Genomic DNA, 119,957 nt, shown 5'->3' with positions numbered 1-119,957 from the left:
GTCTGGAGGTGACTTGCATTAACACCATGGAATGTGGAGAAAAAGGGCTCTTCACGGGCCCCGGTGTCCCAGCAGCCTGCCATTGCTGTCCTGTGCTGCCTGTCTGAGCGTCCAGGTCTGCTGAATCACCCATCCTGGGGCCTGACTCTTGTCCTCTTGGTGCTGCCAGCAGAAGCAGCCCCAACAAACCACCTGCTCCAGCCCACCTCCCATCTGGGGCCTGCCCGGCTCCCTGCTCAGGAAGGTAAGTGGGGATCTTGCTCTAACATGGCCAGAGGAACCTCCATGCTGATAGGAGCAATAAACTAACAGACACAGCTATCGTGACTAACAACTCAGCCTGCTGCAGGAGCCTCTGGGCACTGCTGCGAGCTGACTATTTACTACGACTCCATTGCCGCAGCCCATGCTGTGCCCTTCGTCCAGCCTTTCCCCTGGGCTGACAGAGGCAAAGTGACCGGCCCAAGGTCACACAGCAACTTAGGAGAAGGGTCAGGAACAGAACCCAGGAATCCGGGGTCCCAATTTCCTCACATAAGCCAGTAGACCAGAAGTGCTCCCACCCCACAGCTCAGCACATCCTGCTCTGGGACAGGCCTCGGCAGGCCACGGCAGTGACAGCACCTCCCCGCAGGCCCAGCCACAGCATGCAGATGCCCTAGAAGGGGTGACTGCTGCTAAGACTGGAGGTTTTGGACTCAGCTACCTACTGGGCCAAGCCAAGCACCTTGTATGGGGCCAGAGCAGGGGGACTTTGCCTGTCACGGCCCCAGTCCCTTGGGTGTCATCTGTACCTAGCATTTTCTGGCTCTGTCTGGGCAGGGTTGTCTGTCTCTAGCAGGAGAGGCAGGTAGAGCCCAGGCTGTTGGGACAAGGAGGCAGGCTGACGTTTACACTGCTGCCTTTGTCTCGAGAACAAAGACTCTCTCACCCAGCCGTCAGCCACTCCTTCCCTCCACGGCTGCTAATCACCCCAGAGGCGCACGGCAATTAACTGAGATTAAAGGGACCTAGCAATTTACAGCTCTGGCTGCATTCAGAGGGTGACTGGGCCCAATAAAGAGTCATTTAATTAGTTGGGAAGGCAGTGAGTGGGTGTGATGGCCAAAGAATTGGAGCTGTCACCCTGTGCTGAGCAGCCCGGCCCTGGCGGGAGAGCAGACAGGAATTCACACTGAATTACAGACCCACTGGACGCCTGGGGGCACTGGCAGAGTAACTCCCAGGTATGGTGACAAAGTGTGAAAAATCGGACAGGGGATGGGGAGTAATAGGCGCCTATATAAGAAAAAGCTCCAAATATTGGGACTGTCCCTATAAAATCAGGACATCTGGTTCCCTACTCCCAGGACAGCTCCCACCCAAGGCTCTCTCACAGGGGTTGGCAGTCTAGGAGCAGGAGCTCTGTCTACCTCACCGTGTCCTGGATGCTCACTAGGTCTGGTGCTGCGGGCTGGGTGTCACTAGGTGTGTGTGGGGACAGTTCCAGGGCCTCACTGAGTGGGGAGCCCAGTGCCTGGACCCAAGACCCAGGTAGCATGAGGGGGAGCCTAGCGCCAGGCCTCAGGGATCCAGGCAGGGTGAGAGGATGCCCAGCGCCAGGGTGGGCTGGGAAACATTAGGGCATGACTCATAATGGCACCGCGGCTCAGCAGCCCCTGCAGACGAGCTGTTCTGTAAGCAAGCCAGAGGGAGCGTGCCCGGGCCTGCCGTGTATGCAGTGCTGCCAGCTCACACCATCTTCTCATGAGTCTCATGATAATCATTGCTTTCCTTAAAGCCCCAGCTTCTGGAGTCAAGTGGACATGTGCATAGGCAGAGTTTGACGTAGTAATTTGGGGGGGCAAAGCCAGGACCCTGGCGGCAGCAGCAGCAGCGGCAGCTCCCTCTCACCTGGTCCCTGCTCCCAGCCTGCAGCTGCCCACCTCCCGCCAGGTCTCTGCTCCCAGCCCCACCTCCCGCCAGGTCTCTGCTCCCAGCTGGTCCCGGCATAATTTCTGGGGGGCATTTCCCGCCATGCCACCCCAAACACCCATGGCTACGTGATGATTTCAGCCTTCCTTCTTAAAGAAAAAGTAAGTTTCTGGCTTTCCTGGCTGTGGAGAAAGGGTCAAAATGTGACCCGGGGCACCCTACGGCTCAGAAGCAGAAGGCGCATTGAAAGCACCCCACCGCTCTGATTCGTACACAATCCCACCGTTTTAAAGCCAGTCTCGTGATTTCTGGTGAGCCTGACCCCTGCTTTTTAACGCCCTGGGTACAGAAGTCCGTTCCTGGAGAGAGGAGGTTGGGAGGACAGCCAGCTGCGCTCTGCACCACGGCGTGCACGGCGCTGTGCCCCATGCGGACCGGGGCTGGGGGCGATGGGCGCTGAGCAGAGGCGGGGCTGGGCGCGGGATGCCCCGGGGCAGCAGCTAGCCCGGTCCCGGTCTCGGTCCCGGTCCCCCCCGCCGCCTGACCCAGCACTCCTGCGCGATGTGCAGCGCCGGGCAGCAGCAGCCTCGGGCGGGGTGGGCCGGCTGAGGGCCGGTCTCTGGTGACAGGTGCCCGCTTGACCGGGCGTCACATCGCGCACCAGCCCCCCCCAGCCGCGACCCCGCCCCCGGCGCAGCGCTCAGGCTCCCGAGAGCGGGGAACGCGCCGGAGGGTCCCTCCCCGGCCGCCGTAGCGGACCCCGGAAGTGTTTCCATGGAGATAGGCGGGGCGGGGCTCGCGGGTGATGGAGAAGTACGAGCGGATCCGGGTGGTGGGCAGAGGGGCTTTCGGGTGAGACACCCCCCTCCCGCGTGCCGGCATCGCCGGGCTCTCTCCCCTCTGGGGGGCAGGACACCCCCGAGCTGAGGCGCGGTACCATGGCGACGGACGCGGCGGCGCCCCGCCCTCCCCCCAGCCAATCAGGGGCCGCGAGATAGGCCATTTTACCGCTGAGGAAACTGAGGCACAGCCCTCACTGGCCTAGATGCACCCAGCAGCTCAGGGTTCAAGGCTGAGGATGGAGCCCTGATTCATGGTGCTGTGCTGGAAACACGGCACATACTTCCCATTGCCGTGGGGGGAGGAGGGGAAGTGGGGGGTCAGGCCCCCTGGAATGGCTCCTCTGTAGCTTGTGCCCCTCACTGTTTGAACATTGCCACACATCTGCTGCTGTTTTCCACCTCACACCACTCATTGTGGCTCTGGGCCTGGTCACTCCTTTCCTGGCCTAGGTACCTTCCACCCCCTGCCTTGCGTGGCTGGTCTCCCCTCTAACGCAGACTGTCCTTGCTCTGTGCTATTGCAGAATAGTGCACCTGTGTCTGCGCAAAGCTGACCAGACGCTAGTGATCATTAAACAGATCCCTGTGGAACAGATGACGAAGGATGAGCGGCTGGCGGCACAGAATGAGTGCCAGGTGCTGAAGCTGCTGAATCACCCCAACATCATTGAGTATTATGAGAACTTCCTGGAAGACAAGGCTCTTATGATTGCTATGGAATATGCACCAGGTGGGATGCTAATGGGCGGGGGATGGAGTGATGGTATGAGCTGGCGAGACAGCTTCTTGAATTCCCCAATGTTTGCCCTCTGGCCATGCAACTGTAGGTGGATCTGGGTGAATAAGCCTCTTTAGGGACTGCCTGACTTAAATATTAGCAACTGAGTGGGTTGATTTTCAAGGCATCAGATAATCAAAAGCAGGGGGCTGAGTGCTCCGTGAAGGTGAGGAGAATCTAGCAATGTCCCTGGTACATAAGCCAGGCCTGACTTTTGTTTGGCAAGGCTGTTTCCCTCTGAACAGGTGCTCACTCCTGTCCTTGTCAACCCCTATTTCCTTATCTTGAAGCAGACTGCAGGTAACTGCTGTTGTAGAAATAGTGGGGAGGTAGGTCCCAAGGATAATTTAAGCAGGCTGTTGTTCAAAGGGACCTGGCCAAGTTCAAAATCCTATTGTTTAAAAATTTTTAAATACATGCATATTGTTAGCATTGCCAGCACTTATCCCAAGGGAAAGGATTTTTAAAATCTTTTTCATCACTAATCTGTGTATTCCCTTCTGCTCTTCACTTAGGTTTTGTCAGTTTCACAGCTATTTGTTGTCAGTTTCCCTTTTGGGCCCAGTCTTGGGGCTGCAGAGCAGCATGGAAAAGTGTAAATTCAAACAAACACAAGATTTGCCTGGCAATTTAAAATCAAGAAAACATTTATGTTAGGGTTTGTAAAACTGCTTACTACAAAAGCTGAATTCTGGGCCTGCATTATGTGACAGGGCCCTTTTGAACACCATGTGGGTACTTAACCGGGGGAATTTCTCTATGCAGAACAGGCTTATCTTGTTCTCCCATTGATGTTTGCTTCCTGCCTGCTCTGATATGTATGGTTTTAGCATTTCTTTTTCCTGCTGAGCCCTGGAGGCAGCACTGCCCTTGATGGTGTGCTGTTAACTCCTCTGCTGCTGGTTCTGCATCCCCTGTGCCATGCTGCTGCTGTTCTCTTAACATGTAGAGACTAGGTGGTATGTTCCTCTGGTGCATTGGACTTTGGCTGTACAGTAGAACCTCAGCATTACGAACGCCTCGGGAATGGAGGTTCTTCGTAACTTTGAACAAAACGTTATGGTGGTTCTTTCAAAAGTTTACAACTGAACGTAGACTTAATACAGCTTTGAAACACCACTGTGCAGAAGAAAAATGCTGCTTTCCCTTTATTTTTTTAGTACTTTGTGTTTAACACAGTACTGTACTGTATTTGCTATATTTTCCCCCTCTGCGGCTGCCTGATTGTGTACTTCTGGTTCCAAATGAGGTGTGTGGTTGACTGGTCATTGCATAACTTTGGTATTTGTAGCTCTGAGGTTCTATTGTACTTGGATCATTCAGCAGCAATTGTGTAGTTAAGTTACTGTGACACAATTCCATTACTTTTGTTTAAGCTTATGTCAGCCCTGGTAACCTTCCTTTGCTGATGGCCCTTCTGCCCTTTGCCATCCATCCCAGGTGGCACGTTGGCAGAGTTTATTCATAAACGTTGCAACTCCCTGTTGGACGAAGACACCATCCTGCATTTTTTTGTGCAGATCCTACTGGCTCTTCATCATGTTCACAACAAACAGATCCTGCACCGTGACTTAAAGACTCAGAACATTCTGTTGGACAAGCACCGCATGATCGTCAAGATTGGAGACTTTGGCATCTCCAAAATCCTGAGCAGCAAGAGCAAAGCCTACACGGTGTGTATCTCTGAGAGTTCCCAAATTTCTGAGACCCAGGGGAGCTTCTCATCAAATCTGCTCTGTTCCTGTGTCTCCATATAGGGGAGAGTAGGCCTGAGATCAGTGATAGTGATACAGATTTTTTCAAGTCAGTAGATAATCAATATTACTGCTCATCTTTCCACTCTGTGGGTACGTCTCACTCAGGTTAGCTAGCTGAGGTTAAAATAATAGTGAAGACACTGCAGTTCAGCTTTTGAGACAGGTTAGCACCTTGAGTTCAATGCAGTCTGCCCTATAGTCTTTAACTGGAGTGCTAGCCTGAGTTAAAAGCTGAGTTGGTGTGTCTGCATTGCTGTTTTAACTCCCGTTAAGAAGAGATCTTTTTGTGCAGTGTAGACATACCCTTAATCTCCCTGCTATCCTGTCTTACTGCAGTATTCTATATCCGTTCCTGTATCTCTCTCGTTTCCACAGTGTCTGAATGCCTTCCAGTAGTGCATTAAAACAGCTGTCCTGTATGGCTTGTTCTTTCTCTCCTCATCTGTATTGTGCGTGCGATGGATTGTTTCATTTGGGTAGGGCTTTATTGTGATGTGGTGTTTTTTATTTAAAATATCCATGCTGCTGTGTGTTTGTGTTGGAGGAGGGTGCCTGGCACTTGCAGTGGGAGGTGGTGGTGGTGGGGTGTGTGTGGGATGATCCTTCGTTCCTGGGGAAGTTTGTTCCACAGTCTGGTGCTGGCCTTGAAGAAGCTCTTCCTCCTCCACAGATCAGCTTTGCCTTTGGTGTAAAACGTTCCACTGTGCCAGCAGGATGGGGTTGTTGACCACAGTCCTCACGCTGAAGTGCTGGGCTCATAGACATGCCAGCCCCAAGCCGCTGAGCACCTGGAAGATAAGGACTGAGTCTTTGTACTTGACTCTCTAGTCCAGTGTTCATCAAACGTGGCCACCTTGGTTGCATATGGCCACCAGTGGATTTTTTTGGAGGCCATGACAGGCTCCGAAGCATGACTGGGAATTGGGGGGCAAAGCAGTGGCCCCTCCCTTCAGTACCCAGCTGTTGCTCCTGAATAGTGGTTGCCAAGGGCAGGGAGATATGCCACTTGGGTGTTTGTGCTGGTGTCGCAGCAGGGATCGATGCCCTGCGCCATGCAGCCTCCTCAGGGACTCCGGGTCGTGCCTCTGGAGATGCGTGGGGCTGGTGTGCATGGCGCCGGAGGCAGCTCTTGAAAGTGGAGGTGGCTACGGTGTTTAGTTGCTGGGGCGCTCCCCTGGGCAGCTGCCCTGCTCCCACCTGACTGGGGCATGGGGAGCCTGGGACTCTGCAGGCACCGGTGAGTTCCTGACCCCACCTTCCCCAGGGCAGGCTCTCACTGAAGGGCTGCGGGAGGCAAGGACAGAGAGATGGGTTTGTCAGCGCAGCCACCAGCAAGACTTGGTGGCCACTCTCTGAGACCACCAAAAATGTATTGTGAGAAGCCCTGCCTAGTCTGTAGGAAGCCGGTGTAGAGGGTGGTGGATAGGCCTGGGCGGCTTGTGGTAGCCCAGCTTGCTGAGGAGACTTACTATTGCATCCTGTATTAGCTGGAGCTTCCTAAGGCCTGCTGGCTTTGTGCCCAGGTGTATTGCATTGCTGTAGTCCAGATGGGAGGTGACAAAGACTTGGAGAGCCAAGGTCAGGCCACTGTTCACCAGGATGGGCTGGAGTCTCCTAGCCTACCAGAGGTGGCAGAAAGCGTTACTTGTGAATGCTGCTATGAGAGATTTGAGCACCAGTGAGCCTCTTCTGAGTCCTGGCTGATCTGACGGGTGCTTCAGGGCTGACTTCGTAGGTTCCTAAATCTTGCTGGTTGGCTTGATGTCCTGTCTCTTCTTCGTTCATCTCTTCTCTCTGCCTGATACTTCAGGATCTTTCCCTGTCTCATCGAATGTGGCTGACATCCCTGTGGGATCCTAGCCCCTCAGTTGGCTACAAGTCAGAATTGGAGCTAAGTGCTGACTGGGAGAGGGAGCCATGTTCTAGTGTCAGAGAAGGTAAATCCTCTAACCATTTTATCATGGTAAAATCATTGGCAGGGAAACTAATGCCCCGCCCAGTTCACCTAGAACTCTGGTTCTGCTGTGCTGTAGTCAAGCTGTGCCTTTGTTTTTGTAGTGGACATTGATCTTTAGCCCTCCCTGCCCTGGTTGTGAATTGCCATACTGCAGCTGTGCCTGTTTCTCTTAGGTTGTGGGGACTCCGTGCTACATCTCCCCAGAGCTGTGCGAAGGGAAACCCTACAACCAGAAGAGTGATATCTGGGCACTGGGCTGTGTGCTCTACGAACTCGCCAGTCTCAAGAGGGCCTTTGAAGCTGCAGTAAGGATGGGGCTGGGGTTACCCAAAGCTGGGATGTGAATTCCTGTATAATGGCAGAAACACGGCTGCATTGGCCTGTGCCTGCTGCCTTCCCACTGAGCCTGCAGCTCTGAGGAGGGCAGTGCCCTCTACGATCTGGCGTTGCTCCTGACAGGGTTCCTACCTCTCTGCCCGCCCAGCAGCCAGGCTTCTGCTAACCACGTGTGTCTGTGTTCCTTAAATACTCTGCAGAACCTGCCTGCCTTGGTGCTAAAGATCATGAGTGGGACGTTTGCTCCCATCTCAGATCGATACAGCCCAGACCTGCGCCAGCTCATCCTGAGCATGCTCAACCTGGACCCTTCCAAACGGCCCCAGCTGAATGAGATCATGGCCCAGGCCATCTGCATCAGGCCACTTCTGAACCTCTACACAGATGTGGGCAGTGTCAAAATGAGAAGGCAAGTGGTGCTGCTATGCTCGGCTCGATGGGGACTGGCAGTGGGAGGGGTGGGGAGGGTGAGGCTGCACAGCTCCCAGGAGGGCTCTGGGCGGGTCAATGCTCTACTTTGTTCGAGCTGGTACGGGGCACTGGCCAGCTAGAGAGCAGCTGTGCTTGGTGTCCTCGCCCTGGGGCTCCTGCCCAGCAGTGCTGCTCTGCAGGTGTTGCCTCGCTGAGGGGCTGTCACGGGAGGACGTTAACCTCTGATCTCTGGCAGATTGCCGAGTGTTGAATGGTGCTGCGCTTGGTCACTTACTCTTTGTCCTCCAGTGCCTAGCTCCCTGCTGGGCATGGTGGTTTGGGGTCCATGGAGTTGAGGAGACGTATACAGCTGTGGTCAGCAAATAAAAATGTATACACATGGACTGAAATCTAGGCCCGACCTCCGCGTCCTCCTTGCCCTGGGGCCAGCAAGGCCTCACACAGGGACATGGTGCTGTCAGAGAGCTGGCCGGCCAGTCTTAACGAACCGTCCCCGGGAAACTCATCTCTGCCTCCTGCCCCGACTCTGCCTGCACCATGCATACTAGCAGTTTGCCCTGCTGTGAGCGCAGTGCTGACGCTGGCTGGCTGAGTTCATAGTGAGAAGCTGTGCATTTCGGTTTGACAGGCCCGAGAAGCCATTGGCTGCGGTGCCAACAGTGGCCCACAACAGAGCGGGAGGAAGATCGAGCAGTGCCAGACCCAGGGGTAAGGCCAGGCACAGTGTATTCAGCAGAACTAATTTCAAAGGAGACTCCTTTGTATTCAGCATCGGTGGCAGCCAGTACACCCGTGGTTCCCAGCCTGTTCTCTGCCCTGGCACACCTGGATTCCTTTAATTATTTTCAGGCACACCACCGTATAGTCTCCAAACAAGCTCATGAATATTCATGAGCCAATCCAGAACTCTTCAAGTCATTTTTTCCAAAATGTTCCATGGCACACCTGCTCAGGCCTGCCGGCACAGCAGGGCCACAGCACGCTGGCTGGGAAACACGCTGTGCGCCCCCCTCTGCCAGATGAAACGTAGGCACTTCACATTCTCTGAATCGCCTTCCAGGGAGACCCTGTACTCCAGCAACAGGATGGCTGGGCCTCTGGAACTACCAGTGCTGCTTCTAGATCAGCGCCTTCAGAGGCTGTCCTGCGCCTGAGTTCCTCCACGCTCCAGCACAGCAGGCTGGTACTGACAGGAGGAGAGCTGGGAATTGAAGGTCCCTGGCGGATGAATAGCTAGAGCTGTAGTGGCCCATCTAGCCTCTGAAAACGCTAGAGTAAAACGCTGGTTTCCCCCTCCTCCTGCCGGCATCACGCTGGAGACCTGCGGTGAGCAGCCTTCCCTGCAGCCTCCCATGAGCCTCAGACAGAGGTTCCAGGCCCTCTTCTTGCCAGTGCATTCAGACTCTTTGTCTAACCGAGTGTTGTCCTCCATGCTGGGTGGGTGTCTGAGTAGTGTGGCTAGGGTCAGTTTCTTGCCCGTTATAGCTTGCCAGGGAGGGCTGGGGGGTGTGGCAAACTGGGGCGATGGTATCTTGTTTGACTCCTAGGTGTTCGAGCTGGTTCAGCCAGGACTGGAATCCCACCTGCCCTGTCTTCCATCTACACCTGGGGGAGCGGGATCACCACCCCCCTCCGCCTGCCCATGCTCAACACAGAAGTGGTGCAGGTTTCTGCAGGGAGAACCCAGAAGGCTGGCGTCACTAAATCAGGGAGGCTCATCATGTGGGAGGTGAGCAATGGTAAACCGGCCGGAACCCAGGGAGATAAGCCAGTGTCAGCAAAGGGGTTTGGGCAGATCTCCAAGGAGGAGGTACAGCCTGCTTCCCGACATGCCACGGCCCCACTTCCTCAGAGACCCTGCCAATCCCAGGGTGCTCCTGGTGACCATGGAGACTGCAGGAGGTGGGATGGGCTTATTGCCCCGACTTGTTCTTTTCACCCAAGACCCATTGGAAGTGAAGTGCATTTCATTTGGCTTCTCCCTGTCAGGCTTCCTCAGTGGGTGCCTATGGAGGCCCCTCCCTCCCAGGGGCCACAGAGCAGATCCAGCCTCAGTTTGTGTCCCGCTTCCTGGAAGGCCAGTCTGGAGTGACGATCAAACACGTGTCCTGTGGCGACCTCTTCACAGCCTGCCTGACAGGTATGGGTGTGAGCTGTGCTGACTGCGTGCAGGATTGGGTTCCCAAAGCAGCCCGCTTGGAAGGGTGCAGCTGCAGTGTTGCTGGCTGGGGATGCCCGGCTGGGGGCTCTAGTCCCAAAGTCCATGTGGCAGAGAACCCTTCGCACGGGGTTGAATGTGTGATGAGTACTGCAGTAGATGAGTCTTTGTGAGCCCCACAGAGGCTGGGCGTCCTCAGAAGCGCCTGGGGAGCCAGTGTCTGAAAACTCTGTTAAAGCAGTGGTTCTCAACCGTTCCAGACTACTGTACCCCTTTCAGGAGTCCGATTTGTCTTGCGTACCCCAACTTTCACCTCACTTAAACCACTTGCTTACAAAATCAGACAAAAAAATACACAAGTGTCACAGCTCACTATGACTGACAAATTGCTGACTTCCTCATTTTGTCTGTATGGTTTTTAGTTTCTACTGACTTCACTAGCGCTTTTTATGTAGCCTGTTGAAAAACTAGGCAAATATCTAGCAGAGTTGATGTGCCCCTTACAAGACCTAGGCTCTGTGTACCCCTGGTTGAGAACCACTGTATTAAAGCATCTTAAAAGCTGTGTTTGCTCAGAGCTGCCTGGCTGAGTGACATCCGTGTGGAATGTGCTGTTTGCACAGTGAGGTTCCTGCCATGGCCCGTGGGGAGCTGCCAGTGTGTGCCATTCCGCTGGGGATCAGGGGAATAAGTGACGGATTTGCAATGGGCAAACTTCAGATGTGTGTGTTTGTCCTATCTCTGACCATGCTTCCTGCTGCCCCCAGGCTGGGTGGCCAGCAAATGCATGGCTGTGTGTGTTTAACACCTCTCCAGACTGTTGAATTAGAAGCTCCTGTGTACACAGCTGGAATAATGTTATCTCCAGGATTTGGCCTGTTTGTGTTCGTTCTTGTTTGGTGACTTGTCCCGGCACATTTGTGGCTGCTTCTCTCGAGTATCAGGCGCCCTGATCCAAGGGAGCCCCTAGCCGCTAACCAAAGGCATCAGTACGGGAGTTGCAGTGCCTGCTGGCCAGCCGGTGATGGGTCAGAGCGCTGCCAAGGGAAGTGATGCGGTGTTCTAGCGAGTGCCCAGGGCAGTGCTGACCACGGTGTATTGTTAGTGGCTGTAACATGGCTTTATTTTGCTTTTCCAGACAGGGGGATAATCATGACCTTTGGCAGTGGCAGTAATGGTTGTTTGGGGCATGGAAACTTCACTGACGTCACACAGGTTTGTATGTAAGGCACTGGGGACACAGATACTGACTCGGTGTCACGTGGTGCAGCTTCTCCCTAGCCCCGAGCTGACATGCAGCAGTCCTGCCATATGCATCTAAATGAGGCTCTGGAATTGGATCCTTCCCCTTCCTCCCCCCCAGCTCTCTTCTGCTGCTTTTGAAAGAACTGTCCTGCTTCTCTCTGCCCATTTGCACAAAGGTTTCTTTGAATGTGGGGTTGTAACATGCAGAGGGAAATTGAGAACTGCCTTGAGGTTGCTGCTGGCTGGGGCCCAGGCTCTGGGGCTGCTTCCAACCACACAGCTGGCTGGTTCAGTCTCAGCCCTGCAGCTGCTGCGGTTCACTGAGAAACGTGTTTTTCAAAAGAGCCAGTGTTTAAAGGAGAGCTGTGCGTTCCTGATTGGTACAAAGTGCTGAAGTTGTAACCGCGCTCTGCTCTGCTCTGCTCTCCTGCCCTCCCCTCCCCTCTATGGGCTCTTTCCCTGCCCTGCCCACCCTGGCTGGCTGGTGCTGATGGCGTGTGAAATCCAGCCAGGGCTGACCGTTTGGTCCTGTTTGGCTCTGTGGTCAGCTGGCTTTTTCACTCACACTCTGTTGGGTGTTACCCTCTGGCTTCTGCTTCCCATTTGCCACTGTGGGGGAGCCTCGATTGGTTTAAGCAAATGGTGCTTTTCACTGAGAAGGCTGAGGAGCATGAGGCCCATGGGAGAGATGTGTCATATCTGACTCTGGGTCACAGCAGGGAAAAAACCAAGTGAGGCGATAAATGGGGAATCTGCATCCAGCATCAGCCTCACAGGAGATTTAGCTCATCCTTTCCATGCAGTGCCTCTGTGTGGCTCTTTCAGGTGAGACGTAACCAAGATTTATCTGCTCTGCATGGGCTTTTGTCGCAAGGCTACGTATTTGTTCTGCTGCCTTTGGCATAACATTTCTCCTCCCCAAACTGTTGTGCTAGTTGGTTATCTGGCAGCTGTTCTCCACCCCAGAGGTGGCGACATTTTCATTGATGCTGAATATACATAGTTTGTAAAGCACTTTTAAGATCCTTAGTGACAAAAGGTACGACAGAAATGTAAATATTGTTCATATCGTGTAAAACCTGGGATATTAACTAGAAAATCCATGGAGCTCTGCTCCCTTGCCTTGTAAAGCCATGCGTTTCTGCAGCGCCCGCCAGATAGGCAGATCTGCTCTGGCAGTGTCATTCAATGACCAGGCTGTGTGAAAGGGCTTAGCCGACTAATGCTGTTCTTTTCTCTACCAGCCTAAGATCGTGGAGGCGCTGCTGGGCTATGAGATTGTCCAGATGGCGTGTGGCGCGTCTCACGTGCTGGTCATTTCCAATGAACGGGAAGTGTTTGCCTGGGGCAGAGGAGACAATGGTAAGAGGATTTTAGCTGTCTCTGCTTAGCATGATCAGGGGTCATTATTCCTCCTCTTTTAACTCCCCAGCCCCCACGGAGCTCCTTGTGGGCACTTGCTGGAAGGTGGTTATACTTGTGAAAGAAAAGATTAGCCGGATCTTATTCAGGGGGGACAAGGCAATACGCCGCGTTGATTGTAAATGTAAGAATATCAAAAAGCAGTCGCGTGCACACCTTCGTACTCAAGAAGTGCTGCACGCTGGTGTGATATAATGACCAGTCCTGTTATGCGTTGCTCGAGCCAGCCTAGTGGTCAATTAGACTGGGCATGAGGATGGAGCCGGGTTTCTGTCAATCGTGAATCCGATGCTCCAGGTGACAATTGCAGAACGAGACCCAAAGTTCCCATGTTTTTACCCCATCCTTTATCGTTCCTGGCTCTCGTCAGTCTCTGGGCCTTGCTGTGTCCTGCTGCCGCTAGGTTCAGTGTAGCTCTTAATCACCAGCTAATTGCAAGCAGGCCTGTTCTCTTAGTGCTGTGCTTTGTTCCTTCCCAGGGTGGAGCCTTCTGCACGTTAGGGTCATTTATTTGCACGTTAGGGTCATTGATATGCATTCTTCAGCCTTCAGGGTTAGGGTGGCAGTCCGTGTCTTTACTCCCCTTTCTGTTGTTAGAGCAGTTTAGGCTGGCGTCTTTTTACGCCCTGCACGTACATTACACACACTCTTCATCAAGATATTTTTAGGTTCAATAGTACAAGTTTCAGGAAAGACTTCACTTCAGGAAACTAACCGGATGGAGTTCACTTGTGCCACATTAAACAGTACTGTACCGTTCTCATAACAGTAACGGGAAAACCTCTCTCTACCTGTGCCTGACTTATACAAAGAAACAAGGAGTCTGCACCTGATTCGCTTGCACAGCTCCGGGGGATGGCTCACAAGGTAACTGTTGTGTGAGACTGACTAGGGCTGGAGCAGCCAGCAGTTCCCCGCAGCCAGGACACCTGCCCCCTCGGAGAGTGGCCCATATCCGGGGCACCTGCAGTCACCACTCTAGATATTGTTACTCAGGGCAATGCATTTGGTTTGTGTTTTGACAGACACAGTCTCTTTAAACCTGTTTCTTTTGCCCAGGTCGGCTTGGGCTGGGAACACTGGAGTCCCATAGTTCTCCCCAGCAGGTCGCTGTTCCGCCTGAACACGAGGCTCAGAAAGTCCTTTGTGGTATTGACTCCTCAATGGTCCTGACGGTGAAGAACCAGATTCTTGCTTGTGGGAGCAACAGGTAAGAAAAGAGGGATTTTTCCCCATCTTCTGGGACATAGGTGTCACCACAGCAGATCAGCCCAGGTCCATCTGATCCAGTGTCCTGTCTCTGAAGGCGCAAGAACCTTGGTAATGGGCATCTCTCTGGAGCTGCAAACCCTTCCAGACAGCTCTGGTTAGAGCAAGAATATGCCCTGTGCCATGGCAATGATGCAGTCCTCAGCATTCCTGGCAGAATTCCCTTGGCGTCAGTGGAGCTACCCCGGGTGGCTTTGGCCCAAGCCATCCTATACGACGTGTGCTCAGCCCCTGGACTGCTCTCCTCACTCAGGTTTAACAAGCTGGGCCTGGATAAGATCGCTACAGAGGAGGAGCCGCCCCTGGAGGGTCAGGTGGAAGAGGCTCCCACGTTCACATGTGTCCAGTCGGTGCCCTTAAATCAGGAGCCAGTTGTGTGTGCAGACATTGGGACAGCCCATTCCGCTGCAGTCACAGGTGAGGAGGTGGCCCTTGGGTACCGCAGGGATGCAAACCTGTGCTGGGGGGGCAATGGGGGGTGACACTAGGCCTCCCCTCCTTGTGGTTTGGGTTCCAGACAGTGAGTGAGCCTGGAACCTTTTGGGGCTCGGAGGGGCAGTGTGCCCTGCGCTGTACAATGTGCTGGAATACGGCCTCTGACAGTGACATCTCGCTGCTTTCTTATCAGGTGAGCCTCGGCTGACTTCTCCTTTGTTTCCCCATTGACAGCTTCTGGCCAGTGTTACACCTTTGGCAGCAACCAGCACGGGCAGCTTGGCACCAGCACCTGCCGTAACAGCCGTGTGCCCTACCTGGTTGTGGGGCTCCATGCGATAAAGGTCACCATGGTGGCCTGTGGCGATGCCTTCACAGTGGCCATTGGAGCAGGTGAGATTGAAGCCCTGGGGTCGTGTGCGGCAGCTGTTTCTGGTTTTCTTGGGCCTCCAGCCAAGGAGTCAGTGCTGCTGGCAAGTTCAGCCTTGTTCTGCTCCAGACTGCAGCCCCACCCTGCATCACAGGGCAGCTCTGAGGGAGGACGGGGCAGGCCTGGTCTTGCTGCGGCAGGGCTCTCTGCTCCATAGCTTGGGGCGGGTGTCAGCAGAGCTGGTCGATTTGCTGAGAAACTGTCTGCAGACACACGTCTCCTTTCCAGAAGGGGAGGTGTGCACCTGGGGGAAAGGAGCTCGTGGGCGCTTGGGAAGGAAGGATGAGGAGACCAGGACTCCCAGACCCGTGCAGCTGGAGGAGGCCCACCCCTACCTGGTGACCTCTGTCGCCTGCTGCCATGGGAACACGCTGCTGGCAGTAAAACGTGAGTACACGGTTCGTTGCCGTGACCGTTCTTGCTGCGAGCTCGGGACCTAAAGTGAAGCCCTGCCTGATGCCCTAGAGGGGTCAATGCCTGGCAGCTCTGAGGGGCAGAGTGCGGCATAGCCAGCCGTCACAAAGCCTCCGATCTCTGCAGCCCTCCGGTTGCTGATTCCACTGTGTGATCTGGGATGGGGACCACTAATGCTCTGGTGCTTGTTCCGTGCCTGCTGGGCCAAGGCCTCCGGGGCACTCCTGCCTGCCTTGGCATCGCTGTGGCTTGCCTCTGGACTGAACCCCTCCAGAGTTTGCCACTCTGGGATTTCCCTTGAGGGAAAGCGGGTGCTGCTGTGCCTGCTGGTGCCAGGCCCTAGTCTAGCTGGGATGTTCCATTGCTCTTCTCTAAGCCAAATGCTAATAACCATGCACATTTAGGATCTGGAATAACCCTCTACACTGAACCCTGGAGTGCAGGAGTGGCCTCTGCCCCAGTTCCTCAACACGCTGCTCAGCCCTGTCACTGAAATCCTGAGGATGGATAGGGATGTCTGTGCTTTGGGAGACCTGTCCCTGAGCTGGGCATGCTGGATGCAGCACCCTCTGGAGTTTCACTCACTTCACACTGCTCCACGCATCAGCTGGTGGTAGGAGCAGGAGCACATGTGCTCCTGAGTAGAGCAAAGCCTACTGTGACCCCTCTGCAGCTCTTCCCAGTGCCTGCCTGTCCACGGAGCTAGGACTCCCAGTTCACTGCCAGCTGGCTGGTTTCTGGAATCCATGGTGACTTCGTATTCCACTGAAATCAGAACAGCCCCAGGCAAAGCACAGAATCCATCTATCTCATTGTGCGCATCGGCCATGACTCCTTCGCCACTGGTGATGCTGAGCCAGCCCGGCAAAGCAAAGACCAGCAGGGAAGGAGGAGCCCCTGTGATTTCTAATGTACTCCTGCTATGGCAAAAGGTGGGCTGGGGAGGGTGAAGTGTCGGCGGTCACCATGTTTATGGAGCCAAAGCATTTCCAAAACCAGCAGCTCTCACGGGGGAGAACAGAATAATTGAAGTGGCCTAAATAGAAACTGAGATTTGAGACGTCAGTTTTTTTTCCTGGATCTTCACTGTGGTTTGATGAAAATAGCAGCGCTTGTGGTTTCACTTTCCTCCATCTAAAAGAAGCATCGTTATGTGATTAAAATAAGCCTGCAGTCTGCCCTGCCCTTCCTGTGCCAGGGTATATTAAGGGAGCCTGGCTCAGCCCATTGGTGGGTCTGCTCATTGCACCTCCGCAGTGTGGACTATGGCTTTCCCCTTCCCCATCCCCCTGCTAGCTGGCTAATTGTCCCCAGCAGGAGGTACTTGTTCCAGAGAACAATGGCTCTTAGTTCCCTCCTGCTCCACTGAGCACCTTGATTAAGCCACAGAAAACATTCTTGTATGGCTCCATCCGAGGTCCTTATCTGTCCCCCACCCACTCGCAGCTGAGCACCTCACAATCTTTTATTTATTTATTATTGAACCCAAATGCAAAACAGTGGGGAACATGAATTCAGCCCCCCTCCCCTGTTCTGCCCTGTGGGTACCAGAGTGAAGATGGCATCGAAAGCCCTGGAAATGGATGGGTTCGAACGTTGGGCTTTCACCCAGCTGTTGGTTTGGAAGTCTTTTCATAGAACGGATAACATGGCTGAGCCCTCTTGTCCCCAGACACTAGTACGGGTGTAGCCCTGGTCTCCTGACCTCGGGGTGTGTGGAAGGCCCATCACTAGAATGGCATTAACCAGCAGTTCTCTGCTAAGGGGGCTGTGGTTCCTCGCTGCCCCACGTTGTCATTCTGTCTTGGTCCTGCTAAGTGCAATTTCTTTGCAGCACTTGGTGTCTGTTCACTGGCTGTAACCGCCTGAGACTGGCCCAGGAACCGCGACCCGCTCGGCTGTGAGCTCTGTAGTGCACCCTGCAGTGACCTAGTCCAACCTCAGCATTGCAGCCCCCTGTGCTGAAACAACCCCAGCCTGTAACGACCACGAATGAATTGACAGTGAGATGTGGGAGCCTGTCCAGGGGCGCACACAGAACTCCTTTGGAGAGAGTGGTCTCTTCCCCTTCGGGGCTAACCCAGTGGGAGGGAGAAAGGGGGGTGTAGGTCTCAAGGAGTCACCTTTCGTTACCCCTGTTAGAATCAACATGAAGACAAAGGGGCTCTATTAATCCTTTAGCACCAGTGCAAATGGCTTTTCTGGTGCCAGCCCCACTCCCTCTGCTCTGTGTACTAATGAGGACCTCACAATGGCTTCCTGGGGCACCAAGAAAGTTGGGCTGCTGAACCACACAGCCTGTCAGCCGGATGATTGGCTTGGTAGCCACCGGATTTTGCTAATTTTAGCCTCCGGTCGGAGTGCGCTGTCAGACACTGCGCTTGTGTTTATCCCGGGTTTCTGTCCTCCGTGTTTCAGCTGCAGTGGAAGAGTCGGGCCCCCAGTGAGAGCGGGATGGCGGGAGCAAGCTGCAGCACCTCCAGCTGGACATAGCCGCTTCCTTCTGATCCCCTGACCCGCCGGCCTGGCATGTGCCTCCTTGCCTGGGCCCTGGAGCTGCTTGCATCGGTGTTGCTGTGACGTGGAGGATGGGGCTCCATAGTGCAGACCATGGTGTGTCAGCGTCTCGACTCCCCTGCACTGGGACATGCCAGGAGCCCGTCCAGCAGACCTCGTCTGGCAGAGCGGAATGCCCAGCACTGACATCCTTATTGCTCATACGGAGATGTCAAGCCACTTGGCTCAACGTGGGCCGCTGCTTGCTGGAACCTGAAGCCTCTGCTGCCCACTGCCCCACGGATCCCATGGAGCAGCGCCTGCTGGGACAGGTCACATCTCTTCATCAGGGATGAAGGGTGATCTTGACCTGTCTTGTGTTCAGCGGGCTACACCCATGCTATTTCACCCCATCTGGGATGCCTTCCTGCATCCTGGGTGCCCGTGTCTGACTGTGGAGGGGACCTATTGCCACCAGCAAGAAGGGCCTCAGTTGATTTTCCCCACTCTGATTAGAGTGTGGGCTGACAGCGTGGTATCTGAGGGCACTGTCAGCATTTGCAGGGGAGCATCTGTTGTTATGGCCCTAGGCTCTGTGACAGTGACTAAGTGCAAAACCTTTTTTTAGTTAGTCTTTTTTTCCCCTGAAAAACATTTTGCGCAATTGTTGACTGAGCTCGTTGTTTTTTCAAGCCACCAAAGTTCTGGGGCCTTGACCACTTGGCTCTTTGCCAGCTGCCAGAACCGGTGAGAATAGTGATCGTGTGTGTAGGCAACTCGGCCCTGGGCTATTCTTCCTAAGTTCCTGCTGTGAACTCTCTCTAATCACAGCTTGACTGGGGTCCTTCAGCCCAGAATCCTGGATCCCCCAACTAATGTTCGTTCGTTCGTTCGTTCTCACGCCTCCTATGCCGGTGACCAGCTCACTGTCCAACAGCCTAGACCTCTGCTACTGAGGCAAGCAGCTGTGAGTAACTGGAGGTCTAGCCCAGATCTGACCATGAGGAAGGGGAGGGTGCCCTCCCCGGAGCTCTTTCTGCCAGAGACTGGAGTTCTGTTTCTATGTAACCAGAAGGATCGTTCCCCTTTTCACTTACAGCAGACCCGTGGCCATTTTCTGAAAAGCTTTTGTCTCTGATCTTTCTTAACAGCCTTCTTTTTCATACTCATTATTGTACTCCTGCCAAGCAGGTGTGTATAAAGGCAGTTCTTTCACTAGCTGGTGGGTCCACTGGCTTAGTTATTTTATTGTGGATCTTTGTGTTGTTTGAGGCAAAACCAGGCAGCGGCTGACAGGCTCCTGTGGCGTCTGGCTGCTCTGTCTGTGGTATGAGAGGTCACGAATTAGTAAAGGTATCACTGCTCCTCTCCCCACTGCACACTGAGGCTCTGGAGAGGTTGATGGGCAGAGTCCCCTTAGCACGGAGGAGCTGTGCAGTGACCTGCTTGTGTTCCGGCAGGAGAGCTCGCCCGCCTTTCTCCGTGGCTGTCTCCTGCAGAGGTGCTCTCTTGGGAAGAATCAGCGCTGCGTCACCACCAGAAAATCCAGTTTGTTGTTCAAAGGTGTCTCTGTTTTCTTGGCCTTTGCCTTGTGCTTTAGGATTTTCTCCCCCATCCCCCTCTGCTGGCTTGGGAAGCTCCATTCACACTAAGGGGCTATAGATCGGTTCACTGCACGTGCTCATGTGATCTCTCGCCCTCAGAATGGGGCGGCTCACCAGGGGAGTTAGAATCCAAGGCTTGCTGGTGTGAATGGACATCTTGATTGCTTACAAGCCTGTGCTGAGTGATGAAAGCGGAGCTGCGTACCTGGCTGTGCCGGGTGAGCCTGTCTGGGTGGGCTGCCCTTTCTCTCCCACCAGCAGGAGGCTGCTGCAGGTCACTCTGAGGCTGCCAGTCACCCTTGTTTAGGTGGAGGTGTTCTCTGCCACCCGGCCTGACCCAGGATTGAGAGTCCGGGGCAACCCTTGACCAAGGTGATAGCGGCGACTGTAGAGCTAAGAGCACCACAGCAGCCTTCCTGGGCTAATCATTTCAGTGATCTTGCTTAGACTTGTTTTAGGGCAGCACCAGCTCTGATGGGAATAGCATCCTCCTCAGACCAGCTGGCAGCCTCCATCTGCTGCCCCAGCTCTGTTCTGTGTAGCTCAGGGAGAGGGCTGCTGCGGCTCCCACTGACTTCATCTGGACTCAGCACCTCTGACAGTCGGCCCCCAGGTCCACTCTAACTGCAGGGAGACACGTCCAAAGTGTGACCATGCAGGAGAAAGATCTTCCCTGCGAGCGAATGGATAGTCTGATTTCTGCGCAAGAGCTGTGGGAACCCTGTGCCTGTTCCTGCCTGTGGGGAGCCTTGCCAGAGGATCAGAGCTAGCTAGTAATGGCCACTGGCCATGGTAGTTGTGATACCTGATGAATTGTGTCTGCCTCTGACAGCAGAGGTCTCTGTTCTTCACGTTGGCCGCACTTATATGGCCTCTCATGCCAATCAAGTGTCATTGAATTGAATAGAAATCCACCTTGAGCCAGTCCCTGGGAAAGTCATAAATAGCTGCCTGGTTTCCTAAGTCCACTTCCCGCTAACGACTCTTCACCCAGGCTAAGAACCTGCAGAGGTGAAATCACTGGCACCAGTTCCAGTTGTTCAGGAGCCTCTTCAGTGGCGTTTACTGCCTGAGACGTGTTTTATGGCCTAATGAAGGGCCATTTCTCAGCAGAGCTGCTGGGGGATGGAAGCATCACAGACTAATAAAGCGAGGAGCCAGCTCATTAGCACAGGGAGGCAGTGTGCTTCCAGAGGCCAAGGCGCCCCCAGTAACCTCCGTTGATTCATACCCATTTCACACTTGGCGGTGTTGTGGAGTTTGTGGTGTTGCAGCCACTAGGCAAAGGCCAGCGCCGGCAAGAATTCACAACCACTGTTCTTCTTTGCTGAGCCCTGGAGTTAATCTTTGAAGCCCAGGAGTTCAGCAAGGTCATCTGAATAATGCAATACTGGACTGACCCAGCTCAGCAAGCGGGGAAAAGAAACAGAAGCCTCAGGCTGCAGAGCAACAATGGCTCTTGAAAGGACAGGCTGAGGCTTGTCCACCCTGCCTGAGGCTCAGAGCGGCCAGAGCCAACAGGCCATTCCATTCCTCAAGTCTGCTTTGTTTCCCCGCACAAGCGCCTGCTGCCCCTAGTGAAAGCTCCTGTTTATCCTGACAGCAGCTTGTTTTGCTTGTGCCTAGTCCTGTGTGTAGAGAATCTGAGGTTAGAAAACATGCTCTAGCCTATCCCAGCCACAAGGAAGAACCCCCAAATGCACCGGCACTGAAGGGCACTCGCCCTTTTCACACTCCGTGTGCGCCCGCCGACTCTCAGGCGTGCTTTCAAATCCAGAGCACTTTCCATGGGGCCACAACCAGGAGAGGGGCATCGACTGTGTCGAGGAAGGAGAGAGGGTGGGCCCTGTTCGGCCCGATGGGGAAGAGGCTAGCTCAGCCACATCGATCAGATCAGCACTGTCCCTCAACTGTCTTGTTGTTCAGAGGATGGACAAAAAAAGAACGTGGTCAGGAGATGTGGCACGGCACCCCATTTCCCTCCTGTTCTTTCCAGCTGACTGCTCGATGCTGATCTTGTGCAGTCTTCACATTCCTGAAAACAACTGAAGACCCATTGCCTGGCACAGGGACTCTGAGGCGGCTCACTGCCAATTGAAATATGATGGCATTGGCTGGCTGGGAGATAAGAGTGGTGGAATTAATCAGCTACCTAATGCCTGATTGCTCTTCTGGATCCTAATGGAGATAACACACCCCACAGCCACGGGCCATCTGTGAGGGCAGGAAAGATCCTCTTCAAAACTATCCACTAATCCCAGATTTGTTCTGAAATGCTTGTTACTAGGACACCATGCCCTGGTGGCTGTGGGGAGGGCATGACTACAAACCATCCACCCATTTCTCTTTTAGCCAGTGCCTTTCCAGTGGGCACAAACCCCCAGCAATGGATACCGCTGCACCCCCCAACGTGCCGGGTGGGATGCTTTGCATTGTAGCTCTGTGAATTTTCTTCTCTATTCCCTTAACCGGTTAAAATGCAAGGCACAAGTGGGACAGAGCAGTAACCGAACTGCGGGCACTGAGATGTCAGGCAGGTAAGGAGGTAAGAATTCCAGCTTTGGCATGGCCTCACGAGCCAAAGGCGAGACCGTTTAACTTGCTAGTCATGCAGTCATCGCCTAGCTACAGCAAGTATAGCGCATAGACCAACCAGCCGCAGATCAGGAGCTAAGATGAGCACCGTCGTTGCTGTATCTCTCCTAAGCATCTCCCAGGAGTGGGGTGGCATCCATAATCAGATCTGCCTGTGTGACAGGATCGTCACACCAGGCAGAAGGGGCGAGGGACTTCAGAACGGGAACATCCCCCCACCTGTTGAAATTCCAGACTGCTTTCTTCCTGTCTCAGCTGAAAATGGTGCGTGCGTGCGTGCGTGCTCACAGTGGCTGTGTACGGGCTGTTGGGGGCAGTGGGTGTAGGATGACTGCCTGGCTCCCTAGGAGCGGTGTGTTGGGGCAGTTGAGGAGGCTACTAGGACAGTCGCTGCACTGGTGCTCTTGCAGTGAGGCGATGGTGTTGCCTTTGTGAAGATGTGTTTCTAGTTACAACGAATGTGCCTAGAGGCGTTTGGGCCTGAAAGAGCCATAGCCATAGACTATCGGATCACTGATCAAGCTATGAAAGGGGGAGATCTTTCCTGTTTGTAAACCCCGGGGCAGGGGCCGGGGCAGGGGCAGGGACTCCTCACTCCAGCTTGTCCCGTCTCTCCAGCCAGCTCCGTCTCATGACTTCCTGTTCCCGCTAGCAGGGATGCTGGCTGCAGTGGGCTAACGGCTGAGTCGTTTTAAAAATCACCATGCACTAAATAGAAATAACGACTCCAGCCTGCTGGTGCTTTTATCCGACAGTCCCACAGGACTTGCAGGCCTTCATTAGTGGAGCTGCACCTGCCTCTGGGAGCTAGCCAAGGGCTGCCCCCCTTTTCCCGTGGGACACGGACAGTGCAATTAGAGACTCGTCCACACGGGCCTTACACGCAAGTTTAAAAGCTGTGCGCGGAGGTGTTTAAATGGAGTCACGGCTGGACCATGTTCTAACTGCTCTGGCCAGCCTGGGGGGATGGGACCAGATCATTTCAGAGCATCGTTTGGAGCCATGCTCCATCTGGGCTTGACCACGGCTCCAGTGACAACTGAACAATGGGACCAATCACCGCCTGGCTCCATGCTGTGGTGTAGACGGGAGTCTGTGTTCCCAAAGTGCTACAGCTTGGACACGGCTCCGGCCTGGGCTCTTTTGCTCACAGAATGTAGTGAGGAGCCCTCTAGGCGCTAGGAGGGGTTCGGCTGAGGGGATCATCGCATTGTACCTGGCTGCCTTGATGCTGGTTTAACTGTAATGCAAGCAGTGCTGTACCGAGGGGGGGCAGGCTCCTGGGCACTGGCCTGCGGGGGGCACTGGGCCGGCCCTTCAGGATGGGCAGAGGGTGCAGGGGCTGAGGGGCAGCTGCTCCCACTTCTGCTCCTGCAGGCCGCCCCCCCATTGCGTCATGCAGGGCTGCGGGGCTGGAGTGGTGGGTAAGTGTGTGTGGGGGGGAGTACTGGGCCCTGCACAATGGGTGGGGGGCACAGGAGGCTGTGAGGGGCACCCATCAGTGCCTTCCCCCCTGCGCCTTCACCCTGCTGCGTGTGTCCTGAAGGGCCATCCCAGCCCCCCTCTCCAGGCTGGAGGGTGAAGCCGCCCCCATCCAAGCCAGTGCTGGGCTGCTGTTGCAGGGGGCGAGGTGAGGGCCGCACACTGGGTAAGTGTGTGTGTGGGGGGGGGGCAGCAGAGCCAAGCCTGCCTCATGCCCCCCCTTGTGCCTCCCGCGTAGTTACAGACTCCCCTCCATGGGGCAGTTAGGGGACAGCGCCAGGACCCCTTCTGCCCTGCGTGGGGGTGGGGGAGCGTAAATGTAGGCTGGGCCCCCGGGTGCCGGAGCCCCTCGGTGCAGCACTGAATGCAAGAGGCACTGAAGTGGGCGCAGTCACACTGCGGTTCAGTGGCAGACCCAGCAGGGGAATGCAGAGCTCGCACTAGCCAGGCTCCCTGCCTGAAGAGTGTTAGAGCTACTAGAAAACTGAATGGGAAGAATAGTTCCCCACATGCCAGCCCGGCGCGTGACGTCACTGGGGGCTGACCAGCAAGCTCCAGATGTGGCCAGTGTTCTAAGGGCATTTCCCAGCCTGCTCCGAAGGTCACCCCGTTAATCTCTGACTCCCAGTGTTTCCAGGAGCTCTGGGAAAGTGACCGACCGAATTCCTGCTGGTTAAAGTTTAGCCCACTCCACCATCAGCTCCCTGCCTTCACCAAGCCTGTTTGTTAACCCTCCCGGCCTCACTTTTCAGGAAAGGACGGGTGCGGCCACTGGAGACCAGCTGCCAAGGGCCTGCAGTTCAAGTCCTGGTGCCCCATTTGCTGGCGAGGAAGCCCCACAATTCTGTGCACGCCTGGCACAGACCCTGTTTTAAATTTGGAGGCCACATTTATTTAACTCCACGTGTCAGAGGCCCCTTGCTTGACAGCAGGTAGGGCAACACTATGTGCGTGGCAGCTGAAGCTGCTAGCACAGAGCGCGTTTCCCACCCCCCAGAGCTGTGTAAGGGGGGCTGCATCCCACGGGTGCCTGTCTTGGTTCTACTAGGTGTGGGGGGAGAAGGAGGGAGCAGGGGGGGTTTGCTCCCAACAGGCTGACCCCCGTAGAGTATCTTTAGGTGAACAAGACTTTAGGGGACCTGAGCAGTGGGTGCTGGGGATTTACTCACTGAGCATTTCCCCCAGGCATCTGTGCCATGTTCCTTTTGCTAGTTGAAAACTAAACCCAAAAGTTACCATAGCAACTGCCCCCCTCCATGGGACAAGGCCTGGAGCCTAGGTTAGACTCCAAAGCCCTGCTCCACCCCCTGTCAGCCAGTGGGCACCGAAGGGCAGGTGGCTCTGTTCTACCCGCCCCGGGGGCAAGGACACCCATTCCCCCCTTCTGCTGTGGTTTCTGAGAGCAGCCGGAGGAGGTAGCTTTACGCTGGCTCTGCTCACTGTGTCTCGGATCCTCCCTCCACGCTGAGAACCAAGTGACGCTCTGGGCAGGAAGGGGTCTTGCCTGCTGGGCACAGCTGGCTGTGCAGGCCGAGCAGTGGGCCCCATGCAAGAACCGGCCTGCTGGGGGGGGGTGTTGCCCGTCCATGCCTGGCACAGGGGAAGAGGAGCTAAGCTGGGAGTTGAGCATTTGCCTGGAGCGTGATGGGAAGGTCTTTGCTCTGAGTAACAGGGACCAGGATTTTTCTTTGCCCTCATCAGCCTGCCCCCAAGGCCCCGGGGGGGGGAGGAAGGGAAATGTCCTTCTGGGGGGACGGCTGCACAGGGCTCCCAGGAGTGCACAACCCAGTGGTCTGAAATCAGCCCCAGGGCTCATTGTAGGTCTTTGTGCTCTAGTCTCTAGGGCCCGAGCATGTGACCCAGCGGCTGGAGCGGGGGGGGGGGGCTATGCAGCACCGGATTGGCCTGGAAAGGGTTGTCTAGCAGGCCTCTCCCCTCGCTCCAGCTGTCAGGTTTAATAAGGTGTGCAGGCAAGGAAGGCGTGTGCGCGCTAGAGGGCGCCTCCCTTCCCGCGTGTAGCCCTGTGCTACGCACCAGCCTGGCTGTGGCGGTGCTGAGCGAACCAGTGTGTTCAGCCGGATCATGGGAGCCCTTCAGTTCTGAGCCGAGGAGGATCAGGCAGGGAGAAACACCTGAGCAAAGGCCTCAGCAGCTGTGGGCTGAGCTGGGCCCCTACGTGACCTATTTCTCTAGTCTGGGCTGGCCGTGTGGCCACCACACTCGAGTCCCACTCAGGAAGCCCAGCCAGACCTGCCCGTCTCGCAGATGATAGCTAATGACTGCTGCATGCAGGGGTAAGAGAAACCCCCAACCCGCAGCGGGGCACACAGGGATGAAGTGATGTGACCAAGGTCAGCCAGTGTGTAAGTGGCAAAGCCAGGACTAGACCAGAACCTGACTGCCCCTCCATTGCCTTTGCTTTCCCCACTGCAGGCAAGGAGTGGGGGTGTGTGTGGGGGGGGGGGGGTCGGTGGGGCTCCCAGAGCTGCTGGGGCTGTACAAAATCCACACCGGGCCCGGCTGGAGCAGGGCTGGAAACATGCTTCTGTCGACCTAGCTGCTGCGTGGGGGGCCTGGGGTGGGCCACGTGCGGCTCTGGCCCGAGGAGCCGCTGGGGGGAGGGAGGCCCCTGCAGGTTTGCGCCCTCCCCCCCGAGCGCGCGTGGCGAGGGGCGGGGAGGGCCGGGCGCTAGGACCGCGCGGACGGCGCCGGCGGCCCGGTCCCGCCCTGGGCGGGGCGGAGTGGGCGGGGCGGGGCTCTGGGCGCGGGGCGGGGCGGAGCGGGCCGGGCCCGGCCAGTCGCGCGGGCGGCGCGGGGCGAGCGGCGGTGCCGGGCCGGCGGCGGCCCCGAAGATGCCCGGCTTCGACTACAAGTTCCTGGAGAAGCCGAAGCGGCGGCTGCTGTGCCCGCTGTGCGGCCGGGCCATGCGGGAGCCGGTGCAGGTCTCCACCTGCGGGCACCGCTTCTGCGACACCTGCCTGCAGGAGTTCCTCAGGTGCGCCGGAGCGGGGCCGGAGCGGGGCCGGGCGGGGCCGGGCGGGGGGCGAGCTCGGGGCGATTGCCTCGCTTGGCTCGGCTCGGCTCGGGGCCCCGCTCCCGGTGCTGCCCGTGCCCGGCCGCTGCGCTTTGTTCCCTCCCGGCCCCGCCCCGGCTCGGCTCGGCTCGGCTCGGGCCCTGCGGGGGCCGGTGCGGGGGGGCCGATACCGGCGGCTCGGTGACGTGCGCTGGGCAGGTGCCGGGCGGTTTCTGCGTCCCCGCCCACGGGCGATGGTTTGTGGCGAGCCCGGGGCGGGCGGGGCCGGTGCCCGGGGGCTGCACCGCGCTGTCTGCCTGGGGGCGGGATGCGAGTGTCGGGAGCCGCCCGCAGCCGCTGTCCGGCGGGAGTCCCAGGTGCAGCTCCGAGCCCGCTGCTCGGGCAGGTTTGGCCCCGGGCGCCCGGCCGCGGGGCTGGCGAGGAGCGGGGCTGCGCGGCTCTGCTGCCCCCGGGGCTCCCCGCTGGCACGTGCCCCCCCCCGTGGCATTGCCGGTTCTGGGGCGCACGTGTACCCCGCCTGGCGAAGGGGGGCCCTGCCCCCCTCGAGCGGCTCCCTGCAGCCAGCAGCTGCTCGGACCAGCTTCCCCGCGCGGCGCAGCGGGGGTGTCCCGGTTCCCCCTGCACTGCCCCATGTGCAGGAGCCGTGCCCGGGTTTGGGGAGCGAGACGCCAGCGGCTGTGTCCGTCTGTCTGTCTACATGGCAGCTGGGACCCGGCGGCACCTGCCCAGGAGATACAGACTCGTGTTTCTCCATCATTTGCCCGTAGCGGGGCTTGCCCTGCTCTTGGCTCTGAGTTCTGGCTCGCTCCCGGGAGCCCCTTTTCCTTGCCGGGGGCTCCGTCTCCTGGGGCGGCGCGGGGGGTTCACCCCTCGGTCTGGCAGGCTCACCCTCGGGGGCGTCGCAGACGCTTCAGCCGCAGGGATCAGGCTCTGACTCTGCCCTGGGCGGTGGTGGCGCCCTCGTGTGGGGTCTGCTCTTTGCCCCCGGCGCTGCCCTTTCTTTGAACATCCCCCCCTGAGCGCCTGAAGCCAGTGGCAGGCGTAGCCCTCTCCGCCTGCCCCCATGGGCCTTCCAGGGGGAAGGAGGCTGCAAACCTGCGGTGCTGGCTACATGCCCAGCTGGGCAGCTGCTTCCCCAGGCCTGCTGCAGCTCCAGACCACACTGGGCCCGTCTCGGTTTGGCGGGAGGCTGGCGGGTTCCCTGCAAGGTGGGTGGTGGAGGCAGCCCTGTCTGGGGGTGGGCCAGGCCGGAAGATGGAGCAGAGAGAGGGGAAATGCTGGGTCAGGCCGAGACTCTCTGAGGAGCCCGAGTTCAGGGACGTTTGGTGCTTTTGGCTTTGCTGTTCTCGCAGGGCCTGTTGCGGTGACCCAAGTCCACGGGAAATGGGCCGATCCTGCGGAGAACCTGGGGCGTGTGCATGGCCAGTGCCTGGTCTCTGGACACAGAGCAGCCGCAGGTGTGGGGCAGGGCTGGGAGCCGGTGCGCTGGGGTCCGGAGAGGAGTGGTCTGTGGCCGTGGGGAACGGCTGCGGGAGGCGGTGCTGGCTCAGCCGCCCGGCCAGTAGCAGTGGGCAGAGAAGGGCCGTTTGCTCTTGGCAGGGAGTGTAGCTAGCACAGTCCTGCTCCCGGCGCATCCAGGCAAGGCCGCCCTGTGCCTACGGTGCGGGGACGCGGCTGGGGCAAGTGTCAACCTGGGTTTCAGCCCCTGTCGCCGTCCCTGCAGAGCCCAGCCCAGCTGCGGGTTTAGCTCGCCGCTGCTGCGACGCTGACCTACGAAGCGCGGTCTTCAAATGGGATGAAACGTCTGCGCCTGGGGCCCACGGGCCCTGCGCACGGAGCTTTGGTGTGAACACCTCTCCGGAGCCAGCCCTCCGTGTCCGAGATCTCCGGCCGCTCCTTGCTCTGGGAACCCTTCCCCAAGGCACAACCTCTCTCTGCTCCATGCCCTGCCACAAGCAGCGGAGACTGGTGCTGGCTGCGGCTCCCCGGCGCTCTGCCCGCCTGGTGTCGGCGGGCTGGGCGTGCCCAGACTTGCATTGCCGGGCCGCCAGCCGCCTTGCTGCTGCCCAGGAATTTGGAGATTGCTGGTTCCAGAGCAGCCTCCCTGCCATGAGACCGTGGCCTGAGACGGAGCCAGGCAGGTCCGGGCCACGGGGGCCGCCCCGAGGAGCTGAGCCCCGTGTAAACCCTGTGAAGTGTGTTTGTTTCCTGCTGTCAGATGGCCCCGTTCAACAGCCGCTGACCCAACCCCCGCTCTGCCAGGGCAGGGAACAGCCCCTCTGGGGGCCTCCCTTCCAGCAGGGCCCCCTCCCCCCCCAAGGCAGCCAGCTCTGGGGAGGAGCCAGGCGGGTGCCACATGAAGGCAAGAGGAACCCGATTTGTGCAAACCGTCTCACCCCCGTGGCGCTGTGCAGAGGGTGGCTGGGGCATGGCTGCGGCAGCTGCACAGGTGCAGCCTGGGGCCCGCTTCCGGCTCTTGGCTGAGGTTAGACTCTCTAACGTGAGGGGGGACGTCTAGTGGGGGTGGGGCGGGGTCAGGACTCCTGGGTTCTCTCCTGGCTCTGGCATGTCTGCCTCAGGGGATCTCTGTTGACCCCCCTTGGGAGGTGCTGATCCTGCAGGCACTGACCCAGCTTGGCTGGCGCCTGGCACGCAGCAGTCCTGGCTCCCCCCTCGGGCAGCCCACACCGGCGCTCAGTGAAAGGCGAACTCCCAAACTGCTGCCTCAGCACATTCCCTGCCTGGCGGCTGTGCAGCTTCGCTGGGGATTATGTGGCCGTGGGACCTGTCTGCGTCTGTGCGCCTTAACCCGGGCCCTGCGCGCGGAGCTGGTGCCGCGGGGGCGCCTGGCCCAGGCGCTCTGAGGCTGTGTCTGTGCTCCCAGCTCCAGGCCCATAACGCACTGCTGGAGCCGGAGGGTTCCTGCCAGGTCGCCCAGCTCCCCTGTGCCCCATCTGCCCCATGTTCCTGTGCCCCACCCGGACATGGGCCGCTGGCGTGGCGTTGCATGGCCAAGGTACAGCCGGGGCGGGCCCGGCTCGTCTGCTCAGGCCTTCCCGGGGAGCCTCATTCGTCCTTGTTTTAGAGCTGTTCTCGCCCTCGGCTTAGTCCTGTTCCGGGCATAGGTCAGAGTCGGGGGTGGCGGCTTGGTGGGGAGCGCGCTGAGGAGCTGCTGTCTGCACCCGGCACGTAGCTGTTCTCTGGGGCGCCCTGCCCAGGGCCTGCCCCCAGGGGTGTGTGCGTGGGCGATGGGCTGCCCCAGCCCGGCTGCACCTGGCGAGGTTCCATTTCCTGTTTGGCTCCTTGCACGGCAGGGCCAGGTGTGAGCAGCTCCCTGCCGAGCGCCCTGCTTCCCTCCTGCAGCCTCCTGTTGCCTGCTGCTTTGGCTGGCGCTTTATTTCCCCTCGCTGCCCAGCGACTGTCCCCCCAGAAACAGCGGGCACCCAAACAAAGCGGGAGCTGGCCAGCCTGGGGCCCGCAGAGGGAAACGGGCTCGGGACCAGGAAACCATCCGGCCACGTTGGTCGTTCCCCTCTTGGTGCGGCTTGCGGGGGCTAGCAGGCCCTGGCGTGGGCTGCGGTGTGTGTGTGTGTGGGGGGGGGGGGGGTGTGAGGGGGTGTGAGAGCCAGGTACATCTCCTGCAGCCCAGACCTGGCTCCCATCCTGCCCCAGTGACTCACGGGGCAGTGCTGCCCGGGGCGGGCGTGACACCCGCGGGGTAACTGACCTTTGTCCTGCAGGGACTGCGTTTACACGCCTGCCTGGCACTGGCTGAGCCTCGCTCTGCCCTGTAGGGCAAAGGGCCCGGGCCCGGCCTGCCGGGCAGCCTGGTGTGCTTGGAGCTGTACCCATGGAGCGTGTAGGGGGCGCAGCCAGGGCACCAAGTCTGCACCAGCCCTGTCCTGGCCACCTGCGGGGAACGTGCTCCCTGATGGTGCTGAATCGGGGTGTCCCTGTGGCCTAGCGCAGCCCCTGCTCCCCAGGGCCCTGCCTGGGCCAAGGGATTGGTCTGGGGGGCTGAGCGCTCTGGAATCTGCTCCCCCCGTCACCGCAGCCAGGCCCAGGGTCAGGCCCTGCTCGCAGGACCGAGCTCCTGTCCCCGGCTGAGCCGTGCCAATCCTGGTCCGCCTGCGCCTTGCACAGATGCTGCAGGAGAACCCCCAGGCACCGTGGTCTGTCAGTGAAGGGGTGGGGGGGTCCAGTGCTGGGCAAGGCATGAAGGGGGGCCCTGCCTGGGGGTGGGGCCTCGGTGATGTTGGCTATTGCCAGCCCCATGAGGTCAGGGGTAACAACATCTGGAGCTGAGCACAGCTGCCTGGAGCAGGCGGGGGGCTCGTTACCGGGTTCAGATACAGGGCACGTTTCCTGGCCAGAGAAGCTGAAGGATGGGCTGGGAAAGTCCAGCCCCCTGGACCCCGGCAGCTCCCCACGCGGCGGGGAGCCCTGGATCCACACAATGGCTCGGAGAAAGCTCCGCAGAAAGCGCGTAGGTGCTGGCTGCGGGATGAAGCGCCGGCTGGGCGGGTCACCGACACCGCCGTGCTGTGGGCCCCACGGCCCAGGTCACCTCCAGGCCTGCCAGGGCAGCGCCGCTGCCTCCAGAAAGGGGCCCCGGGCCATGGCCCGCCGGCAGGGCCCCTGCCTGTCCCCACCCTGTGACGGGGGTTTTGGCAGCTGGGGGAGCTGTTCGGGGGCCACACGGCGACTCCCCTCCCCTCCCCTCCCGTGGGGTGCTGGGCCTGGCACGTGAGGGGCAGCTCCGGGGCCTGCACAGCTGCTCTGCCCCACGCTGTGTTGGCTGCTGTGCTCCCGGGCCGGGGCTGGGTGTGGGGAGGCAGTAACCAGCTGATCTGGCAGCACCCGGAGCCTGCTGCTGGCGCGGGGCCAGCTTCCTTCTGCCAGCCTCGGTGCCAACTCTTGGCTAAATGTCGCCTGGCAGATGCTGTCGCCTGCTCCACGCGGGGCACCTGGGCGTCTAGTCACCGGCCAAGAGCAAACGAGCGTCCGTCCGTCCGTCCCCCCCGGCTGTCAGGGCACAGCCTGCAGCTCTGCTGGCACGGGGGGCACAGTGGCAGGGGAGGCTCCACAAGGGCCCTGTTGCCTCTTTCTTCCTCTGGGACCCCCGGCTCCCAGCTGAGTCCCTAGGCCCGGGCTCTGCAGGAGGCTGGAGAGCAGTGCCAAGCCTGCTCATGGTGACACCCCCTCCCCCAGCGCCCAGACCCCTCAGTCCGGTCAGGGCTCGCCCATGCTCACCTCTCACCCGGGGCCGGCCGGGGGACCTGTCGCTGGGATGGATGGGACAGTGCTGACTGTTTCCTGGAAAACAGGAGTCCCTGGGCTGCCTGGCCAGCAGGGCCACGCCCTCCAACATCTGGCAGCAGCTGCTGGCGGGCGGGGATCCCAGCTCCTGCCTGTGGGGTGGCAGATTTCTCACCTCTAATGGAGCCTGGAGGCGTTTAGCACCTGATTGCTGAGATCTGCGGAGCCGGCACGGCTCCCTGAGACAATGCAGCTCTTTATCAGCCTGGGAGCACCGCCGCTGCCCCTCCCCTCTTCCATGCTGCCCCGGGCGGCTGCTGGGATCTGCTGCCGGCACAGCCGACGCTTCGAGTCCAGTCCGGCATGGGCACGGGTCTGAGAATCTAGATGGGGGTGGGGGCATTGCTCGGCGTCACTGCAGACAGCTGCTGGCTGCTGCATCTCCTGAGGCTTTCCTCCCCTGGTCACTGCTCCATGCTGCTCGGGGAATGGGCGTGCGCTGCCCTGCGAAGACTGGCGGGGAAGGTGGGGCTAGGCCCCCCCCCCCAGGAGCTGTCTGGCCAGTGGGGTTCCCCGCACAGAGCGGGAGCAGCAGAGTCTGGCACTAGAGGAGCTGAGGCTCGTGCCCGGAGCAGATGATTCCTGTCGTGGAGCTGTTGGCACGGAGGGCCCAGCAGAGCAGCCTGGGCTCTGGCTCGCTGGCTCCGCTGTGGGGCAGAACACAAGCCGCTTGTTGCTGTTCCCCTCCCGTGTGGAAGCTCGAGCTGGGTCACTGGGGGAGGCCGTGTGCCCCGGAGGCTGCTGTGGGAGGCTGAGCAGAGAATGGGGCATTCGGCTCACGTGTGCCCTTCTCAGGGCGGGGAGAGCGAGGGGGCTGGGCATGCCTGGCACAGGGACGTTCATTCCACCCTGGCAGGAAGGTGGTGCCCACACCTACGTCTGTCTGCCTGGCCTCAGAGCAAACCTGCTCCTTTCGCCCTGTGCAGGGAGGAAGCGCAGTGTATTGAGGAAACTGAGGCACACAGCGGCCCTCTGACAGACACCTCAGAAAACGCCCACTGTGTCGCAGAGAGAGCCCCTGCTCTCCCCCAGCTTTGACCTTGGCTTGTTTCTATTGCAGTGAAGGCGTCTTCAAGTGTCCAGAGGATCAGCTGCCCCTCGACTACGCCAAGGTGAGCGCCCTGCCCTGCCCGTGAACAGCTGTGCCGAGGGGCGGGGCGGCGGCTTGGTGCCCCGGCAGGGCCTGGCCAGGGAGCTCGGCTCGGGGTCACTGGTGCTCCTGCCTCCCCATTTTGCAGCGCAGGGACGCGACCCCCGAGCTGGGCCAAGCTGTCCCGCAGTGAGGCCAGCCAGCGCGGGGGGACCAAATCCTGCCTCCCGGGTCCCTGCAGTCTCAGCTCCACCTACCGGAGCGTCCGGCAGGGCTGCCATAGCCGCGCACAGACCGAGCCGGGGGGGCTGAAACGTCCCTGCTGTGGGACTGTGAGTTGGCAGGACTGGCGCAGGCTGGGTGCCAGCGTCCGCTCTGAGGCCATTGAACCAGCTGTTTGTGCAGCTGCGCTGGGAGACTGGCACCCCCCAGGAACGGCTGCTCCTTTGGCTGCGTGGGCATGGCCGTGGGAGTCCCTGCCAGGCTAGCCCATGGGACACAGCCCCGAGCCAGCATGGGAGGGATGTGGGCTCCAGGGCCCAAGGACGTCCAGCCACAGCTCCTGGGCCCAGCAAGGACCCCGAGGCATCGGCTAGTTTCCTCTAGCCCTTTGGTAACGAGGCTGGCGCCCTTGGGCCCTGGGGGACTCGCCCTTGCCTTGCCAGGCGGGCCCTGCCCCAGGCAGCTTCGTGGGCCTGCCCTGTGCTTGGTGTCCGCTTTGGGGTGCGGCTGGTGCCCTGTGGGATGGGCACGGTGCCCCTCCCACGCCTGGTCCGACGTGTGCGTCTTCCCTAGATCTACCCGGACCCCGAGCTGGAGTCGCAGGTGCTGAGCCTGGCCATCCGCTGCATCCACAGCGAGGAGGGCTGCCGCTGGAGTGGGCAGATCAAGCACCTCCAGGTGAGGGGAGAGACGGGGCCGGGGCGGCAGCCGCAGGGGCCGGGGCGGGCTGGGGCAGCGAGGGCGCTGGGCTCTGCTGCGACGCCCCTGCTCAGCTTCCTGTGTCCCCAGGCCCACCTCGGCACCTGCGCGTTCAACGTGATCCCGTGTCCCAACCGCTGCAGCGCCAAGCTGAGCCGGCGCGACCTGCCCACCCACCTGCAGCACGACTGCCCCAAGCGCCGCCTGAAGTGCGAGTTCTGCGGCAGCGACTTCAGCGGCGAGGCCTACGAGGTGAGGGGCAGCCGGGGGGCAGGGAACGCCCGCCCTGCAGCTGCCCGGCCTCACGGCGGCTGGCGCCAGGGCAGGGGTGGGGAGCGGGTGCCCTCCTGTGGGTGACGACCCCGGCTCATCGTGCTCTTGCCCCCCCAGAATCACCAGGGCCTCTGCCCCCAGGAGAGCGTGTACTGCGAGAACAAGTGTGGGGCGCGCATGATGCGCCGGCTGCTGGCGCAGCACACGCTGGCCGACTGCCCCAAGCGCACCCAGCCCTGCCCCTACTGCACCAAGGAGTTTGTCTTTGACACCATCCAGGTGAGGCGGGGCCTGGTGGGGTCTGCTCGGGGGTGTGGTGCCCGTCGGCTGTGCCCAGCTCGGGTCTGGGGGGGCGTTACTCCACCTAACGGCACCTCCCCCTCTGCTCCCAGAATCACCAGTACCAGTGTCCCCGCTACCCCGTCTCCTGCCCCAACCAGTGCGGGACGCCCAGCATTGCCAGGGAAGACCTGTCCGGGCACCTGAAGGAGAACTGCAGCACAGCCATGGTCTTGTGCCCCTTCAAAGACGCTGGCTGCAAACATCGGGTGAGTGCTGCCCCTCCTGCCCCATGGCCCCGAGCACACCGGCTTCTCCAGGAGCTCCCCCCAGCCCTGGCTCTCTTTGGGTCTCACCGCCCCCCCCCAGCACCAGCCCTGTCCACGCCTTCTGTGCTGCACTCTATTGATCGCTCGCTGCTTCCTTCGCACAGTGCCCCAAGCTGGCCATGAGCCGGCACCTGGACGAGAACACCAAGGTCCATCTGGGCATGATGTGCTCCCTGGTGAGCCGGCAGCGGCAGGAGATCCTGGAGCTGCGGCAGGACGTGGAGGAGCTGTCGGTCAGCAGCGACGGGGTCCTGATCTGGAAGATCGCCGACTATGCCCGCAAACTGCAGGAGGCCAAAGCGCGCAGCAACTACGAGTTCTTCAGCCCCCCTTCTACAGCCACCGGTACGGCTACAAGCTCCAGGTGTCGGCGTTCCTCAACGGGAACGGCAGCGGGGAGGGCAGCCACCTGTCCATCTACATCCGGGTGCTGCCGGGCGCCTACGACAGCCTCCTGGAGTGGCCCTTCTCCTACCGCGTCACCTTCTCGCTGCTGGACCAGAGCGACCCCTCGCTCTCCAAGCCCCAGCACATCACCGAGACCTTCATCCCGGACCCCAACTGGAGGAATTTCCAGAAGCCGGGGACCTCCCGCAGCTCCCTGGACGAGAGCACGCTGGGCTTCGGCTACCCCAAGTTCATCTCGCACGAGGACATCAAGAAACGCAACTATGTGCGGGACAACACCGTCTTCATCAAGGCCTCGGTAGAGATCCCCCAGAGAATCCTGGCCTGAGCCTGGCCCCGGGATCTCAGCCAGGGCTCTCTGTGGACAGAGACATGACCCAGGGGCCCCGGATCTCAGCCCAGCCGTCGCTGCCTTGGTAGCAGCTCCGTGGCTCTGCTCAGCCCACAGCAGCCCGAGGGGCTGGGGCCGCCTTTGTGTTTCAGCCCCCAGAGGCCTGGCAGCTCCATCCTGAGCAGGGACAGTCCCCAGGGGCCCAGGCAGGCTAAACACAATGATGACGTTGCCAGCCTCCTTGGAGCAGCGTCACCGCTGGGCCTGGGGGCCCCTAGCCCCCCTCCACCCACCCCCAAGCCTTCAAGCGTGCATGAGGGCCCAGGAAGTGGTGCCTACAGAGGGCCATGTGTTGGCCGGGGGGAAGGGGCAGGAAGCCAGTCTGTCCTGCCATCGGGGCTTTCCAGCCTGCCAGCCCACTAGCAGATCTCTGGGGCCATGGGTCACTTGACCCAAGCTCCCCCCGTCAGCTGGCCTGACTACATTCCCCTCCTCAGGAGCAAGAGCCAGTGTAGGGGGCAAGGCCTGAGGCTCCCGGCAGGCTGCCCCTTCGGGGTGGGACTCGCCCCTGTGCCCTTAGCTCAGCTAATGCATCCCCCCCCAGAGTGCAAGGAACACAGGAGCCATGTAGCAGGGCAGGGACTGCCGCCCTCCCCCAATGAGGCCTTTGCAATGAAGCCCTAAGAAGGGAGCCCCCTTGGAGGGGTCTCCTTGCGGCTACCAGCCTTCTCAGTGCTCTGGCCAGCCCCACAGCAGGGAACTGGCAGGTGCCCGGCTGTGTACGCAGCTGCCAGTGCCTCCAGGTGCCATCTCAGGGACCCCAGGAGGGCACGCGGCCCCTCCACACAGAGCCATGTTTTGGGGGCCTCGCCCCAGCGTTTCCCTGGCGGGCTGGGAGGCGCATGTCTCGTCCCAGCCCCCTGCGAAGGGGAGTCTTCCATGTCGCGTGTTATTTATTGTCCCGGCGCGGAGCTGCCCGGCCCTGCTGCCTTCACACTTTTTCAATAAACTCTTCTTGTATTTATCTGGCTTGCTTCCTGCCGCCCTTCTGTCCTCACTCTGTGGGGCTGGGCAATGGGAGGGGCTATGTATGCAAATGAGCTTCTGCTCATTGACATATGCAAATAAGACCACACCCCCTTGCCAGGGCCAGGTACCTGTTGAGTGAGGTGAAGCACGGGCCAGCAGACCGGCCTGGGGAGGGGGGGCAGCGAGCCATCAGCTAGATAAATGTGATTGCTACAGCCTGCTAGGCACAGCTCCGGTGGGCAGCCCGGGGGGATAGAGAAGCTGGAAGGGGGGCAGTTTTTCTATCATGTGATGTTTAAATGCTCTCGGGCACCCAATCCGTAAAAGCCCCAACATCACAAAAAAGGCTGGAAGGTGCAGGAACAAATGTAATTTTGATCCAGGTTGGCAGAAGGCTGCTAAATCCCATCGATAACGCACGCATCCATACACGCAAATTTGTCCTGGTCTGGCAGACACTGAGCCGCTGGTGATTTGATGCATGTCCCCCGTTCTACTGCGCCTTTGGTTAAAGCGAGGGGCCGATACCACGAGCGACTCTGTATGGTAGAAATGACAGAGCTAAGGAGTGTTTTTATTTGCTGTGTTTTCTGCTTTTCACCAAGGCAGGTGCCTAGCGCTGCGGGTGGTGCACAGCCGGATTCCTCGCCTGGAGCCGGTCCGGGGAGCTAGGTGCCTGCACTGTTTCTCGTGAGCTGACTGGCTGCGGACAGAGGCCGAAGGAGGCAGAGGCCTCCTGCGTAACCTGCACCCTGGGAGTTTGGCTACTCAGCCAGGCTGTGGGCAGGGCTCGTTTAACTCCCCCGTGTGCCGGAGGAGACGGGAGTTGAAGAGGCTTCTGCCGTCTCTCACGTGCGTGCCCTCCTCGCTGAGCTAAGGGCTGGGCTGCTGGGAGCTGCTCGTCTCTTGCTGAAGCTGGGCCACCTTAATTATTTAATTACACGGTAATTGGGCCACTGCTAGTATCAGGCTCACGCTGTAGTCCAGTGGTTTGGGCTCTCCCCCGAGACGTGGGTGAGGTGGGGTCAATTTCTCCCCCCCCGGTCTGCTCACTGGTGTAGGGGCTCTACTGGGGGGGGGGAAGAGGGGGCTAGTTCTTGCCCGTTGAAGCTGGTTCATTTTATTTCAGTATTGTTTGGGCCAGACAGCGCATTGGAGTCGCTCCCAAGTCCTGTGGTTGGCATTCGTCTACAAGGTGGGGGATTCCGGTTCGAATCCCGGCCTGCCTGTTAAAGGAGGGATTTGCACTGGGATTCCCTGCCTTCCAGCGGGACTGTCTACGAACTTCAGAGCACTGTGAACGTTTCCCTTTAAACAGCACTGCTGCTGCAGCCTTGGTGTGGCCCGTGCCTGTTGGCATGCCCACTCCTGCTCACAGCAGCAAAACCAGTCTAGTAACACGGCATTTCTGGGTGTTGGTCAGGTCCGGGGAAGGCTCAGGACATGTTCTATGGGAAAACTGCTTGTTTTTCCCCCTAGCTTCGTGCAAAAGAAAAGTGATTTCTTCCCCTCCCAAGAGCGAGCTGCACTAGCAGCCGTGGGGGGTGAGTAACCTCACTGCCTGCTGTCAGTTCTCGGCCTCCTCCCACCACCTGCCGTGGCAGCAGTTTGGGGGCAGAGCCGGCGCCCTGGGACAGATGATCTGGCAGTCCAGGGAGCTGTGTGTCTGCTTGTTGATGGCTGTGTAAATGAGGACTGTTACTTTGAGCCCATGGCATGACACACCGCACCTGACAGGAGCCTTTAGAAGGAACCAAGCAGTAGCACTGCTGACGTAGGCCTTGCTCGGGGGCGCTGGCAGGATTCGAAGATAAGTAACTGCAGTCCAACCCAAGTGCCACTTTTTCAGCAGCAGCAGCGGGCCCCTCACGGGTGTCGTTGTTGTACTGGGGCTAAGAACAAAACAAGTGAGAAACTGCCACCAGCACCGGCCTCCCTCAGGCAGCACCTGACACGTGCAAATGATCCGGGGCACACGTGGAATCGCACCAGGTCAGTGTCTTCACGTGTCCCCTGCCAACAAGGGCTGGCCGCTAGACAGCAGGGCCGTGTTGTTCTCGTGCAGCGTGGCGGTGGGAGCAGCTGGGCACCAAGGAGATGCAAATGCTGCAGGACGCTGTGGTGCGCTCCCACGCATGCACCTGGGCCGAGAGCAGCAAGAGCGCAGAGAACAGCAGAGACAGACTCAGGGGCAGAAATGTTTCGACTGGCTGCGAGTTACCGGGACTTGTTGTGAGTGACTGTAGCTCGCAGGGGTGGTGCATTAGACACTCGCTAGCCCGGCTGTACGTAGGGGTGACGTGAGTACGTGGGTATACGTCGTTATTCCCATGAGCTGTTCATGGAAGACATGCTGCAGCCCTTCTACGGCGAGAGCTGACTGTGCCGTAAGTAGCTTACATGTATTACAGCGTATTAGGAGATGGAGAGAAGATAATTAGTTGGCGCATGTGTCCCTGGCGGAGCAGATAACATCAATAATATCTTTCACAAGTGGGGGCTGGGGGATCTTCCTCATTTCATAACAATAGCAGCTAGAAAAACGTCTCACCGCAGTCCATTCCCCAGCTACTGCCCCATTGCGCTGTATTACATGGTACAAACACTGACTGGCCTGGGACTATAGCATTCTGCTTTAACTGAAGGCAAAAAACCATGGGCAAAGGTTTAAATGTGCTCACCTGAGGCTAACTATTTCCCAAGCACTCCAGGCCGGCACTCGTGTGCATACGTACTGCCCTTAGCAAGGGCAGGTAGAGGCTTTCTGCCAGCTTCGGTCCAACTTAGATGCTGTTTCTAGGCAAGGCAGCCCTTGGGGGGGGGGGTTTGATGCTGAGTTTGTGGCTTGGCTGCCCACCAACGACTAAACATCAGGCGCTATAAAAACACTGCCCCAGGTCCAGCCTCTGCACCCCTGGATCCAGGGGACTCTGCTGCCCAGGCTGTATTGACCTCCCCATTGGCGTGGGCCCAGGCTTGGCTGCGGGGCATGGCCCTCATTGGGGGGGGAGGGTCTCCTCATGCCCAACCCCCGCCATCCCTGCTAGGGGAGCCAGAGCATGGGTGCGGGGCCCAGGGCTTTCCCACACCCGTGGCTGGGCAGAGCCCGGCTGGGGGGGGGCGCCTGGGCTGGGCTAGCAGGGGGCTGTGGGGTGGGCTCGGAGCACACTGCTGCCTCTGTGAAGGGGAAGCTGGTTTGCGCCTTCTAGACCGTCTTTGTCATCACACGCGGGCCCATAAATACCAGCTTCTGCCGCAGCCCATCACAGGGCACTGGTGCTTTCGAGGCTGGGCGCGCACTCAGCTGCAGGGCCCCCCGCAAGCGCCCTGGGTCACACGCCCCTGACTGCCTGGCCCTGAGCTAAGCAGCTGCTGCCCCCATGGCGCCGCCGATGGTGCATGGCTGCGGCGCTGTCTTGGTGCAGCGGCCGGGCACGTGGGGCCGGCCCGCAGCTGATCACGGCTCCTGCCTCGGGCCTGAAAGCTGCTGTTGTTAAAAGGCCGCGGCTCGTGTCCCAGCACACGGTAGTGATGCAGCGCAATGCTTCCTGCGCCCCACGCCTCCTGCCCCCTGCCCCGGCTGTATGCATGGAGAGCTGAGCTGTCGGAGGCGACACGGCCGGGGCGTCTGGCTATCAGCCATGCAGGGCTGGGGCGGGTCAGAGTGGGAGCACAGCCGCACTGGGCAGAGCAGGCTCTGCCGCCCGCCTCCCCCTTCCTCTCCACTGCTGCCCGAGGCAGGGCGGACAGGAGCTTGAGCCGGGCGGCCGGGCACTGCGTGCGCTCACTCAGAGGTAGCTGCATTTCAGTGCTAGTCACATTGCTCCTGACCTACGGACCCAGTGCCACCCCCAGACTGGGGCCAGGAGAGGCGGGTCTGAGCCAGTCCAGCCTCTAGCACAACTCAGGCCAGAGCCCTGACCCCGCAATCCCAGCCCCGGCGCACCCTCAGTTGCCCTTTGTCACCCCGTGATGGCACATCTGCGCCCCCCCCCCTGCGCTGGAGCGGCTCCCACCGTGGGACAGAGACTCTGGGGCAAGGCAGGGAGACGCCTGCTCGGGGCCCTGAGCCGGCTGCCGAGGAAACACAGGGGCACGTTCCCCACACAGCCCAGCCCGGGGCTGCTGGCAGCGAGCCAGGCTGGGCTCGGGAGGTGGCAAAGGGGTGGGAGCCCCCCGGGACGGGCCAGCGCGCTAATCCCTGCCCCACATGCTCCGAGCAGATGGGGCTCAGCTGGCGGTGGGTAATTCAATAATCTCTGAGTGCCAGCGGCAGCTTGCGCCGGACAGGCCCCCCCCCCCCCCCCAGGGGTCCTCAGAGACGCAGTCAGTGCAGCGCTGGGGGAGGGGGCTGCTCTGATCCAGGCAGCACAACACCAGCCCCGGGGAGAGGTGCGGCGGGGCAGCAGGACGCGGCGGCTGGGGCACCAGGTCACTGCGAGCAGGCGAATCCGCTGCTGCTCCCGGCTGGTCCCGGGCTGGGCACATGCCTGCGGGGCTCTGGCCAAGCGCTGCGGCCACAGGGCAGGGGAGCCAATGCCCACCCAGCTGTCGCTGCTGCTCCCGGCCCAGCAGGCGCTGGCGGCAGGTCTGCCGTGGGTCCCTGCCGGCTGCGCTGAGAGTAGGCCCAGCCACTTGGGGGTGGGCAGCAGACCACGAATAAACAGCAACACTGCATGGACCCCCACACGCCCGCCCCTCGGCATGGCTCGGCATGGAGCCAGGCTGCTTGGCCTGCCCGTTGGCGGTGCAGGAGCTGGCTGCGGCTCAGGGGTGGCGGGGCTGTGGTATAAAGGCCCCCCAGGGGTGCCCCGTCTGAGGTGTGCGTAGCCCCCGGCTCAGGCGACTGCTGGGCTATCAGGCTCCCCGGGAGCAGAGCACGGGAAGGGGCTGCGAGAGGCTCACGCCTTGAGTTCCCGACAGCAGGGCTGGTGACTTTGCTGGGACGCTCCAGCTGTCCCGTGGTGTCAGGGAGCAGGGCATGGCCGGGTAACAGCCCGGCTACCCTCGGGAAGGGAGCTGAGCGTCAGCGACGGAAATCCCACTGCGAGGTGTGGGGAGCTGCTGCCCACTCTCTCCTTCCTGCGTGTTCATCCTGGGGGGAGCCCGGGGCCGGGCTGTGCACCAACCTCCACCCATTAGCAGCTAATGGCCGAGCAGGGCAGCTGCAGGGGCTGGCCTGCCAGCACCTAGTTAGCTTGGATGTAATTCAAGTGCAATTTGCATACAACAGGCGGATAATTCAAGGGTGAGGAACTGCAAGGAGGGGCACAGCCAGCAGCACCGCGCCAATGGGGCGCAATGCCTGTAATCAGTGCCGCTGGAAAGGGCCGGTGTGGGGGGTGTCATGCAGGGCGGCAGTCCGTGCATGTGCTGCTGCATGGGAATGTGCAGCTGGAGCCCGGGCCCTGGCACAAGCAGGGCGTGCCTGGCCGGGGGCGTCCCGGAAGGTACTGGGCAGAGAGGCCTGGTGGCGGCTCATGCCCTGCTGGGCGCGGCTGTGGACAGGACCCAGCGAAAGAGGCCCCTGGGGGGAACCATCCCTGAGCCACAGAAAGTCACCCCAAGGGCTGCCAGCAATGCAGTGAGAAGGGTCACAGCAAATCAGTGACGGAGCTGGGCATGGACCCCCCCCCCCACCCCCCCCGAAGTCCTGACCCCCCCCCCCCCCATTCAGTCCCACCCCACAGCTGGCCCTTTCCCCAACACGTTTCTTTGCCACATCACCTGGCCCACACGCTCGCCAGACAGGAGCTGGCAGAGGGGGTGGACGCAGCAGCCAGCCGAGGTGCAGCTGGGACAGCGCGCCCCTGTCCTGCTCAGCCAGCGAGCGGCTTTGCTCTGACAGGTGCTCCAGGGGGGAACCTGGCCTGTTAGCACCTGTGCCCCAAGCAGAACCCACAGCCCCACACCGCTTCGGGTTGGGGGAGACGTGACCATGAGTGAGCGGCTGCTGCAGCCGGCTGTGCGGATACACTCACTGCTTCAAATCAGGCTTGCAGGCGTCTGGGGACCAGGTTTAAGCCAAAGCACAATCAGGCACCCTGCCCCTCAGACAAGGCGCCCGCCACGAGGCCAAGGACGCACAGGGACAGGCCAGGCTGGGAGAGGACACGCCCTGGCGCTCCGGGTGGCTCATTCAGCTCTACCACCCAGCAGGAGGGCAGGGCTGGCACCCCACTGGGCCGCTCTGTGGAATGACGGCCTGTGCGTGGCATTAGCCGGCGTGAGGTGAGGCCTGCGCAGCATCTCTCTGCACACAGAGCACTCTAGGGAGCAGCTGTGGGAACGCCGCTGCTCCCCCACATCCTGCCCCCCCCCCCCCCCTCCGGCTCACGGCTGCTGGCTGGAAGGAATTCTCCACTCTGGCCCCGCTGCTGCCCCCCCCTCCAGAGACCCAGCTCCCAGGGCCCCAGGAACAGACTGGGGCTGGTGGCAAATGGAGGGAGCTGTTCCTTCCCCGCGGCAGGGCTCAGCTGGGGGGTGTCCCCTTTCCAGCCACTAAGCCCACAACTGAATGAGGGCAGCCGCACTTTGAGGGGATTGGCGCGTTCTCCCTGGTGCCCCACACGCCCAGCTGGGACCGTCGCTGGAGGTGGGGTCCCCTGTGTGATCAACTCCGTGCATCCCTGGGGGGGGGTGTGTGTGTGTGTGTGTGTGTGTGTGTGTGTGTGTGTGTGCACCATCTGCACATGGGATTCCTCCCCGCCTGGCCCTGGCCCAGAGCCTCTCTGTGGGGCCGGAGGGGCGGGCGTGAGTCACGCAGCTCTGCGGCTTGTGCTCCAGGCCTTGCTGGGTGCCGGGGCCCAGAGCCCGGCTGTGACACCTGTGAAGCGACAGGTTTGTGCTGATGCCTTGGCCCCGGCACAGACCGGCTAGGAGCCCGAGTCCAGCCAACCTGGGCCCCCCCTGCTCTGGAGCCTTCCTCTGGCAGCCTGGGCGATGCCCACAGAGCAGGCTGACCCCGGCTCGCACCCCAGCCCCGCTGCCGTGATGTCCATGCTAACCGGTGCCGGCAGCCAGGAGCCCCTCCCATCTCCCCCTGCCAGCATTCAGCAGCTCCCTGCAGCACCCGCTGCCCCCTCCTTCCCCAGGCACAAGACGGGGGCAGCCCTGATGGAGGCAAGGCGCCAGTGAGTGACAGGAGACGGGGCACAGCCAGCTGGCAGCAGGTGGGGTAATTCGGGTCACATGTAAATGAGCACTAATTGCATTAGCATGCTCTCCAGGGCGCCCCCACACGGCGCTGGGAGCAGGTGTGCTTTGGCCATGGCCCAGCTCTGAGCTCAGTGCAACTCTGTCCAACTGCGAGCGGCCGTGCCGCCTGGGGGCACCTGTAAAGGGGGCTGTGCTGGCCTTACACCCTTGGCGAGCCCGGTCCCACCAGCCACAGCTGCTTGGACACAGTAGCTCTCCCAGCAGCTGTGCCCCCCCTGGCAGCCAGGCAGCGCTATCTGACGTCTGCCAGGACTCCCCCCGCACCTCCCCGAGCTCGGATCAGCAGCAGGGCTAGGTGCAGGCTGTGGTCCCGGTGCAGCAGATCTCAGCTGGGAGCACTCATGCCCGGGGGGACGGGTGCAGCAGAGCGGCTGTGGGGGAGCGCTGGGAGCTGGCGGCCGGCTGTCAGGGATTGAGAGCAGGGGCCCTGTGTGAGAAGATGGGGCCCGGGGAGGTAGGATGGGCGCCGGCTGGAGAGAAGGATGCAGTGCAGGGACCGCGTGTGCAAGCAGCACAGCGCTGAAAACAAACAGCCAGAGGAAATGGAGGAGAGAGACCAGCAGCGAGGCAGGAAATGGTGCTGGGGCTGCCCCGGGCCAGCACGCAGGATGGATGTGTTTGTGTGCGCACAGACCCCCGCGAAGACACCCTCTGAAACAGCTGCAGGGCTCCCCTCCTGACCCTCCTCCAGCGCCCCGGGAGCTACGGGCTGGGCCGGGGGGAGGCGATTCATTACCGTGTCTGAGCCGAGCTGGCGGGAAGTGAATGAGAACCACAGGGGGCACCGAGCTGTGATGCTGGAGGGGTGTGGGGGGCACTTGCCCCCATCCCCTGCCAGCTCTGCTTTAAGGAGGTGACAGGCCAGTCAGGGATCGTGCCATAAAACCTGTCCTGAGCAAGAAGCAGAACCTCGGAGCTGGGCCCTGGGCGTTCCCATGAGACATAAAGGCGGCACGGGGGCACGCAAGGGGCAGGACACGTCACAGCAGCAGCTCAGGTGAGGGGAGGGCACAGGCAGGGAGGGGCGCTCCATGGCACAGGTGGGGCCCAGGCAGAGCTGGCAGAAACCCCGGCTGCTGCGCCTTCCCCTCCCACGCCCGCCAGCACGCACCGCTGCTCTGTGCGCTGCGAAGGAAGCCCCCAGGCCTGAGACAGACAACGTGGCCGACATCCCGACTGGGGCAGCTGCTTCCCTCTTCCCCACAACGGGGCTGCCCCCTGCCCTTGGGCCCAGGGGGAGTCCCGCAGCTCTTCCCCGCCCCAGGAAACACAACGCAGGGCCTCAGAATCCCCACAGGCAAAAAGCAGGGGGCTGGGGTCACTGGGGCGCTTCAAGCCCAGCCTTGGAGAGGGAGGAACAGCAGCCAGGCTGCGAAGTGAACCCGACACCTTCCCCCGGCCCCCACCAAGCCCCAAACCGTCCACGATTCCCCCCTGCCCCATCTCTAAGCTTTCCCGTGCTCAGAGCTGCTCGCCCACTGCCTGCCAGGGGTAGGGGAGGAAACCACAGTGCACCGGCCCCTTGTAACAGGCAGCTGCAGCACTGGGACGGGACACCTCCCTGCGACGCCCCCCTGGAGTGCTCCTGTGCTGCTACTACCGCGTCTCCGTCTCCCTCAGGGCGCCCATGGAGCTCCGGGGGAACCAGCCCGGCACTGAGGGCCTTGTTCTGGGAGCAACGGCCCTTCCGAGCCTGCTTTTCGCTGTCAGGCTAATCCGCTGAGAGCAGACCAGGCCGTATCTGTCATTTCTCTCTGGGAGGCTGCACGACCTCCCTGCTCATCGGAGAGGAAAATCTGGCAGGCTCCTGGGGCTAGAGCACATGCAGGTGAAGGGGAGCAGCGGGCCTGGGCTGCAAATGGAGCTGGGACAGATGCCTGGCTGGGCCGCCAAGCGCTGGGCCCTGTTTGCTTCCCTGCCTTGTTCCACAGGGTGGGAAACCCTTTGAGGTGTGTGTCTTGGGCCAGAGCAGGCGCCATGACTGGTCAAGCGGGCAAGGGCCCTCTGCCGGCCTGAGCTGCTCCTGGCCCTGGGCTGGGAGCATTCAGAACAGACAGCTGCAGCAGCAGGAGAGGGGAAAATAAACACTTCTAGCACAGAGAAACCCTCAGCCCAGACCCCTCGTCCCTGGGGGATTCCCTGGGGGGATTTGCCAGGAAGTCTGGGAAGCCCAGGGGAGCTAACCTGGGAGATTCTCCAGGGAGGCTGGAGTCAAGGGCACATAGGGAGAGGCAGAAAGCCACAGTGCAAGGAACATGAGTCAGGAGGAAATGACTGGTATCCCTGCCTCCGCTCCAGCCCTGCTGCCCCCGCCAGCACCGCCCTGCCCTGCCCCACACCTGTGCTCCAAGGTAACAGCCTCTGAATGGGGGGTGGGGGGAAGAAGAGAACAGCAGAGCCAGCCCTGGCATTTTGGGCGGAGCTGGAGGGCTCCCTGTGGGCCGTGACTCTCACCCAGGCTACGTGTGGCAGAGCTCTGCCGGGGCACAGCCATTCACCGAGAGTGGCCTAGTTTTACAGCCCTCTAGCAGTCAGGACCAACGCGTCTTTCCTCCAGCCCCTGCCTGGCTCATCGTGCTCTGCAGGCTGCCCCCGGCCCGGGAGTACCGGAGTTATAGCCCCACGGCTTGAGAAAGTCGGCAACGTCTCCGTAACCGGGGGCTGGGGCACTTGTGTCTTTCCGGCTGATTTTGTAAGCAAGGAGGTGTTAAGGGAGGTGAAAGGGGGTACACAGGATAATCAGACTGCGGGAAGGGGGCAGGAGTCTGGGAAGGCTGAGAGCTGCAGGGATAGGGGTCCCGCTGCCCCCCAGCAGGGCGCGGAGGTGCATGGCTCGGTGGAACCACAGTGCCTCTACCTGGGCAAAGGGAGCAGGACCCCAGGCAGCCGCAGCCAAGGCACAATTGCTTCCTTCTCCCCTCCTCGTGGAGGCGGCCCCTGGAGCGCCTAGCCCCTGCCTCCTCCCCCTGTGCCCCCAGGTGCTGGTCCGGCCCCCGGCTGTGACATGGCCATGACTGTGACAATCACTGCCCAGCCCAAGGGCAGGCAGGCCGCTCACCATGAGCTGCTGGGGCTGCTGCGGGAAGGCCGGCTGCTGGGGTGCAGACAGAGCCACGTCCCACACGTGGGGCTACGGCCCCGACAACGGCCCCGAGCATTGGCACGAGCACTTCCCCATCGCCCGGGGGCAGCGGCAGTCCCCCATCGACATCCGGGCCCAGGACACCCGCTACAATGCCACGCTGCGGCCGCTCCAGTTCAACTATGACCCGACCACGGCGCAGAGCATCATCAACAACGGGCACACGGTGCAGGTGCAGTTCGGGGAGGGCTCCGTGCTGGCTGGGGGGCCCCTGGAGGGCCCTTACCGCCTGGCCCAGCTGCACCTGCACTGGGGCTCGGGGCCGGAGCAGGGCTCGGAGCACACGCTGGAGGGGCGCCGCTTCCCAGCCGAGCTGCACCTGGTGCACTGGCAGGCCCGTCACAAGGAGCTGAGCCAGGCGCTGCGCCACCCCGACGGCCTGGCCGTGGTGGCCGTGCTGTTGTGCCTGGGCCAGCCCTGCCCGGCCCTGCAGACGCTGGTAGGGGCGCTGGGCTCCGTGCGCACCCGGGGCACCCGGGCGCCCTTCTCCGCCTTCCAGCCACGGGAGCTGCTGCCCGCTTGCGGCGACTTCTGGACGTACCCAGGCTCGCTGACCACCCCGCCGCTGCTGGAGAGCGTCACCTGGCTCGTGCTGCGGGAGCCCGTGGCCATGGGCACGGAGCAGCTGGGGGCCCTGCGCGGCCTCCTGAGCAGCGCGGCCGGGGAGCCGCCCTGTGCCCTGCAAGACAACTGGCGGCCGTGCCAGCCCCTGCACGGCCGGGAGCTGCAGGCCAACTTTTGCTGAGTGCCGCGCCTGTCCTGCCGCCCCCTGCTCAATAAACACCCTGCCCATGCTCACGCCGGGCTGCTTCCTTCCCCCGACGTAGCGCTCTGCTGGGGGTCACTGCACTGCCCGGGGACACCAGCTGCTGGGTCGAGGCCGGGCAGGAACCAGGGCCCTGGGAGCTGCCCTCAGCCGTGGGAGGGGGAGGAGCAGCAGAGCCAGGCAGGGCAGAAGTGCCCAGCTGAGAGAGAGAAGGGAAAGCAGCACAGGGCTGGCAGTGATCCTAGCTCACCAAGGGCCTGCCCTGCTGCAGTCGGGGTGGGCGACTGCCAGGCTGCATTAGAACAAACCGCCACCGGCCCCGGCCCATCGTTACTCTTACCCAGCAGCAGAGCGAGACGTGTCCTGGGGCAGGCTCTGGGGGAACCTGCCCTCCACAGGCGCTTACCGCAAAGACGGGGCAGGCTGCGAATGGCCAAGGGAAGTTTTGGGCAGCAGCTGTTTGGGAAATGGAGTTTATCGTTGCAGAGCGTCTGCAGGGGACATTCTTAATGACAGCCAGACAGGGCTGCCCCTCCTGCACGTGGGGCGCTTCACAAGATCCCCCTGGGGGCAGCATCCTGAATTCCCAGAAACACTGGTAAGGAGCCAACAGCCCTTTTACAGGCAGCTACAGGAAAGCCATGTCTAGGAAGCCTGAATGGGTTCAACACCCAGCGTGTCGTGTGGTTACAGTGTGTGTTACAAGCCTGGGGCGAACACTCAGTGCACGTTAACGTGAGGCAGTTGGGAATCTCAGTTCAACCAAAACAAGCTCCTTTCCAGTCACACTAGAGCTGTGCAGGCAGACTGACGGCAGCTGAAATACAGATCTGGCCGTTTAACTAGTGCAGATTTAGCACAGCCTGCTCTGCCCCACTGCCGTGCTCCGTGATGCGGTGGGTGCTCAGTGAGCTGAAGGACTGAGGGGACCTTGCTGCTATTCAAGTGGCCTTGGACTACGAGTGGCTCCCGCCCAGGGAGTTCAACACTCGGACACCCTCAAGGATCAAATTCCTGAGACCGGAGCACGCAGCTTTCTTGGCAAGCGACCCAGGAGCCGAGCCCTGCCCTCCTGATAATGAGACACTGCTGCCTTCACCAGGAAATGCAAGACTTGCTTATTTCGGCCTTCTTAGGACAGCGACGACTAAGACGGGAGGGGACTGGAGAAGCACTCACACAGGCTGTACCACCCCCTGGCAGACGGATACGGCCTGATGGGCCCTGCCTGGTGCGAGTGTCTGAGAACTGCCCCACGCACAGCTCTGGTGATAAGCTACATGGACAAAGAGGGACAGCAGAGCTTTTCCTAGAAGACGTCGGCCAACAGCAGCTAGGGCAGTGACTCCCAACTTGTGGCCAAAAGTGGCCCACAAGGGCTTTCAGAGTAGCTGCAGAAGGGATCCACGGCCTAAGGACCCAGTCGGCGCGCCTTGCTACAAGATGGGTGCAGGCTTCTTGCTACAGCCAAGGGGACAAGAAATCAGCGCTGCCCACCCCCTGGCTGTAGCAGGGAACACAGCACAGCGCTCGGTTTAGGTCCATAGGCGCTGGGGTCCCTGCTGGAGCCAGAGGGAGGGAAACATTGATCTCCCGTCCCCCTGGCTGCAGAAGGGAGCCGCTGCCCGGGGACCCAGGTGGAGTGCACAGGGCTACAGGACACGTGTGGTTTCCCTGCTGCAGCCGGGGGGACGGGAGATCAGCGAGGAGGCAGCATCCTTGCTGAACTCCCACTGTCTGGCTGCAGTAGTAGTGGTGGCGGCGGTGGGGGGGCTGCTGGGGGAGACGGGTGGCCCTTCAGGGTTGTAAAAAATATCATCTGTGGCCCTCGAGCCAAAAAGGCTGGGAACCGCTGAGCTAAGCCATTCCTCTCGAAACCCGTGTTATGAAAGAGATGGACACCAGGGGGCACACGGAGAAAAGAGAACTGGGCACAGCCTGCTTATAATTGTCTTAGTTCAGGAGTCTGCAAACTCCAGCTGTGGGACCAGCAGAGAGGGGAGGAGGGGGAGCAGGAAGAGAAGCCCCAGAGCTCGGGTAAATGGCTGATGTGTGCCCACGGTGTGGAAAAGGGAGTGTTTGCTAAAGCAGGGAGAAAAGCAGGCCTTGCAGGCCGTGGCAGCTGCTCCAGAGAAAGGGGTTTGGGAAGTCAGGCAGATGGGACATGGGGCTAGTACCAGATCTGCTGCCAGCCCGTCTCCGGCCCATGGCTGTGTCACTAATCCCCTGGGCCGAGGTGTCTGTGTGCATCGCTCCTGTAGCTGGGCACGTCCTGCACTGCAGTGTTGGCAAGAAGCGGGCCTGACTTGTGCAGCTGTGTGTAGTCACAGCAGGGAGGCAGGAGCTGCAAGGAGACATGAGCCTGGTGCTGCTTACAAGGCTTGGGCCCATTCCCTGCTGAGAGAAGTGAGGGAGCTGCAGGGGGATGGGATGCAGGCTAGAGCAGGCCTTCAAGTGCAAGAGGAAAGAAAGCAACTAGCCCGTGCTGGTCCACATCTACTCCATCAGCGCCACCAGTGACTTGGGCACCCCAGATGCTAGGGAGGAGTCGTCCAGATGAGAGCCAGGTGACCGAGCCAGTACAGACGAAAGCAGGACAACCCACTAGAGGGACATGCTTAGCTTGGCGCTTCCCCAGCCTTCCCGCAGAGGATCGCAAGGTGCTGTACAAACAGCACTTACTTTAGAAGGCCTATCATCCCTTTCTAGAGATGGGGAATGCAAGGCACCGAAGTGACTTAATCAGTGGCTTACAAGCCACCCATAGCCAAGCCCGGAGAACTCAGGTTTCCCAAGTGGTCAGGGCTGTTCTGTAACCACTAAACATCCCCCCCGCCCCCGCCCATTCAGCATGGAGAGGGACTCCTCTGCATTCAATGGTAGGGTGTCTGCAGCAACAGCAGCACCCATTACTGTGATCCAGCCACTCTACTACCCCAGCCCCCCCCCCAGGGGCTCCCATTACACTGGGGTAGCTGTGGGAGAGTTCCCCTGCCCGAAGAACAACTTGGCATTGCACACAATTGGCTCAGGCAATTTGCCTTGGAAACGTCAGCACATTCACCCCCTTCTCTTCAAACTCACTCCCTGAGCTCAGAGAGGCGCGTTTATAAACAAACTGTCTAACTCTGGCTATTTTCCTCCATTCTAAGCCACCCGGCAGTAGCAGGAAACCTCCCCCGCCAAGCAGCCAGAATCAAACCAGCCGTTAGCAGTGGCACATGCTGCTAGACTCCACCTGCCGCGGACGGGAACAGTAAGTCTCCACTCATACAAAGAATGGTGCAGACTAGCAGCTCATCCTCACACTAGGCGGGAGGTCAGTGAAGAGTGAACACACAGGTCGCTCGTCCAAGCCCACACAGCACGTCAGTGGTGCGAGAGGGTGAGTGAATGAGGATGGATGGATTCGTGGAATGAGTAACACGGCTGGGCCTAGACCTATAATACGTCAGCACTGCAGTGACAGGTGTGAAGCCCCATGCTGAAAGGCAGAGCAGCTGTTGTGAGTGACTGTGGCTTCGGAGTCTTGCTTAACTGGTTCGGCATGACTTGGTTCTCAGGCCCCAGCCAGACTGCAGGCCTGGGCCAGTGTTTCTGGGACAGGAACACAGCAAGACAAACACCCTCCGGCCTGTGAGAGCAGAATGAGAGCCCACTATGAAACAAGAGCTGGGGGGTAGCAAGGTGCAGCTTGAGGCTTCTCCTCTGCTCCTGTCCCCGATCTGCTCACGTGGCTCCTGTTCGGAAGAGCAGAGATTTACTCAAGCTTGTAATGCTAGCACGTTCACAGGACTTGTGATCAGGAGTCCAGAGCCGAGCGGGTCCCATGCAGCAAGCACTGACAGAGAGAGATCGGCTCTTCCTATCTTTGGGCCAGCAGCAGACCTGACACTACATGCCGCTGTCCTCTCCCTAGCTACAGCCAGTACGGCCTAAGGCAGTGCTTCTCCCTCTGATGCATGGTGGCTGAACACGTACCATCAGGCCCTAGCACAGCTGCCATCCCGGTCTCCATTCCCATCTCGTTTTCTATTTATCTTTGTTCTGTATGTTCTAGCTCCCTCAGCCCCTTCCCTCATGCAGTAGGTGGCCCCAGGCAGTTCCACGAGGGGTGTGGTGCAGGAGGCCACGCGTGGATCTATGGGTGCGGGAGACAGGCACGTTGCAAAAGCCCAGTTACAGAGCTTGGGCTGGTAAGCACCTTCCTGATCCTGTCATCTGCATGCCTACGCTGCTCGGATGGCCAGGCCAGCTGTGTGAGGAGTGTGCTCAGACACTACAGCGAGATCCCTGGCAGGATGCTTGTAAAAGAATGCTGCTTCCGCTTGTACGACTGGACACGCTCCATGCACCAGATCAGAAAGGTCGGTGGTGGTAAAGAGCGGGGGGTTTTAGGAGAGATGTCGCCAAGCCCCAAACTCCTTCCCCCAGAGCATGTCAAAGGACTGGCAGTGGAACAGATGTGTAGCTTCCGGAGACAGGCACTAGAAAGCAGTTTAGCTGGTCAGATTTAGTCTCTTCTCGGCCACCCCAAAACTAAAGGTGGCACCCACCTGCATTACACCCAGCCTCCTCCTGCTGCTGCTGACAAATACCACTGTTCCCAGCGCACTGGGGGTCACAGTCTCTGAGAGCGAGAGCAGGAGGCAACAGTTATCAGTCACTTACGGGCTAGTTAAAGCTTTTGTAGCGCACCTATTAATAACAGCCGCCTCCCTACTTTACTAGGCCACTGTCACGTCCCCCACTGCAGCAGTTCCCGTGCAATAGCTTGCTCACTCGGCATTCCTCTGGAACCAGCTCCTGCAGTCGCCCTTCCTAGTGAACAAGCTGATAAAGAAACAGTCTGAGCTGCTGGTCACAACTGCCTGGCAAGTGGGCCTCTGTGCTTGCCAGGCCCTGCTGATTCAGCCTTGCCTTCCCCTGAGGCAGCGCAGCACGCACACCTGCCCCTCGCCCTGACAAAGCTGTCTTTTCCCAGGTGCTTTCCAGCACGTACAGACACACAAGATCTCCAAGCTATTTTCCCATCAAGCATGGCAGATCCATGGGATCATTCATTCTCCTCTGCCAGCAGTCTGTCACTATGGATCCGCTCACATCTCATCTGGCTGAGTGGAACATCTTAGCCAAAGTCAGACCCGTCTGATTTGCGACATCATTTAAATGGAGGGAGATTTACTCTGCACAGTGGAAAGGGGGAGGGTGACTTTAAAAAAATAAATGTCGTAGGTCAACTAGGACATGCAAAGAAATGCTATTGAAATAACTGCCTTTAAGTGAGAGCCTAGAGATTCAGAAACCAAAGGAGGCTGAAGAAGCTGTACTCAGAGCTGAACTTGCTGGAAAAGATTTCTTTTTGTTCAGGGCAGCCCTACCATAATGAGTCCTAGCGCTGTCTGACAGAATCACATCTAATCTTACAGGAGACGAATCATATTCAAACAGCAGAGTGGCTAGTTTTCATCTTAAAGTCAGACTGCACATGCTCCCTTTCCACAGACTCAGCCAAAACAGGAAGCTGAAAATTGCTGCAAACCGTAAAAGAGTGAGGTATAAACATCTGTTTATTAGATACATGCACCAAAAGCAGCAGGACATTTTGGGGTGCCGGGAAGGAAATGCAGATGCAAGAGATGGGACTACTCTCCAGATAAAGGACAGTTGAGAGATGGGAGACAGACAAAACAAAAGCCTCCAGAAATACCCCACAATAGAGTTGGCATGCTCCGGCAGTTATCTGGAGCAAGCTCCTATTGCAGGATTTATTTTTACTCAAATATAGCTAGTGAAATAGATAGAAGAGAACCAGGTCATCCACTTGGGACCACTCAAACACATTGACTACAGACTGCTGATCTTTTTAGGAAGGTTTGTGAAGCTTCTAAGATCTATAGAGTGGAGAATTACAATTTAATTATTAATTTTAAAACTCTTCATGCAACATTAAGGTTGAGAGATCAAGCACTCTGGTTAGGCACTTCCAGATGAGTCACTCGTGCTTTTGTAGCATACATTAAAATACAAACTTCTGAATCAGCCCTGCAAAATCCTACTGACCCAGGCCAGGTAACTTGATTTTTATTTTTAGGAGGAAGCACATTTATTATTGTAAACAACAGGCAAGTGGATTTTGTGCCAGGGCTGATTTAACGTGCACCTGATGGATCAGACCAGCCCAGGGGAGTGTTGGGTGACAGGGAAGAGTTGAATGACTCCTACGCCATGGTCCTGCCAGCTGCGCTGCTGCCCCGTAGTGGCCCTCCGCAGCTGGAACAGCCCCTGTGGGACCAAATGCTGTCAACAACTTAAAAGCATCCTGAGGGCTGCTCTCAGCTGCATTTGAGACTGGCCCAGTGCCAAGAAAGCCTGATTTGGGGACGCAAAGGCGACAAAGCTACCTTTGTGGGTCCAATCCCCACCCCAGTGCATTGCAGCTGCACTGAATGCTCCGCAGCGGAGTTTGACCCTCCTACTCCTACCAAAACTATCCAATCCTGCACTGAGCTCAGTTATTCTCCCCGAAAGTTGTTTGTATCCTTTCGTCATGGCAATGCCACATCTACAGACACTACCTGTGCGAGCTGTTGAGACTCGCAAACCCTTTTTCAGAAGTGGCTTACGGTACTTTCAAAAGGTACTTGAGACCCTAAGGATACGTCTACAGTGCAAAAAAACCCGTGTTCTTTACTGGAGTCAGCTAGCAGGTTAAAAGAGCAGTGAAGGCACTGCCACTCAACGTCTGACTCGGGTTAGCAGGCTGGGCTCAGCCCCCGGCTATCCTGCAGACTAACTCACACTGTAGTCTGAGTTCAAAGTGGAGCTGCCATATCTTCGCTGACCATTGAACCCAAGTCAGCTAACCAGAGGATTTTTTTTTCCTGCACCACAGCTTGGAGAGAGCTGCCCAGGTAGACAGACCCCCCCCCGGCATGCTAAAAACAGCTGCGTGGATGTTGAGGTTCTGGCAGACACTCACCTGGCTAGCCCAAGTCTCTGCTGTAGCTGAAACATCCACTCTGCTATTTGTAGTGCAGCCGTTCCAGCCCCATTAGCTGGACTGTCTACACCTGAGCTGGAATGCTAGCTCCAGCTGTAGTGTAGACCTAACCACCTACCACTGGTCAATGGACTAGAACTTCGGAAGTGACACAAAATGGTCAGGGTGTGTACTGTACCACACCAAGGTAAACTTCTAGCTTTACGTTGCTTTAGCCAAGATCAGACACGGCCCCGATTCATTTGACAGAGACAGAGACCCTCTCTTCGTCTTCATTTGGGAGTAACATTCTCCGCTTGTCTAGCACTAAATTAAGGCTCTCAAAGGGTCAAGTTTTAAATAAAAGCTTCCAGAAAATTTAAAATACAAGTGTAGTATAGATTTTCCTTGTGTCTAAGACACAGCAATAACCATACCAGAGCAGACCAGCGGTCTAGCTAATCCACTAGTCCAGCACCTTTTCTCTGACAGAGGCCAGTATCAAATGCTTCAGAGGAAGATGCAAGAAGCCACAGTCGATAATTATGGAATAAGTAATCCATAGGGGATACATCATCTTACCCACAACAATCAGTGATTGCCGTATGTCCTGAGGCATGGCATCACTTTTTCATAACTGGGGATATTCTCCTTACCTCAATAAATGTCTAACCCTTTTTTGAATTCTACTAAGCCTTTGGTATCTAGATACAGAGCAGTTTTCAAAACCCACAGGATGCCTTCCAGCCTGTTTAAGAATGAAGGCTGTGTTTCTTAAGGCAGGAATCATTTAGAAGTTTAATTAGAATTGCCATCCGTGGTGGCATAGAACAGAACTAGGTTCCCTAGTGCCGATTCTTCCATGGATAAAATCAATGTCACTCAGCCAACAAAGGTTGCAGCCCACAAAAGCTTATACCTGCAGAAATGTGTTAGTCTTTAAGGTGCTACAGGACTCTGGTTGTTTTTGCTGACTAACACAGCTACCCCTCTGAGATGTTAGTGTTTCACACTGATAAATAGATTTAGAGAGAGACTTGCTTTTAATTTTTCTTTTAAAACTGGAGAAGTCTCTGACCTTTTGTTTTCAGAAATATGAGGTTTGGACACAGGGCCAGAGAAGCAGAAAGTTTTATTGTGGGACTAATTATATCTTAGTGTGATTTGAGTGCTTTAGCTTTAATCTCTCTCAGGATATCAGAAGCCCCAACTGAATTAATGGCTTGTACCCAACTGCCTTGAAATTAGCTCATACTAGTTAAATAAAATACTACAATAACCTTCTTACAATTTGGCCCTGTGGTGTTGAAACCATGCTAGAAATAGCCATGGTTTCAAATAATTATTGTTAGTGTAGCTTTACTATGGGTTCCTTAAGTACAGCAATTTTCCCCCGAGAGCTGTATTTATTATTTAGATCAGGGCCCCACAACGGTGATGCAATGCAAACCGAGTAAGAGCGATCCTGCCTCAAAGAGCTTGCCATCTAGTCTATCCCCTGCAGGTCAGTCATAGCAGTTTTAGAACCAGTAAAAACCCCCAGCTCCATTTCTCAGGGAGGACAGCAGATCGCTGGGCACAGGGCCAAAGATCCATTCATGTTTAAACTTGGTGACGCTAGGCATAGCTAGTCCTCACCAACACGAGGCATTTGATCACATATATAGAAGTGGCGCTGAAATATCCTCCCATGTCAGAACAGGGTGCCAAGGCACTGACGGAAAGCACTTCAAGAAAAATGTAGGCAACTGACTAGGAAGTCAGAGTGAATCTGAGACAGATACAGGAGATTTGATAGTCTTGGAGCAGTGCAGACGTCCAGTTTCCAATAGGAGCTCTCCTGTGGCCATTGTGGCCAGGAGGAAACCCAGTGGATCACTGAGGGTAGCAGTATTATATTGGGTAACAGTTTGCAACAGCCAATAGGGGACCTACGGCTGCTTTTGAGTCTCAAAAACCATTAAAAGTGAAGGAGTTTTACCAGTTTCATGCCAAGCAGCTAAAACCCAGATGTGGAAATCCTGCAGCGATATGATCTTTAGAAAGTGGGCCATTCACGTGTGATCAGCAACGAAGTCTAGTGTTCTTAAGTATATTCAACTGCACAACTTAAACCAACTTTGAGGTCTGTAATCCTGAAGGACTTTGGCAGGGCAGGGTTGATTCACCAGCACTCAATCACTTTTAACCCCTCGTCCCCAGATCTAGAGACAGAAAATCTGCCAATGCTTTTCAGTTCAGGACATGAGCTAAGAGGACACATTTGCTGCCTTGCATCAAGAACTCAAACAGCTTCTCAACATACAACAGCACCGTGGGGAACATAGAGTGGAGGAGAGAACAGGACACCAAAAAATCCAAACAACGCACCATTGCCGATGAAATCCAGCATTCGGCAGAGAAGCGGCATTTCCGTTTCATCCCACCAGAACCAAGGGAGAGTTTCATGCAAGGCCCTAGAAACTTTGGAACCCATTCTCCTTGTAGCTTGCAACAGTTCTACAGCCGTTTGGACATGATGCTAGGTGTCTTTGGTTTAGCTGGTTAATTTTTTGCATTTACTACATCCCCCAACTGGTTGGCATCTCATTGTGGGTCGCTCAGATAAGGTCTTAATATTTGTAAACAGGGGCTAATTACTATGCTATAAAAGACAGACATCCATCAAGTAAAAGCTCTTAGAAAGGGATTTATGGACAGGGAGGTAGATTTTAACCCTTTTGTCTTCCTAATCCTCTTCCGTGCCCTTCAAAGAAAGTTATAGCCACACGTCAGATTCCCAAGGTTCCCTTTTAGTGACTTATCTGCATAAGCAGTTCAGACACTCCTAATGTAAAAGACATGTATTTCGAGGAACACCCCCCCATACAGGTAAGTTTACAGTTAACGGTCCTGTATTTGGGGAGAGGTGAGAAGAGACCCCCATGGTAGAAATGGAATATTCTGTCCGCTCAGACATCCACACCAGCCCAAATACCCAGAGCTCTGAGATCAGGGGAATGTTGTTAAACAGCCTGGAAGATGCAAGTTAGTATCAATGAGGTTTAAACACTGAGTGCATTTCCAGCACATCCAGGAGGGATGGTTTTGAAGCCAGTACAGTGCCTTTCCCTGTTCAGGGAGAGAGGGACTGTGTCTGTGCTCTAGTTTCATCATGTAAATTAGATGTATATTCATTATAAACTGGAGAAATAGCCCTTGGCTATAATCTTCAGTTATATGAGAGAATCCTACAAACTAGATGTGAACATCCTTTTAAAATCCAGATGCAAGAGTTATACCAGTAACTGCAGAGCCTCATGTGGCTATCGCACTCCCGTTACTTGCTGCAAATCCTCACTGGGAATAAAAGGAGTCTCCATAGTTACACCTTTCCAAATAGACCCATGCCACGTTCGATTTAGTTTGATCTTACGCAGGAAGGGCATACAATCTAGTAACGTCTGAAAGGCACACAGCAGGTGAGCAGTGGAGCACACCTTCCCACTATCACAAGTTTTATCCTCCTCCAAGATTTTTATTCTCTCTGCTTTGTTAATATAAGGTGTGTTAAAGTAAAGTACTATAAAATCTGACTTTGAATCTCTCTCCTATTCTCTACCTGAGAAGAGATAAATGCCAATATATTTCACTAACTGGAGTGTCACAGTTTATTTGGGATAAAGGAGCTGTTGATTAGTCTACCTTGCCGTAGCCACGTCTCCCATTTTCCAATCTGACTGCTGTAAAACAAAAAATCTGTTTACTTGGTGTTTGCTGAGATCTGATCTATCCAACCCCTTTAGGTCATCTCCAGTGAGTTGAGGTGCTTTCTCTTCAATATTCCTTTATGCAAAATTCATTAGGGGATTCAGCTTCTAAGATCAGCCAGAGCAAGGTGTGCTTGGGAAAACAGGAGGCTGCTCCAAGAACCGGAGCAGCCCATAAACCAGTGAGTGGGAAGTTCCTCATTGTAAACTCACAGAAGATGGTTATTTTGAAGAAGTGCTCAACTTGCACATGCACCTCGTTTCTGCTTTATTCAAAGCCTTCCAGCTAGCAAAGCAAAGCACGCACACTGGCATCTGGGGAGAGTTCATCTCCACTCTACCTGAAAAATGCACTGGAGAGGAGACATGAGGACATGGATTGCAACCTTCAAGTTTTTTCAGGTAAGTACAATTTTTCCAAGACATCAAACTAAAAGGGAAATAAAAACATGCCCCTAAGCCTTTGGAACAGAAAGATCAGGAATGGAGAAAACCCAGCCCAATTGGCCACTACTTCTTGAGGAATTTCACCTTTCTTGGTCTGCAGTTTTCTGCACGACATAACAGTCTCACAGAACATCTTAGTGCTCTTACTGCAGAAGGATATCCCTAGGATGTCCCTAAAGTATTTGAAACCCCAAATGCAGTCCTCCCCCAAATTTTTCTGAGAACATCTTTGGCCAGAAGTTAGATTATTACAGCGAATGTCCAGCCTGCAGCCTTTGGCTACATCAGTTGCATACCACAGGCCAAGCAAGCCTCATTCATTCACACTGCATAAAAACAGCAGAAGGGGCAGAGGGAAATGGACTTTTTGGCTTTACTTTTTATTTTTCCTGAAGACGAAAAAGAAAAGAAAAGAAAGAATTCTCGTTATACCCGTAGCATATGAGAAGCAGCGTATATAATCAGTATGTGTTTTAATGAAATACAGCAGCAATTCCCGATTCTCTCCACAGCAAACCCCAGCAAACATTTCTGTCTGGTTTCTATGGGAATGGCCTGTGGAGACATCTTTCACATTATAAGCGTCAGAAAAGGTTCTCTAAGAAAGAAAATTTGCAAGTGTCATTATAAAATGTTAACTTTGGGCTGTAACAAATTGGGCTGATGATTTAACAGCTTCAAAGCCTCTGCTCAATAGAAAAAATACAGTAGAGATGGAAGTTTTCCATTGGAAACCATTACACCACTTTCACACTTATCCCTGCTCTGCTCACTAATAACTGCCACTGGGCAGAAGTCAGTCATCAGAAACCATCAGAAGTGTCTGCATAGCGATATTCTGCTGAACCAGTGCAGTGCTATAGGAGGGGACTGATTATAGGGCTCACAGCACAGCATAAAGTAACCCAGAACTCACTGAGAAAGCGTATGAGATATCTAAGCTCCTTCACTCTTTCCCCCACAGGACAGAATTCTTCCATACATGTCCAAGATCGATTTCACCCACATACAGATAGGGAAACGGGGAAGCAAGATGTTTGCATCAGAGGTCATAAGTGATTGACCCTTCAGTGGAGAAGAAATGGAAAGCTGGAAGTGCTCTAGTTGGGACAGTGGTGTAAATTCCAACGGAAGGCACCCATCTGTGTCAAAGTCCCACGTGAAAGCCTAGAGAGTTTACAGAAGTGGTGTACAAATTAAAGACACATGCTCAACAGTGTTGCACTAACTAGAGAAATGTTCACAGCATTCAATATTGCATTAAATAGGAACAGAATGCAATATTTTCCTTAGAACACGTTACTAATCTTTGTATTAGTAAAATTCTAGCAGGAACTATAGCAGGGAAAATATCAAACTGAATGAATGCTGCTAAGTGTTTCTAGAAATTAAAAGCATGGCTCCCACTAAACAAAGCAGAGCATCACTGTGGATAAAAGACAAAAAAAACCCAAAAAAACCCTACCAAATGATGCATCAAACACCCTATTCTTTGTCACCATTTGCACAACAGTGCATATCCACTGGGGCCTTTACTGGACCCTTATTGCTGGGTTCATGTTGGAGTAAAGGTTTCTTTTACAGGTTGTGTCTATAAACTAAGCATTTAAGTGAACAAAAACATTGATTAAAAAGGGTAAAAAGTCTGAAGAGTAACAAGAAAAAGCTATTAGTCGTACACTGATTCAGAAATGTAGACTTCTTTTCAACAAAATTTGGACTCTTCGAACAAGAGATGGAAATCTCTCAGTTGGTTTGGTTTTAATAGCAAAATTGTTCTTATATTTTGAACAGGCTAATGGAATGTCCTACCTGTATTGAATATTTTTGATTCACAATCCTGCTGCACCAGGCTAAAGTCTGAGAGATAAAAGATTCTATTTGCAGTTATCGGTGCAGAACAATTCATGACAAGACTCAAAGACTATCTTCCATGGCTTACTGTAACATTAGCATAACTTCAGACATTTAAATCACTTTTTGCCAAAAGCCAAAATATGGGTTTCACTAATTCTATTTTGGGAGGAGGGCAGAAGAAGAATCTCAGTCCGGGGGTTTGTATTTGCAGCAGGCTAACAAATAGAATAAAAAGTAGGTATTTCAGGTAACACCACCTTACAATAACTAACTTAGTGGGAAATGTTAAAGTAATAGCACAGCCCTCAATCAATTTGGAATGGGGGAAGGCGACTGGGAGAATGGAAGGGAAGCAGCTTCAGACTCAATCCTTGGCTTCCAAGATAATATATTCAGAAAAATATTGCATGAAAAGTCTTAGGGTTTTAGTTCTTTCATAGATGTATATTTACCAGTTTTCACAAAGATTGCAGGAATACGATTATAAACAATAAATTAGGACTTCATGTTGCTATCATTTGGCATAACACAATCAGGCAATTTTTCCTTTTTAAATATAAGGCAACACAAGCCAACACATAATTTAATCCGTCTTTAGTCAGACTGCTTAACTTTGCTAAAGAGTAATCACTAAAGAACGGTTTATAGTACACTTAAAAGAATTTAAATAATGACATGGTATAAGTGTACTACCGTATGCAAGGAATCAGAAAACGTACTCTGCTAAGCTTTGAAACCTAAATATTTGTTACAGCCCAGAACTACACGTCTAAATTAAAAAAAAATACCAATAAATGGTTTCTAATTTTTCCATTTACGAAAAACTTTAAGAATCTCTAGCCAACTATGACATCACTTCAAAACTTGTAAATTGGTTGTGGGTTTTTTTTTTTTAAATTTTGTATGATGTCTTAAGATTTTAAATCATGCTCATTAAGGAAAAGTTCAAGGAGCAAATACTTAAGGCTTTGTTTTTCAAAGGGCTGTGAGGGAGGCCAGTGGGTTCACTCATACACAATGCTACTCAAACCCACACTACCAGGCGACATTCATACAGAAATATTACACTTAAAAGTTACAGTGTAGAGCAATGTTTTTAGCCAGTGTACATATAAAGAATCAATGCATTTACTTTTTTTTTAAATTCCAAACTCAACTGTGATCATTATGTTCAAGTCTTAGTCTCATTTACAGAGATGAGAAACTTCCTACTTACACTAAATTTAGCTTTAAAAGAAGGGATGTTTCAATATGCTGAAGAGAATGAGAGTCTGAGGTTATCCAATAGTTAGTGTCCTATGGGTCACCAACTCATTTAGCTGCTCTAAGTGTCATTGGGAGGGAGGAGAAGTAGTTAGGCACCGAGAATCTGGGGAAAAGGTACTTTAAAAATAGTTTAAATGAGAATTCCCAGAGATGAGATCTGTTCTATCACATCTATGGTGGTGCTTTAACATACAAGAATATAGGGCTGTAAATCTCACCATGACTCATGGCTAGAGCTTCGTTTCATAGCAAATATCTTTCATTTAATTGATGCTGCTGTCGGAATGTGAGAACACCATGCCGGTCACTATGTGCCCTTACTCTGCAGTGGAGACAGATTTCTAAATATGCTTATCCATCCTGAAATTAATTCTATCTACTGGAGGAGCAACTGAACCCTTTGTGGGGTCATCAGTGGGTCTAGATTCCTGGAATATAACCTCAATACAGCACTCTGCTTCAGGAAATCCAGACTCCTAGCAGCGAGGGGTTCAGACATAGTTAGCTTTAAAATGGTAAGGTGGAAGCAAAGTCTACTGTTGCAGCTACGTAGCTTACATCCTAAAACTACCACTCACACACCCTGTCCTCAACCAAGGGTCCAGAAGATCTGTGAGGGACTTTTGACAAAGACCAAAGTCTAAATGATAAATGCAGAACTCTGCAAAAGCTAGCAAAAAGCTTCTTCCTATGTTAATGCCTAACTATATAACCCTAGCTAGATGCTTTCAAAAGTAGGCTTCCTCTTCAATTAAATAAGCCTCTAGACAGTGCAAATGGGCAACGTTTAATGCATTTAATGAAACAGGCTTTAAAGCTGAAAGTAAGCCCTACTTCCTGACCAATTCTGTTGCTCTTAATCTTCAGAGGAAATTGAGATTGAAATTTAAGCATCTATGCTACCTAGCTCTTTAAAGAGCTGGCTAACAGATGCAACTGTGAACCCTGCAGCAACTTAACCGTCCTGCAAGTAGTTACCAAGCAGAAGGCAAAAGCTGAGCAAAGAGGATTCTGTGATGAAGAAACAGCTGCAGGGTGTAGTAGTGTAATCAAGTTCTTTGAAACAAAAGGCATGTAAAGTATTTGATGCAAAAGATGTGGATGAAAGCTTTTAAGTATACCTTAGATCTTGTTTCAATGGTTACTATAATGATCACACAAGTTTGCAAATTAAAAATACTTTGCTTATTAATTAAAATTAAGACTAAACCTATAATTTTATCTGTGAAAGTGACGGCAGCCTATCTATACCCTGGGTGCTGAATATGAATATTTCGACTATCAGTTGGTTCAGGCGCTCGATTCATGGGAGGCCGATGGACTTTTCCCAGCACAGCCATACTCTGATCTCTGAAGCAAGCCTGCTGGAAGTCCCCACTTAGGTAATCCATGGGCTGCATCACACTATTCTGGCTGGCTGAACCAGCTCCAGCTCTGTAATGAGTTCCTGCCGCACAATCTAGTGGTGCTCCCGCTGGCTGTCCTCCATGAAAAGACATGGCAAGATCCTGGGACCCAGAGCTGTCACTGTTCGGTGTGGGCAGAATGTTATTCCATATGGGCTGGAAATAGTGCCCATTAGTATATGGCAAGGGTCCCTGCAATCCATTCACAGGTGGGGAAGGTGTCGGCTTCTCAATAGGGGGCTTTAAGTTGAAAGACTGGCCCATGCACAGTTCTTGAGGGTAGTTTGAAGTTTTACCAGGAAAACCCTGCCCTGCAATCTCTCTCTGAGGGTGCTTTCCCGCAAGTCCAGTAGGTCCAGCAGCATCACCACACATTTGCTGGAGATGTGCGAGCTGATGCTGGTTCCATGCAACGGATTTGATTTCATTCTGGTATGCAGATGGCACCCTGTTGATGTTTACCATGGGTACATTAACAGAGGCAGGAGGAGGAATAGCAGCAGCAAGATCTACAGGGTTTACTACACAGGAAGGCATCGGTGTGGGAACATTGTGAGTAGATACCCTGGTACTTGCATTGATAAGCAGGTTGCGACTTATGGGGCTAGGGTTTGCAATCTGTCCCTCACACACCGAGGTAGTGCTAATGCCAGCTCTGGCCTGGCAGAACTGGTTAATCTGGTGCACGATGCTGCTCAGATCTGGGGGCTGGTTCTGCTGCAGAGTGGCAGCCATAGAGAGGGGAATGGTTGAGGTAGACACGGTCACATTCGGTGGCGCATCAGCATCCGGCATCTTTCTGCTTCCATGTAAACCTGGCTGCAGCAAAGCATTCGCAGGGTGCTGCAGAGTCTGGTGCGCCATGGTCTGAGGATGCTGCAAGCTCTGGGGCTGCTGCATATTCTGAGGGTGCGGCAAAGTCTGTGGCTGCGGTATGCCCTGAGGGTGCGTTAAATTTTGTGGCTGCAGTATACCCTGAGGGTGCGGCAAAGTCTGCGCCTGCGGTATGCTCTGGGGGTGTGGCAGAGTCTGTGCATGCTGAAGAGCCTGCTGGCGAGCAAGCGCCTGGGGGTGGTTTAAAGTGCTAGGTGCAACGTATGGTGTGGAAGGGGGATTCATCATTGCTTCCGGCAGCAGACGTGTGCGCGTTCCGTCAAAGTCTTTGATAATTCCTTTAGCTGGAGACTTGACTATCGCAAGCAGACCTGTTTTTGTGGTGGGCTGAGATGGGTAAGGACTATACCTCTGGCCTGAAGTATCAAGTCCATTCACAGTACGGCGTACGTGTTTCCTCTGGGGAACTTTGACGCTGTTTGGAAAAATTTTTATAGTCAGTGGATTGTTGGCAACCTTCTTAGCATAAGCATCCAATTCTGCTGGGGTAGGATACTGTGCAGATCTCATCTTCTGTGTAGTGTCCCCTGTGGAGAAAGAAGGAGTCCATCAATACCGACCCTGGTAAGAAACAGCTCTCAGAATGAGCAAGTTATGGTAAAAAGGCATTCAAAAAAGATAAGAGCAGCATCTTCCCGAAGCAGTAGGGAAGCATCAGGCATCTCACTCCCTTCATCAGTGGGAACCAACACGAGACACCATTCAACTTCAGGCAACGCAAAATGACTAAGTTTATTCAGAAAACGTTTGTAGTTACATTAATCCTTGCAGAGTAATCGACAAAACAGATGTGAACTTATAAACATATCAGAGGGCCTGCACCCTGTAGGATTTTCTATCCTGGGAAAACGTCACAGCCTCATGCATTTTCTCTGAATTTAAACCTGCCTCTGCCCTCCCTCCCCATTCTTAAGCTATTCTTGGAATCCTGAGCTTCTAGTTTAGGAAACAGAGAAACCAGTTAGTGAACAGAATTTAGAAGTGCGTATAATGTTGATAGGAGCCCCATATAAAGCCACTTCAACTAAAGCTTCTTGGATTTCAATTTCAGCATTATTCTGAAATTCTGAGGCATTTAAAAGCAGTTTTAAAACCACCTTCTTTGCCAAATTCTCAAAAGTTCTTCATGAAGTCTTTATCAGTTGATGTTTATCCAGATTATATTGCATCATTCCCATTTTGGTAAAGATGCATTATTTTGTGCTTTTCAACTCTGTGCATCCCAGCTAGTCGACATTCATGTTGGGACAGCACCCTAACAACAAACAATTAAAATCTGGGTACCGCAACAGAACCTACAAGCACATTTCTCCTCCACATGTGGGCAAAAAAAAAAAAATGTCCATCATCCTGCTCAGTTTATTCTCACTTAGGCGACATCCACTTGGCTGCAGGCTTGAGCAGCAGGTTGTCATGTGTATGTTTTAGCAAAGGCCATCTGAAAAGCTAGGGGGATGGAATGCATCTGTATATTGTGGTAACCTCATTCCACACAGACAGGACATTTCCCTTCACAGCTGTGCTGGCTACCTCCCATAAGCTATCGCTTGAAAAGCAAATTTTATAATCTTCCAATGTAGGCTTGTGTCTTCCACAGTCCCATTCCCCTTTTGCTTGATTTTTCACCTTGCCGATTTTGTCCAACAAAAAAGCAGCTCTCCTCTAATAGAGCAAGAGGTTCAGCTTCCTCCACAGCTCCTACCCATGCTAACTGCAGTGCTGTGCTGGCAGGGGATTCTGCAGCTGACTTTTCCAGAGCCCAGGAGGACCATGGCCTGTGTGCTTGGCACCTCATTGCCCCAAGGAGAAGAGACCTAGGCATTTCAGCACACCAGAGATCATGCTGCTACCAGGAAGGCAAATCTCTTCTTGAACACATGTACTTGCTCATAGCCTTTTGGAAAACAATTTGCTTAGAAGAAGTTGTCTACCAAGGACGGTTAAAGTCTAAGCAGCATCTACTAGCTCCCTTTCAATCACTGTCTGCAGAGCATGTGGATTTTAGTCTCTAAAACTGAAGGCAGAGCACAACTTCTATAAGAAAAGCTAGCCTTGGAAACCCAGGGCAATGCAAGAGATGATGGGATGGATACCACAAGGAGAAGCAGTTATAGTGATATTAAACGTATCCTTTGTAAAATGGTAATCTTTAGAAGCTAGCCATCTCTTTAGCATGGCATGCACTCAGCTGTGCCAGCTGGCAATTTACTTATCCATCTTCATGGTTCCCGAGATGCCTCTCACCATGCTGTTTAAGCACTGGCATCTACCATCCTCCCCACTAACTAGAGGAAATACTCATTGATATTTATTAACCTGAACATCCTAATTCTCATGTCTCACCTCACTCTCATGCAGGTTCTAACTTCCTTTTTGTTTAACTTTTGTATTTCTAATAAAGTCAGGAATGGCTCCAAATTAGGCTTAGCGCTGCTAGTTGCCAGGTTTCTGTCAGCAGTTCCTAAAACTTTATTTTTAGCAGGTTCTTCTAGTCCTTCTGATCGTCTCTGCCTTTTCTAATAGATGCCTCACCTGGAAACATGCTAGGTAATTCTGACGAAAGAATAACTGAAGGGAATCCATGCCTTTCTGCAACATGGGTCATGTGAACACTTGGCTACTTTCAGATAGAATTTCTACTTGAGACTTCAAGACATCTTTCTTTTACATTCCATGGAAAAACTAGACAAGAAGAATTTTGCCTCTTTTGCCCATAACTAGCTAAAACATCCATAACTTACTTAGAACTGATCAGAAAACATATTTCTGAGACTCCGCATGTACTAGGTAAGATGTAATTATGTTACACCAGTAGTTTTTCTTCATAGTAGACTCTGCTCTTTGTTGGATCAACTTGGGCAATGAAACAGAGAAAACTGTGAATAGGTCAGAAACAGGAATTAAGGGGCACTCAGAGAATCTGAAGAACCAGTACAAGGATTTCAAGAACACAGTGAAGTAGTCGTTGGGATTAGGTAGGGACAGAAAAAAAAACAGATTAGCTTAGTTGACTAAATGAATGGGAAAATATCAAGCAGAGTTAAACAAAATGTGTCTTTACTTTCCAACATCCCTCTCACTTGTGACCAGTAACAGATTTCTGTGCCAGTCCATAATACAATTAGACATGCACTTCTTCGTATCAGAAATATTTTCTTGTTAGCAATGGCACATTTCTCTGTTAAAGAAAAATGTTACATTAGTACTGAAATTAAGTGCATTTCACATTATGCCTTTAAACCACAGCTTTGTAACCTACTTATGGTTAAATGTTCATTAAAATTCATGGAAACATCACAAGCCTTACGGAGCCTTACAATAATCAGGGCATTTTAGTTCACAACAAACAAGAAGAGCTGGACCCAATTCCAGGGTAAAGCTCTCAACTGCAGCAATTCTTCTGTAGGTTTAATGAGAGAGTCCCTCATTCCTTGGGCAAGAGTTAATTTTAGCCTATGGATTTGTCTTTTAGTCCAGAAATATAAAACCCACACTGTCTTAACTGAGGCTACTCCATCATCATCTCAATCAATCTTTCTCCCGAGGCACCTGTCTTTACATCACTGGAAACGACGACAATTGCCTAATAAAAAGGCATTTTGCTCTTTTAACAATGCATTCTTTGCCTCAAGAATTCTGATATTGTTTTCGGTGTTATATTTAAGTGGCAGAAGGAAGGCAGGAAGGAAAGAATGCAGATAAGGGGCCAATGAGAAATTCCACACATGGGCAAAGGACAAATCTTAGGGTTACTCTGCTTTCCCTTGAAATCTTACAAAATTGAGTTTTTCCGGTTTTTGCAAAGTCTTTAAAATATCTGTATATTATCAGCAGAGGCATGGGCACAAGGGGAGAGGCCTATGCCCCAATAATCAGGGGCAAAGAACTCCTCCAGCCCCAAGGGGGAGAGAGCAATCCCCTGAGAAGACTGCTGGAAAAGCGAGCTCTGGCCAGGGCAAGGGGGAGGGTGCCGTGAGCTCCTGCTGGGACTGAGGTTGGGGGCAGAGGGGAAAGAGAAGAATGTGCCCCTCCAAAAGAGGTCAAATTTAAATTTCTGCACACTCCCCTGGTTTTCAGTTTCAAAAAGAAAAAATATTTACGAGTCATCTAACAGCTCCTCCTTCATACAGTATCCTTAAAAAAAAAAAGCCCTTCATTAGGAGGTGGACAGGAAAGAAGGTAACTATGTAGCGTTTTAAATAGACTGCAAGACCAATGAGATCCAGAGAGCTATGTTTATAAACATTTTCAGGCTTTCTGAAGTTCTAGTAATAAAGGTTGTCTGGTACAGTTCTAGATCTTCGTAAGGCTTCTATAAAAAGCAGGAGACTTTCAAATCCTCTACCCCCTTCCCCCGCCAAAAAAGGGGTCACAAGTTATTGTTCATTAAAAATGCTCATTAACTCAGCTTTTCTTTGGCCAGGGGCAAGACTGTTTATGCATATATGGGATGTGAAGAAATGCATCAAATAATCTTACACACATCTGCAGCAGAGGGGGCATTTTGATTTTCAATATAAATCAAAGCTAACTAGAACCGCTAAGCATTACCGCCGTTTAAGTGTCTGCCACCCACTTTATATATGCTAAATTCTTTTAAACACAGTACCTAAACTCTTCACTAATGGCTTGTCTACACTGTGAAAATTAGTGTGCGGCAAACGAGGGTGCAAATGTACAGTGCACTAGCTACTCAGCACTAACTCCATGTATGGACACACTTACTGAACTACTTCTTGAACAATTTAGCTTAGCACGCTTCCGAAGTGCAATAAATTACTGTGCACTAAGACACTCAATGCACAGCAAGAATAAATGGAGTAGCTGCTGCAGGCTTTTTCTCTGTGTAGACAAATCCTAAATGAAGTTACGGTAATGCTTTCAGCCCAGTATTAAGCAGTGCCTGGAAAGTGCTGGCAATATCAGGCTATGAGATGCTAGCTTATTACCTTTATCAAATATAGAACTAATGCAGAATGAAATTGGTCCTCATCCCACCAAACAAACACGTTAAAAGATTGGCTGGGATGATTTAGTTGGGGTTGGTCGGGCTAAATGACCCACTGAGGTCTCTTCCAATCCTAATATTCTATGATTTTACCAAATTGCACTTTCAGCATGAAGCTTTCCAATGCACTAAAGCAATCACCAACCAAGGAAGTCTTAACAAATTGTAGGGTTTTTGGAGAGAAAGTGCCATAAGTTCTATCCTCTCCCACATAATTTTACAGGAGTTTTAGTCAGCAATACTTCAACTGAAAAGACAAAATGCTACATACATTAAGAAGAAGAAAAAGGGGGAACATGTCATTTGCTGGCAGTCTACTTGCATATCACATTGTGAAAGTTCCTTTCTGGACACATCCTCTTGCTATAACCACAGAAACGTAGGACTAGAAGGAACATTGAGAAGTTACCTAGTCCAGCCCCCTGCGACAGGACAAAGCACACCTAGACCATCCCTGCCAAGAGCTTGTCGAACCATTCTTAAAACCAGCATTGATGGGGATTCCATGACCTCCCTTGGAGTGCTTCACTGTCCTAAAATGTATTTCCAAATGTCACTCTACATCTCCCCTGCTGCAGATTAAGTCCATTACTTCTTGTCCTACCTTCAGTGGATGTGGAGAACCATTTACAACAGCCCGTAATGTATCTGAAGACTGCTACTAGGTCTCCCCTCAGTTTCCTTTTCACAAGACTAAACACACCCAGTTTTTTTTAGTCTCCCCATATAGTTCAGGTTTTCTAAACCCTTTTATCATTTTTGTTGCTCACCTCTGGACTCTCTCCTGTTTGTCCACATCTTTCCTGAAGTGTGGAGCTCAGAACTGGACACAGTACTCTAGCTGAGTCCTCACCAATGCCAAGTAGAGCAGGACAATTACCTCCCATGTCTTATGACACTTTTGTTAATACACCCCAGAATGCTATTATCCTTTTTCGCAGCTGCACCACACTGCTGACTCACAGTCCATCTGTGATCCACTACAACCCCCACATCATTTTCAGCAGTACTACCATCCAGTCAGTTATTCCACATTTTGTAGTTGTGTATTAGATTTTTTCCTTCCTAAGTATAGTACTTTGCACTTGTCTATACTGAATTTCATCTTGTTGATTTCAGACCAATTCTCCAATTTTCAAGGTCGTTTTGAATTTGAATCCTGTTCTCAACAAGTGCCAGCTTGGTGTCATCTCCAAAATTTATAAAGATACTCTCCACTCCATTATCCAAGTGAAAATATTGAGTAGGACAGACCCAGAACAGACCCCATGGGATCTCACCAGAAAACTCGCCCCCAGATTGACAGCAAATCACTGATACCATCTTCCAGTTTTGCACCCACTTTATACTAATTTAATCTGGATCACATTTCCTTAGTTTGCTTATGAGAATGTCATGTGGGTCTCTCAATATTGTAACTTAAATCAAGATATCTCTTGCATCTACAACTTCCCTATCCAGTAGGCCAGTAACCTTGTCAAAGGAGGAAATTAGATTGATTTGGCATGATTTGTTCTTGACAAATCCACACTGGCTATTCTTATAACCCTATTATCTATCCTCTAGGTGCTTAAAAACTGATTGGAACCAAATGATCAAACAGCTACCAAAGTTTAGGCTGATTGGTCTATAGTTCCCCAAGCCCACTCTGTTCCCTTTTTTAAAGATGGACAGCCATATAAAGCCTCTCTCTAGTCCTCGGGAACCTAATCCATCCTCCATAAATTCTTAGAAATAATTGCTAATGGTTCCGAGATTGCTTCAAGCTAGTTCCTTTAATACCTTAAATGTCATCAGGCCCCAATGACTTGAATACATCTAAATATTATTTAACCTGTTCTTTCCCTTTGCTGGTTTGCAGTACTTCCCACTGGTTAATATAGTGTTAATGCCACAATTGTTACTGCAATTACAAAGCACATTTGGGGAGAAAATTACAATAAGTTCTATTGAAATATTGTGATGTAAAACACAGACGCTTCTCAAGAATTTGTTCTTGCCTGGTAGGCCCCATATGCATAACTAGGCGATTACCACCTTTATTCCTCAACATTCCCATGCCAAATTGCCTTAGCAAGTCATGGACAATATGTTGTTTAGTTTGACCATAACTGGAGTGTAAGTTATTTGATTTCAAAACGTCAGCAAGTCCAACAACAAAAGTTAAATGAAGAGACATGAATTTCTCCCATATACAAGTTGCAGATACTAGGTACATGCTAAAGCGCATTTCTGTAAGAAGATCATTATACTCAGTTCCTTAATAAACACCCTTGGAATTTCTGAATACTTTTTATTTGCCACCCAACTTGTGGAATCAATTTGTGAGTCAAGTGATCTCAGGAGGATGAGGGGACGTGAGAGAACAAAGAGGGTGATTCCCTTAATATCATAAAATCATTCCCTTAATAAACGAATGCATGTGTCTGAATAGAAGGGTTTACTTGAAATACCAGTGCAAATGTCACAGTGATGAAAGAGGTCAATGAAAGTGAATTTGTTGGTTACCACTGTATTCTATACAAGAATTTTCAAAGCCACAGAAAAGACAACAGGATGGAGAGACAGCAACTCTGAATACTCAAAATGCTGGCCAGATTAGGGATATTTGTGTTTTATCAGAATGTGATACATCCTTATAGCAACAAAACAAACTTCAACAACTCTGTATTAAACATGATCTAACTTCTATTGGTGCCTGCTTTTCAATTCAATTCGGTGAAAAGGAACCAGAAAAAAATTCTCTTAAGAGTCAAATCAGTATGCAGAGTTTCACTGCCTAACGCTTTTAGTAAAGAGGCAAGAATTTAAGTGTGTCATCTTACTATGATTAAGATTAACCTCCCAAAAGCTGGAAAGGGAGGGCTAGTTGCTAATGCTTGAACTTTAGTAGCTATTTCTTACAGCTATTATTGATGGATGCCTTGAAGGCATGACAAAACATAAAAGACTGAAATATTAAATACCCGGTACCCTAAATCTTTATTTCAGATCTATGCCAATACCAGATTTAACAATTAAGCACGTCCTGAAGGCAAAACGTCACTCACATTTCTGAAGTCCAGTGTTCATCTGCGTGTAAGAAAGAAGCTGAAAGGAGAGGTCACCTGGTCCTGGTAGACAGGCCAGCATGGCAGACAGGCACTAACACAACATGGGGCATTCACTCCTCCGCACACTGCAACAAAGACAATTCAAGGTTATAATACAAGGATGAGTACTGTGATGAAATACACGCAAACAACCATCTCTATGCTGAAGAGGGCCCCATGCTTCACCAAAGCCATTACATTAGCAGTATGTTGATTAAAAGGATATCTATTCTTATCTGTAGCAACAATGTGCTTCCAAACTGTTGCAATGGCTAACCTGACATTTTAAACTGGCACATCTGTACACCCATTAGGAAAAGAAAATACAAGAAAATTAATACCTACCTACACCTACATTTGACAGTGTTCACCCGTATTGGAAAGTTTCTACCATTTAACCTATAAACTACAAATGCTGGCACTTGTGTTTGCAGGGTTATTCTGAAGCGGGGGTGGGGGGAAAACAGTTCTGGATTTCCTATGGCAGGCCCTCCTATTTTGGTTCTACTGAACTGTATTAAAAAAAAAAAAGTTACCACATTTCTGTTCAAAGATAAGATTTGAAACAGCGATAGTCCTTGAGAGTAATGGAGAAAGCTGCACAACTTCAACCTAATAAACCCAGGCAATAAAGTTATTTTATCTATAAGCAAAATAGCTTCCCTGAAGGTTACAAGATGGATGAACCCCCCCCCAAATCCAGAGTTATGTGGCATGCAGCACAAGGCACAGAGGAGCAAAAGCAAAACTGACACACATTAATTCCTTTCAGGGTTACAAAACTCCCTTAACATGCAACTTACACGGCCTTTTCAGCCTTGGATCTAAACAGATCAAACCTACTTCACAAATGAAGGAAGATAGCTGACGTGCCCCTACAGTTTCTAATAACTACCTAAAGAGGATAATTCTCTTATAGGGATTTATACTTAGGCACAGAGTTAAGAAATGGCCTCTGCAGCACAGGTAACTGAGTCTTTGAATCCCTTCATAACACTAACAAGACAATTATATAAATGTATGACAAGACTCATCTAGTGGGACTGACACTGCCCTAGCTGTAAATGAACTAGCATCAGATGTGCCTTCTTAGGTTTCATCCTGTGAGGACACAGAAGTAAAAAACGCAAGCTGATAGTCAACCTGACATGGTGCTGGACAAAGACTGACCTGTGTTTTAGTGCCCATGAAGGTAGCACTGAGATCGGTCAACAAATGATAAATGATCAACTGCCACCAGGAAGCCATAACAAGTACCGTACACATCCTGACTTCAGGAATGCTGCAGCACATTTATCAGCATGGCAGGTCAGCAGATAAGTGATGAAGGGTTTTGTTTGCTCCAGGTAAATAATTTCAAAATAAATACTGAAAATAGAGTTAAACTGATATTCCTGCACTATTCAGAGAACTAAAAAAGCTACCATGAGAAGTGCATCAGTCACTAAAGCCACAAACCCCAGTTAAAAAAAACCAACCAACCACCTTCAGAAAAAGCAGCCTTTATGCAAGGTGCTTGCCACTTCAACAAGATGCCTTTGGGGAAATAAAGGCAACCACTTGCATGTATTTACCAGCCACCACTCCAACAGGTGAATCCCCTTTGTGCCATGTTCCCCACAATGGTGCTGTTCTCTCAAAGAGCAGACTTCACTGGAATTTCAGCACCTCACAGATAATGTATCTGAGAAGCTAGCTAAGTAACTAAGTGAATGATGAACTTGAAACCTGTGAAAGAGTGCAGGCATAAATCTAGGTTTGCAGAAGGATGTGACTGGGTGAAAAATATTGGAGGGTAGGACTGTTCGGTCTTGTCTACACATTAAAGTTGTACAGTTACATTTTAGTGTGCCTTCTGTCAGTTTTGCTTAAACTTATTTCCAGTTAACTTAAATTAAACCAAAATATAAGTGTCCATGCAAACTGGTGCAAGTGCCTAACTATACTGGTTTGAAATCATATCTTTACTTCAACTGATGCCACATTCTCATGTTAACAAAACCTTAGTGACCTTATCTAAAGCTCAGGTTGCTCAAGATACCTTTTGTAGAAGACAAGTGATGGATTCCACAACTGATGGAAAACTTTATCCACTTGAATCAAAGTTTTCTAACAAATTCCTTTCAAGCAACTGGGAGCACTTGAAATAAATCTCTATCCCTAAAAGGAAACTAGTTGAAAATAAGCATCCTGTACCATAGCAAGGAAGTTTAGCCATTTCTATGGTCTAATGGGATCAGCTATGGCCATCGCTGTTAGAAGAAAACCAATTAGTCTTTAATAGTAATGGGCAATGAAGAACATTTGTAGCATTCTGTTGTCCTCACCTTCAAGAGCCTTGGGCTATAAACAAGGAGGTAGAGGTTCTTTAGAGCCCTTAGGGTACCAGAACTTCATCTGAATTTGAACAGATCAGTTCCCATTAACTAAACAGGACGGACATCAATGACACACAACAAGTTGTGTGTATACGTTCCAAACATATTCATCTTAAGGCACAAATGCCAAATAAAATTGTCACTTCAAGGCAAAACTAATAAGTGCCCTTTCACCTCTACCATACATTAAAGACATGTGGTGGAACCCTGAAGCACAGATCTTCACAATGAATTTAGTCCTCTGTTTTAATATTCTAGAGGAGTGGGGTGTGTGTCACAGAACTCAGGCGTCAGCCCAAGCCTGAATGTCTACACCACAGTTAAACAGCCCTTTAGCCCAAGCCAGCTGCCACAGGCCAGCTGCAGGTTTTTTAATTGCAGTGTAGACAGACCCAAAGTTATCCATGTCATAACAATTGGTCAGTTTGTACAATACATTCACTTACTTGTTTACTGAACCAACCGATTGATCAAAGGTTGATCAAAACCAAGCACCAAAATCCTGCAGGTTCTTCTCTGCAAATATTTATGAAAAAGCTGTATCTTCATAGCATAAATACTTTCAAATTATCATCAGCAAGTCACTCAGGGATATCACCAACTAAGCACGTGCAAACAAGTCCCAGTTGTGAGTAGTGTAGAAGTGGAGCTCACTATAATTTTGGGCATTGAAAACCAGCACGATAATTCTACATCACTACTAATCAAGGCTGACACTAGCCCAAAACAGACAGCCTCTGAAAACAAAAAGCATTCACTGGCAATATACTGAACTCTCCAGGCAGTGCAGAATTCAAATAATTATGCAAAACACCAAGAGAACAACTTCATTTTGGCTCTATATCTAATCACTAGTAGATGGTAATAACTGCATTAAATTAATAAATCTTGCATTTTCTTTAAGACCTCTAAACCTGAACCTGTAATTTTTCTCAGCCGGTAACAGATTGAATTCTCAATGGGATTTAAAGGGGTTTAAAAAAAAATCTGTGCTGGCTTGCTACATCAAGAGCTTAAATGAATTACTTTAGAGACAGAAATGTTGCTTAGTCTCTACATTTAAGAAATTTATTCATGAATACAAAACAAAACTGCAGAATTCCCTGAGAACTTTCCCAGCATCCTGTGGACAGTTCCCTCCTCCAAATTATGTCCAACAAGGATGAAAGACAAAACAAGCATTAAGATCCCTTTTAATCCAAGGGGACAAAAACATTGTAAATTGCCACTGCCTTTGGCATTCTTCCCTTACATAACTTCCACTGCTTCACCTGAGTAAGCAACAGGAAAAGTTCAAATTCAGCAGAAAAGTACACACGCTTTCCTCACTCCTCCATTAGTTTCATGAGTCTAGCAAAACTGAGGCCTGTTTCTCAGGGAAGAATAGACAATGAACAAAGCTAAGAGAGTTCACCAAACTTCAACAATGTAGAAGATATTAGTCATAATCATCATCAGCAGCCCCTATAAGCATCTCATTTGTACTCTGATAAAAACAGCTGCTAACCCAGGATCTGGGGTTCTCAGTTGTTTCATGGCTAAAATAGCTCTTACATAAACATTTTAAAGGCTAACAACTCTGTATGTACACCCCCTAAAAAAGGGCACCACCATAGTACCAAATGCACTAAAAGTACTTTCTGACTGCACAAGTCATGCTTCCTAGAGTGAAACACAGAGGGTTTATTTAACTGTTCGGGCTTTAAATATTATCAACATTAGAGTATTGTGATTCCTAGGAGCAAACCTCTCGCTAAAGTGCCACAGAGTACATCAATGCCTTACACATACCCACAGCAATAAACAGGATAATGACACATTAAAAATGTGAACAAGTGACTAAGAGCAGCCCAAGAGCATTACATTCAGAGTGATCGGACTGCTGTCATAAGAAAGCAGCATTTCTTTGGTGTCCAAAGAATACAAGTTTACATAGCTAAGAATTCCACTTTACCTCCAAATCACACAAGGCAATTTGTTAACAGGCTGCAAAAATAAGCTCTGACTAGTTCATTCTATGTAGGAGCCTCCAGGCTAAAGTTTCTCTCTTTAAATATAGGAGATTTATGATGACAAAAGCAAAACATATCTTAAACAAGGAGTTTTATTTATAAGAGAATATGTTTTTAAAATGGAAGCACTGAGTAAAAGGTAATTTTTTTTAAGTCTCAATTGTAGGCTGACTGTTAATAATTCAATTAAAAATGGCAAGGGTGCTGGCAGGTATTAAGAGAAACAAATCAGAGAACGTATTTTGGAGTAGCAGGTCATGACTATAGTTAAAGTTGAGCTCCATTTGTATTTAAAGCCCTGCTTCAACCTGTTTTCTATTAAATATACAGAACACCCTTCCCAAACTTACAGTACTTACTCTGAGAACACAATGAATTTTCTAAGATTTTACAATTCATTATCTGATGAGTTAAAAATTAACTTGTCCCACAATAAATTTAATACATCAGTTTTTTCTTTTTCCTGAATGATCTCCATAATGGATTAATGCAAACACATCAAACCTCTCACAGTTAAAATTCATTGAAACCATGTGCATAGGCTATATTTGAAGAAATTAGGTAGTAATTAAGCAAAATTGTTAATGGCTGTACTAATTGTTACGGTTATATGGGCTACAGTCAGGTAACTCTTAAGTGAGACACTGGGACAAAGGCAACGCAACCCCTTCTCTGCAGCCAAAATACAAGCCTCAGTTCTATTGGTTGGAATGGCTCAGTGGGAGGAGAAAGACTGGACCATATGTAAACCGTTCTCACAAGCAGATCTGGCCCAACTGTAACGTTCTATAAAGATTCGTAGGCTGCATACTAGCTTGGGCATCCCCTTTCTACCACTGCTCAGCTCCACTGTCCTGCACTGGTGGGGAACTGAGGCAGCTGTACAGAGGGCACATTAGGACTCTCACTGAGCTTCCCACACTCCCTTCCACCCCTCTTCACTCACTGACACAGCCCTCTAAGTCAACTGCAAATTAGAGACTAGATTCACCAATATGTTTGGCTGCTTTACACTGCTACAGTAATGCAGAGCAGCTGTAAACCCAGCTTAACTGAGTGGTCTGCTCTGCCTGCTTGATGTACCACTAAATCTGCCTTTAAAAGTTAAATTTAAAAAGCGGTTTAAAGTTGATAATCCATATGATCAAATCACTAGAATACTGCACATTGCAATCTCTCTGGGCTTCTTGCTCATGAAATATTAAAATATTTTTTAAATCTAAGATTCCCAGACAAAAATTCCATTAGTGATTTTTAAAGTCAGAAGATGAAAACATTGACTCTCTAAAAATCAATCACATCTAATCTGGCACCAAAACCCTAGACTGCCATAATCACAGAAGTGTAGTTATTTTAGGACATCACTACTGGGCCAAGTTAAGGTGGTTTTGATGCCAAACTGCATTTTTTTAACCTTAACCTTAATTCTGAATGTATAATGATTGGTTTTGGAATAATTGCCAAAATCTGTTCACTTGTTTTTTACCATTAAGTTACTGATATATACTCTCACAGCCTTCATCATCTTTTTGTCTGGGGAGCAGAAAGCATTCTGTACCCCATTTCCAGAGTGGACTCCAACTATTTCTGCTGTTACAGGGCAAGGAGATAAACTTAACTTCATCCTAAACGTAGGTGTCTACGTAAGTGCTCCCCAAATAACGAAATCAGTTTCAGCAAAAGATTTCTCAGAGGTTGCCATAGCAAAGCTTCAAATTTCAAGAAAATTCTATGCTTATCAACCAGAAAATAGCGAACTTCAGAGACTGCACCTATAACAGACCTGCAGGGCAGGGAAAACAGATGACTCTAGTTTCTTATATAGCATAGAGTAAATTCTTAGTTCCTAAGAGCCCAGTGCTAACAGTTAAGTCCCATTACTCTACGTTAAAAGTACTGCCACTAAATAAATAGATCACATGCTCAAATTAAAAGCTTTTGCTAAGCTTTCAAACAACCATACTGCCTGAAACTCTCAAGCAGGCAAAGGAAATGGTCCCCACAAAACTGACATAGACCAATGAAATATGAGGAAAAGGTCTGATTTGGAAAAAAACAAGCTGGGGAAGTCTAACTTTAGACTCATGGAAATAAACATGCATGTTTGAAATTCCAAGATTAAGGATAGACCTTCACTACTGAGTTCACAAAGCTCAGAGATTGGAGAAGGCAACAGCAACTACCCACACAAATGAAAAGCGCAAAACTATTTAAAGGTTCCAGCACCCTGGGCTCCTTTAAACCTTGTGAGAGCTGTTAAGTACTTATGGCTCACCGATGTGCTTCACTTCTTCCCCTTATTATTCATATAGAAGTTGCATGAAATTTCATAAATAATGAATAATCATCATGACAAAATCCCAAATACACACTGCATACTGTAAATTCAGCCTGCATAAATGCTCCAGTCGACAAACCAGGGTTGTAAAGTTGTTTTGGTACAACCGTACGTAAGTGCCTGCCACAAACATAACTGAATGCAAGCTGATATTCATGCTCCTAGAGAAACTGCGTCTTGTTTATTGCGAGTTAAGACTCTAAAGACAGACTAAGGCTCATTGCTTTTAACTCTCCCAAAGTAACTCAGTCTAGTTTTTGAAGTATACATTATATTCTTCTGAACATATGCATGCCAATTACATGGACAGGAATTGGTTGCATGATTCATTCTATATTAAAAGGAAGAATTCTATATTTTCAAAAAAGTCAGGGCATTAGAAGCGTCCGTTTGAGAAGGCCAGTGATTTAAGAATCAACATATTTATGTAGTAGTAGGTAGGAGACAAAACCGTTAACCCCGCTTTCAGATTATACACCAACTGGCACTGGATTATATTTTCAGAGCATGCATGCACACTACACACCATCAATTCCCACTAGCCAGCATTGGTATTTATTACCATTTCAGTCAGTTTCATCACTTGATACAATGTCTGGACTGAGCCCATCAGCATATCTCCCAGACTTCCTGCTGCCCCCCCTCTCCTCCTGAATCTTCCAGGGTCCCTCTATTTCTGGGCATTCACGGATCTCTGCTGTAACCTACTAGAGGAACAGAAGATTTGACACACATTTGACCATTTTTCATAGCTAAACTGCCAAACCAGCATTGTATTCACAGACAACAGATGCAACAGCCTTTGAACATTTTATAAGCAGAAAACTGCTAAGTAATAGTACGGAGAAGGAGGCTTTTCTTGATACGGCAATACATCAATCTATCAAGTTTGGGGGTAAACAAGGAGAGAAACAATGAACAATGGGAAAGCTGCCTTTTGTATGAGCTGAAGTGTTATGTCAGCTTCTACCAACATTAAGCCTTTTGACTGTCTGAACCAAGATGGTCCTTTTCTAGATACCTGTAAGAGCTTCAATAAAAATAAATTTTACTCCTTGCAGTTTAGATAAGATTTTGCTTATAAGCCATTTCACCTTTTAGGTTGACCACCGTTTATAACGTTCATCAGGCAACAACAAAATTAATTAGTTTGAAAAGAAAGGAAGGAGAAACTGAAATACATATAGTCCACTTTCTTGGGGAGTGCTCAGCTACTGTGTTATGGCTTTGCCCCCTTTTCCCAATCCCAACACTGAAAACAATAGAAAACTAAGGTGCTTTAAAGTAAGAGTACATGAAACAAACACTGGTCACATCATAATCCTTATGTACTTGAAGGCTACCAGTAAGGGCTAGCTGGCTTCACATGGCATCTGTGATTTTGAACAGAAGTTAAAATGCAGCCAAAAAGACTAAAAAACTGCATCTAACACCTCACAACAGGTATCCATCCATTACTGTGAATGACATCAGTACCATCAAATCCATTCTGTTACGATAAAGCAGCAGAAAGCTCAAGTATATGATTTTGGGATATAAAAAGCCTTTCTAGGCTGGTCTCAATAGATTTTAAAATACAGCACTACACGTCTGTTGAAGAGTAGAACAGTAGGTTTTAATTGTAAAATGGAGTTTTGCATAGCTTCTGGGCCTTCTGTATAAATGAGGTCTTTAAAAAAAAAAGGAAGAGCAATGTGTCACTTCAGTTATTAAAATCCATCCAACTTGTACTTTAGCCTTGGGATAACCACCGCCAAAAAACTGACTTGGAAGTAATTATCGCTGCTATCTGCAATAAACGTTAATTAGACATAATTGAACTAAAGCCCTAACCTGAATGATGCTATTGCTGACAGGAAACCTACTCCTGCTTGCACTGTGCATAGGAAGCTGCTAGCAATGAGGAGGACAACCATGAAATTGCTCTTGTGGTTTACCTATTGCAAATAATCATGCAATTCCACTAATGCCTGGTCAGCTGGGACAAAAGGAAGCTAACATGCTTCTCACGAAATATGTTTTAACAATAACCAGACACAAAAGTGCAGAGTTTCTAAAATGGATCACCTTTCAGTCTTCACTTTGTAACTACTGTACCTAGATCCAAAATGGCAGCACCTGATTAATTTCATAATCCTCCAAATGCTATACATCTTGTGAATGGAAGGGTTGAAATGTATCTACTGATTATGGAGAAAGGTTTACTCAAAAAAGATCCTTTCAATACTGATAATTTACCACCTGAAAAAACCTCAATAGCCTGTCCTGTTCTAGGCGTGGGCTTCTCTGATCTCTGCTACAATGGAAACAGTTAACTGCTTTTACTGCTCAAACCCATGCAGGTGGTTGGGGGAAGGGGAGTTTTTAGCTTAATTCCTGCTGGTTGGCCCTTTTATATTTTGCATTTTTACTAGTTAACAGAGCAGAAAATGCCCCCCCCCCCCGGCCCTTTACAGCTTGCTTCCAATTGTAATTAACAACCCTTTGCCCTTCATCCAAGCATCTCAACTAACCTTACAAACATTACTTCGGCCTCACAACCACTCAGGCAGACATGAATGGCACACACCCCATTTTAAAGATGCATAAATCAAGACAAAAATTAAACAGAAGGAAGTCTGGTCTTGTGCTTAAAACAGTGGCTGGACTCATGAGACCTGGGTACAAAACCATGGTTTCCCATGTGATCTCAGGCAAGTCATTTAGCCACTCTGGTCTCAATGGTCATTTGTCCAATGGGGATAATCTCTATCTTGTTGGGTGTGAGAGGATAAATTGAAGTTTGCAAGGAGTTCTATACAACAGTGATGGGGCCCTATTATATGAACAGATCAACTGAGGCTTTGGAGAAAACGGCAGAGCTCCTCAATGCCCTCCTTTAGCCGCTGTTCCTCTAACTGCAATGTTTCAGACCAGGACAGCATGTCTCATCTCAAAGCAGCAAAGACTAAGTTAGAGAACTGATAATATCCCCCTCTGTGCCCCAAACCCACATCTACAGTTCATTTTAGTGGATTCAAAGCATCCATCTTATGTGAAATCTATCTTTAGAGTTAATTTTGCATTTTAAAATATGCAATTTGAGCTGCCAGGCAACACAGATGTAGGCAGTAGTTCCTCCGAGGCATTGAAGGTCTATCCTTAGACTAGGATAACGAAGGGGAGATGCAGAATAGACAGCAAGCAGAATGACTAGAGGGCCTGACCAGGGCTTCAAAGCTGTACTTCGAGCACTCTAAACAAACATGCTATTGGCCAGTCTGGGGTTAAGCAGGGAGACTACCTGGACCCTGAACTTTTGGAAAGAACAGGAAAACTAGCTTGTTTGGATCCAAAACGTGGTCTGTATTAATTTAACCAGACTTCATTGCATTTTCACAGCATTACAACATTTTGGCACTTAATTTCCTCTTCCTTTATACAGGGACTTTCAAACCAAAGGCCTTCTAACACTGCATCCATGTTGTGACAGATATTATATGGACCATCCAATGACTACAGTACCAACTTTATAAATGTTATAGTATCGGTATAGGCTAGGGATTGTGTTTTGGCTTCATGGGGGAGTTAGAGAGTTTCCTGAAGGAACTAAAATCTCTGGGGTATAATTATGCAAATCCCTAGGCAAGTAACCTGTTTGGAGAAGTCTCATCCCCCTGGGGGAAACTGCATATACCACCATGAGCTGGTTGGAGATGCCTGGCAAACAAAGAACTGAAAACCATATAAAGTGGCCATCCGAGCGGAGGGAGAGGTCACTCTCACTTGATTCAAGAATGGACATGAGACTGATGAGAGGGGCAGGACCTGTAAGAGGACCTGAAATACTCTGAAACCTACCAGGGGCTCTATGTAGAAGATGGGTGACTCCTGGTAAGCCAGAAATGCATACAAGCGATGTATTGTTTGAACAGTATGTTTCTTCTGTAATGGTTTTGTTCTAAATAAATAGTACTTTGCTTTATGACGACTGGTTGGTCCTGGTTAACTCTGTTTTTGCCCAGAGAGAACAGGACTGCAGGTACTGAATCAAAGCCAACTTGCTATAGGACTACAGGGAATTGCAGCCTAATTCCCCAGTCTAGAAGGAGAGAGTTGTTGGACTCCACACTGAAATAAGTGACAACTAGAAGCCTGAGAACTAATGCCCTGCCCTCAGGGAAGCCACAAAGTGGGTCAGAGGTGCAGCTGACTCAGGAACTGAGACACGTGTTACTCACTAATGAAGTGTAGACATCCTGCAGTGGATTGTGACAACTTTTTCACACTGCACAACACTATACAGAAGTTTTGAAGGAAATTGTATCCAACTGAAACTGCGGCTGTTGAGTAAGGCTGTAGGTAGGCAGTGTCTCATTATCAATCAGAATTTGGCCAGAACCTTAGGCTAACATCCCTACTTTTAAAAGATGCCATAATGGCTCTTCAATGACTAATGTAGTATCCTAGGAAAATGCCCTCCATATTCCTGCACAGATTTTTGAAACAAAACAAGAGAACACCTCCTTCCCAACAGCATCCCTCTTCCTCAGGGCAGGGCTCATGCCACTAATTTCCATATAAAAAAAATGAATAACCAAACCCTGCCTTAGTAAGAAAGGTGCTCCTGCACCTCCATAGCACAGCAAGCCTGGTGCATGCTGGGACAGGACTTTAGTCAGCACTGGGTAGATGCCTGTGGACATGTTCAACAAAGCTAGATAGCTAGCTATATAGTTGCTTTAGTGTTAAATTACTTTAGTACTGAATTCAAGGTCCCAGATGCCGTACAACAGTGTAAGCCAATTCCAAAGCAGTAGTTTCTTGAGTGGGAGGAACAGCAGATTTGTGATTAAGATACAAGACAGCAGATCTAGATTTTATTCCTTGCTCTGCTGCTGGCATCCTAGGTGACCTCAGGCAAGACACCCTCTGTACACCTGTTTCTCCATCTATAAAATGGGGACGCTCTAGGAATGATCTGGGGAAGTTCTGTGGCCCATGTTATACAGGAAGTCAGACTAGATAATTACAGTGGCTGCTCCTAGCTTTGGAATCCATGAATCTATAATACTTTCCTACTTCACAGGGCAGGTGGTGAGGCTCAATATTTGGAAAATGCTTTGAGACCCTCAAATGGAAGATGCTATACAAGTATACAGTAGTAGTAAACTTTACTAGACACCTACTAGTCAGAGGTTGATAAAAGACGGATGGACCATCATCAGGAAGATTCAGGAGCAGCTCCCGTCTTCAGCTATTGGGAAGGGTGAGGGTGCAGAGTCCTACAAGGCATTAGCCCCTTTTTCATACCAGTCTGCCTTTAGTAAGTTTCTGAGAAATGTGAAAGCCACTCTCTAAAGCAGTGGTCTTCCAGGGGGAACACCAACTCATCTAGATATTTGTCTAGTTTTATAACAGGCTACATAAAAAGCACTAGCAAAGTCACAATTTCATACAGACAACAACTTGTTTATATTGCTCTATATACTATACACTGAAACGTGAGTACAGTATTTATATTCCAATGGTTTATTTGATACTTATGGTGAGATGAGATAGTAGGCAATTTGTCAGTAACAGCGTGTGGTGACACTTTGTATTTTTATGTCTGATTTTGTAAACAAGTAGATTTTAAATGAGGTGAAACTCGGAGTACACAAGACAAATCAAACTCCTGAAACAGGTACGGTAGCCTGGAAACGTTCAGAGCCACTGTTCTAAAGCTCCTGGATAGGAAAAAAGGGCATGCACACTCCCACCCCCTCCTAGGTACCCTGAGCTTTCCACAGGAGCATAAAACCAGCTCTGCTTCTTGCAGTTTCACTGTTATCCACAGTTCAGAACAACAACAGTGAAACTGCCCAGAGTGCATGTAAAAGATGCTTTTGGAAGCCCAAAGCATCAGCAGAGCCAGAAATTTCTGTCTGCAGACTCAGGAAGGCAGATTTTCAGAATATGACTTGATGCAGATTCTTATTAGAAAGACATTTGGGGTTGCAGAGGGAAAGCTTACATTTTTCTGAAGCTTTTCCACTTACCAGATAAAATTTCCTACTCACCTTTGGTCAATAGTTTTTCAAGTTCTGATGATAAATTATGCATAGACCGAACCAAACCAGGTTGTAACTGTGCTACAACCTAGAAGAGAAAGATTGAAGTGCAAGTTCCTTTATATGATAGCATAGCTTGCCAGCGTGGGTGGGACCAATGCCAAATGATGAGACATTTGACACCAATGTCCCAACATAATTACACCTGTAGTGTAGACATGACAGGACCTCCGTGCATTAATTTGCAGAGCTCCCAGTAACCTGGGACATAAACAAAAGTAGTTAAGACTTCCATTTTACATCTCCTACAAAGGGAGATAACCTCCAGAAATACAGAACCTCTCACATTTAACGCTATGCAAGGGCACTGGCCCAGTACAGATTGAGAAGGAAGTGCACACTTCTGGAAGCCTCAGCACTACCTCCTAATATTAATCTCCAGGCAAATCTGACCATGAAGAAACTGACCTGCCTACAAAACTCTCTCTCAAGGTGATGGAAAGGTAAAATCTTCCACTTTCATTGAACTGCATTCTTATGTGATTGATAAAAGCTCTACAGATGTTATAATGAATGTTTTTTCTTGGAAGACGTGCTCTACTCTTTGGCACTCATACCTATAATGAAAAGCAATTATCAACTTGCTTTGAACAGCTGAATCTGCTTCTTTAATGCAAAGAGGCTGATTAAAGCAATATTCTGGAAAAGTAATGCACACAACAAAAATTCAAGAATGCTGTCAAACACAGTCCTGATTTTGATAAGGATGACACTAATCAGAATTCTCATCCAGCCTTGCAGAAATGTGCGCTTTATGGTTCATCTGGAGCTCTTTAACATATGATGCAAACCAGCAGGAAATTAACAGATGTGCTCTTACACAACTAAATTTAGAATGGTTTTATTGGGGCATTAGAAATGGAGTCCCAAATTTTACATAAATCACTTAGATGGCAACAATCTCTCCCTTCTGCCTGTACTACCGAGGCCTGGTCTACACTTACCTTCAAATTCGGCAGCAGTTGACGAGAGTTACACAAAACTACACAGAGTAGCTTGCATAACTCCTGTCGACTTCGTAACTCTCCTTCTATGTGGCGTCTTCACAGCGTTGCACCACTTGAGGGGGCTGTTTTAATGCGTCAACTTCCGGATCGATTGAGCGGTCAATCGATCTGGATAGATTGATCTGATGGCAGCAAATTTGCCACAGTCAGTGAAGACGTCCTTGATCCATTTTCAAACACATAGTGAATTACCGTACTTATATATTACAGTTTGAGCATCTGTTGTCTGCTTATAAAGTAGGCAAAAATAAAGCGCTTAGAGACTATTGAATGCTATTTTTTCAAATCTAATGTTGCTTTCTATAGCAGATATATGCTAAAGGCTTTCATTTAATAGAAAAAGCTTGACATTATAGGGAATGTTATGACAGTATTAACTATTGGTGTGTTTATCCAACTTTCAGTAGATAAAGTCTGAAATTTAAGGTTGTATTACCAGAACTGACTCACTATATGTCCAACACAGAAGTTAGTTTATATTTCCTTATGGTGACTTGAATTTAAAGGCTAAAATATTTCCATTAAACATGTACATCTGTTTCCCCCTACTGAAGAGTCTTTGGTCCTTTTCCATATCTTATGACATGGATAAAAGCCAGCATAGATTACATTTGTTGATAAAGAAGGAGCAAGATGCAGTACTTTCTTGGACTAAGACAAAAGGTGCTGAAGTTCTGACCTCCAGAGCAGATCAAGAGATTGTGTTTACAATTGTAAAACTAGAAATCAGAGCAGTTCTGAAAACCTGCCTTATATTTCATACAGCACACTGAGAAAAAGTTTGACAGACCTGAATTTTAGAGATACAGACTAAACAAATCAAGGTAAATTCAGATATAATGTGGGATTAGCTCTTTTCAGAAGAGCTAGGGGAAACTAAAGTAACTTATTTTCTAAATGTGTTGTCTCCATAGATCTGCTCTGACAGTGCATAATCTACCAACAAAACCCATTTCAAAGCAGTCAAACACTGAAGGAGTGCATGATCTATATTACCATAGCACCTAGCAGTCCGTGGACCAATTTATGGACCATGGCCCCATTTGCGAGGTGCCGTATAAACACATAACAATATGACAGTGCCTACCCCAAAACACTCCAATCTAAGTCAAAGACAAGAGACAAAAGATGGATACAGACAGACGGGGAGACATGCTGCTCCAGCATTCTGGTGCCCAGAGCACACCTTTTAGATCTTCCATTGAGGGGGAAGAAGCAGTAGGGATCTGCAGAGGGAAAGAATTGAAGTACTTTTTGTGTTTTGAACAGGTGACCTATTATTTCTTGTGATATTGCTCACACAGATCTTATTGTGAGATATGAGCTAGCAGGGACAATCCTTAGGAAAAAGGTTGAGTGGTGTTGGTTAAAAAGAAACGAACATCTTCTCCTAGAATCGAACATTCAATCAGATTGGTGATGAATACTGGGAGCGCGATGCTTTGAAAAGGTGTAAATCAACCTCCAATAACAGCCCTGCAGATCTCAACAAATGGCACACAACGAACAGATGCTAAAGAAGCTGCTATCCCAGGAGAAAGAGCTTTAAGTTCTTCTCACATAGGAACTCCAGTAGACACAGACCATCTGTATACAAATAGTGATCCGCTTAGAGCACCTCTGGACTGAAAAGAACGGGCTCTTTGCTTTAATTACACACAATAATAATCTTGAGGGTTTTAAAGTTTTTCTACTGCCAAGAAAATAACCAATAGCCCTCTTCACATACAAGGTTTGCAACCAAGCCTACCAGGGAAGATCAAGAGGCTCAGCAAAGTGTTTGCTTTAAAGGAAATTTGGAGACCACTACAGTCAAGATTTTAAGATGGGATTTTAGGATTCAATCATTATGAAATTTGTACAAGGACAACCTATCACCAAAACTTATAGTTATGAAACTCTCCTGGCAGTTGCTATAGATGAAAGGGAAGGATCTTTCCATGAGATGCAAGGAGCAGGTACCCTCATACAGTTGAGAGCCAAGATTTTAATCGCACACATACTCAAGTTATGATTTTGAATACACACATTCATCAAACTTTGTAGTGGAAATGTGAAATATTTTATTACATAATGCTAGCATTAATCCCAATGTAGGGAGAAGATGAGATTCAGCGCCCCTTCTCTCAAGGCAGGAGAGGTATAGTTGGAGATGGGACAGGCACACACTCCAACAGGTAGCTGCTTTGAAACGTGGTCTGTCGCTACGCCGGAGGAGACAATCTCATACTGGAGATGTGAAGAGGCAATATCATGAAGGAGAAAACCTGTTCCCAATGTACTGCACCAGTATGGCAATTCTCTAAATGCCAAGTGTTCCTTGCCCATTTCAGTCATCTGAAAGACAGGTTAGGCAAATTTTCAGTTTGGGCCCCCCCAGATCTTAACACTCCTGTGCTATACTTTACAGACAGGCCTCCAATCCACAGCACATAATAAAGTCTTGACTTACATAAAAAGCACTTTATGGTTTCACACTATTCTGTTGAGAAAATTGTTTCCTTCTTAGAGTGAAACTCCAAGTACACTTTGTTTTGCTTGTGATACAGGAGACGGCATGTGCTCCATTTAGAGATGCTCACCTCACAATTAAAATAAATAATAATAATAATAATAATAAATCGCTTTAGTCAAGACTATTTCAAATTATTTTTAAAATTGCAGTCTCAAGATGGTCACATTAACTTATAAAGCAGCTTTTACATTGCTTTAATTTATGCCTAAAATACATCTGAACTCATGTAAGGCCTAATAAGTTCCTATCTTACCTTTTTATGTACATTTTCTAATATAAATTATGCAACAAACTCAGATCTCATTTCAACATGCAGCGTCTATAAAGATTACTAAAATGCATTTACATTCAACAAGTCTAAGGTATTTTCCACTGCTGCTCACTCTTCAATTTGCATTTACAGTAGATCAAACTCTTATCACACAGAATTTAAAGGACATCTTCCATGCAAAAGGAAGATATGCTCATGCAAAGAGTGACACTTGCTTATTTGCAATAAGATGAATATCTATCATGGAAAACCTATTAAAAAGATGGCCTTGGTATCTTAAACTTTAACAGGCCTGTTAAAGTTTAACCATGTTGGGAAACTACTTTTCTTTGGTGTATATGACCAGCATAAGACATTTACGTAACACACACTAGCATGTGTAATGAGTTTCCTGAATCCTGGTTCAATGGACTTTCTCCCCCAATTTCACAGGCAGATTCTTAGACTGAGAATTTATTATTTACATCAGATTTTTGCATTGTCCTATTTTCTCAGACATGCTAGATGATACTGTCTCTCAGTTTAACAGTTTTCAAAAAGTTAACTCTAAAAAAACTGCACTGAGCCAACTCAGCCAAAACAAACACTTCAACAAGCCAGGAAAGCAGCCCAAATTTAAAAGAAAAAATTCTTTTACCTCATCTTAATCGAATGCCAAAGAATTAAGTTATAAACTAAACTGATCTAGGAAAGATGCTAATGACAGTGTTCTCTCCTATTTATCACTGGAAACCTAACCTAGCACATGCACATTAAATGATATCCCTATGCCACCAGGCACTTTAAAATTGGATCACTCAGCAACATATATATACACACCCAACTCTTGAACAAGCAATTGCAGGCTGCTTTACCATCAAATTCTGGCCTGTACAGTTTGAAAATGCATAGTTCTGGCCCTCGCAAAGAGCAGACCTGTAAATGACATCTTGAGGATTAAATTGATTGAGATGCAATTTGCCTAGCAACCATTCATTAAGCAGAGTTCAGAAACAGGCCAGCAATCTATTCCACCTCCTTATCTGAGCAGTAAACAGATAATAGTCTCCACTGTGTCCTCTACCCTCTATTTCAGACACATTGTAAACAGCTTTCTCAAACATTAAGCCTCCTACAGCAAATCTCAAGGAACAACCCTGCTCTCTAAACACACAAGATTTAGTTTCAGCAAGTGTCTGACAAGCTTGAAACAGCTAAAAATTATCCTAATGCAAGTCTCCCTGTGAATGCATTCACCCTTCTGTTCTGTCCAGTCCTCTCTCACATTGAGCACCAAGAGCCCTTCCCCAGTCTTTAAAAAGAACAAACAGTTCATCATGCAAGGTTGTGGCACTGCTATTCCGATAGTTAAACTCAATAACAATCTTATTCCTTTCCTTCAACTTCTGAAAGGAATCCATTTATATTTCTGAAGGCTTTGATATAGGGTCTCTCTTAGGGAAGAGACCAAAATCACTTTTCCTCCCATTAAGCACCATTGCTCATGAACAACCAGGATAGAACGAAAACGCCATCAGAGAAAATTGAATCAGCTACTTCAGTCTCAACAGCACAATGTGTTTCAACCATTTAGTTGGAGATTATGATAAGTCATGATTTCATTTAATTGTTTCCTCAAACAAACATTTGAAGGTTTCCTATTTTGCATCTGAGTTAAATGGTAAGGATTAGTGCAGATATGCCTATGATTATATATCTGAATGTTTCATCTTCTGTGTACAGTTCTTTTGAGAAATCACTGACATACAGGATACTATTTAATTTTTCTATTTTAAATATTAAACTGAAAATAAATGTATGTAATGTAATACAATTTCATAAGGGTAGGGTGGCTGAATAATCAAACAGATAAAAAATGCCAGCCCCATCAATACTTGTGACTTTACCTTTATTAGGAAGGTCAAAGGTACGTGATGACTCAATGGTTCCTATGCAACTCAATGCCTTCTAAGTGTCTACAACCTATGCTGTCACTTCACCTACTCACTGAATCTCAAACCTAAAAAAATAAGCTTTTAAAAACACAGCAGTGTTGCTATAGTTGCTAAGATGCTCATTTGTGTTTTAGAGTTAACAGGCTTCCCAAACACTGCACTTCAATACACAATGAAACTGACTTCGAGAATGAAATAAACATGATGATGCAACAGCTACTAACCTGGTGTTGGTAAGAAAAAAAATCAAAGGCATTTGAAGGCGCCAGCAAATGCAGCTTACTTTCCTAGCATCTATCTTAAGAGGACGATATCAGTTCATTAAGAACACACCTTTCTGCTTTAAATTTACAGGTTTTGTAGCTGCTGAACTTACACCACGCCAATCCCGACATAAGAACCTACTAGTTTCTAATAAAGCACCACATATTTGATTGCCTTCATAACTGCCTTCTGGTTACAATGACCTCTGGAATCTATGCTTGGCTTACCAGAATGAACTCCAAATCACTTTAATTAAGACAGTATTTACCAAAGCGCCTCAAAAATTGGTGTTCAACTCTTGACATTTTGCATTAGACATTAGTCATGCCAGCTCTTGGCTTAATCAACATAAAAGATATACTTGTTCCACACATTTAGTTGGAAATGCCCAATTACAGAAAGTTTACAATCAGTATAGCCACCTAATTAGCATATATGCCCCAGCCGGTTACAAAGCATTACTCTTAAAGCATTACATTTGAAATCCATAAGGAATTTTTTGAAGTGTAAATAATCAGCACTACCCTGATTTCTGCTGGATTCAAATACTCTTCCTTGTCTTATAGGAGAGCTCTGAACTTATGGTGTGGTAAAGTCCCACCCCAGGTCCAAAGCAGAAGAGAAGTACCTTCATCTGCTTCGCTTGCCAGAGACAGGCTTCAACAGAACTAGCTGGGCAGTAGAGAATGCAAACCAGAAAATCAAAGCCAAGAGTCCTTTCTACAGAACGGGGAAAGAAAGCGTTTAAAATGAATGGATTTAATATTAATCCTGCCCTTACAAAGTGACAGGGTCCAGTTCAGGGCAGGAGGCATTTCACCGATGCTAAGGGACAGGGGGCGAGGGGAGACGAGGACAATCCGGACGGAAGCACTGAGTTTCGGCAAGAGGAGACAGGACCCAGGAGCCGGGACAGGAGGGTGACCGCACACCCCACCCGCCTCCTCTCGCAGACCCGCCCCAGGCGGGGTGGGGTCTGCGGAGCCCGCCCGCCCGCACGCACGGCGGCAGCGCAGCGCAGCACATCCCTGGGCGGGTGGCACCGGCTGGGTTTCACCCCCCGGCCGGGTGCAGGTCCGGGGCCGCAGCTCCAGCGTGGGCAGGGCGAGCCGCACAGGGCTTCCTCGGGCCGGGCCGGGCCCCGCCGCAGGAAAGGGGCCTTTGCAGGCCGCCGCCCCCACCCTGGCCCTGCTCCCCGGGTGCCGGCTGCTCGCTGCACCCCACCCGTGCCGAGCCGTGCCGAGCCGGGCGCTGGCCGGAGCCTTACCGGGGCCCTGCGCGGAGAGGCGGTGCGGGCAGCCCCCATAGCCGGGGCCGCCGCACGGGGCTCGTTGCTCGGCATCGTCTTTGCAAACTCAGCTGCTCCCAGCGGCGCGGCTCGGCTCGGCTCGGCTCCCGCAGCGCCGGAAACCGGCCCCGCCCGGCGTGACGAGAGCAGCGCCCGCCAATGGCAGCCGCCGGCCGAGCGGGGCGGGGCCGGGCCGGGCCGGGCCGGGCCCTTTGTTAGCATCCGCGGCGCTCCCTGGCGGGCCGGCCAGCCGCAGCCCTGCCCTGCCCCGCGCCGAGCCGAGCCGAGCCGGCCGCACAAAGCGAGCCGGGCCCCGTCGGCCTGCAGGCCGGGCTGCAGCCGGGCCAGCCAGCTCAGCCGGGCCAGGCCGGAGTCCGCCGCGGGGCCTGCCTGCCGCATGCCGACAGGGGCAGGTGCTCGGCTCGGGCCTGCAGCGCCGTGCTCCTCGGTCCGCCCGGCCGGCGAGCGGCCCGGCTGCAGGGGCAGGCTAACAGGAAGGGACGGGCCGACCCGTCCGCAGTCAGTGTTTAAAACGAAAGCCTGGCTGCGTGTAGAGCCAGCCCTGGCCCTGCGAGCCGCATGGGCACGCAGCTGCTCCGCTCCGCTCCGCTCCGGCCGAGGCTGCAGCCAGACCGGGGCTGGGGGCTGCCCCGCGGCTCCGTGTGAGCACCGCAGCTCTGCAGAGCCTGCTGGACAGCTCGGACAGCTCTTCCACGAGCACGCACACACTCAGAAAGCTCCTCCCTGTGCCAGTCCTCAAAGGCAGAGAGGGCTTACCACCACAAACGGGGGAAGGGTCAGACCTGTTCTAGTCCCGCCAAGCCGGCAGAAGGAGGGCAGCCCTATCGTCCCTCCGTTCATCCCTCCCACGCACCCTCATGCACACACACGAGGGGTAAAGCAGCAGAGACCCTCCTTTTCGGCACCGTTCAGATAATGGGGGGGGGAGGGGAGGATGTCCTAGGAGATGACCCCCCCTCCGGCAATTGAGGGAGGGGATACACTACTGGCCAGAAAGACAGGAGAGCTGGAGGCTGCAAGCAGGGTCCATGAAAACGACCCCAGCAGAGATCCCAACCTTTCCTGCTTCCACCCACTAAAAAGCCCAAGAGAGCTGGGCTCCTCCCCAGGGCACTGGCTCTGGTCCTTGCTCACAGAACCATTACCTGCATCTGCTGTAGTCCTGGTGCCAGCTGGTAGGTTTTAGACCGCCAGCTAACAAGGAGACCCCTGTGAAATTCTTATTTCATTTTATCCACACAGATCAGAGAGGTTGTAGAGCGACCCCTGGGGCTAGGCCCAGCTCCCCCCTCGGGGCATGGGGCACAAGGTCAAAGCACAGCCTAGGTTGGACCTGGCTCACTCCTCCTTAATAATGGAGGGGCATAGAGGCCAATCCTGAGCAGCACAAAGACCAAGTGTGATAGGTTGCAACAGCTGGAGTAAGGAGTTAGGCTCAGCCCCACAAGACAGCAGCCCCCACCTTGGAATGATTTTTTCATTTTATTTATTTTTATAGAGTGATTTTCATTTTAGTTCATGTTAACTTTGCATTTGCAAAAAACAGAGGACTGTAGGAATAAGCATCCAACAAATATTTCAGACCTTGTGTATGATATAAGGGATTCAAGGTTCAACTTCATTAACATTAACAGAAGACCTGACCTGAAAGATGAACTACAGTGTAATATGATCAGTACTTTTAATTGCAAAGAAGCGCACAGAAATATTTCCAAATGATGTATTTATAATAAAATACAGTGAGCAAGACAGAGGGCTTCCACCTTGATCAGCAGATGCAAAGAAAAAACAAAATTGGTTTTGTTATTTAGAGTGCATTGGAAATTAAAGTTGAGATTAAAAAGTGAACTATATAATGGTCTTTAACGTTTTAATTAACTGTTGAAGTTAACCATTACAAAAATATTTAGTCACCTTACAACAATTCTGAAACTTTCTGATTGCCAATGCTTTCTAATGGTTCAGTCCTAATTTGAATGATCAAATTAGGCCTCCTGCTGGGAAGTATTAAAATTGCAGTCCCCCATTGAGACGACTACCTCTTTCACTAAACAGATATTGAAACAGTAATGCATTCCTAAAAATGTTTTAAATTCTTTGTCATTTAGTAAATGTTTAGAAAGTGTAGTTACTGGAGTTTTCCTTAAAGCAATCTGTTAAAGCATTTCATAGTAACACAGCTCATGCATTAAGAGGCTTCCATAAATACTTGTACCAGCTCTAATCTTCTCATAAAACCAGAGGACTCCAATAATGCTCTGCAATTCTATAGCCCCTTCTATCTGAAATCTCAGAGCACCTTTCAACACTAATGAAATAATTCTCAATACTCCTGTGAGGTAATCATCACATTGTACAGCTGGAGGAACAGACACACAAAGAGATGAAATGCAGAGTTACCTGAGGGGCTGAGTACTTCAGCTCCCGCAATGTCAGAAACGCAGAGTTCAGAGTCTGGAAATCAGGATGTGTTCCCCTCTCCACCACTTGACTTGAGGAGAAGGTGCAGAGGCCTACACCGGGCCCAAAGTCACTTGTCCAATGCTATACGGCAAGTCAGTGACAGACTGAGAACAGAACTCTGATAGTCAAACTCCCAGTCCTGTACATTCATTAACTGTGTCAGTGGGAAGTTACTCCTGCTAAATTTTGGTTTTGATACATTTGCATGTGGCTGGAGGGCAAGTTTATTCTATATTTTCTTTGCAATAAATGTGATATTTGTTGAAAAACTGAATAGGTATTAAAATAGTTCAACGCTTCTCAACAGAACAGTTGGAATTTGAAGCAAATATTTGTGCATTACCTTTAGTGATTTTTATTATCTTATTTTCAGTACAATGTGCATACAAATAGAGTTTTAGCGGAGCCTTCAACGCTACAATCATTTTCTCCAGGTTCAGGTGTTCTTGACAGACTTAACTCTGAAAGTTTACATGTGTAAACTCACATTTTTTTTATTTAAATTAGATATCTTGTACCAATACTTCACTTTTTACAAATATTAAGGAAATTTGTTTTCCAAAAATAAAATATTCTCAACTCAAGTCCTCTGTATGACAGTAACATACCAGCAACAAATTAGGAAGCTATATATTCTTTAAATGGCCAACAAAATTGGAAAAGGCATAAAGTTTCCTGCCACTAAGAAAAGTCAAAGTCAAGAGTAGTATTTTAACTGGCAACAAAACATACTAAAATCCCTACCCACTCTTCATTTTACTGTATTCAGTACTAACAAAATAAAGAGATCAGAGTGCTTCATACAGAGTATTTTTCTGATGTGATAAACATTACAATCTGTTCATGCCCTTATCAGACCATTAAGGACACACTGAGTTCTCTACAACTGTGCAATAGTTTTAACAGATCAAAGTTTTCCAGCCAAACTGTCCATGGTTCGAGGAGGATCTGGGTATTCAGTCACCACAGCAAAATGTATTTACCCATCTCTGGTGACTTTCCAAGAGAAGTCAGATTCGCAGCACTTTTTGAAAGACTAAGAGAGAAACTCCTTTGTCCTAACTTATTATATTTCCCAGAACAGGTTGTCAATTTTAAGGATGTGTACAAGATACATAATGGCTACCAGGTTTTCTTACACAGTTACTGCACTTCCAGTATCTAAACTCATTGCTATGAGATTTTAATTGAGCATTTATTTAGTAAGTCCCCGTGGTGCAGGACATAACTTATGTGAACAAACTAAAACACTAGACATTTTTTAATATGACTTTCAACCATACACCAAGTTTTATGCATTTCCATAGGAGAGACTACAGCAGAATAAAATCAAATTTAATTGCCTTTTAACTAACGAACAGCACTTTAATTTTATTTCAACAGCAGTAAGTTATTCATAAATCAAGTGGTTCACATGTTACTACAGAATGATAAGTAAATAGAGCAGAACACATTCAAGCAGAATATAAACCCTATACTATGAAAAGCAATTTTTCTTAAACATGGTGCACAGCCATTTTACAAATGTCACAAATAAAACTACCAAAATGCAGGCACTTGAAGCCTTTATCTTCATTAATCTTGGGAGGTCAGACAATTCTGGAACATCAAGGGAGGATAAACCCACTGATGGAAAGATACCTGGCCAAATTGGAATGTGTTAAAAGAATGGCTTTTAATAACTGGATGCAATTTCTCTCTCACACACTAGATGGAAGTATTAAGAATGCTACTTCTCTTCTGCACTATTAATTTGGTTGCATGGTTGTAATTTATATTATACATGATACTTAAAATTCCTCAGGCTTCCATCCTCGTAGTGTGCAACTTTACTCATTGTTAGCATGTATGAGGGAAGACAGATTATGCTATTAAGGTAATTATATGTTGAAGATTGATGCCATATATGTGGGAATATACATGAAGATATTCAATTTACTAATCATACTCATTTTTAAAATAAGTTGTTTTAATATTCTGGAAATTTAATAAAGCACTACTGAGGTTTAATCACAAATTTAAATCATATGTAATTGGAAACACTTTAATGTAATCAATCAGAAGCTATAACAACTCCATCATCAAAAGCATCACCCAGCAAATGCGCAGAAACAAGGGATAATTAGAACAGGTATAAAAGATTTCCCAAATATTTCTCTAGTCTAGGGTGGAAAACTAAATTCCTAGAGACTATCGTAAGAAAATGAAGTCTTGTAACTGAGAAGCTATAGACTAGAGCGGGAGGATTTCAACAATTCCGCTGAAAAATGCTCTCACAGTGACCTGTTCCAAAACAAGCCATTTCTAAATCCAAACATTTGGAGCCTTTACAGGCACAAAATAAGCAGTGGGATGAACAGAAAGAACATGGAAGATTGGTTAGAGTTATTTTTGTTAGCCTGCTCTGGCCTTTTCACATGGTTGGTTTTCATAGATGTTCCTTCACAAATGCCCCCCAGCTGTGGGGAATTCAATGTTCAAGGAGTCACGAATTAAGAGCTCTAGTAAGAACACATTATCCACTTTATGTCGGGATGAAAAAATGAAAGCCAGCATCCTGGAAGAGTTTCCAGTAGTTGAAGATAAAAACTAAATAAATAAGCATAAACCTTTGATTTGTGAATAATTTGGCAGACTTAAAACAACCAAATTTCCTCTCAGCGCTGAAGCCAACACCTTCGACTTTCTTTAAAATGGCACTGTTCTCACGAAAGCATTGGAGGACTTAGGATTGTATGGAAACTATTATCTCACAGAATTGGGGGGTGAGGAGGGAGCAAGTACAGCCATAAAGAAGGAAGCCAATTATAACCAACGTAAAGCCAACATTAGATTCTCAGATGGTTCTAGACTTAAATTTTTTAATCAGCAAGTGGACATTGCAAGCAGTATCTTCTGATGATTATAGACAAACAGAGAAAAGAAGGGACCTTAAGACTGATGCAGCTTAAGAGACAGGATACCAAGAGAATGACAGAACAAATGGATGTTTTTGGGCCACTGACCTGGCTGAATGGAAAAGTGATTGGGTAATCACAAAAGGACTGTCCTTTCCAGATGTTAAGGATGTATGTTGTTCCATCATATATTTGCTGTAGAGTGAAATGGTAGAAATTTACCTCGGAGATTAGTAGCATTGTCTTAATTATAAACTCATGAGATGCTCTTTCCATTCCACAATAATTTTTATTTAATACGGCTATGACTTAACTGGAATCTTGGTCTTAAAATAAAGGCAACGCTGGATTATAAAATATAGTCTTTTGGAAAGTGCTGTATGCTGTGTATTCAGGGATGGATGGAGACAACACAATATCCACAAGCAAAGGGGAAGATTGCAATATACAAGTCATCTCAAATGCATGTGTAAAGTTTTGAGTGTGCAAGCAAAAATATGGATGGCATGATACAGCAAGTCATGTTTTTATACGATGTTAATTGAGAATGAAAAATCTATTACACTGAATACTGAAATGGCCAATATGCTCTCTGATGAAAACAGGTAAAAATACATAGAAAACAATAAGCTTTCCATTCACTGCTCTGTACTGCACCTCTAGTCTAGAGGATAGTCATTTTGCTCTGCCAGGAACCCCATGCCCACCACACAAGAGATATTATTTGGGGGGAGTTGAACTTGGTTATCATCTTAGCTGTGAAATAAAGAAAAAGGAGAACACTAATGTATTTACCTGTTCTCAGTACAAACATTACAGATTACATGAGAAGTAAAATTCCAGAAAAAACAAATTTGATACTGGACTCACTATGAATAGCGAAGTACATCACTTCACCTACTTCCACTTGCTCTCACATAGTTCCAAAATTAGAAACAATCAGAATCCTACTGGAAACAATATACAGCATCTTAATTGGGCTGTCTGTACTAAATACGTCACCAAGGTATCACTGGGCAGATCATTTTTTGACTTATTGGTTTTAAACTAAAAATAACCATTTTCATGGTTAACCTTTTTCCTTGTAACTACTACTTTAGACATTGTGACAAAATAAAAGTTTGAAAACAGATCATTTCAATTCTTTTACTTAGACTGCAGACTGAATGACACTGAAGATTTGTTTCACTCACTGAAGACAATCTAACACAGAATTTTATTAAGCGTATTCCTATTCTTATGAATAAAATTGTATCTAAAACTATGTCTAAGATTAGAATTTCTTATGTTACATTTATAGTACATACAATTTTCGAATACGTTTTCCTAGAGTAGATCCATCTATTTAGGTGTTTTGATTAGTTTAGTTATTTATATAACGTATATGGCTGCTCTTCAATTTCATTGTTCTATATTAAAAAAGCATAGCACAGTTCTCCATTTTACAGAAGATAGTCTACCTTTAACTTGGGTCAACAACAGTAAACACTATGCCAACTTAGAACACCGTATTTAAAATCTCTCCTGCTCATTCCTCAAAAAAAAAAAAAAAAAAAAAAAATAGATAAAACTATCCGATCAAGACTTATTCTATATCAAAAGCAGACCTTAATTAATCAAACTGTGTCCTTCTGGAATTATTCCACAAACCAAAATATCAGGATCTTTTCACATGTTCTGGAGAGGCTAATTTTCAGATATGTGATAACAAATAAGATTCTGAATATTATGAGCACAAACAATTCACAATTCCTGTGCATAAGAACAGGAGCATGTTTGTAACAAGGTTATATGAAATACAAAATGAACAGGAGGATATTAAATAATTACTAGATATAAATACCCAACCAGTAGTAGAGAAATGGTAGCAATAAGTATTGGATCCCCTGCACCTCAATAGTTTTTAAAAGGTGCATGTTGCAAAAAGCATTGTTACTAAAACCAATTTTAACAAAAATTTTGAAAAGGAGAGTAGCATGAAGGACTTAGCATTCACATAGACAGAGCTGAACAATCTTTGTCACATCCAATTTCACGTGCCACCAGGCAAGGGTAACTGTTAGAAATATTCTCACTAGCATAAGTCAGAAGTTGGAATAGCAAGAAAACACTTTTGGGGAGGGTATCTTATGAAGAATGTTACCCAAACTCTTCTCAGCTAACAATGGGAAAATGGGATTATTATGCCATGCCGACTCCTCCCCCACAAAGTATAAATTGCAATTATTCACCCAGTCCATTTACAGCATGAAAAAAGTTTAAAATGCTTGTGAAGTACTCTGAAGATGAAAAGCACTGTGGGGGAGACTGTGAAACCCTTATTCATATTACATCATGAGTAATCCCATGGAAGTCAACAGGACTATTTATAAACCAAGATACTACTCAGTCTGACAAATATATCACCGTGTGGTCCAACATACTTTTTCAATTACACCAGATACTACCATAGTCTGTGAAAAAATATGCACTAAGCATTTATCTAATAACCCCAATTGTTTGATCACTAAGCCCCTGGCAGACAAGATTTTGGGACATGTTCTCAGCAGCGTTTTTGGAAGTTCCATAAATCCCGGCGGATTTATGTGGACTGAATTGTCCTTGGAGTAACGTAGTCATGGAAGAAACACAAGAGCGTCCCCAGAAGTCCATTTTACATCCTTACATTCTTACTTTGGGGAAGTTTATGGTCGGTGTTGTATAGGAGGTCTGACTAAATGATCACAATGGTCTTTTCTGGCCTTGGAATCTATGAATCTGCCAACTTGTTAAATTAGTTATTTCTCTCGCTATTATAGGTGGTCCCTCCACTAACGGAGACAAAGCAAGAATGCAGAATGCCTTGGTTGTGTGGATTAGTTGGTGAGTGTTGGGGTGCAGCAGCCATTTGCTCTTACACACTCATGTGCTGGCCAATAATGACAAGAAGTCAAGAGTGGAGAGGAGGTGCATGAGAACAGGAAAAGCAGAGTGACAGAAAAGCAGAGTACTCAATAAAGAGGAGCATATTGCAAATCTTAGCTCCCTCATGCAGTCGTGACTGTGGAAATGGAAGAGGAAACATGCTAAGACATGTGGACATTTCACAGCAAGCTGCATTTCTGGAAACTGAAGATATTTCAGGATTTGAAAGAACCTAATTTCTCCTCTTGAACCTCTCCTCAGCAACAGTCCCCACCACAAAATGTAGGTAAATGCGTATCTACGAAATGAGAACTTTAAACATAAATAAAACTTAAATGAGATGCTTGCCTTACTAATGTTTTTCTCTAGTTGTATATGTTATCTATAATTGTAAATGGGCATTTTCCAATCTCTTTTTTCAAACGTTATTAGTGGAGACATTTGTCTGTAAACTGTTCTATAGAGGAAGCGCTGTGGATCTGTTTGGAATATGGAAGGAAGGGGGAACCCACACCGCCACCTTATGCAAAAGACTATTTACTTTGCCAGAGGTATATTGCTTACTCCACAGAGAAAATTCACAACATGATGGATAGAGCTTCAAAAGCAGGGTCATTATTTAATGTCAACATTAAAGCAGCACAGATTCCTATAACTATCTTCAGGCAGTTTGCATAGTCTTTTATCCCAGCATAAAATAGAGGTTTTACACACTTCAAAACCCATGTACATAGCAAACAATTTATATGAAGAATAAGAACTGAGGAGATGCCAGCATCTTTCAGCAATCATCTTTCCTATATTGTTCCTGAGATTTGTCTATTTTTGCTCATTTCTTGTTTCAATGATATGCATTCTTTTCTCTTCTGACTCACAGTCTGGATGTACTTCAGTGTAATTCAGTGCAGTTTCTTCAAATATTTTCAATTTTTCATTCCATTCTTTCAAGTAGGCTCATAAATTGAAAGCCCGTTCATCTAATAGTGCCCCAAGCTCTTGCTTTCTCTGACTCTGTCAGTCTCTCCCTAAGAGAAGCCAGCTCTTTAGCCTCTTCATCTCAGGATAGATCTATTTAATTTCTATTATGACGACTGTGGTGTAAATGATCCATTTACAGGGGTTGCAAAAAAGGTAGGTCATTGTAAGGAAAAAAAATGTAGGTTCATCTTTTGCTGCACGTCTCATCTCCCTTCTCTCAATCTCCCAATCTGTCCCAACTCTTAATCACTTTTGACCTGGAACTTCCTCTCCTCTAATATATGTATATTACTTCAGGACAGCTAATTCTCCATCTAACCCACTAAAGGAAGTCTGACTTCCTCCCAAACCCCCCATTCATTTCTCTCTCTTCTCCCCCCCAAAACTACAATTAAATCCATTCTACTTAAATACATTTCATATGATATATTTTATACTTCCCCAGATTTACTATCACATTGAATTTTCAGAAGAGCAGAATATTTACTTTTTAAGAACTCCTCTGTTCCTGTTGCTGTTTGCTCACCTGAAGTTACAAGCCTTGAACTGAGAGTGCAAGTTTTGACAGAAAAATAAAATGTCTGAACAGAAACTTACAGATTCATAGATTTTAAGGAAAGAAGGCCCACTATGATGGTCTATGCTGACCTCCTGCACAGCATAGGATTTTACCCAGCAATTCTGGAACTGGAGGATGTTGTTCTTTCCTACTACATACCTGGAAAATATCAAGCCCAATATGTCTAATAAAATTTACCCTATCACAGTGACATCACACTGGCTCTTCTGGAAATGACATCACAGAGGAATCCAACCTAATCTGGGGAAACAGCTGCAGGAGCAATGAACTATTAAGAGAAGCTGTGTTTTTATAATCAAAGGAAAAAGTACTTAAGTTTCTAAATAAATATTTTTCTGCTGAACAGTTTTCCATAAGGGTTCAGTGATTAACGAAAGGAAATAATTTATGTCATCTCAATAAACATGAGCAATAAACTATTGTTTTGAAAACCCCTGATGTACCAGGACTATGCACAAGCCCATATCCACAATTTATTTTAACGAGTATATGCAGTAATTTAAAGCAGAGCCAAAAGAAAGGCAAACCACACACACCCATAAAGCCATTCAGGTCCTGCTCTGGAAGATCATGTACCGCAGGCCCAAAGGCAGTGAAATAGTTAACTTGCTGAGTGGGCCGGAAACAGACAAGTAAACCTCTGCAATGCGAATGCTTTTCATTGTGAATGGTTTCATTTACTGTACATACTTTTCCTGCCAGGAAGTGTCAAAATTTGCCAAAAAGAAAGAATTTACAAAATCTTGATGAATATGAGCCTTTGTGACTCATATTTCTGCATTACAGCATTAGTAAAGATCACAAACCATTTACATGCTTTCTCAGGAACAAAGATGCATTAGCATTGTTGTATGGTAACATTAACTAATTATTTCCCTTCCTGTTTGAAATCCAACATGAGTAATTTATTATTCCAGTGCTGACATGTTAGAGCAAATCTAACATCACATTCCTTGTCATAAGGATATTTAGAGATAGTAAAAGTGGTTCAAATCCATTTTGCAAAAGTGAGAAATTTAAAGTGACCACATTAAGATTCCAGGCATTCTTCCCCCTCTCTCTCTTTGAAAGGACTTAGCTCAAATGTGTATGTGCACCTCATAAGGCTCGTGCTGGTTCTCCTCTTTCTTTGCCTTTCTAAAAAAGAACTGACCTCTCTTCCTCAAAGGATCTGGGACTAGTTCCCAAAGGCAGATAGTGTCTGCTATGAAAGAACCAGAGCTAGCTCATTGTATTCAGTCCCTGAAAAGGGTGTGTGTCTTGGACCTGGTCAAGAAGCCATTTTCCTTCTGAAAATATCTTGTCTTGGATCTTCCTGACTTTGCCTCTTTTAAAAAAGGACCAGCTGAGCTTGTTCCCTTGCTCCAAAATTATACACACTTCTAAAATGTCCATCACATAATTGAGAAATACAGTTTCTTACAAAGCGGTGGGTAGGACAAGATTTTCCTTTCCATCCTCTGACAGTATCATCTGGGAAATTATACCAGGGAAACTCACCTACATAATTAGAGGAAAGCCAGATAAAGAGGTGTTGTGTACTGCGCTTTGAAAGAAGCAAAACTTTTACCCAAGTCTCCATAAGCAGCAAATTCCACAACTGGAGGTTCTGGATTGAGAATGCACTGGCTCTGACAAGTCCCCCATTGGGGCCTAACAAACAAAACATCCCGGGTAATCACAGCTGTCAATCAGATGAAAACACAGGTGGTCACTGACAATCAGGTCACACTTCAGTTAGGATGCTAGATAATGGACAGGACATTGAATTAAACCTTGAATTGACTTGGCAGCCATCAGAGACAATGGCGCACTAGTGACGTGCCAGTTTCTCCTGCCTAGCAAGTGGGACACTGGATTCCGAACAAGCTGAAGCTTCTCGGGGGCCTTTATGGTCAGCTCCAGGAAGAGCACATTGCAGAGGCCTTACGTAAGATGACAAAGGCAAGCTCACCATAGCTAAGTTCATAACAGAGGGGAAAGGACAGTCTTTTGTCGGTCAAAGAAATGTTAGACTTCACTGATGCGGTGTCTTAATCCAGAGACTGATGGGAGTCAAAGAGGACCATGAGATTGTATGCCGCTTTGATCACGTCACACTTCGTCAAAATCCAACTCTTCCCAAATGACAGGGAACATTCCTGTTTTCCATTACAGTTCCTGCCACGCTGGCAGTCTACCCAGCTTACCCATGTGTAAATTCTCTTCCACTTGCTAACAGAGCTCTGTGGTTTGCCAGGGCCAACGGGCCCAAACTGTTCAACGTTCGCTCACCTAGAGGTACCGATCCCTCGCTCGTCCATGCCAGCCGCCCTGCCCCAGAACGCAGCTCTGAGGGGACGAGTTTCCGGGCAGCTGTTCACCCAGCAAAGCCCAGACCGGGCAGGGCTGAACGGGGCCGGGCACAGCGGGCAGGGAACGAAGGCACAGCGAATGCAGCCATGATTTCTCCCCCACCACCCGCTCGCTCGCTCTCACTGTCCCAGTCTGCCCCTCCGGGCACCTCTCCACGGCCCGGCTCGGCCCGGCCCGGCCCGGCTCTCCCTCCAGCACAGAGCAGCACCGCGCTCGGCTTTCCTCGGCCTGCAGACAATCCGCTCGGCCCCGCCTGCCCTGAGCCCCAGGAGCCGGAGCGGGCACGGTTCCCCCGCCAGCGGGCAGACCCTGCGGGTCACCCAGGGCGGGAGGCGGGAGTGTCCGACTCCTTCAGCCCCCGCGACGCGAAGCAGCCCTGGGGACCTCCCGGCCCGCTCCCCCCCGGCCGCGGGGCGCCGAGCGCTCCGGGGCGGGGGGCGCGAACACGCGTCCGCACAGACCCTCACCCGCGCCCCCCGGCCCGGCCCGGCCCGGCCCGAGGGAGGCCCGCCGGCGCGCCCCAGGGCCCCGCCCGCACTTACTCTCGGTGTCCCTGCCCGGGCCTCATGGCGCCGCCGCTCGCTGCTCTCCGGCCCCGGCCCGCTCTCGCTGGGGTGGCTACGCCAGGCCACCAGCCGCCCCTGCGCATGCGCTCTCCCCGCCAAGAGCAAATGCCGGTTGCGGGCCTCCTCCCCGCCCCCCCGCGCGCAGGCGCGTTCCCCTCCCCTGAGCGGCCGCGCAGGCGCACTTGAGAACCGGGGTGGGAGGGGTCCTTTAGCTGTTGTCAGTGGGGTAGGGTGTCCCAGCCGTGCCTGCCTAAAAAGGGCGGGCGCCGAGGAGCCGCTGCCTGCGCCCCAGCCCCCCCCACGGGGGCCCGGCCCGGCAGATTGCCCGGCCCCCCACTCGCCGCGTGCCCAGGCCCCTGGCGGAGGGAGGTGGGGCGGCTGCAGAGTCAGACCCCCCCCCCCCCATTCCGGTGCCGTGCCGCCCGCGGGCGGTCATTGGCGTGGGGCGGAAACGGGTCTGACACCCCTCCCCCAACAGCCCCGCACCGCCGGGCCGAGCCAGGGCCCCCGGGGGGGGGAAAGGTGCCCTTTAGCGGGGCCTGGCATATGGGGGGAGGGGGCCCTGTTACAAGTTTGCACTACGCCCCAAAACTGTGCTTGGGCCGGAGCCAGCGCCGGGGAGCGACCCCTCGGTCTGGGCAAACAGCGCCTGCCGCCCCGCCCCGCCCCGGGATTGCTGCCCTACAGCGCTCCCTCCCCACTCATGCTCTAGGGCCAGCTCTGCAGCCTACACCGACTCAGCCCGAGCCCCGTAGAGGGCGGAGAGCCAGGCCCCATACAGGCCGGGCACAGCTAGGGCAGCAACGCTGCACCTGCCACCCTGTAGCGCTCTGGGAAATTGACCCCCAGCAGCGCCCAGGTTAGAGCAGCTTGGGTAGCATGCCTGTGTCTACACTAGGGAGGGGGGCATCTTTTAAAGTAATGGCAGCCTCCCTTGCAAATGCACTTACACCCACAAGGCTGCAGACAGTTGCCACACCTGGTACTAAGAGTCAGGAAATGCAGTCAGCATTAAAAGTTAGCAATCTTGTCCAAACTTTGTTGGACTCTCCTTGACAGCACACCTCCCTCCCACCCAGGCCTCAGAACCGGTGCCTTAGACTCAGGGGGAGCTGCTATTCTTTGCTTGTTTCCTTCCACGTTGACTGGTCTACTGCTACCTCAGGCTGTTTCATCTGGCCCTTGTGCCGAGGCAAGTGAACATTCTTCCTACCCAGCCATGAGGCGAGGCTTGACTTCCTATTAAGAACTTAGTTGCATGTGCTGCACTTGTAAAGCGCAGTTACAATTACCTGTGCTGTAAGGGGCTCACTTGTGTTTCCGTACCAGAGAAAAGCAGGACTTAGCTCTGTACAGCTGACACAGCAGTTACTTGCCTATCATCATTACTTATCAGCATTCTTGGAACCAGCATGTCAGCCTTGCTTTCTCATCTATGTCCTTATAGCTGACCGCAAAGCAGATGCCCATGGGGATTAGTTACCAGCATTGATGTATGAGGCATTTGTTCACTTTACAGCCCCTGAAGTCAGTTTCACGATCAGTTGAACAGGTGCATCCTTCCCTAGAAGGTGCTGCTCAGACAGGTTGAAGTTTGGGCTTCAATCCAAGAAACTGTCCAAATTCTTTCCTTGTAGAAGACGGAGGAATGGCACATGCACTTGCCAGCCAGAATACAGTTCAAACCTGTCACCCCATCATTTCTGGTTTTATTTCATGGGTGATGATTCAATGATCCCTTTTGTACCATGATACAGATTCCTCGCAGGCTGCTGGCACCAAGAAGAGAGCAGACATGCCAGCCACTGAGTATTAATGATGTAAGATCCTGCCCAATTTTAGCTGCATCTTTGCAACCATCAGTTAAGCCATATCTGGCTGCAGGAGGGGGATGCAGCTAGAAACACAGTCATCTCTGTCCTCACCCCAATGGCTTTTAACATTATTTAAGTGAGAATGCATAGCATCTATAGAGCCCAGTATGACACAGGGTTCTCAGTACAGCTGCCACCACCATCACAAACGTCAGATGCAATCGCTTACTGTAAAATAAGGACATTATCTTAGGCAAACAAGGTCTGTCAGAAAAAGTTAGAACCTTTCCAATAACTGAAATTAAACCTGAGTCTGCAATACATCAGTGTTTTCCGAGAGACAGACAGGACACACAAGCTTTTCTGAAAACTATAAGCACAGCATCTAGATGACAGGCATTACTCCTTAGCCCACTGGCATCTCACTCCACATCTTTACTATCCCTATCATCTAACTACACTGTTGCCTGACCCCCATGTTCTCAACCCCTATGAACACCTGATCGCATGGCTGCTAACCCCATTATCATTTGATCCGGTCACTCCTAACTAGTACAATGGCATTTGCTGGTTTAGTACAATATGAAGAGCCCCAACTGGCCCATGCTGCCTTCCCAAAACCAGGAAGAATTAAAATATGTCTGATCCAGGAAGACAGCTCCTTCTGTAGTCTGGGCCTTCAGACGAATGCTAATGGTACCTTTCATATGAGAAGTGATTGGCTGATGATATCTAATTATTCTTATTGCCAAGCCTCATTAATGGAGCTACTGCCTCACATTTAAAACTGAGCAGGCCCTAAGCAGTCTCTCTCTCTGAGTCAGATAGGTAGTTAGGCAACTTTAAGCATTTTCACACTTAGCATATTTCCATTTCAAGGAAATCCATTTTGCATTGATTTTCCATCTCCCCTCATTCCTAGAGACCAGCTGCTCTGAGCACTATGCTCTGTTCTTCTGCCTGGAAGAATCACTGAAATATGCTTTGTGGCAGCTTGAGACTGACCTTTGTGTGTCAAAGCTCCACAAAGGAAATGGTTTCCCCATTGTATCTGACACCAGATGAAACAACCTTCTGAATCCTCAAAGCTTGTTTACCTGTCTTTCTTCCCTGCAAGGTGTCACTTTCAGAAGCACCTGTGAACAATCCACTGCTATGGAAATGTGATCTAAGCTCATCTGCGAACAAAAAAGACCCATGAAAGTGTCCTGATTTTAGTCAGAATAAAACAGATAGCAGGTAGCAGCTGTGAGGTCTGACTAACTGAAAGGGAAGAGAAACAATTGCTTGAGCTGGGACCTCATTTTACTGCCAGTGGAATATATGTCAGTTCAAAACATTCAAGGAACCAAAATACCCCCTGCACGGAGAAAACAAGCCAGGCTATCATCTTACTATCTCATTGTTCCTTTAAGATGCTCTTACCTTCTCCATGGCTCAGTGGGTTTTGTCACTGCCACCGAAGCATCCTCTTTTCTTTGGAGGGAGAAACTGGCACTGGATTTCATGAGAGGTTTGTGTTCCAAACAGGAGCTGGGAGTTCCCAGGGGGCCTGAAGGTATCATTATTTGAATTGCCTGGGCAGCACTTTAAATGCCTCCTCAAGGCTGCTTGTAAACAGGAAAATGGGAAATTTAGCTAGATGTCTCATAAGATCTCATACATATGCAAAACCCTTTAGAAAGCCTAGCTATGGAACGTGAATTGATCCATAAACCCCAGAGCATTATCTGAATAAGGGAGTCAAACACCTGGTTCATATAGCAAACCACATGGCAAGGGCACGATCAGTCTAGATACATACCTATAATATGCCAGTCAAAGATGCCCATCTCATCTTTGTCTCCAGAGGCTGTGACAGTCCATGCGAACACTAACACAGCTACTTCAAGGGCAACACAAGGGTATAGACTGCCTTACAGTCCAGATATTTGGGCCACGTCTACACTTACAAGTTTACAGCTGTGCCACTGCAAGAGCACTCGTGTAGCCACGTTACGCCATGCTGATGGGAGAGCTCTCCCGTCGTCATAAAACCAGCTCAACGAGCAACAGGAGCTGTCGGCAGGAGAGTGTCTCCTACTGATATAGCACTGTGCACATGAGCGCTTATGCCTCTTTCCCCCCCCCCCCCCCACACCCGAGCAACAAAAGTTTTGCCAACGTGTTAGTGTAGACATGGCCAAAGTCTCCTCAACTTCCATGGCTCTTTCAACCCTGACCTGTGCCCCCAACACTAGTCAAGGCTAAGGTCCCTTCCAGCTCTGCACTGCACCTCAAACCTGCCCTACAACTGCTTCTCCAAGCTGGGGCTTCTCTTCACCAGCAACTGCCTCAAGCGAAGGTGTGCAGTCTGCAAACCATAGCACAACCACGGCCTCCAAATGACAGCTAGTCAATCTGACACAGGACCCAAGCACTCACCTGACCCCCAGATCTTAGAGGTGAAGGTGCAATAAGCTGTTCTGTTCTACCTACTGTGCCAGCGGGGCCCCCAGACAGGCTGAATCCACACCCACCCACCCACCCACCCACACACTCTTTCACAGTAAGGTTTCACTAGGAACAATATTAAGGGAAGGGAGCCATTGCCTCTCTCTGACAGCAGACAATTGTGGAAGAGTGAGGTAAGCTGCTGTTGGCACTTCTGTGTGAAGCTACTGAATATTCACTTGGTAGTCACATGCAAACTCTTTAGGCCGTCCTGGAGCATGCCTAGAATGGCGTGGGGCAGGGCAATGAGATGAGGAGCAATGGGGGCATGGAACGCCTGTCGGTGGATCCACCCCATGGAAGTGTGCTCTAATTGCTGCTAGTGAATTCAGGCAACTACGTGAGGCACCTCCTTTTCCTCAGCAGTCGCTGGTGGCTGCAGCTCATGTGCACAGAGTGTCATACTCAGACAGCAGCCCCCTGCCCCACACTCCCTTCTCTGTGCCTGTGATACTCAGGTCAGTCACAACAGCATGTACAGTCTGGTCCCTTCTTCCCAAACCCCAGAGCCTCCAATCAACACCCCACAGCCTTCTGGTGAGTGGGCAAAAAGGATAAGGGAGAGAAAACGAGACTGGACAAAAATGCTTTCAAAATAGGACACAGGAAAGAGGAGAATGAACAGCCACGGTGCCAACTGTGTAGGGGAATGGAGGGAAGAGAGACAATATCCACGTGCCACTCTATCGCCGGCATACTCTAGTTGGGAACACTGTTAGTCCACATGTCCCTCTGACAGTGACCAATAGAGAGATTCCCTCAGCAATACCCACCTGCTATCCCAGCTAATCTAAAAAAGAATCTGTGCCTCTATTTGCATGCACAATCCCCTGCTCCAGCCCTCATCTGGCTCCTAATGCTCCCATCTGGCTCCTAAAGGCCCCGTTTCCAGGGGAAGCGCCAGGCAGACAGCACCACATGCTGCAACCACAGGAATGATCAGCACATGAGCTGGGGTAGGATGGTGCAGCCTTTTCACCCCGAACGCCACCACTCCCATTTGTACAGCTACAAGGGCTTGCAGTACTGAAGACATGAGATTGGGGAATACGCCCGCTAACCTTTTCTTTGCCAGAACACAGTCGTCTTTTTGAACTCTAAAGGACAGTTATATTTACAAAGTCACTTTCAGGCCAAAGGACCGCAAAGCACTATACAGGCAGCGTTCACTTTAGAGTATTCACTCACTCTACTCAGAGCTGAGTCTGCAGTTTTCTTAGCGCACCAATTATTGTAGAAGTGTTTTAAGCTCTTGTCTGAGGGTTACTTCTTTACAGTGGACATTTATAGGGAGCATTAGACAGATCGGTGCTGGTATCACACATGCCCACTGAGGTGTAATACAATTGCATGCAGCTGGACATCCATGCAGGTAGCACCTGTTTGTGTCCTTCAAAAAAGACCCTCACCTTAGAGATTTGATTTTTTTCTCCTGTCTCCTCCCTTCTATCTCCACCCCACATATTGCCACTGCAGAATTGTCATTTTCAGCAGAATATCCAGCCACAGCTATCTGCTTTTGGCCGTACGGCTAGCAGGCAAGCAGCCCAAAGGAAGTGAAAGCCAAGACGTAGTGGAGGAAGTAAAGAGGGATGGCTCTGTAAATGCAGCACTAAAGCTGTGTGTAGGGTTGGCTCCCCAACATCCACTCCAAGTTCTTGCTGGATAACGTGTTGGGGTGGGTCAATGTATGAAGATTTCACCAAGGCCCTGCATTAAATTCACTGCAGTTCAGATCCCCTCAAAGAACAACCTATTCTAGTTTAGTTCACTGGTTTACACAGCACCCCTCGCTGTGCTGAGGAGGAGGGTGTCTCATTGCCCAGATACTGCCAGGTGGCCTCAGCCCCATCAGAAAGGGGTGGCTCTGTGTTCTTCAGCATGTCCATCTCTTCATTAGTGGTCAGACATCTAGGGTTGGTAACATCTAAACAAGGCACTCATTTCTTCAGCTTCACACAGAGCTTCAAGCGGACATCACACAGGAATATGTTCATCAGGTCCTCACCAGCCTCCTGCACAATCCTACTGATCATCTGGCCTCCCACCCCAATCAGCATCTTCTGTACCAAAAACAGAGAGAAACAGAGGGTTAGCACGTTTACCTCCCTTACTTTTGATAGTCTCACCTAACTGCAGGGAGAGGCAGCCCCACAGAGCAACATGCCTACGGAAGCAGATGAAGAGGACACTTCATTTAGAGCAGTGGTTCTCAACCTTTTTGATACCAGGGACCAGCTTGCTGCCTTCCTGAACTGAAAAACCAGCTGCCTGGCACTGTGAGGCCAGAACCCTCTGCGTCAGATACAGAGAGCATGGTCTGTGCCAAAGGGGAGAGAGGCACTGTGAGGGACTGGCTGCCTTGCTGATCTCCCGTCTCCCTGGCTGCAGCAGGGAAACCGCACGTGTCCTGTAGTCGTGTGCGCTCCACCTGGGTCCCTAGGCAGTGGCTCCCTTCTGCAGCCAGGGGGACGGGAGATCAGTGCTTCCCTTCCTCTGGCTCCAGCGGGATCCCAGCATCTATGGACCTAGGCAGTGCGCTTTGCCGCGCTCCCTGCTACAGTCAGGGGGAGGGGAGGCTGATCTCCCATCCCCTGGGCTGCAGCACTGAGCCTGCACCAGTCTTGTAGCCTTGTGGCAACGTGCTCCACCTGGGTCCTTAGGTAGCGGCTCCCTTCTGCACCCAGTGAAAGGGGAGTCCTGCGCCACTTTGAAAGCCCCCGCGGGTCACTTTTGGCCCCCAGGCCACAGGTTGGGAACCACTGGGCTAGACCCTGTCACTGCCATGCTCCATCTAGTACATAATGGGAGGTTTGGCCTCCCCCTGGGTCTAGTTACCACAGGGCTACAGATACTGAATGCACTTTACACTGTGCCTGACCGGCAATTCATAGCCCACAGATCAAACCCACGGGACTCAGTCTGTGCTGCACGCCTAGTGCAGGGGGCATCGGCCTACAGCAGAGAACTGGCTAAGAAACGGGAGGTTTAACAGGCTCCCTACAAATCATAGAATCAGAATATTAGAGTTGGAAGGGACCTCAGGAGGTATCTAGTCCAACCCCCTGCTCAAAGCAGGACTAACCTCAGCTATATCATCCCAACCAGGGCTTTGTCAAGCCTCAGCTTAAAAACCTCTAAGGATGGAGATTCCACCACCTCCCCAGGTAACCCATTCCAGTGCTTCACTACCCTCCTAGTAAAAAACTTTTTCCTAATGTCCAACCTAGACCTCCCGCCCTGCAACTTGAGACCGTTGCTCCTTGTTCTGTCATCTGCCACCACCGAGAACAGCCTAGCCCCATCCTCCCTGGAACCCCCTTTCAGGTAGTTAAAAGCCGCTATCAAATCCCCCCTCACTCTTCTCTTTTGCAGACTAAACAAGCCCAGTTCCCTCAGCCTCTCCTCATAAGTCCTGTGCTCCAGCCCCCTAATCATTTTGGTTGCCCTCTGCTGGACTCTCTCCAAATTGTCCACATCTTTTTTGTAGTGGGGGGCCCAAAACTGGACACAGTATTCTAAATGCGGCCTCACCAATGCCGAATAGAGGGGAATAATCACTTCCCGTGACCTGCTGGCAATGCCCCTCCTAATGCAGCCCAATATGCCATTAGCCTTCTTGACAACCAGGGCACACTGCTGACTCATATCCAGCATTTTATCCACTGTTACCCCCAGGTCCTTTTCTGCAGAGCTGCTGCCCAGCTCGTCGGTCCCCAGTCTATAGCTGTGCATGGGATTCTTCCTTCCTAAGTGGAGGACTCTGCACTTGTCCTTGTTGAACCTCATTAGATTTCTTTTGGCCCAATCCTCCAGTTTGTTTAGGTCACTCTGTATCCTATCCCTACCCTCCAGGGTATCTACCACTCCCCCCAGCTTAGTGTCGTCCGCAAACTTGCTGAGGGTGCAATCTACCCCATCCTCCAGATCATTAATAAAGATGTTGAACAAAACCGGCCCCAGGACCGACCCCTGGGGAACTCCACTTGTGACCGGTTGCCAGCTAGACATGGAGCCATTGATCACTACACATTGAGCCCTATGCTCTAGCCAGTTCTCTATCCATTTTATAGTCCATTCATCCAACCCATACTTCTTTAACTTGCTGATAAGAATACTGTGCGAGACAGTATCAAAAGCTTTGCTAAAGTCAAGGTATATGCGACTGAACTCCATGGATGCACAAAGGGTCCTACTCCCGCTTGGGTCTGCGGGACCCTTCTTTGGGACCCTCCCTCTCCAATCAGCAGAGAAAGAGCAGAGAGCTTCTCCCACAATACTCACCACATGGGACTCCTTTTGGACCAGCAGGTTCTGCAGGATGATGAGCTCTCCACTCGGCCCTTCCTGCCACATCTCTGTCTTCTGCAACATTACAGCACAAAGCCAACCAGTCAGCAAAGCACCTCAGAGGAGCAAAGTCACCTGCCTCTCGGCCCCAGAGACTCCTATTCACGGCTGTCTCTGCCTCCCACGGCCAAGCACACATGTGCAGCGGGCACCAAGAGGGCCCTAACTCCCCAATAAAGGACTAGGGGATAATGCACAGTGCCACATGTTCACAAATGTGAAACCCAACTCTCTAGAGATTTCAGCAGAGAATTTTATATCCATGAAGGGTCTCTCATCATCTGGACACTTCATTCATGACCACTCTCACTGAGCTGCTTAGACCCACTTCCTACCTGAAGCACAGCGTAGGGCACTTCCTGTGGCAGATACTCCAGCAGCTTCCCCCTAATTATATTATCACAAATCTCCTGGGGGGACTGGCTGGTCAAAACCTTGCTGTGGTACTCCCATGGACCTGGCTTGGCTTGCATCAGGAGGTACTTCTGTCAACACAAAGAACAGGGGCAGTTCAACATGTAGCATTTCCATATAGTGCCAGAGCTCTCTCTGGCTTACCTTGCACAGACACACTGTGAGGACTCTGCCACTAGTCAGACATCAGCATGGCAACTTTCTGCCTTTGGTGGGCAAAAGGGAACACTTTAGCTTCCAAAACCCAGAACTGCCAGGGGTTCACAACCGCCTTAGGACAGTCTGTACAGGTTGGAGAAAGGATGGAAACCAGAAAAACAGTCTTTCAGCTGCAGAAGAGACATGGGTGCATGGTGGCTTCAGTCCACAAGGAATGGCCTGGTGTTTTTGGGGGGGTGGGAGGGGGACGACGACGACATCCAAAGTAACCAGTAAAAGTCCCAGATGGAAATAAATCACAGATGGAGCTCTTAAGTGGTCTGAAATGATAGTTCCCTTGGTCATCCCCCCTCAGCAGCCTACCAGGGACTCCTCAAGAAGGTGCAGACCACAAGCTAGGAAAAAGGGAACTGGTCAGAGGAAGAAAGATTGGCTATTTCCTCATGATACGAGGCTCAGTGTAACTAAGTTATCTAGGGCTTCCATAAGAGTGATACGGTGCAAACCACAAGGCATAATGCAATTACTTCAGGCTAATCTACCTTCAGTGTCTCCACTGCCTCTCCATTAATAGCTGCTAGCATGAAGATCTCCTGGAAGTGGGGCCAGCCTTTCTTGTTTAAATCACTAGATACCAAGTGGTTCGCAATGTGCACTTTCTCTGTGCTTCCCAACATATGATCAGAGTCTGATGCCCTCATATTGCAATTGGTATCTGAGCCAGAGCCCCACTGGCCTTCACTAGCATCCTGTAGACAGCCAGGCTCTTTGGCTGTATTCTCAGACAGAGCAGTTCGGACACTTTGAAGGGGATTATTTCTGGTGGAGTCTGAATGCATCTTGGACTCAGATTTCACTGCCAGTTTCTTTCCATTTACGACTCCCTCTGTGAGCTCAGTGACCAGGTCCAGCAGAAGGGCCTTTCTCTTCAGCAGATCCACCTGAAAGAGATTGATCAGGAATTTGTCTCATAATTATCCAAGCCTTGAGGTGAAAGAGGGAGGAAGCACAGTAGCAAGGTCTGCACTATTTTCTACAGGCTTAAGTCACCCCCGAGTAAGTTAAAAGACACTGGAAACCTTCAAGTAGACTGCTCTCTTCTGGGGCATCTGCCAAGCAAAACATTTAATTTAACCTTCAGTACAGGTATAAAATAGGTAATGCCCAAGTGCTAACTCACTGTATAAAACAGAGGACTTGGACCTCTCATTTACCTTGTTCATGACCAGGATGCTGGGAACCTGTGGGAACTGAGAAAGACACCGCAGCACTTGGGGACTCAAATGGTTCTGCGTCCAGCGATCCGACACATCCACCAAAACCAGAACTGTCAAACAGAGAGTAACAGTTAAAACCCCTCTTTGCAGACATCAGCCTTTAGTTTCCCCTCAGGTTATGGCCTCTTTCTTCATATCGCTTTTCTTACTTCCACGGCAGAATGTGTACATCTGAGTTTATGTGTAGGGAGTCCTAATATGATAAAATAATGTACTTTTATACATCTTTACAGGGCCATACAAACTAATCCTCAACAACCCAGCCTAGTCCAATCATCCACACTGCTGCCTTAAAGTGCTATACAGGTAGCCTCTCTCTATATACTTACCCCAGTGACACATGTGGGGAGTTCCTGTATGAACTTCCCCTCCACGCTACCCCTGCACACCCAGGAGCTGCCACTGCAGCTCCACTCAGTATGTAGGAACTCAGATACCATGGCAAAAGGGGCCATATAAGTACTCATCATAGACAGAGCAGGATTTCACTTGATACAATACAAGAATTGGGTTCCCACCTAAGTCTGCATGTTTCATGCTGTCCCATGGGTCACGGATCAGGGATTTGTCCACATTATGCCTGAAAGAAAAATACCCATTATGGAACTACACATGCATCTGATCATAAACTGCCTCCTTTCCCACCCCAGGGCAGAGTGGAAGCATTTCCTTTTGAAACAAAAGATAGTTCATTTCACATCTCCTTTTAATACCCAGCTAGTGTAGTGTCACCTTTTGGCCTACAACATCTCTCTCAGAGAGTGCAGTGCCTAGCACAATGGGATCCCAACAGCGACTGTGGACTCTAGGTGCTACTGTAATGCTGGGAATTGTGAGGTGGTTCAGAGACAAGAACTGGGCTCAAAGTCCTTCTCATTCTCTGAACACCACATCTCTGCTCCAAGTAAGCACTCAATACACCCCCTTTCACTCTGCTCTACAAGCTCCTACACTGGAACTCATGTTCTGATCTCCTCAACCTTGCATCTCCCCACATTAAAAGGGATACCTTTTGGCTTTCGTGGGGCTGATGAGGCCAGGTGTGTCCAGGATGATCTAGAAAGAGAAAGCAAACCAGAAACGCTGTTTCTGTAATTACTGACATGAAGCTAAAACTCATGTTTGTGCAATTAAAGTAGACTGCAGGATGTAAGCAAAATACTATGCATCACCTAGGCTATAATGCCCATTGCTGAGAGTTACCTTACCACATGTGAAGACCTACCAGCTGCGTGTCTTCTTCTGTGATGACGCCATAGGCCTTGCATTGTGTAGTGTGCACCTTCTTAGATACTGGGAAAACCTGCAGGAAACAAGTCAGATGTGTACAACATCTAGGAAATGTCAACAAAAACAATCTGAAGCCTGGCTCTCAGATGCTGTAGGCACGGTGGTATAACAGCTTTACCTTTCTGCCCAAGAGTTTATTAGACAGAGTAGATTTCCCAGCATTTGGTGCCCCAATGATGGCAACTCTCAGAACCTTGGAGTTCTCTGGCTCATCTGGTTGGTGCACCAACAAGTTATCTTGCTCAGCTGCAGAGAGATAAATAAGGTGTTCAAGTATTGTAAGAAAACTGCAATCACACCAGACTACACATTTAATGGATTAGTCCACCAGAAACTAAATATAAATCACTGCACAAAACATAATATTAAGTGGCTAAAGAGATTAACCATGAGAGACTACAAGAATGTGCAGCCTTTAGTTGCAACCTCATTTTGGGTATTCAGCTGCTTACAACTGCCTAGACATCTTTTGCAAGTCAGTCTTTCCAAGGTTGTTTCCAGCTTTCCACTATGCCTTCTGAAGAAGTTGCCTTTGAGACTATTGATCACTCCCTCCCTAGAAAAATCACACAGGCAGCTGAGTTTACCTTTGCAGTAAGGCACTGCTGGTGGATGCTGCCCTAATGCACATTCTGTCTTCTCTCTGGAAACTCCTAGGATGGCATCCAGGGCAGAACCATTTCCATAAAAGCAAGCAGGGAAAATGTTGATCCGGTGAGCTCTGTTCTCCAAGAAACAGGCACCACTGCCTGAAAAAACAACATGGCAAGACCAATTTAAACCTGCTGCAGGCTGAACTGAAAACGTTACAAGGAATTCTAAGCAAGACATTCTCAAAATACAGCCATGAAATTATGGGTTCCACAATCCCACTAACAGTTTATGGTTCTTTGAGTTTACAGTTGGATGGTAATGATAAGGACGCCCCATTACAATAGATGGAGAATTCCATAATCAAGGTTCCTAAACCATTAGCATGAACTACGTACAAAGGACTAATCACATCGCTACACTCTCCCCCACTGTGGCTGAAGCCCCTGCCTGTAATCCTCCCAGGCTTCCCACCTTGCAATGCATTACACTTAAAACACCTTCTCACGTGCCAGGTCACAACTTCTTCCCCCATGCCTTTCAACAATGACCTGAAAAAGCGTCAGCGCCATTTCACACCATTCATTTAGGAATTGTGTCTGAACTGTATTGCCCAAATCTACCAGCGTCTTTGGCAACCTGTGTAGAGAGAACTTTTACCAGCTCTCCCACCATTGTGTCTTGCACTGGTGCTAACAATGGAACCACAAGTGCAGACCAGGCACAGGCATTTTTACCAAGTCTTTAAGCTCAGCAATGAGCAAGTTTAGATGACATGATGATAAAGGCATCTGAGCTCAGGCTGCACGTCGATCATTGCTGCAATGCTGTCAGACCAATAATGAGAGAACCCCTAAGAATTCTCACTACCCACAAGGTTCTTTGGGGCTCAAAACTCATCCTTTATGTCTGTACATTGATATTTAGTATTTGTATCATACTGGCACCTAGGAACCTGAGCTGGGGACCAGGACCCCACTGCTACCTGCAGTAAAAACACACAAGAAGAAGGTGGAGCCTGACCCAAAGAGCTTAAAATGCAAATATAAGAGAAGAGACAACGGATGGAGAAGTGCAAAGAAACAATGAGCCGATGCTAGTCAGCATGACGCACTAGTCTCACACCAGCGGCCTGGCCGCTACCCAGGTTTCTGTAGGCATCACAGCAAAGGAAGGATTCAAACGAGATGGCTTTGCATAGGTTTATGGGGCGCCCTTGGCAAACATGAGGGGCAGCAAGGGAGAAAAGGCAAAGGCGCTTGTTTGAAAATGCAGTCAGTGGGATACGGCGGCTGGCTTTGGGGCTGACTAGAGGTAGGACCCACGAAGCTGAACAGCGACTGCAGTCAGTGGGATACGGCGGCTGGCTTTGGGGCTGACTAGAGGTGGGACCCATGAAGCTGAACAGCGACTGCAGTCACCGCCAAAAGGAAAACAAGCGCCGGGCAGGGACTGCCGCGGACGGCTGGACTCGCAGTGCGCTCGCACAGGGACGAGCTGGCTGGGCTCCTCTGGCCAGGAAACGGAACCACGGGCCCGTCTGTGTAACGGAGGCCAGGCCAGGCCAGGGCGAGTCACTAGCATTGACGTGCGGCCCGCTAAGCACTAAAAGGCAGAAGCTCTCATGCGAGGGGCTGTTTATGGAGCTTGCCCGGCACAGCCGGATCCCGCGCGCTGCTCTGCGGTGCGGTGCGGCCAGGCAGCAGCTCCCCAGGCCTGCTCAGGGCCCGGCCCGGCCCGGCTCCTCCCCGCCCAGGAGGTGGGGCTGCCCGCTGCAAGGCCGAGGCGGGCGCGACGCCGACAGTCCGGCTGCGTATCCGCGGCCGAGCAGCAGCGGCTGGGCCGGCGGCTCCACGCACAGCCCGGGCCGGGCCGGGCCGGACCGACTCTGTAACCCGCCCCAGGCCCTCCTACCGGTACGGGCCCGGGCCCAGCCCGGCCTCCCCGCCCGCAGCGCCCAGCGCAGGGCCCGGCCCGCGGCGGCGGCCATGACACGCTCGAGGCTCGCTTCAGCGCCGCCACTCCGGCTAAGGCGCCGCCATCTTCAGTCGCCGCGGGGCATTGTGGGAGCGAGGAGGCGTGGCACGGTCCCGGCCCCCCCATTGGCTGGGGGAAGCCGACGAGAGGCAGGGGCCGGGCCTAGCGGGGGGGCGAGGCGCCAGAGCCTGCGCCGGGCCGGGCGGGCGCCCCCTGCGGGCGCAGAGCGGAGAGCGGGACGGGTCCCTCCGAGCGCCCCCCCCCCGGTGGCCCCGCAGCGCCCCCGCCGGCTGCTCTGAGCGCGGCAGGCCCGACTCCGCCCC

At 50.8% G+C, this 119,957-nt stretch overlaps 4 protein-coding genes and 1 pseudogene across 8 annotated transcripts; 3 read left to right on the top strand and 2 right to left on the bottom strand.

Moving 5' to 3' along the window:
- Window positions 1–2,717: 2,717 nt before the first annotated feature.
- On the top strand, window positions 2,718–20,873 carry NEK8 (NIMA related kinase 8). The gene is made up of 15 exons (XM_067565940.1): window positions 2,718–2,766; window positions 3,281–3,486; window positions 4,975–5,207; window positions 7,422–7,553; window positions 7,785–7,993; window positions 8,645–8,724; window positions 9,564–9,745; window positions 10,006–10,156; window positions 11,313–11,389; window positions 12,664–12,781; window positions 13,901–14,051; window positions 14,364–14,527; window positions 14,780–14,938; window positions 15,204–15,362; window positions 17,808–20,873. The coding sequence occupies exons 1-15, from the start codon at window positions 2,720–2,722 to the stop codon at window positions 17,834–17,836; spliced, it is 2,097 nt and encodes a 698-aa protein (XP_067422041.1). The 5' UTR covers window positions 2,718–2,719; the 3' UTR covers window positions 17,837–20,873.
- A 5,513-nt stretch (window positions 20,874–26,386) lies between these two features.
- On the top strand, window positions 26,387–37,427 carry TRAF4 (TNF receptor associated factor 4). The gene is given in 8 exon segments (XM_067565931.1): window positions 26,387–26,561; window positions 32,980–33,031; window positions 33,805–33,909; window positions 34,021–34,182; window positions 34,321–34,482; window positions 34,596–34,751; window positions 34,916–35,138; window positions 35,141–37,427. Coding segments are annotated over 8 exon segments (1,410 nt in total). The 5' UTR covers window positions 26,387–26,418; the 3' UTR covers window positions 35,548–37,427.
- A 9,429-nt stretch (window positions 37,428–46,856) lies between these two features.
- On the top strand, window positions 46,857–47,684 carry LOC137164955 (carbonic anhydrase 2 pseudogene; annotated as a pseudogene).
- Window positions 47,685–59,339: 11,655 nt separating this feature from the next.
- Window positions 59,340–105,381, bottom strand: FAM222B (family with sequence similarity 222 member B). 5 transcript variants are annotated; one of them, XM_067565926.1, is made up of 4 exons: window positions 92,485–93,108; window positions 91,846–91,937; window positions 72,365–72,492; window positions 59,340–64,833 (listed from the first exon to the last, which is right to left on the bottom strand). In XM_067565926.1, exons 3-4 carry the CDS (start codon window positions 72,444–72,446, stop codon window positions 63,248–63,250), a joined length of 1,668 nt encoding a protein of 555 aa, XP_067422027.1. In that variant the 5' UTR covers window positions 72,447–72,492; window positions 91,846–91,937; window positions 92,485–93,108; the 3' UTR covers window positions 59,340–63,247. The 5 variants fall into 5 exon arrangements, 4 of the variants coding, with proteins under 4 accessions (XP_067422027.1, XP_067422029.1, XP_067422028.1 ...); XM_067565928.1 differs by lacking the exons at window positions 91,846–91,937; window positions 92,485–93,108 and adding an exon at window positions 105,246–105,381; XM_067565927.1 differs by lacking the exon at window positions 91,846–91,937.
- Window positions 105,382–110,663: 5,282 nt separating this feature from the next.
- Window positions 110,664–119,705, bottom strand: ERAL1 (Era like 12S mitochondrial rRNA chaperone 1). Its single transcript, XM_067565922.1, has 11 exons — window positions 119,572–119,705; window positions 117,654–117,815; window positions 117,185–117,312; window positions 117,002–117,079; window positions 116,786–116,832; window positions 116,295–116,356; window positions 115,714–115,826; window positions 115,042–115,440; window positions 114,262–114,411; window positions 113,861–113,941; window positions 110,664–111,639 (listed from the first exon to the last, which is right to left on the bottom strand). Exons 1-11 carry the CDS (start codon window positions 119,645–119,647, stop codon window positions 111,517–111,519), a joined length of 1,419 nt encoding a protein of 472 aa, XP_067422023.1. The 5' UTR covers window positions 119,648–119,705; the 3' UTR covers window positions 110,664–111,516.
- Window positions 119,706–119,957: the final 252 nt, after the last annotated feature.

Source organism: Emydura macquarii, unplaced genomic scaffold (assembly GCF_026122565.2).
Source record: "Emydura macquarii macquarii isolate MOO-44397 ecotype Brisbane River unplaced genomic scaffold, CSIRO-AGI_Emac_v2 contig_2699, whole genome shotgun sequence".
Lineage (NCBI taxonomy): Eukaryota > Metazoa > Chordata > Testudines > Chelidae > Emydura > Emydura macquarii.
Note: the sequence above shows the minus strand (reverse complement) of the source record. Positions and strands in the feature narration are given on the sequence as shown.

Coding starts and splice junctions, on each gene's coding strand:
- FAM222B (XM_067565928.1), bottom strand. CDS start 72,446: ATGCTGGCCTGTCTACCAGGACCAGGTGACCTCTCCTTTCAGCTTCTT. Junction 64,834..72,364: donor GAACACTGGACTTCAGAAAT/GTGAGTGACGTT, acceptor CTTTCTCCACAG/GGGACACTACACAGAAGATG.
- NEK8 (XM_067565940.1), top strand. CDS start 2,720: ATGGAGAAGTACGAGCGGATCCGGGTGGTGGGCAGAGGGGCTTTCGG. Junction 2,767..3,280: donor GTGGGCAGAGGGGCTTTCGG/GTGAGACACCCC, acceptor GTGCTATTGCAG/AATAGTGCACCTGTGTCTGC. Junction 14,528..14,779: donor CCATTCCGCTGCAGTCACAG/GTGAGGAGGTGG, acceptor CCCCATTGACAG/CTTCTGGCCAGTGTTACACC.
- ERAL1 (XM_067565922.1), bottom strand. CDS start 119,647: ATGGCCGCCGCCGCGGGCCGGGCCCTGCGCTGGGCGCTGCGGGCGGGG. Junction 117,313..117,653: donor AGCAGTGCCTTACTGCAAAG/GTAAACTCAGCT, acceptor ATCTCTCTGCAG/CTGAGCAAGATAACTTGTTG. Junction 114,412..115,041: donor AGGCAGTGGAGACACTGAAG/GTAGATTAGCCT, acceptor TTGTGTTGACAG/AAGTACCTCCTGATGCAAGC.